At 41.2% G+C, this 144,179-nt stretch overlaps 4 protein-coding genes across 4 annotated transcripts; 2 read left to right on the forward strand and 2 right to left on the reverse strand.

Moving 5' to 3' along the window:
• Nucleotides 1-10,725: 10,725 nt before the first annotated feature.
• Nucleotides 10,726-26,134, forward strand: LOC307265304 (uncharacterized protein; the record flags this gene model as incomplete). The annotated part of the gene is made up of 12 exons (XM_080046994.1): nucleotides 10,726-12,624; nucleotides 13,525-13,875; nucleotides 15,581-15,620; nucleotides 15,857-16,002; nucleotides 19,305-19,337; nucleotides 19,732-19,818; nucleotides 20,251-20,451; nucleotides 21,583-21,762; nucleotides 22,327-22,539; nucleotides 23,262-23,381; nucleotides 24,943-25,083; nucleotides 25,533-26,134. 12 exons carry the CDS (start codon nucleotides 10,726-10,728, stop codon nucleotides 25,602-25,604), a joined length of 3,483 nt encoding a protein of 1,160 aa, XP_079903120.1. The 3' UTR covers nucleotides 25,605-26,134.
• A 115-nt stretch (nucleotides 26,135-26,249) lies between these two features.
• Nucleotides 26,250-63,394, reverse strand: tjp2a (tight junction protein 2a (zona occludens 2)). The gene is made up of 25 exons (XM_080046993.1): nucleotides 63,218-63,394; nucleotides 54,861-54,993; nucleotides 43,476-43,529; nucleotides 39,558-39,682; nucleotides 38,755-38,857; nucleotides 37,445-38,207; nucleotides 37,125-37,228; nucleotides 36,466-36,619; nucleotides 35,186-35,297; nucleotides 34,685-34,821; nucleotides 34,477-34,561; nucleotides 34,181-34,331; nucleotides 33,876-33,984; nucleotides 33,299-33,518; nucleotides 32,971-33,158; nucleotides 32,775-32,870; nucleotides 32,580-32,659; nucleotides 32,267-32,477; nucleotides 31,425-31,525; nucleotides 30,920-31,144; nucleotides 30,644-30,748; nucleotides 29,521-29,724; nucleotides 28,347-28,424; nucleotides 27,964-28,049; nucleotides 26,250-27,203 (listed from the first exon to the last, which is right to left on the reverse strand). The coding sequence occupies exons 2-25, from the start codon at nucleotides 54,861-54,863 to the stop codon at nucleotides 27,047-27,049; spliced, it is 3,651 nt and encodes a 1,216-aa protein (XP_079903119.1). The 5' UTR covers nucleotides 54,864-54,993; nucleotides 63,218-63,394; the 3' UTR covers nucleotides 26,250-27,046.
• Nucleotides 63,395-65,340: 1,946 nt separating this feature from the next.
• LOC307265587 (phosphatidylinositol 4-phosphate 5-kinase type-1 beta-like) lies at nucleotides 65,341-86,889 on the reverse strand. Its single transcript, XM_080047347.1, has 15 exons — nucleotides 86,814-86,889; nucleotides 82,319-82,559; nucleotides 80,822-80,952; nucleotides 79,423-79,540; nucleotides 79,168-79,320; nucleotides 77,690-77,986; nucleotides 75,359-75,543; nucleotides 74,016-74,096; nucleotides 73,604-73,652; nucleotides 73,406-73,490; nucleotides 73,180-73,320; nucleotides 72,967-73,057; nucleotides 72,036-72,165; nucleotides 71,642-71,710; nucleotides 65,341-66,408 (listed from the first exon to the last, which is right to left on the reverse strand). The coding sequence occupies exons 2-14, from the start codon at nucleotides 82,388-82,390 to the stop codon at nucleotides 71,645-71,647; spliced, it is 1,599 nt and encodes a 532-aa protein (XP_079903473.1). The 5' UTR covers nucleotides 82,391-82,559; nucleotides 86,814-86,889; the 3' UTR covers nucleotides 65,341-66,408; nucleotides 71,642-71,644.
• Nucleotides 86,890-108,365: 21,476 nt separating this feature from the next.
• LOC307265457 (uncharacterized protein) lies at nucleotides 108,366-111,716 on the forward strand. Its single transcript, XM_080047202.1, has 4 exons — nucleotides 108,366-108,822; nucleotides 109,303-109,498; nucleotides 109,578-109,673; nucleotides 110,163-111,716. Exons 1-4 carry the CDS (start codon nucleotides 108,607-108,609, stop codon nucleotides 111,626-111,628), a joined length of 1,974 nt encoding a protein of 657 aa, XP_079903328.1. The 5' UTR covers nucleotides 108,366-108,606; the 3' UTR covers nucleotides 111,629-111,716.
• The last annotated feature ends 32,463 nt before the right edge of the window (nucleotides 111,717-144,179 follow it).

Here is a 144,179-nt window from a genome sequence, read left to right on the forward strand (position 1 = left end):
AATTTTAAATACTAAAAAATACTTTTGCTGATCCAACTATTTATCAGTCCAGAAGATAGTTACATTGAGGACACATTGAGAGGACTAAAATTATTAAGGGAAGAAGAGAGGGAGCATTTTTTTTTGGTTAAATAGAAAACAGCACGATCATTTGGTCCAGTTAGCAAGCAGCAAGGCCCTGACCGTGCAGTGGGCTGTGGGGTCGAGCTTAAGTACGGTTGCTCGGGGAACCTCAGTGATAGCAATGACAGGAGATAATTGCAACTCATTTACAGAGATTTATTTTGTTAGTCGGTCAACCAAAACCTCAACTTCACCGTCGAGATTAGGCTACCAATAGTCCCAAGAGTGAAATCATTTGTTCAAATGTTTCCATCCAGCCTTGGAAGCTGCATGATAATCACAATCTTTTCCTATAACATTAATTAGGTACTTTTAGTTGCTTGAAGTTTACCAAACACTAACCATAGAGCACCCAGGTAATGTCATTCATTTTTGTATTGAAAATGTGGATGGTTTTGGGAGCAGGAAACAAACTTTGGGCATTACGGTTGACAACCTGTTGTAAAAGCACCAAATTATTCTCGGGAATTATTCTCTTTTTAAAGTCTTTTTTTATTTCTTTAATTTGAAAACGTACAAAATATGGTCAAAAGTATACTTATTTCTTATCTTGGCCAAGCCCACTTGTTCCAATACAGGGACATCCGAATTCTACAGCATACAGCGATATTTTATAGACAATAATTTGATTTCAATTGTGTTGGCTGCATGCCGTCCACGCACAAAGCTTGGTCTATAAAGTAATGTCCTTCCCACTGTGGTGATCAAATATGACCGGCCTGCACAGAGCCCTGAACCCAACCCCCGCCAATACCTTTGGGATGAACTAGAACACAGACTGCGATCAAATCCTTGCAACCAGGTTCCAAAATATTGTGAAAAGCCTTCCACAAGGAGGAGCGGGGGCGGTTTATAGTGGTGGTTTATGCTTTTGGTGTTGGGATAGCATGCAATCACATATGTGTGTCCAGCGTTCACACCCTTTTTGGCATTTAGTATATATAATCAACATATTTTGTGCATTGTATGCTCGAACTTTGTAAAAACAAGCCTATGTGGAAGTCATATGGTGCTTGACTTTTTAAGGTGAGGCATGAACACACAAATGATCCAAACTGTGTTTAACAAACCTGCAGAGAGTCAAAACATTTTGCAACAATCGAAAAAATATTTGCCCTGGCTTCAGCCGGGAAGAGCTAGCAGGCGTCCTGTATCTTTGAATAGCAACATTAGGGCAATTCAAAAGAAGATAGGATCCTCAAAGACCAATAGTGATGTACGCTGGACAACTTGATATTTGCAAAAGGGAATGGATTTGAGAGAAGAGAAAAGAAAAGAATGTAGCATGTTGAATATATGAGACTATAGACTTTGTTGTATTGTATTGTATTTTTTAAAGGGGGCATTCTAATCCACATTTGTGATCCATCTGTCATAACCTCTTTCTCTACCTCTGTTTATTTTCTTCCTTTCTGCAGTTGTTTTGGACATGGTCAAACCTCCCCTTTGGTTATGAGTGTTTTAATGAGGTACCTTGAGCACAGATGGGGAGATGAATCCTCCTCTGTTTATGTCCAGAAAGCCAGACTGCACACATTAAAGTGCTCTCTCTTCAGAAAACACTGGGGATTTGAAGTTATCGTTTTCAAGTGCAAATAAAAACAATGCAAAATAGTTCGGGCAAGAAAGTGAAACAGAACTGAGATTGCATTGGAAATAGTCATTTGGCCAGCGTTCCAAGGATTGCCACAGAGGGATTTCTGTATTCATTTAATTGCGGAGACAATTTTAGCTGGTTTTACTGGTTTAAATTGCGTAGCAGGAGTTACTCTTTGCATGATGTTACATCTATGACATGTTATCTGCAGAATGTGCTTGGCTGCCAGAGAGCTCAGCAGGTTGTATCCTATCTAGCCCTCCCACCCTTCCTCTGGGACAACCCAAGACCAAGATTTCTCATATAAAAATATTTCATCCATAAATTAAACTCGATATTAATCATTAAAATGAACCTGCTCTGTGCTCATGGGAGTAGGAGGGATCTTTTTTAGTTCTGCTTCTCAAAACAGTCCTGCCTCCACTACTACTGCACTTTTACTCCATCTGCTGGGGGGCATTAGCAACAGTTTAAAATAGTAATCACTTATAAGTCATATACTATATTTTCTTAATTGAAATAGATTAAGACACTATATTATAAATAACTATATGATCAAATCTAATAAAATAGTGTTAGGTTATCATGAAATTGGGAAATAACCCAATTATTTTGTCAAAGTCAGCTCAAAGTATGAAATCTTATCTCATCCTGCTTTTATTTTTTATTTTTTATCCGTCAGTTTATGAAATAAGAAAATATATACTTTATTCATCCCAGCAGGGAAATGTAGTTGTTCCAGCAGCCAGCATACATAAACACACAACACAACACATATAGAGACATATCCCACCCATACAAAAAACATGAGGCCACAGTACATAGCCTAGATTAAAAAATAATAATAATACGTAATAAAAATGTAAATAATCTGGCCTCCCCGCTTTTCGTCACAATCAAGACAAACAGGGAAGAGTGCATTCACATTACAGGCTCTGTCTAGGGGTGGCCACTGTTTTTCAGCTTGTGAGCTACTTTTAAAATGACCAAGTCAAAGTGAGCTACCACCTACTATTAGGGGTCAAAAGACACGGTTCGGTACGTACCTCGGTTTTTAAGTCACAGTTCTGTTCTGTACGGTACGGTTCTCAGTTAAGAGGAAACATGTCTGCAGAATTGCAGCCTAAAGGTATTTTCCAGTATAGAAAAGAAAAAACTGCTGCATACAACCAAAGTCTCCAATAATCAAAGTGTGAGAGAGTGAGCCCCCCCTCAGAGAACAAATTTCAGCGGAGCCCCCCCAAAACACATTTTTCTAAATCCTTGTGTGTTTTGAAAGATCTTTTAATTATTTTACAAATTTAAACACATTTTTTAATACATTTTAACATCTTAATCCAGTGTTTTAATCCTTCTTCCTTTAAGCATGAATAGTAGTGACTGAGTGTGCAGCGGAGTGAGAAAGATAGGCAGACAGACTTACCCAAATTATTGCCTAGTTAAATGTCATTCACACATCCAGTGCCACGCTAGTGCCTCCAATGTCCTGCTGGAGGAAAATAGTAGCCAGCAGAGAACCAGACCCTCCTAGGGGGGTCCGGGGGCATGCCCCCCCGTGAGATTTTTTTTCACCTTTTTAAAGTGAAATGCATGAATCTGGTGCACTTTGAGAGGAAAATTAAGAGGCTAAATATGAGGAATTTTGTGTGAACAAATAATTTGGAGACACTGGGTCTGATGAATTAGAAGCAATTGAAGAAAGACACATGGATTTTCCATAAAAATATTAATTAAAAATAAAAAAAATTTATGCAGGGTCCTCTGGGTTGGGCTTGGTGCTCTTTTTCTTTAACGAGACCTATTTCTCTGTAATATAATGAATGCATTTAAATGCAGTGAGAGGAACGAAGCAGAAGAACTCTTGTCCAGCTATGCCGTGATCTTAATATAAAAAACACAAACTCACATATTCATCCGCACCCCCCCCCCTGTCCCCAGCCCCACAGTTTGAAAATCACTGGCTTAAGCAATTCTAATTTAAAAGAGCAAGACATATACACAAATGCATAGGTTTATCTTAAAGGCAGACTTATAGAGTCATACAAAAAAAATCCTTCTCAATGATCACTTCTGCCCCACTAGAATATGTGGTGGTGTGTTTGTCTGAACAGTCTTCCTCTCTCTGGCTGTATTTTACATAGTAGAATTTGTCACAGTGTAGAAGCCTCTCCACTTCCTTGACTTGGATTAGCTGTGGTTAGCTCACTGGCTAACAAACTGATATGTACTGTATGTCAAATTAGAAAGTGGTGTCCTCTCTCCCTCCACCGAACGTCGGCGCATGCTCGCACGGCTCGTTCGCTCTTTCATAGTAAAAAAAAAAAAAAAAAAAAAAAAAAATTTATTTTTTTATTTTTTTAAGAATGCCACGCGATCGACCCACACTACCCTCGCGATCGACCGGTCGATCGCGATCGACCTAGTGGCCACCCCTGGTCTAGTAGTTTTAATTTGAATACAAAAGTTAATAATAAAAAAGACGTTTAGTAAGATTCATGTCATTTTTGGCCGAGGCTGATGGGTGTGTTGTTAGATTTGCAGGTATTCATTCATGATGAACCTGACAAGGATTGGAACACATTCACATTTTGACCTGCTGGTGGAGCTATATGAAAAGTCAGGGCATTGCCAAAATCACTAGTATTCACCCTCTGGGGAGCATGGATGTTGGCACAACATTTGATGGCAATCAATTTGGTAGTGAAATATCTTATTCTGGAACCGAAGTGGTGGACATCATTACCATAGAGCCATACTGCTAGTCAATCAAAGTATAATAGACTGTTAATATTAATGTCCTTTGGATTATGTATTAATTACTTACAAATAATAGTACAATTTGGTAACTGGCTTACAAGGGAAGGGTTCTATTTATGTAGACACTAATCATCTATCTGGAATTCAAAAAACAATTTGTTAATGATTAGCTTTGATATTTTATAAATTATTTACAGAATATTATACAAATACATACTTTAATTGTGACTTTTAACAATGATTTTTGCTAATTTCGTGGATGATTGATTAACTGTTAGGTGATGGCCTAAAGGTTAGACAGGTGGGCTTGTTTGAAGGCCTGGACAAGAAGAGTAATCTGGGTTGGTAAAGTTAAAGGCCCCGCCTTCTTTAACCCCAAACAGCAGTGGACCCACTCATGACCATGAACCTGCCATGTGCATTTGAATGGAGGCCATGGGGTTTCCTGCGTGATAAGAGATCATTCTGTAAAGGGCCGCGATGAAACATTCATGTGTGTTAATTCCAGCATTGGATGCAGTCTGTGTTTACTGGATGCTCATACATATACCTTCATCCATGTATGCAGAGAGAAAGGCACGCAAATTATTGATGTATTCTCTGGAAATAGAACAGCAGTGAATTGCACTCATGAGTGTGAATCATAGGCTGTGTGTGGCACGATTTAACGGCAGCAGCAGAGCGATAACTTTACCTCAGATAGCCTACACTCTGTTGACCTGATTCTGCCTTCTGCACTCTATATTTTAGGAGCTTTCTGATTGGCTTCAGTCTCAAAACGAGTCACACACGCCTCCACGATCAACCAGAAGGTCATAGCCTGTGTTTTGGGTGTGGGTTTGTTTGTGTGTGGGATCGTCACAGATGTGTGGCTGCAAAGATGGCAATAACAGATTGGATGCCATGGTTACCTCTCACACACCATCACCCTCCTCCGTCACATATTGTTGTCACGGTAACGCGGCCTGCTGCGGTTGAAGGACGCACGTGACTTAGGTGAGAATGTGTTAAAGGGGCTCAACAATGTGATTTGCTCTACCAAGCCTTGAGTAACACAGAGACGTGCCCGGATTATTGTGCCAGGAGACCCTCAAACACCCTCCCCCGCTACTTCCCACTCCACTTTGTGTACATTGTATATCCGCCTTGATTAGTTACGGTAATCTTCTATAAATATCAGCTAACATCAACAGGCCTCGAATGGAAAGGTTTTTAAGTGTGTTTTACACAAGAGAGCAGAGAACTAATCAAAGAGAGGAAAACCTTTCGGTATATGCCTACATTTGCATTTTTAATCTGATTGGTTACTATTACGACATAAATAGACAAGGTGAGACATTATATAGCCTACGTCTCACCCATGGCCATGACACATATACAATATATGAAAATGTGGAGTGCAAAAACTGTTTGACATTAGGCATAGATTTACATTTACGACCGTTTTGTTCAGCTACACAAAACCTGAAGTTACTCCTTTCTTTTTATCTATGATCTTGTATGTTATGCATTGTTTTGAATCTGTATCAATCAAATTTGTAATCACTTTATCATTTCAAATGTGGATAAAAATGTTCATAAGCTATTTTTTTCCAACTTTATTGGTACATGTGCATGATCCAGAAAAAAGAGTGACAGAACGGACAGAACCTGCATAACCAAGACAGTTTTTCAATAAATTAAATGTAAAAAGGCATATTTCATGTTAACAATTAGGCTATATGAAATAGGCCTATACTGCCAATCAGATTTAAATAGGCCTATGAAAAAATAGGCCAAGTCAATCGGCCTAAATAAATATTGTAAAGCTGAAATATTAAATGTAGGCTTATATTATGAAGCAAGTAGCCTACATGAACACATTCCTCATTATGTATCAGGAACAATCTAATGTGTTTAATTGATTGATTAACTATTTCACGGTCACCAACGGTAGCCATCTTGGATTAGCATAGCCTACTTGGGGACTGCTTTGGTGTCATTTCATGGACCTATTATCAATTCGGGCTGTTAATTTCACAGCAGGTGCAATTTATGTTAAAATTTGCCTTTTTTGGAGAAAAAACAAGATTTTCGTCCGACATAAGCTAAAGTTAGGCTAACTAAATGAGGTCAGAAATGTCAGCGAACTGTTAGCGAAACTAGCTCAAAATTAGTTGCTACGGCTAGCGGAATAGGCCTACCACCTGTTCTACCTGCATGGCTACAGGTGTTCAAGTCATTCATGAGCATTTTAATTAAAAAAAAAAAAAAAAAAAAAAAAAAACGTTTCACAGGCAAAGGCTGATAACAGCGACGCCACCGACAGACCGCGGGAATAGAACAGCCCGCGGTGGTGCAGCGGGCGGGCAGAGTGCTGTTGTGTTGCTGATGGAGAAGGAGGAGGACGTGGGATGAGGCTACTACTCTCTCACGGCCGTGTCGAGCTGTTTGTGTCTGCACCGCCAGCATCGACAGAGCTTGTAAAGGCGCTTTGTGCATCACTAATCCGCTCTGATGTCACGGTGTGGAAGGAGGGGCTGCTGAGCTCTCCGCTTTAATCCGAGCAAGTTGTCTGCAGGGACCAGCGGAATCGAGCCGAGCCGAGCGAGAGGGGGCCACGGGGAACAGGGGCGATGTGTACTGCAGCAGCCGGACCTGGGCCTCTCTTCCTCTGACATGCAGGTAAATTAGTCAATGTCATACGGTCCTTCCTGCCTGCCTGCCTGTTACGGGAAACTGGGTTTATTTAGTGTGGGGCAGGGGGAGGCGGAGTGAGAATGCGGTCAAGTCGTTTTTCGGTGATGGCGGCTCCGACACCTGCAGAGATTTAATCTGGACCGTCAGCAAGTAAGAATAAGCAAGAATAAGGCATTTAGATAGATGACAGTGTGTTGTACTTTTTTTCAAATACATGTCAGATGTTTTAGGCAGTGGTATAGGATGAAACCTGTGTGGGTGTGTGTGTGCGTGTGTGTGTGTGTGTGTGTGTGTGTGTGTGAGATTCCCAGTACTACATCTCCTACGTGCATCATATCCAGAATAACAGCATGATCGTAGTAGGCTATATGGATTGTAGCATTTGAAAGCGTTTCAAAGAGACAGGATGCAGGACTGATGATCGCTATTTCTTAATGAGCACCGATCCATAAAGGAAGGTGGCCTTTTAACATAATAAAATCGTTCAAGGCCTTGGGACGGGATTTATGAAGAAACCATTAAGCCTTCAAAATAAAAGCACTTGCCAGTTTGGCACTTGTTCATGGATATATATTCTCCCTCTGGAGCAATGGCCTAGTAGGCTAGTCTATATGTAAATACTATGTAAGTAATACTATTGATGCAACCCAGCGTGGGCAATATGCCTGCTGAGTGTGTGTGTGTGAGAGAAAAGATGAATCATGCTCAAGAATAGAAAAATAAGTTGACAGTTTAAACTAATTATTGACATTATTGCACAGCGTGCCAACCCAAAGATCAGTTCACTTTAGAGCACGCCATAGATAGCCTACATAATTCATAGAATAGCAGCAAATCCCCACAAATGAAAAATACACAACTTTGCTATATTTTCGCTTGAAAATGTAGATTGATTTTCCAAAGTGTTGTTTAATTTTCTGCTGATTGAGTACTCGATTAATCAGTGAATCAAGTAATTGTTTTGGCTCTTGTTGTTAGGATGTTAGGGCAGAGTCAATTTCGAAGCGAGTGCAGACAGTATTAAGGCCTGAGTGGAAACATGTGTCGTAAATGTGTTGATACAATATAATGGTGTGATATGAGGCCATATACTGCACCAACCAGTGTCTTTAGTCTATTTACCTTTATCATCTAAAATGTACAAAACCATGGCATAACACACACACACACACACACACACACACGCACACACACACACACACACACACACACACACACACACACACACACACACACACACACACACACACACACACACACACACACACACACACACACACACAACAGCAACAATACATTATCACATTGTAATATAAATATTTGACAGGTACTTTGACAATGAAAAGAATTGTAAGTTGCAGTGCAGGCCTAATTGTAATTTGATGTAACGGCTGTCAATTATACAATGATATTGTGATATTTGATTTCCATTGTCCTAATTTTATTTATGTAATGTAGTAAGCTAGAGTCTATTGTTACAGTGATTACGCTTGGTCGTACATATAGCACGTGTGGTATTGTCAGTGTGTGCTTCTCTGCCACTATAAGATCAGTGAGTTAATGTGCTAGTAAATCCCTCCAGCAGCTTTCACTATAGTCTGACAGATGGAAGTACGGTGCCCTGCTCACAGCTCTGCAAGCCCGTACGTTACACTGCCGTGCTGGCGGGGCCATCTGTGACCCGGGCAACCTGTCCTCCCTTACGACCCCCCCCCCCACACCCCCCTCCTGCGAGTCACCCAACACTTGCCATCCAGTCCTTAACTCCAGGCAGCTAGGGACATTAGCCACCCTGGGAGTCCGCCCTAGTGCCTGCTGCGTCCCCATTATATTCCCACCCTAACAGTTGGTGTTTGTCCTCATATTACAGGATCAACATTAACCTTTGCCCTCTTTGTCTTCCCTGTGTCCACGTGTAGAACTCATACATTTAAGAGGACAACCACACCAGTAAACATACTGCTGCCTCCTAATCAAATATGAAAGGTGTTGATTTTGAGAAGAGCTGCATCAATTGACATTCAGGACTGAGCTTATCATTAGTTTACCAAGGTTACAAAAAAATCCCCTCACACAAATTTAATGGATCAAATAGAAGAAAGTATAAATATGAAAGAATTAAGAGTATTAACTAACAAATAATATTTATGTATACATTTTCTTTTAAATTCCCCTGTAGACCCCTGTATAAGGAATCATATGTTTAAGGTTAACACATAATTTGATATTAAGGAGAACATGTAAGCCATCTTATTCTAAGTAAGACATTTGTTGCCTCTTCTGATCATTCTGATCATTCAGCTTATGAGATCAGCTTATGTGAAACATATGGAGTAGCAATAATGAAAAATACTTCATGTAGTTTAGTACAATTCTTTCCATTGGCAACCTTTCCTTGAACCAGTTTATTTCTGAATCATCCAGTAGGATCACATCCTGATGTCCTTTCCCAGCTTGTTGACCTCAGCCTGCGATAAGAGATAACTGATGGGTACCCCGATAGCCTTTTCATCTAAAATAAATCTCAAAACTGGGCTTCACACTCACAAAGGGCATTTATTATTCAGTGCCACAGCCCTATCCGTCTCCCTCTCAGGTCTTATCCGATACCAGAGATATACCTCCTTGTCCGTCTGCCCTGCCTTCTCCTCGTCTTTTTCTTCCCATCCTTTGCCATCTGCCAGCTGCTGGTGGACGGATGAATGTGGTGCAGATTAAAGTGCATTGCACACCCAGATGAATCCCAGAGGATTTAAGTTTTTGCTATTGGCAATACAGAGACAGGGAGTTCCCAGCTTGATAAACTACTTCACTGTACTACTTCTTTTGTCTGTAAAAGCAGGTTGGAGAAATGTTTTAGTGGGTTGGTTGAGGTTAATAGGCCATAGTATTGTGTAAATAAAGTAAAGTAAACTGCCAGAAGGATGGATGAGGCGGGTTGAAGATAAGGGTGCAACGACTTATCTATGTAGCGCAGAAAAATTGTCTGAAAAAAATAGTTTCAGACAAATTCAATCATCGTTTATTAGTTGGTTATGTCATCACACCTGTCTTCCACGCTGTGGAGATGATCTCAACATCGTTAAGAGCTGATAAATGAAGTAGCTAAGTTAGCCATCTAGCTTCCATCCTATCTTAAGAGTTGTGCTTGTGTTAGAGCGACTGGGATTCAACGGGTTTTTAAACAAAACATAGCAAAATGGTGACAACCTCATTGCGTCAAAGAATGTTTAAGGTTTGCTTAAGTATCAAACTATCTTAGCGAAGCAAATCGGATTCTGCATCGTCCACAAGTCCTACGGGCCTCCTCATCAAATGCTTGTGCATTGATGATGTACTCCTATGCCAAGCGATTTCCGCCTTAAAGCTTTTGCAAACAAAAGACTACGTTTTCAAAAAGTATTGATGTTCATTATCCCACCCCAAAGGTCTCCGACATGTAAACCGAAGCCTTATCACATAGTTGTGTGATTTGACTTTTATATCCTGTCTTTTACTCTCCTAGGCTGGGTGTTCTTGGAAATAAGAGGAGCATGTTTTGAAACCCAGAGTTGGATTACGCCCCAGACATGAGCCAAAAGTATCAGGAAGAGGCATCCGGGGAAGTGGACGAGGAGCACAAGGTGCCTCCGAGGAGCAGGCAGTCCAACGGATCGACACCAACGGGAGAACCACCTGTACGTCGGTCGTGGAGGCCGTGTCAGATGCCCAACCAGGACGGGGAACCGAGTCCCCATCATCACCACCAACCTCATCACCACAACCACCAACCGCAAACAGATCGCGGACCCCCTAGGCATCGCCGTCGACCTCCATCAGATCATGGGCAGCGCCAAAGCCAGGCTTTCAGTCCTGGTTCGGCTCCGGCGGTCGCTCCAACCAGAATGGACGGTGGAGAGACTCGAGACGGTGAGCCTCCTCGTTCTGTCCCACAACACCGTCCCGCTGTCACCCGTTACCGCCGTCACGGGGACCCTAACCCCAGGCTCAGAGTACCCAGACCGAGTCAGCCAATCAGAGAGACGCAGGACTCTTCACCTGGTGCAGAAGACAAAGAAAGTCTAGCAGAGGCGCAAGTACAGCAATGTTCAATAACAGAAAATCCTGTTATGGTCCTGGACAGGGGATCTCCTCAGCTGGCTCCTGTTGATGCTGACACCCCAGTCCACCTCTCACCTGGTCCTTCAACCGAAAACATGGAAGATCCCCCTCAACACACTCCCCCTGCTGAGGCAGAGGAGGACCTCCAGGAGTGTAAAGTAGAGTGCAATGACGAATCGGAAGAATTTCAGGAGAAGGATGAGGTACAAGATCAAGATCAGGCCGAGGATGTTGGAGACCACCACTCCACCACAGGCAGCCAAGACAACATGCAGACAGTCTATAATGAAGCAGAAGAACTTGCAGAGAGGGTCGAGGAGGATCAGGTAGAGGTGATGGATGATGTAGCGGAGGACATCGCAGCTCAGGGAAGCGAAATCATCGATCTCTGCTCCGACACCGAGAGCGCCGCCTCGCTCAGCATGGACGGACCACTCCACAGCCCACCCCCACTTCACTCACCAACTCCTCCATCGTCCCCCGACGTTCCACCTTTCCCCCAGCTGGACCACTTCAGCGAGGAACCCAGTATGAGCCCCCTGCCGGACAATGATTTGCTACCTGAAGAAGAAGAAGAAGATGAAGAAGATGAAGAAGAAGATGATGAGGATTGCTCTGAATCATGCTCGCTGTCTCACTTCACTTCCGGCTCAGAATCCTATCCAAAAACCTATGCAGACTTTTATTCAGAGTCCCACCAGAAAACATACCCAGAACCAGAACCTGTCTATGATTCTTACCAGGAGCAAAAATCCTACCCCAACTCGTTTCCAGAGCCCCTTAAGACCGCCTACCCCGAGTTACACAGAGAACCTCGCAGACAGTCTGGTTGGAGGACCGAGCCAAACGAGGCCCAGCAAGATTCCCGCCAAGAGCCCCTTGCCAACCACAGACAGGAGAATGTACAAAAAGGGGCTCCATCCTCTCCCACCAAGGGCTCCCATTACGCCCCAAGGCAGGCCAGAGAGCGTGGTTCACATCACGCCCCTCCAGACCGCTCCGTCGGCTGCCGGCTCCACCACTACGACGGACAGTCTGACAATGAAGGGGACAGCGGCGATCAAAGTCCCGTTCCCAAAAGTCGCAGGCAGGCGCCCAGACAAGCAGAACCACAGGGGCATAGCAGCTCGGGCGAGGCCCATGAGGAGCGGAACGTGCCAGGTCTCCAAGCAGAGGAAGGTACAAGGGGTTCAGGGGACAAGATCAGCCTGGCCATTAAAGACATTAGGGAGGCCATTGAGGAGGTGAAGACTAAGACAATACGCTCCCCCTACACACCCGACCGTCCTGTGGAGCCCATTTGGGTGATGAGGCAGGAGGCCAGCCCCACAGAGGATGTGTACCCTCTACAGACTACAGGTGGCAGTGTAAGTATCACTTGACTCAACATTAATCATAGTGTTTGTACTGAACAATATATATCCCAAAGCACCCACAGTCATCTGCTTCTGGTAAAATGTATTAAGGGTTATGATTCCAGATAGATGTGTATTTTTTAACTTACACAGATTCTTTAAAGGCCATATATTATATTATGCTCATTTTAAGGTTCAAAATTGTGATTTGGGTTTCTACTAAAAACTGTCTTCAAGGTGTAGTTTCCTAAAAACCCTTTATAATTCTCACAGTGCCTTTGCTGAATCTCCTAAATTCAGCCTCTGTCTGAAATGCTCTGTTTTTGAGCCTGTCTATTTAAGCCCCGCCTTCCAAAAAGCCCAGTCTTCTACTCTGATTGGTCCTGCATCTAACTGCCGGTTTGATTAACTAACCCTGTCTCTGCGTCAAGTATGGTGCGGGATGTTTTAAGCCTAGTGTAGCTTGACGAGAGGAGGCTGGAGGAAATGGCTGGCTTGGCACTCTGCAGTGAAAAAATATACAAAAGCTGTCCTCATCTTGTTATATATTGTGTGTGAACAGAAATGTTAAATAACAGTGTTTGGGTAAAATTTTAGACTTAATCTTCATTTTTCTTGGTGTTCTTTGTATTTATTTAGTTTACTATACCTTTAAGGCTGTGCTAATGACTTTGCCCAGGGAGTTTGGTCTGCAGTGTTACAATGATTCATTCATGATTTCAGGAAGCAAGCAAACTAAAGATTTACTTCCCTGGCTCAGTTAATTTTGTGTCACTTGGATTTATTCCCATAAGCATGAATCATATGTCGTAAGAATACGGTGTTAGTGCAGTTGCTGTACCTGCATTGCAGTTCCAAAAGAACACTTTATTCCAACTACTCTTGTCTTGTCTCCTTGTCTCCTTCCCTCAGCCTTCCCCTCACTCCCCCTCTCAGTCTCAGTCTGAGTCTCCGTCCCGCTACGCCTCAGTCCCGGTTCGGGAGCCGGTCAGCCCGCTGAGAGCGGATTCAGCCAGAGCACTTCATCCTCAACATTATCAGCCACAGCAGCCCCAACACAACCATCCCCACCACCAAGGCCACAGTTCACAGCAGAGGGACAGCGCTAGGCCGCCACAAAGCTACGCACAGCCGCAACCGTACGCACACAGGCCACCTGATCAGCATCAACAACGCCAACAACAGCGTCAGCAGCTTCCAGCTCAGCAGCCACAACCACAAGTTCAGCCACTGTCGCCTCCACGGCAACCCACTGTCCAGGAGGTGAGGGCTCACAGATAAACCTCCATTCAATGTAGAAATAAGCCACGTTTCCACCAGGCGCTGCTGTTCGTTGCAGCTCGGCACACATTTATCTTCGTCTCTGCTGTCTAAAGTTGGGAAGGGTTCCATAATAAGCAAACCGTTCCGCTCCTATTTTTGTCACCCTTTCGTTGGGGTACCAAGCGGTAGTGCTGCACGTTGTGCAATTACATAACCACACAAATGGCTGCGATTGCGATTTAATGTAAATATGTGTGCGCGTGTGTCTGTAACGTTCCAACCGCTCCTCTCGTCTTTTTGGTAGCACCCCTCAGCTGCTCTGACAGTGTGTGTGTATGTGTGCTTATGTGTATATGCACACGGGCCAGGTGCAGACAGCCGAGTAAACATGGATGTCCACGTGCAGCAGCATGGCTGCCATGCCGATGCCGAACTGTGGCAGAAAACGCAAGCAGCGTCTGCACAATGCAGATATTCTGGATTCAGATGGAAGTCAGATGAATGCTTGCGAGTGAAGGCCCATTCAAGTTTCAGTAGGTTTACAAACACTGCTACTGTCTTTGCACGTTGGAGGAATTTTTTATTAAATTTTTTTAACTCCTTTTTGTAGCCTAGTGTAGCATACATACAGTACAAGCTTAATTTTTATATTTTCAATGATTCTTAATATACAGTATTTATGTTTATAAATAGAGATAAACGTGTTTCAAAACTATCAATCATCTCTCATTTTCCTTGACAACCAAGCAAGTAGAATCATAATACCATTTATTTATTATATCGCAATTTCATTGCAATTTCACAATTTTGGTCACTTTAATCGTAATCGCACAATTTCTCCAAATCGTGCAGCACTACCAATCGGTTCCAAAAGGGAGGAGCTACACACCGTAGTCCGTTGATTGGTTGACAGAGATAAACTGTGTAGTCACCTAGTTGAGAGTGAAGTGCCTTGTGTTTAGAGATAAATGTCGATGTGCAGCTCTTTGAGTATTGTCTGGCGTTTTTCCTCTTCATTGAATTAATCGGGGCTACACTGTGTCAACTTCTATGATATCACAATAGTTACGTAGCTGCCACGGCCAGTGCTGTTCTACGGCTCTGACCCATAGACTATATACTGTATACTCCAACCATGGCTCTCCCATCCATACCCCGTTCCGTCTAATTAAGGGTATTCTCCGCAGTGGAAACACAAGCCAGATCTAGGGTTACCGTTCATTACCAAACCGTGCCGACCCAAACTGTGCTGCTTAGTGGAAACGAGGCATAAGATGCTCCCTACAACTCCAGAGCTTGCTTGAGATTCATCACATTTTTAAGTTTCAAAGTAAACCAGAGATAGCCGTCTGCATATCGTTGGGTACTTTGCAAAAAGGATCCTCCTGTAGTTAATTCGGCCTAATTCGAAAGCTGCCAAACTGCAACATTTTTCTTATACAGGCTGAAAACCCTGGGCTCAAGCTGTGCACTAAAACGGATCTCACTGCATCCATGGCAACATGGATGATAAATCCAGGCAGGCAGAGAGGCAGACACACAGGCAGGCAGACAGGCAGGCATCTTATAGAGGGTGTCTGCCAGCAGCTAAATGGCTGACAGCAGTAAAAGTCTTGCAGAATTTAAATGAGTTAGGAGAGACCTGCAGTATGTGAGTAGAAATAATAAGGCTGGTCATGTAGTTTTCCTTTTTCTGTCCTCTCAGATTCGCAGATCTCTTCCTCAGTTTCCAACATTTGTGGACGGTGAGTGGAATCATAACAGCATCCTCAGTTCCACCATTTGTGTGGTTATGAATATAATACAATCTGTTTAACTATCAATTGTTTGGATGTTGGGTATAGTTTTACAAGATCATTGCTGTATTTTCACCTCTTAATATATTTGTAGTTAGTGCGAGTGTGTGTGTGTGTGTGTGTGTGTGTGTGTGTGTGTGTGTGTGCGCGTACATGTGCCTAATGAGTGCATTTGCTTCATGCAGTCCCGGGACCATGTGACCCTGAAGACCTTATTGACGGCATCATCTTTGCCGCGACCTACCTGGGCTGCACCCATCTGCTGTCAGAGAGGACGCCCACAAAGAGCGCCCGCATGCAGCAGGCCCAGGAGGCCATGAACAGAGTGCGGGTGAGAGCTAACTGCACTTTATTTGATTCATTTCATTCTGGAGACACGGGCAGGAAAGTGTGTGGCTCTGTTCCAAATCATGCCTTAAGTTACTCAATGTACTTACTCAGAAGTTGACTCTACCTTGAGCAGTACATTGAGATTTCATCATCCACCTTTTGCATAATCACTGAATGTAACGTGTTCCTTCTATTCAAAGGCAGCATATTTTAGTGTGGAATTGTTAGTAGGAAGTAGAATTAATGCCTTGGTATCTATTTCCATTGTAGCAATACAAAATGGAAAATCAAGTGCACTACATAGTAAATAGGAAGTGATTTCATACACAGGAAGCCTCTATCCTCAACCATATTTTCAAGAGCTTAACTCATTAGAAAATGCCCCATTTTCAATTTTATTGGTACAACAAATCTCAGCCGCTGTTGACAACCTACTCCCAATCTAAGGCTAATTATTTATGTATACATTTTATACCTAGGCATGGAAATAAAACGCGCAATTTCATATCTGTGAAGATAAAAAAACATTTTCTTATTTCCTTTGCTAGTGCCAAAAAGACCAACTATATTAATCTGAATTTGGGGCGATGTGTCTGAAATGATCTAGAATATTCCCATTTGATAGAATGGTGCTGCCATAAAAACACAGAGCATTTATCATTTCACCAAGTATAAACATCATATATCTTCAATAGAGAGTTGGAACACTTGAAACTTTGTGATGCAGTCAGACAGCGTGGTATTCAGCCTTCATGCTTGTTAAACTGTACAGTTTAAAAATAATAGTGCTTCCAACAGACATCGCAGACCCCCAAAGGTCAAACCCACAGCCCCTGGGTTTGGAGAACACACTTGGACACGTCATCAGACAAGTGATGTAACCGAGGTTTCGCTTCATATCTGGCTCTTTTTAAAGTCACTAACCCTTGGCAGGAAATAATAGAGTCAGTGGGAGAAATGTCCCAGGGTTTTGTGCACAGTGCATCATCCACACATCACTGCTCCCCGTCCACACAGTAGTACAGACTCCTCTCCTCAGCTCCACTGGATGTTACATAAAGACTGGAGAGTTGTTCTGCTCCAGTCACGATGCATGTTAAGCACAGAGAGGAAAAAAACACAATATATATACATGTGGCTTTGTAGTGATTCATATACTGTGTGCGTTCTGCTGTACACTTGAAAAATAAAAAATCCCGAGATGAATTTGAACACACCATATTTGCGCTCCATGTTTGAAAGAGTCAGGTGAGGGCAGGTGATGTCATGAGGTGAAGATGGCTTACATTACAGCGTAGCATTTTAAACATGGAACCGTTTGAGCGTGAGTGATGCGCAGTAAGATGTTTCCATTTCATAGAGACGAGGGAAGAAAGTCTCGGAGGCAGTTAGAGGACACAAACTAAGATGAACTCTTGCTTTGTGGACAGCTGATTGACAGTTCCGGGACATTGCCTCCGTCAAGGTTAGAGAGGGAGGGGAGAAGGTTAGGCTCTAATGATGAGGGGGGATACATAAGTGACTCCACTGTCAGAATGGAAAAGACAGGAAGGTAGGGCTGGCTGTCTGACAGGCTGCGGGAGCTGGCGTCTAGCTTTTAGCAATGCACTGACTGATCTGACCTTTTCTTTATGGTGTTATTTTAATGGCCATTAAGACTGAATATTTCAAAAAGTAAACTCAAGTAAAAGTTTTGCCATCTTGGATGTAGCATGATGGTTGTTGGACTATAATAACACAAATATACTCAATCTAATGGAATATACACAAATAATTATATTAGTAGAAACAAATTATATAAAAATATCTGTGTATGAATATATTTTGTGAAAAGGCCACTGTCAGTGACAGCCTTAGTTGCGCAGGCTGGACGGTCCAGCGCTGCATAGAAAGATGGACACTGATTATCATAGCAGATGTCTGTCTGCCATATCTTAAACCAAATGAAACATTAGAGTTGACAGAGTGATGCACGCTAACGTCCACCACAGGTCAGGAGTCAGACTCTAGCTCATGATGATGATGATGATGATGATGATGCACTGTCACATACTTCACTGTCTTTCATTTACTTGATGTTTAGTTTCTCATGTGTGAAACATATCCGATTGCTGTATTTATGCGTCATTTTGCCGCCTACTGCAGAGTTTATTTCATTATAATCGCATGTGTTATTAAATCATTTAGCGTACGTTGACTGAGCATACACTTATATGCTCAGTCAGCTAGGGTGTGCTGGTATTGTAACATGGGCTGGTGTAGTCAGAGGAAAGCAGCAGAGATTATAGTTAGCAGTAGTTCAGGCTAGTTTATAGTCAGCATACAAGTGGGATTCATGCACTGCAACTTGATTGTCAATTTGTAATATTTAACAATCAACCATACAACACCTGGGATCCACAGCAGTATAGCCAACAAATAAACAGAAACCGCCACCTTGTGGCACTACATTTAATATACTATAGCTGTGACAATATACGCTCCACATTAAGACCAGTAAGGAAGTAACCTGCTGATGCGCCATGATGTAAGCTGAGGGATTTGCATTTCTACCGGTCTAACTGTCTGACCAATAATTAAACAGCATGACTTTAGTTTACAATGAATAGTCCATTTGAGTTTTTGCTTGTGTGAACGCAAACCGAACTATCTGAGAAAATGAAATAATGTGTCCAACTTGCATCTGGTGTGCACTAAAGAACACAACCTAATCAGCTCCAATCTAAATCAACTACAGTCTAAATACAACAGCTTTAGTCTATATCTTCCAACACTACATACAGCGTTCACACAGAGTACAACATATCAGGGCCACATCTATAGACATGAAATAAACTCTAGTTTGAATCCAGGTGAAAACTTTAATCACATCTGGATGGAGGTGAGCTGCAGGTTTGGGTGTGAATCCTGGAAACAACAGATGCAGTTTGCAGTGGAAACATGAACAGTGCTGAGCTGTGACCAGGCGTCTGCCACACACACATGAGCTCGCCTGTCTTTCTTCGGGGTCGTTGGTGTCACATTGATGAAGAGAAACTTTTGATAAGATTTGCTGCAGAGGCCTCTGGCAGCCGTCTGTTGTCAGATGTGATAGACAGTAACATCTCTGTCCTCCCACACACACGCACACAAATAAACACATACACACCTTTTAAGGTCCTTTTGTCCCTCAATTTGGCATTTGGAATGTAGACAGTCAGGAGGAGTGAATGAGGCGATTGGGTTTTTTATCGATCCTCCAAAAAGCTTTCTTCTAGAACTGATGTCTTGATTCATATTTTTTTGTCTTTCTTATTTCTGCAGGCTGCACAGAAACAGGCAAAGAACAGGAAAAAGGTATGTTCGTTTTGTCATTCTGTAAGTGTCTTGTAAAAGATGTGTACAGAAAACTGAGGTCAAACGCTAATGTTAAACTAGGAGAAAATCACTGCAGATGTATACAGGTTGTTAATTACTTCATTGGGATTATTGTTGTTTTGTTTGTCATTATATCAAATGTATTTAATAGTGTTTTGTGTTTAATAGTCTTGTCCTGTAAGATTTATTATATATTTTTTTCAGTAGTCTCTGTCCTCACACACACATCCACACAAATAAACACAACACACCTGTTAAGGTCCTTTTGTCCCTCAATACAGATTGAATGAGACGTTGGTGTTTTATGTGTATCTTTTGGAGGTCATGGCTCTCTCTGCTCACTGACCTATTGCTTCTTATCGTTGTGTTTCAGAGTCCCACCGGGGAGGGTCCGTCCACGGCTGAGGTCGATCTGTTCATGTCCACACAGAGGATCAAAGTCCTCAATGCAGACACTCAGGTATACAAATGACAAATGACATCATGCGATTCTCACAGTATGAATGAATCCCTAAAAGGTGCATTCTGGAGAATGCTTATTTTTAAAATAACTTTTTGTCAAAATCAGTGAATTATTTCTGCACGATCTGACCGCTACCTGTATGTGCTTTGTGTTCCCTGAAAAAAAAAAATCCAGTGTTAATACACAGCCTAGGCTCTGTAAACAGGGGCGTTTGTTTACACACTCTATTAACACAGGGATATTCACTTATTTTGACAAAAAGTGATTCTGACAACAAGTGTTCTCCGGAATCGATGATTCCCATGAAAATATCCTCATGCAACTAATTCTCCCTCCAAACCTCCATCCAAACCTCTTCATTTAGTGGTTATGTCACAGTATTACAAGGGACCTAAATCCATCTTATACATTTTGTGTTTTATCCCCCAGGAGTCTTTAATGGACCTCCCTCTGAGGACCATCTCCTACATAGCAGACATAGGGAACATGGTGGTGCTGATGGCCCGGGGGAAGATGGTGCGTTCCCGCAGTGCACAGGACAACCTGGACCAGACAGAAGAGCAGACCACCATCGACCAGGATGACAAGAGGCTCTACAGGATGATCTGCCACGTCTTTGAGTCCGAGGACGTGAGTCATTGGTTATTCATCTGTTATTGTTGTGTCATACATAAGCATATCAATTATATCATGTAGGAAGCTAGTATGTGGGTTTACTGCTAGACACGGTCTGGCAGTTACTGAAAACAAAATATGTACATTTGGGGAGCTGAAGTAGTATGACTTGGCTGTTACTGTGTGTTATTTAAATCAACGCTGGTATGGGTTGTCTTGCTGGGAGTTAGCTGAGATCACTTAAGTACAGAGAAGAGTCAAGGACAAGTTTAGTCTATCTGTGCACAGACAGTGGAAGCAAGGGGAATCAGCCTTCACCAAAAACAAGGAAATACACTAAAATGATCATCTCATTGTTTTCATGTTGTATCTACAGTAGTTGTTATCCAGTTGACTGTATGTCAAAGAATCACCTGGATATTCTTCTTTAAGAGTTGGGGGAAACACTGAGTGAAACTGCAAACTTTACAATAAGGGATTTATATTTGATGTCCATAGGCTAGTTTCAAAACCTGTTTCCTTTAGGCACCAATACAAAGTACTTTAAGAGTGGCAAAGATAATACTGACACACCAACTTATATTCAATACAATACATTGACTATGTTCTGAGGGAGGGGAATGTTGAATTCATTTGAATAGTGTTTTCCTGGAGCAGCATCTTGTGGCCATGGGTGAAACTACGGGTTTAAATTAAGTTCTGCTGATTACAATATAGATAACATTTTGAATATAAATCCTCATTAATAATAACAAAGTATACCCACCAAGTTGACAAAAAAAGAAAGAAAAGCATTCATACATATTATTTATTAAAATATTGACACTCAAAAACTCCATTATGACTGTGTAGTTTGGAACAACCCAGCGACTGTGGTCAGACTTTGATCCAAATATAGTTAAGTCCTGATTAGTGCATGGAAGTGCAAATCTCCCAAACTGTTCTAACAAGGGTCGAGCCATCCCACATAATACTGGTGAATGATATTTCTCGTGGCCTTTAATACTTGATTCAAGAGTAAAGCTCAAAGTTCTGTTTAGCTTAGGGTAAACGGGCCTTTTAAACAGAGGGCTCTGTTCTCAGTGTGTTTGTGTGCAGACAACCTTCCCACCGGGACACTAAAGGTTCCATCTCTCCCCCCTTTAGGCCCAGTTGATAGCCCAGTCCATCGGCCAGTCTTTCAGCGTGGCTTACCAGGAGTTCCTCCGAGCCAACGGCATCGACCCCGAGGACCTGAGCCAGAGAGAGTACAGCGACCTGCTCAACACTCAGGACATGTACAACGACGACCTCATCCACTTCTCCAAGTCTGAGAACTGCAAAGACGTGAGTACCCCAGCAGGGGGCAGCACAGCCAGAGTTAACTCTCATTTACTTCATGTGCTTACATTGAGTAGATTTTTTCTAGCCAGGATTGTTTTCATAAAAAATGTATTCCTCGCAAAAAAAATGTATGTGCCTTTAAGCGTTCTAAGATTGCTGCCTTCTTTATGCATAAATAAAGTCAAAAACAGCCCTTCAATTGAGGTCAAGTCGCGTTTCATTAAAATGAGCCAGTGCGGTTACTTCCCTGCTCTGTCACTTTGCCTTCCAGCGGTTCCAAAGAGCAGCTGCTTTTGTAGTCACAGCTGTGTGACATTCACAGATATCACACAGTTTGAATAAAATAGATTGTTACCCCAGCATGAGCCCCAGGTGAATTTGAGACCCTCACACCTGATTTGACCTCAGACCGGCCACCATTGTCTTGCTGCTCTGGACGCCTGCTGTCCTTACGCATTTTTCAGAATCTTTTTTTCTGAACGTGACCGTTGCTACTGAAGCTAGCTGCCGTTTAAAGCTTTGTATTTGAAGTGTTGTTACAACAAACCTGTGTGTGCTTCACTGTAGGTTTACATAGAGAAGCAGAAAGGAGAGATGCTGGGTGTGGTGATAGTGGAGTCTGGCTGGGGATCCATCCTCCCCACTGTCATCATTGCCAGCATGATGCATGCTGGTCCGGCTGAGAAGTCAGGACGACTCCACATAGGAGACCAGATCATGACCATTAACGGGACCAGTCTGGTGGGTCTGCCCCTCAACACCTGCCAGAGCATCATCAAGGTACAACGCTGCTCTCTTCCTTTATTACTCACTCATTTATACTTCTTTGTTATTTTTACTTTGAATGGTTTTGTTTAACTCAACGTCATTCAACATGAGGGTCAGCCCTTTATGATATCTTCAGTACAAACAATGGTTCAATGAATATATTCATTTTTGCTGTTTATTTATTTGAACTACTATTGTTCTTTAGTTTTTAAACCTAACAAACATTAGTGAGTTGCTCAAAAGAGTCCAAGTGGTGTTATCTTTAGGAGTATTAACAATTCAATTTGATAGTGTACTTGTTGATGCTATATTTATACTTGTAACATTTTCTGTCAATATGTTTACATATTACCCATCTCCTATTCTTGTTAATTCCAGTACTAACATTGTGTACATACATATTGCAGTAATGTAAGGCTATACCTTACAGCATTAAGCATTATATTCTTTATATTCCTTTCAACAAATATTTATATTAGAAATTGCAGCAACTGTAACCAAACGAATGGTTTGTTCAAAGCCTTATGTCTGTGCAGATGGTGACATCTAACCATCTTCAGTAAGATGCACTTTAATGATATAAAAACTGCTTGGACTAAGTACTTTCTTATACTCAAATGTTCTGCCACACAAACCCTTAGACAATGTTTTAAAAAACATTTCAGAAATATAACTGTCTGTTGCTGGATGAAGAACCCTGTGATTTGTAATGTCCGTCTCCGTCTGTCCCTCAGGGTCTGAAGTCTCAGTCCAGGATCAAGATGAACATCGTCCGCTGTCCTCCTGTTACCATGGTGCTCATCCGCAGGCCGGACCTACGATACCAGCTGGGCTTCAGCGTCCAGAACGGCATAGTGAGTCACACACACACACACACACACACACTGCAGAAATGATGCTGCCCTATTTTTGATGATTAAAAAGGAGCTTTTATTTTCTTAACAGTGCTTTATGATATTATATATAATCTTTCACTTTATATAGTTGAATGACAGCCGGACTCGAACACAAGAATTTCACTATGCATTGCCCTGTGCAATTGTGTACGTGTCTTTAAATCCAGTGTCTGGGTCTTGGCAACATACATGATGTTTTGAACTAGTTGCATCACTAGGCTGTTTTATTTGGGGCTAAAGCCCCGGATCTAATTTCATTAGCCCCAAATCTTTTTTGTTACAAAAAATAATATATATATTATAATTTTTTTTCATATATATTTTGCTGCATGCAGAGCCTGTGCCATATCCGCACGTCACACATGCTCCCATTTGTTAGGACTCGTGCGTAGCTTACTGCTAGGAATTTCTGTTCTACTGCTCAAGATTTTAAGCCTTGAATTGATGAACTTGCATTGAAGAAAATATGTCAGTTTTTTGTGGGCTGTAAATAGCATGCCAATATTGATGACTGATTGTGTCGAGTGTCTAACGATGAATGCTAACATGATTTGTTTCCAACTTTTGCCTTAAGTTACAATTTAGCTAACTTTCTAGCTGCCCACCCTTTTCATTTCCAATGGTGGCTGTCATTTCATTACCAATGTTGAGTGTCATAAATAGTTAACACTGGTGCTGAGTCATAATTCCTAAAAAGGAAATACCCAAAACATGTGATATGTTTTGAATGTGCAGAAAGTTTTGAAAAATCCAGGATGCCTGAGAGCCTTACTGTATTATATTCCATTATAGTTGTTTCTTTAGGAATCTGAATGTGGTCTTTTCCTTCACAGAAAAAAAAAATATTTCCACTATAAAATGATGCAGAAAAGGCACAGATAGATGAATAAAAATCCACCAGAATGCAGGAAATTAAGTGTTTGACGCTCAAAAATTTCTGGGGGTAATACCTCCCACCTATAATTTGTCCCCCAAAATGTTGAAATGAAACCTAGCCTTTGACCCTGTACGCAGGTTGTACATAATATATTCATAGATATGTTGTTTTTACTTTTTGGATTAAAAAGAAGGCATGTCAGTAAACTCCATGTCGGCCCTTAGTGTGATTATCATATTGTAGAGTGGCCCTTTGTGAAAATGAGTTTGACACCCCTGATATGGGTAACGTAAGGTCTGTCTCACTACGTAGTATTAATTTTACTATGAAATAACTTGAAATGGAACTTTAGATGTCTGGGGATAAGCAGCAGTCAGGTAGCTATTTAAAGCTATAATTACCTGCCTATTTTGTTTATCTAGGTAAAGCATTATGAAAAAAATTTTGCATGTGCAATAAAGTATAACAATTTACTGTCCTATTCCATCTTGGGCTAAGCCCCGGATGTTTCAGAAACCTAGAAACGCCCCTGTTTTGAACTCATTTACAGTCGTTCCATGGTTGGTCCGTTTCTGTCCCTACCTTAAACATTATGGTCTTTGCTGGTGTGAGTTAACATTGCCTTTGTTTCTGTGTGTTCAGATCTGCAGCCTGATGCGAGGAGGCATCGCTGAGCGTGGAGGCGTGCGTGTGGGTCACCGCATCATAGAGATCAACAGCCAGAGTGTGGTGGCCACGCCACACGAGAAGATTGTTCAGATTCTCTCCAACGCCATGGGAGAGGTAGGAGCAGTGGCTCTTTTACAAATCATGATCATTTCCCCAATTTATACTAAAAAAAATGTGTTTATACTTTAAGTTTGCTTTTAGTATTTAGCTGCTGTGAGAGGTTTCACATTCAAAGCAAAGGGCATCATTCCTTTTGATGAGCTTTTAGTTTGAAACATCTGAAGGAAGTGTTCAGTTTCCCTGATGTTAGCTTAATAGAGATTAAAAGAAAAGCAAAGTTGAATCAATTGGTCTTCATCAGTGAATGAAAACTCTAATTCTTTGAAACGGAGAAACTCAGATCAGCAGAATGATGAGTATGACACGACTGTTTTATCTCTGTGAAATGTGTTTAAGGTTTGAATCAACAGTTTTGGTTCTTAATTACATTTTTAACCTGACTGCTGGAAATAATCTAAACATATCAGAATGTTCAGAAAGTTGTTGTGTTTTTCTTGCTCCAGATTCACATGAAGACGATGCCTGCAGCCATGTACCGTCTGCTGACCGCACAGGAGCAACCCGTCTACATCTGAACACACTGTCTTCACCAAACCCACTCAGTCCATCCACCTGTCCTGTTGTTTTAAAAGCCCTAAAGCCCCTTTCTCCTCTCCGTATCCCGTTTGATATCACTTGACTTGCCTTAATCTGTACAGTTCACTGTCTGGTAAACATGTACATCTTCAGTACGACAGCAGAAGACAGATTATCTCACTAGGCCGAGTGTTAAATGTGACGTGTTATGTTTGACCAAAGAGAAATCGTGGATTCTATTGTGCATATTTTAGGTGGCAAACAGAGTAAATATTAATACATAGCTGTTATATCTGAATGTACTCTAATCATGTTGGACCTATACATTGTCAGGGAGAGCCAGATGATAAGGAACTTTCAAATGGAAGTGATTAAGTTAAAGAGCAAATGCATGTACAACTCTGCTGAATAAACTCCTGGACAAAAGGCAGTGGGCCTCATGTTATGGGTTGTTCTTTTCAAAAGGACTGAATGCATGTTGGTACTCACATGGTAAATTAAAGTTCCAGCTCAAGAGTCTCACTGGCAATAACTGCATTAAGCAAGACAATTCTACAAGGACTCACATTATCACTCGAGCTTTCAAAGTTTCTATTCCATGACATGTCAAAGAATATACATAAGAATACACAAATAAAAAAAAATTATGTAAAAAAAGATTTATGTAATTGAATTTGAGTCTGTTCTGAAACACTAAAGATATCACACAAAAAAAAGCAAAAATCACAAACTAACAGACATAAAAAAGAAGCTGATCAACATTGTCATTACCACAAGCTAGATGTTCCCATGTACAAAGACTTGGATATTTTATATAAAAACTACCAATGTGATATTGGCTGCAACTACACTAAAACAAACAGGAATTTGTGACATCATTTACCTGATTTTTTTTGCAATTAGTGTGAGAATGTTCAATTTAAGAACCCTGTGCCATCTATAGTTATGTTTTTAATCTCAGCTACAAGGCACTTTGAAAATATGCTGCTTACCACAATGCACACATATTACACAGTGTAGGGTATATTGTATATATACTGCTTACAGTATGTTGCAGAAAAACATGATTTGCTTGAGCCATAAATGTCACTGAGATACAGGAGATAGAAAGCGTGGCTAGTTGTTCATGTGATGTGGGCAATTAAAAGCTCACTTGTAACAAAGACCTTCAGACACAGAGGAAGAATATATATATACAGTGAAATATAAACTCTGTGAGAAGTATGTGGGTTGGTAAACCTGTGTACAGACCTGTGTGAAATACAACACGTACAGTATTGAAAAGTGTCTGTAGTTAGTGCTGACTCTGGCTATAGACAAAGTTCTGAGTGTCCACTTGCAGGTAAAGCTTCTATCCGAGCCGTTACCAAGGCAACACACACCATCTGCCTGTAGTGATGCTGATGTGGGAGGAATCCAGCTGTGTGCCTGGTTGCCGTGCCTACAGTTCAGTGTCATTGTATTTCTGTGGATTGTAGTATCCTCTCTTGGTCTGCTCGGCCAGCTGTCTGCGGTACTCATCCTCCTCTGCCTCGTGTCCTCTGCTCTCAGAGTGATGTGGTCTGAAGGGAGCCTGGGGCTCAGGGTTAGAGCTGGAACTGAACACACACACATCAATTATACTTTCATTAGATTTAAGTTTAGTAACATACAATATGTCAAAAAAGGGCCCATCCTGCATTTCAACAAACGTGGGGCCCAACTGGGGTTGGGAGGCCCTTGCGTGCACGCTGAGAGCCCCCAGATATTGGGGTATTATTTGTTCTTGGACACAGACAGACACATTTGCCCAAATGTCACAACAGAGAGGCCCTGAGGCGCTCAAATGCCCCTTGTATGACCTATGGAAAGTGGAGAAGTCCCCCAAGCTGACAGGTTGAATACATTGGTTTGAATAAAGATGTATTAAAGCACATTTAAGCACACCGAACAAAAAATCAGGGTTGGTTGCCCCCTCTTCACCCCCCGTGCATGCTACTGCCCACAGACGTAATAACTTCCCACTTACATTATTAACTGCAAATGTAATACAAATCTGCAGATTTTATTGTACAAACATAACAACAGTCTAGCACCAAAGTACAACGTAGTTTCCTTCAAACGTATTATTACAATTTCAGGGATTTATAATGTTAGCAGGATGGTACAATCTTAAGCTTTGAAAATTGTATTAACTTCCTACAAATGTAATACATCACTGTGATCGAACTCTGCAGCTTCTACAAATTGCTAACTATAAATGCCTTAATGGGAGGGGTCAATCAAGGTTAAATATCCCTGCGATTATTACATTATACATTACATTTACGGTTTATTACATTTGCTAAAACATGTCACAGAGAAGAGAGCTGCTCTCACCCTATTGGCTGAGGACGGTTGAGGTTGGGTTTGGGCAGTTTGATGGGGACGGCGTAGATGTCGGGATGCTTCTGGGCGATTTCCAGCTGTGTGGACAGAGGAGAGCAGACCCAGATATGTCACAACGAATGCAACATTTTAAGAAACACACACCAAGAGACATTCAAACTCTACATGGGCCCCAAGAGAGTTTGTTCAGCTCCATATTAGACAACTGAGAATTGCTGCTGTCCATACTGGTTGTAAAGCGGTCCCTACCCAATACACAATATGCTAAAGATGTTTTTTGTTCTTATCCCCAGTCACTATGCAGGACCAGGGCAGAGCTACATAACAGTGTCCTCCCTCAGGCCCTTATATTAAGATACACAGCACTGACTGACCCGAGCATTTTCTGCCTCTTGAAGCTCCAGTATCCTCTGCGCCCGGGCCAGGTGGTCCATCTTCTCAAAGGCTTTAATCTAGGAGGAGGAATGAAAGAATGGTCAAATAGCTTCCCAGTGTTGAGGATAACTAGTTTAGATACTGCTGGTGGGATTCATATACAAGTGAGCTAGTTGAATGAAATGCAGATGGCTGAACACTCATATGAACGATGATGAGTGATTATGGACTTAAAATGGCGGTCACGACCGATGCAGACACATTGAGTTACCTGGTCACCCATTCTCTATTTCATGATAGGAGCAATGAAAGCCAAAAGGGGAAGAAAATGAAGTAGAAATTATTTAATAAGTGAGTCAAAGTCTGTGTATTAAACATAATAAAACTGTTTAAATGCTGGATGAGCCACAATAATGTGTTTAGGGGAAGTATGAGGTTTAAAGGTCACCTATTATGCTAAATGCTCTGTGATAAGCACACCCCTAGATCCCCCTGAATCAAGTGGCAGTTAGATTCAGGGCCAATCAGAGCAAACAGTTTTTTATTTATTATTCTAAATGAGGTGGGGCTTAAAGAGAAAGGCTCTAAAAATGAGCGTTTCAGACAGAGGCTGAAAAGAGGAGATTCAGCAATGGCATGGTGAGATATATACAGTTTTTTTTTGGACACAACATCATGAAAACTGTTTTTAGTAGAAACCTAAATTACAATTTTAAACATGAAAATTAGCATCATATGTGACCTATAAAAAGGAGGGCAAGACGAATGCTGACACATTCAGTTACCTGGTCGCTCATTCTCTATTTCATATAAGAAGCAGGAAAAACAAAAGAGGAAGAAAATGAAGTAGAAATTATTTAATAACCGAGTCAAAGCCTGTGTATTAAACATAACAAACCGTTTAAGTAAAGGATTAACCACAAACATGTGTTTCTCAAAGGGAAACTGTTAGATTTAAAGGTTGAGTCAGCAATTCTGAGGAGCGCTTGTAAAAACCATGTTTTGTCAAAGTCAGTGAATATCTCTTCACAATCCACTACCTGTTTGGTAGGAAGGACAATAAGTCATTTTGACAACAAGCTTTTTCCAGAATCACTGGCTCCACCTTTAATGGGTCAGAACACAAACTTCTCTGTGGTTGTGAATAAACATAGTAATGATGATGGTGCTCACTTTTCCCAGGAATGACTTGCCAGCGGGGTCGTCCTCCTCCCTGGCACTGTGCTCCTCTGGTGGGTGTGTCAGTCGGGGCATGCTGGGCTTCAGGGCCACGGGAGGAGGGAGAGGTTTGTGTCCGCCGGCAGCGTCACTGCTGATGGTGCTGCTGGAGTGAGAGTCATAGCTCCGGGCAGAGTCCGTCCGAGCCTTTACCCGCACCTGGCACAGGGGAGACAGAGGACTGAATGACATTCTGAATGCTTTCAACTAGGGCTGTCAAATTAACGCGTACATTTCGATTAATTAATCACAGAAAAATTAACGCGATTAAAAAAATTAACGCAGATTAATCGCACTTCTATAATGCCCTTTGACACGGTGCATAAGTGCTGCGCAGCTGCACCTGTAGCCAATTGCTACCCGTACGGGTAGAAGGGAGTAAAATAAAGAGAGAAGCAGGGGACAGTGTGTCTCAATTTTGTTTGCTAGCTGTCTCGTCTCCGCATTAACGGACACCCACCCCGTGTGTGTGTATGTATGTGTGTGTGTGTGTGTCAATCTTTTTGCCTATGAGTACGACGATGGTAAATGAATCGGCTCAGTTGTGGGAGATGGAAAGTCGTCATTTAGTCTGCTTGTTTTTTTGCGAAAATTCGGCGCTAGTTCGAAACCTGACTGAGGGGAGGAGACAGAAGTTACGAGAGACGGGGAGAGAGAGAGAGAGAGAGAAACAAACTGTAGTAGGCTAAACAGCTGTTTATAAACAGGCATAAAAGTGTCATAAAAGTATGCGATTAATTTAGTTTAATTAATCACAGAGCCTGTAATTAATTAGATTATTTTTTTTTTCTTGACAGCCCTAGTTTCAACGCTTTATATAGCTTCCCCTTCTAATTAAATCCATAGACTGTATATAAAGGAGATACAAACGTGTGTTATGGCTACTAAACCTGCTTCAGGTCTTCAATCAGATATTAAGGCAAACTTGTTATATACTTTTTATCCTTCATCTTTATTTAAATTTTTGTTAAAAAAAATAATACGGTTTTGTGAAAAGAAAAACCAACATGTTTAAGGTTTTGAAAAAAAAAATATTTTGGTATCCTCTGTCTGACTCTGACATGTTAGACATTCTCACCTGTGGGGGATCGGGGACAAAGGAAGGTGGAGGACTGGGCTCTCTGTTCAGCATCTCTCTGCTCCCTGCTCTCCTCATACGAGCCCGCGGTTCAGGGTGAGGCTTCTGCACAGACAGACAGACAGACAGACAGACAGACAGACAGACAAAGGATGTCAGGGTCAGGTTATGCAAACCTACATGTTTTAAAACTGACCGAGAGTAAACGCTGGTGACTTGAGAATTAAAAGACACACAGTAGATCATATATCAGTATGTATCAGTGGTTCCTCAAACCTCGTCCGACAGCACGGGCTCTGATGACCGACTGATGGCCGACACCGGCTGGGGCTCGTCCATTGGCTCGTCCAGCTCGTTGTCAGTGTAAGCCCCGCCCTCGTCGGCTGTGTCTTCATAGTCACTGGTCAGACGGCTGTCCATGCTCAGGTAGTCTGCACTCATCGCTGACAGGTAGGACATGCGGTCGTCATGGAGATCCAGGTCTTCCTCTGTACCGTCCAACTGAGAGGAGAGGAGAGTTCATGTTATTTCCATCTATCCCCTGGAGTCCATTTTAATATATTTTTTTTTCCATAAACTATTTTTATTGAATTTTTAAACAAACAAACAATCACAACCACACACAATCCTTGAAAAAAAAAAAAAAAAAAAAGTACAAGCTAGTTATAACAAATACACACATTATTAACAATTGGGGAGTGAACTTAACTTATTGAAAAAGCCATTTTAAATGATTTTTAAAGTTTGAGCCAAGCCCGTCAGCCGCAGCAGGGTGACTCACCTTGCCCTCACACACCCACACAGCTCTGTCCTGCTGCTCCCTGATGGAATCCTTCACGCTGCCGTACCATGCGTCATTGGCCGAGTTCAGGTCGATAGAAGCTGGAGGTGCAGAAAAACAAGCAATGTGCAAAAGGGTAATGTGGGCTCAGAGGTATCGATCCAACAGTTACCATTCTTAACTCTATTCTGAAGGTTATTTAAGAAGTAGTCGTTCAAATGTTGTTAAATGTCTGATCCATGATAGTTTCTTCTTAAAAAAAAATATGCAGAATATGTATTTATACGACTTGTATGTAGTTATTGTTTTGTTTTTAAAATCTAAAAAGGATCTATCTAAACATTTTGGATGATAATATGGTGTAGAAATGAAATAAAGATTGCAACTGCTTCATCTAACATCTAGATTTTTGTTTTTTAAAAGGAATGCAAAACAAGTGTGCATAATTAGTAGTTAGATATTGAAAAATGTGTATATTTATTTAAAGATTTGATTAATCACATAAAGTGTCTCGCCTCAAATCGTCTTGGTCGTTTTTACCATTTAAGGTCTTGAATTATTTAAATCTGGAATCATCCATATCCAGCACCGTTACCTTTATACATTTATTATTATCATGGCTGCAGAGTAAGAGCCAGATTCATACCTAATACTAACTATCAAGTTAAATTGATCTGTTAGGTTGGGTAGGACTCGATATGTTTTTTTACTTCCTCCTACCCCCTTTCGAGCATGTTTCTTTTTTTGGCATTTAGTTTTTTAATTATTCATCTATTGCTATTTTTATTTTTTTTATTCTATTGCTTGCATGTTCCAAATAAAGACAATCAATCAATCAATACCAGTGAAGAGGTGAGAGCAGGTCTTCCTCAGCTTGACGGACTGTTCGTAGAGTTTGCGTGCGCTGCGGCTGGAGCCGGGCACCAGGCGGTTCCTCATGGTCTTGACGCCCTGCTTGCTGTCCGGGTTGAGGAAGACCACGATGGGATACCACTGGGTGTAGTTCAGAGTGTCCACTGCTTTGGGAGTCACATCCAGCAGAGCATGGAGGTCCTGGAAGAACCAAGTGGAAGATGGTTGAATGTTAGATGGAGGTAACAATATTCTCATAAAGCGGCAGTTTAAAATAAAAAAAAGTGTTATAGTATACCATACCTGTTCAATGATTTGTCTGATGGTGTTTAGTCTCACCACTCCGGAGGATTTGTCAGTTCCTGCATCTTTGGGTTCCGTTTCTGAGAGAAGAAAGAAATGAATAACAACGCAGAATGACGTACATGTTCACACATCCCTCATCCTAAAATACTCTCAATGCGATTTCAATAAAGAGGGGATTATGTCTGGACTTACTGGCGACGACGTACTGGTCGGGCATGTCGTTGGCCAGTTTTTCATTCACTGCATCAGAAATGGGCCCAAATATCACCACAGGCCTCCTGAAACCAGCTGACGGGAACATTAAAAACAGGACACATATTTAGTCACAGGAAATACACGGGACACATTGAAAATATATGTTGTGCAAGACAGCAATAGTTATGGGTACCTTCGCGTAAGACCACTCTCTCGTATGCAGGGAACCGTGTGGTGATGGGGGCTGCGCTCAGGTCTTCTCGGCTCTTGCGCATGTCTTTCTTCTTGGCCGCCCGTTGACCCCTCAGCCTCCAGAAGTCTCCTCTGTCGTTACCTGACGCCGCCCGAGCAGCATTCTGGACGTTGGACATTTGCTCGGCTCTGAGACAAAATAAAAAAGGTGATTAGAAGCCAGTGAAATGCAAACACTGACATTACAGATGCACATATATTATCCCAATTCATAAAAAAACACTTATCCGTGGATACATAAGTAACCCATCCTCTCCACCAGAACACACCTGCTCTTGTTAGGGATGATTCCTTTCTCCAGCAGCTGGTTGTTTTTGTCAGAGCGGATTGCCAGCCAGTTCCCCAGTTTGCCGTCATAAAGCGTGTCAGTCACTTTGAAGATATCTCCTCTGGTGAAGGGAAGGCTCTGAGGAGCCTCCTTCTCATACTCAAAATGTGTCCTGATGAAGAAAGAGTCGCCTCTGCCGGATGCTAAAACGTCCTTGTACACTAATAGAAAAAATAAAAAGTGTATTGTAGATTTATCTGCTCACTGAATGTAGCCAAAGATCTCACATACGTCTTTATTGCTATAGAGCATGCAACCAGATCTGAATAGCAATCAGTGTGGCCAGTCAGTAAATCAGCAGTATATTGATGTTGCACCTTTTTTTGAGCTACAACGGCAAAAGGTGTTGAATTAATTTATGCCTTTTATTAAGTTGACAGGTCTTTTGTCAGATTTATTGTGTGGTTAAAATATCTATTTGGTGTCTATCCATCTATCTTTTTTAACTATGTTGTGATTACTAGATTGAAGTATGCGTATTAGTGTTATAAGTGGACATAATCTATAAAGCACAGTACCTTCAGGTTTGCTTTGAGCGAGAATGGTTACATCTTCTCCTTTGGGAATCTCCAGCAGGTAGAGAACGGCATCCTCACGCACCATGCCTCTGAAGTCCATGTTGTTCACCTGAAATACCATTACAACAGAGTGGTATAGTACACAGTGGATTACAGCATAAACAACACATTGATTAAAGCTATTTAAAAAAGGGGAGTATGATATCAGAACACTGGCAATGGAGTCTTGTCTTCATGCTATGTTCACTGTGCTAGTCAATACTTGGTGGCTCCCCTATGGCTATCAAGTTGAGAAGGAGTTTTACCTTCATGATCTGGTCTCCTGTCTGGAGCCCCTCCTTCTCGGCAGCGCTGTCCTCCTGAATGCCAGCGATGAAGATGCCCACGTCATTCCCCCCTGCCAGCCTCAGACCCACACTGTCACCTTTATGGAAACGCACCATCACTGTGTTCGGCCTGGATGCACAAAGCAAACATTTCATTATAGATACAAATTGTATTCAGCTTTAGGAATGGATTTCACATAGAGAGCTGATCAGACAGATGTGTGGTCAAAGCTCTAGACAGTGTCAGCCTGACTATCCAGCTGTGATGTACTGACCCATAAACCTCCAGGTCGTCCACGCCGGGCTTGAGTGGCACTTTAGGAGGAAGATGAAACTTTGGGGCCACGGTGACTGCTGGGGCTGCAGGGAAACAGAAAAGAAACACACGTGTCCATGTTTTTCCAGGTGCTGCTAACATTTCCATCTACTCAAAACTAGTTAATGGTCTAAGCTTTATCTATTGAGAAGGAGACGGGTGTTTACTTGGCGGGCTCTCTGCTCGTGGCTCCTCCCTCTCTGCCTGCAAAGGGGGTGTGTCTTCCACAGCTCTGTCCATCCCTCTGAATGGTGTCGGCATTCCGCCCATTTTTGCCAGCCTGTTGGTGGGTGTGTCCTCTTTGCTAAGATTCCAAAATGTATGAATGAGAAAAATCTGTTAAGAGGACATTCTTGTTCAGCAGGTTTGTTAAATTCAGCATAGGAAAGCTGCATTCCCTAACAACCTAACAAACATCCTATCAAGATGGCAGAAAAAATGGCTGACCAAGAATAAATGCAGTAAAAGTTGAACATTTAAGAACTCAGACAGATTTAATGTGAAGAATGTGCTCAGCAACAGAAAGCATAAATCGACAATATCCTGCATTATCCTGATATTCTGCTGTTTGTAGCATACTGATACAAAACCCGGACATAATTTTCCGACCACATTAACGCCCTACAATAAAGAGTGTGTGTGGCTCAGGATTGGATGGCAGCGTATACCTGGGCTTCTCTCTGATCCTCTCATTGGAGGAGTGGGAGGAGAGGTCGGACTGGGGAACTCGCCTGTCATCCTGTGGGGAGTAGGACCGGTATGACTCGATCTCCGAGATATCTGAAACAACAACAACAAACAGAGAGAAATATCATGACCTTTTCCAAAGCAGCTCAAGTGTCTGTGGGCTGTTTGGGGTGAAGTATTGTCTTCAAGTTGAGGAAATATGACTCATAACATGTCCAGCAGAAAAACAAGTTCTCTCTTCTTTCTACATTATATAAGGTGGCTTTAAGATGATTCAAACGGCCCACAGGTCATGGAGGCAGAAAAGGGCACAAACTATCAAAAAAAGGGGGCCACACAAATGAAGGTCACATCAATACACAAAGTGAAGTATACACAGTTCATCTCAAGGGGCTATTGCCAATAAAGAATTTGAATTTTTGTTCAAGACAAAATGTATTTTAACATGAAGAATATTAAATAGATGCCTTTCAGGTGATTTGAACATTGCAGAACCAAACAAGAAAATATATATTTATAATAAATTATATAAAAAAAAAACATTCTATTGTTTTCTTTTCATCTTTCCATAAAGGACCTCTGGGTAGCAGAAACCAGCACGGGCAGTTGCGGTGCTAACATTAACATAATGAAATTCTGTCAGACCCAATAGCAGGATTATGATGGCGGATTAGCTCACCCTGCCTCAGGCAAGTGAGCACTTTCACATATGCAGACTCTCTCTCTCTATCTCTCTCTACAACACACACACACACACACACACCCACACAGACTCAGACACACACGGTCCCAAAACCAGACAAACTGGGTCACAAGTCTCCCGGGTGTTCCACCCCCTCCCTGCAAACATTTGGTCAACAGACAATCCACTCACACCACTTATCTAGATTGAACCCGACCAATCGTCGCGCCCAATATGGTCATGTGACAATAAAAACAGGTATAAAAGAGTGAGTAATCATTGGTGGAGGAATAAAGATGACAGTTAGAGTTAGGGTGTGGATCTCTCTGGTTAGCTCGTAGTGCTAGTGTTGCTTTGTAAAATAAATTGTACACATTAAACATTCAAATGAAACTAAACTGATGTGTGTAAAACTTTTATTGTATGAATGCAACACAGCTTTGGTGAACAAAATACAACAAGGTTTATCCACAGTTGATTATATGAGTTTCATGATCGGTGGGGTTTACATATGGTGATGATGATGATGGCGTGCCTCTACACTTGGATAGGACCTGCTGCTTTTTCAGAATCTCTCACCATCGAGCTCTGAGTCGCTGTCCACCATGGGAGGGACTCGGATCAGAACCTGCCGACGGTCTCTCTGCACCACCAGCTGCAGCTTCCCACGAGACTTCTCTATCAGCTTCCCCGCGTCGCTGAGGGACAGGTTCTCTGTCACTGTGCCGTTGATCTGACAGAGACAGGAGACAGGGAGACAGATGCTTAGGATGGGGCTAACTAGAAAGAATAACAATGCAGGTGTGTTCTAAAACAGAATCGTAATGGAGGAAGAGAGGGATTGTGCTCAAGTCGCTTCTTAGATAGATACAAGGCATCCGCATTTTTGGACTATTCCCCCGATACACAATATATAGTCCCTGCAACATATGTCAGCATGAATATTACATGACATGAAACAACATCTTCTTTAAACTCATCAGTGATTTGTATTGGAAAAATTGAGAGTGCGACAGAAACCAACACCAGACTCTCAAAAACATTATAAGACAATTTGTAAATGGTCATAATAATGATTCAATATATCCTGTGTAGAACATGTTGTGATACATCACCCAACACTACTGAAAGGTTTTGCTGCTTTATTCTGTTCTTTGGTTCTGGACTGTTGGTCAATACATGGGCTTTCCTTCAGAGTCTAGGAACTTGCCAAGAGCATTTTGACTCTTTGACCGTACCTTTAATATAATGTCCCCTTCCTGCAGGTTCCCATCTCTGCTGGCAAGTCCTGTGCTGGTCATTTCTTTGATGAAGAGCTGACTGCCCAGACGGAGCCCGTATTCTGGAAGAGATAGTGAAAAAAAAAAAAGGTTTATAGAACATCAACATATAAACCAGTCTATACCAGGCTAGACTTATCCTGCTGGACTTTACTATGAGTTCTTTATGGTTAAACTGAGTCTAACCTCCATTGTTAAGAGGTCAGTTAGACTATTTGTTTTACTGGTCTGACAAACAAACAATAGTAACTAGTATCAAACGTTGGGAGTGTTCTCACCTTCGTTGGGCCGGTTTTTGAGCAGCAGCACGTTCATGGGTTTCTCCAGAGGCTCCAGGTCTCTGGCGGGGCGGGCCAGAGGGATGGGCAGGGCGGGGGGAGAGGGAGAACGCTCCAGACGGTCTCTGCTGCCGCTCCTCTTCATGGGCTCTTCCTTCTTCCTGGGGAGGGGGTCGCGGCCTCGTTCCAAGCTGTGATCGCGCCTGTGTCCTCTGGGCGGGGGGCTGTGGCTGTCTCGTCCCCGGGGCAGCTCCGGGCTGTCTGCGCGGTCCAGGGCTCGCTCGCTACGGAAGCGTCGGTCGGGGCTGAACTCCCGGTCCAGAGCCCTCTCGCTGCGGTAGCGCCTGTCTGGACTGTGGTCCCGCTCTAAAGCCCGCTCGCTGCGGTAGCGTCTATCCGGGCTCAAGTCGCGGACCTTCAGGTGGTCGTTCCTGATGTGGCGGTCGGGGCTGGGCTCTCGGTCCAGTGTGCGGCCTCTGCTGCCGTCTCTGCGGTAGGGCCGGTCTGGGCTCAGGTCTCTCTCTGTGCTGCGGCCTCGTTCCCTCCTGTCGTAGTCCCTCTCCCGGGTGTGGTAGCCTGAGTCTGTGTAGCCGCCCCCACCGCCCCGCTCCCTCTCCAGGCTGTGCTCCCGCCCGCTGTACGCACTGCGCCGGTCCTGGTCGTAGTTGTAATCCTCGTTGTAGTCGTTGTTGAAGACTCTGTCGTCAGGTGATGGCGGACGGTTCAGCATGTTGACCGGAATCTTTCTGGGTCTCTTGACTGTCTGTTTGTAAACAGAGAAAATAAGAATTCAATCAGGACAAAAGGGTCAGAGGTTTTAACAAACAAATCAATAAATCCTACTTCTTTAATAAATGATGTATTGGAGTTTTTAGCCTTTTTTGGGAGGTGAAAGCAGTAGGGCTGGGTATTGCTAAGGACTTCACAATACGATACGCATCACGATACACAGGGCACGATATGATAAATCACGATATGATAAATCACGATACATTGCGATATTACACAGTACGCTGAAAATGTCAAAACAGAGCTGAAATAAAAGTTGCTGTGTACAACCTGGGTAGTCTCAATGCATCAATTTATATTAATCATTCAGTGGATGAATTGAATAAAAGAAAATGAAATAGAAGACTTTAATTCAAATTCAAAACCCATATCGATTTTTTAGCACCGCCCTAGATGGCAGAGAGACAAAGGTAAAATTCTGGGAGAATTAGGGGGATAAGTAAATGTGATTAGATTTCCTGAGCCAGTTCAACAGCATAACCACATTTATTTATTCTCAACAAACAATAAGGTGAACTTACAATTTTGGCCACCTTGCCACACTTCCTGAGGGTCTGCACAGCGAAGGAGTGCATGGCTCCCTCCATGGGGATGACATTCACCTGCACCACTCGGTCATTCTCACTGAACACAAAAACACATGGTTGAGTTACACAAGCGAAATAGTAACTTCTGGAAGGCTATGGATGAATGGGACAGACAGGAACGTCTGTTTTTGGAAATTCCTGTGGATTAATAATGATGATTCCTTAGATGGATGAAAGAATCTGTACATCAAATATATTTTTCTTCATGAATATGTCATGGTTAAGTGATTCCATTCTGAATTGGAACTATCGATACCTTGATTTCGATACTGGTTCCTGCACAATAAACAATGAAATCAGTTTTAACAAGAGGACATTACACATTATGGTTACAAAGTCTCAGCTCATTGGCATTTTTACAAAATATCAATAAACAAAACTTTAAATAAACTGAAATCGCAGTAACTGCCTTCAGATTACCACAAATGTCCTATCTCCTGTGCCACTCAAGTTCCACATTTTTTGATACTGGATGGTATCAAGGCATTTCGGTCGGTGCCAACAACGTATTGAACTTCAATAATCAGCCCTCATTATAACAGATACATTGGTGTGTTAAAGCTAATTCTCAGACAGCATCAGTCATAACAGAATGACAAGTTTAGACAAGAGATGGATGTGTTTGTCCGTATAGTCGTATTAAACGTCAAACTGCTTTACAGTTTGCAAACGTTTTCTGAGTGCAGTGTATGGAGTCGTGGGATTTATACTAAGTAATGTGAAAGAGCAGCACGCACAACAACAAGCCGTCAGCCGGTCCTCCCTGCAGGACATCAGACACCACGATGGACGTCTCTCCACTGTCCTCGTTGGGGTTGTCCCGCCCCCCTGACACCGCAATGCCGAAGCCCATCTTGGAATCCTGAGAAACAGAAAAAAAAAGAAAACTTGTAAATCATGTGGAGTCTTCATCTATTCTGTGTGAGCGTGTGTGTGTGTGTGTGTGTGTGTGTGTCTGTGTGTAAAATCCAGTAATCCCTGTGATGTGTGTCAGCTCAGACGGTCTTATCTTGGCTTTCTGTGCATTGTACGCTGCGATTAGAGGGATTCTGATTGTGATTACACTGGAGCCATGAGTGAATACATTCAGCATATATATTTATCCTCTGTAGCCGTGCTTCACGTGAGATTAACAGCGTTTCATGTTTTGGAAAGCTGTTTAGGGCTTCAAACGATGCTACCTGCCACTGCTCCAGTTTGCCCTGATGAGATTAGGCTAGAGATTTGATGACCTGCTCTCTTTATCCCCTCCCTTCCAGCTGTACTTGCAAAAAACCAATACAATTCTCCACTTCCCTCTGTGTCTGGCAGATGGCCATGGAGGCAGTGGGAGGGAGACAAACAGAGGCCATAATGAAGGAACACAGGAGAGGACCAAGAAAACAGACTCTTTTTACCTGATAGAAAAACTATTACTCCCGGTGATTAAAGTATCAAGAAAAATCTAAATTACTATAACCAGATTTTAGCAGTCAAATGTGCCAGATTTTCCGGACCTTAGCTCTGTTTTTGGTTTTAGAACAACGCATATTTAACATGGTTTTATGAGCCTAAGGCACCAAAGAGATTCTGAAGCCAATAAAAAACTACTAAGGTGAAACCAAATGGTTTTAAAAAGGCAACATCATATTTTGTCTATTTTCGTGTTCAAATTTGTAATTTGGGTTTTTACTAGAACTTGTTTTCATGGTGTAGTGTAAATGCCATTTCTGAATCTCCTTTTTTCAGCCTCTGTCTGAAATGCTCTCTATGAGTGTCTGCCTCTTTAAGTCCCGCCTTCCAAAAACCCCAGTCTGCTCTTATTGGCCATGAATCTAACTGCCGGTGTGAATTTAACTGAAAATTCCGGGCTATCTGGGGGTGTGCTCATCACAGTTGGAGGTAGTGCTAAATTAGGCTGGTAATTAAGGGGCGTGGCCTTATGACATCATAGGAGGAGGTTAAATCCGACAGGGGTTTTTGAACACAGAAAGGTGGAGGTGGAGAAAGAGAGGGCTGTTTTTTCTCATACTTTGGGAGTCTCTAGACATACCACACCATTTAATGTTGAAAAACCACAGCAATGACTGCAGATTGAACAAAGCCTGACCCTATGTTACACCATCTGGCCAGTGATTTTGGGATTTCATGGTGTACATCTGTTTGTGTGTACTGGGATATCTGTGAAGACTTTTTAATAAAGCACAAATACAAATACACATGACTCGTATTCAAGTAAAATATGTACTGCATTTTTTTTCTGGGGAAGTGACCCAATAATATTGTAAATTGAACATGGCAATGTTTGGTGATTATGGTTATTTTTTCATTGTGGCTGAATGTCACTTAAATTTATTAAAAGGAATATGTTGAATAAAAGCAGAAGCTTGTTGACTGATAGCTGTGTGTTCTGACCACATTAAGATCAGGCTTGTGAGCATGTACCCTGCTCCAAGGGGCTGTTGGAAGTTAAAAACAACATGCAGAATTTCTTCTCTTGCAGATCCTTCCACACATTGCCTACTTTAGTTTAGAAAGACATTGTGCTCAGAGGTATTATATCAAGCCTTGCTTTGTCTTTTCGCTAGTGAAATCAGAGTCCATTATTTGCCTCTGTGTTTGTATCCTATCCTCCATGACTTCTATTTATTTATTTATTTTACTCTGCATCAAGTAATCTGACCCTTCAGTACGTATATTTTAAACATAAGCAGTTCATCTGTTGATTCAAATTGCGTGCAGCACTCTCTTCTGCTCTCCATAATGTTAAGTCTGCTGCTATAAATCAATGAATAACATTCAGGAGTCTTTGTGTTTCCTCTAAGGTTTGTAAAATATTCTTTATTCTTTTACCTGCTTTAAGTACTTGAGTGTTTGTCTGCCTTTGTCATTTTTCCCCTTCAAATTTCTCTTTTGATCCTTAACCCACAAATAAAAATCCACCACTTGTCTGATTGTGCCTAAATTTACATCCCAATGAAGCCTCTTTGATGTCTAGAGATAAACCTATTTAGACGTGCTAGTGCCCAGTTACCACAGAGAGAAGGGGAGAAGAACAAGTGGATGTAGAAAACAGAGTGTGACAGCTGGTGGTGGTGGGGTTGAGAGTCGGGGGTCATAAGCCTGCAGCAGCACAGGACCTTTTTTGCACTAAATCTGCTTTTCTGGCTTTGATGAAGCACGGCATGAGACAATGAGCTCCTAATGATGATTACCTAAGCCCGACTGGTTCTCTCTGCAGTATGCAAACATCATACATTGTTAACATTAGCAAATTGAAGAACCTGGTTCACTATAGGCTGTAGATTTTTTAGACGTAACAATGAATTAAGGATTTGATTTAGAGACATGAAATGTGGCTGTGACAAGCAATCAGTTCTATCAAATAAAATGTGTCAGTTGCACACTACGGAAATTGTTAAAAGCAGAAAGCTGGCTCTGAATGTTTGATCAATCAAGTTGATCAATAGTTCATGATTTCAATTGTAACCTTGCCAATTCAGAAAGTACTTTATTAAAGCAACGCTCCTGTACAGTTGCTTATGTTCAGATTATTAGGCATTTTTGTTCAAAAAATGTATATATTATTTCCCAAAGTACGATATAAAAGGAAGTATTGCTTTGGTATAGGTCAATCCCACAGTCCTAAACACTATACTGACTAGATTCTTCCAAATTTAAATCTTCATTTTGCAAATACATGATACTTAAGTACCAAAATGATATTGTGAAAGCTGTAACATGCTAATAATTTGTATTTTTACTCAATAATAGATCACATTTTAGTGAGATCTGAATCACAGGTTGAAAGTATGATTCCAAACTCCTCCTGCAGAACCCCACACCAAAACCCAGCATTTTCTGACCCTTACCAGAAAACACCAACATTTAACTTATGTAATTTTTTTTGCAACAACCTTTGAGCACACCAACAATCCAAATTATGAATTTGATATGACAAACTTTTTTTTCAAAGATTGCCTTATTATACGGCTATATAGCAAACATGGAGAAACATTAGCAGTTAGCAGTCATTTGGAGTGGGGTGGTGTTTCTACCTGATGAATGGACTTATAAGTCCAATATCCCCCCTCATTTTAGCTGTGCTTTGCACTCCACCAACTCCAGAGGGAAATACTCTATGTAGCCCTTTAGCTGCTCAATGCTCCAACTGTTTTTCCAGTTCTGTATCGATGTAATTGGTTTTTCTCAATACAGGAAGCTTAGGAGCTCATTTGACTGTCAGGCTAATTGATCAAAATTTGGAAATTTAAATAATTAAAGAATCTGTGGATGATTGCATACGTCAGAGGACAAGGGAATGTCACGTACAGTTGAAGTCTTATCACCGTTTGCTGACAGAAAAGTTTCAAACTAATAATTGAAATGCTCTCTCTCTTATTGGGTCTATGGCTACAATGTAACAGCTCTGGAAACAAATCAAGAGACCACTCCAAATATTCAGTGTCTCTTGTTTTACTATTTATAAGAATATGTTTGAGTAAAATAAACATTTTGGTTTTATTCTATAAACTACTGACACCATCTACCAAATTCCCCCCCAACATATTGTCATTAGGAGCTTTTCCTTTCAAGTAATGTAGAGATGAAGATTTAAGAAATCCAGACTGGTCCCTTCATTTTTCCAGAGCTGTAGTTGTGAATGATGGACTCACCCTCTGCAGGGTGACGGTGTACTGCTCCCACACGGTCTCCTCCATCGGTGGGTTCTGTGGAACGATAAGAAAAGGTTATCAAGGCTAGTTTCTCAAGGCTAGTTTCAAATTGGTGTTACCAGATTAATGATATATTACGTTATATAACGATCAGTTGAATTCATTATCCAACCATGCTGTTGTTACACCATGCAGGAGCTCCCAGCACAACAATGACAGGCCTCTACAGGGCCGTTCACTACAAGCTCTGCTAGGAAACTTCTGGCTCATGGTTGATTAAATATTGATGAGAACATTTTAACATCAGCTCGCTTCCTCTAACAAGCACTTAAAGATAATTTTGAACTCAGCAAGCCACATGACAATTACTTTTTTTTCACTCTCAATTATTGAATAATCCTCTTTAATGACTTGTTAAGACTCATGGGTCCACTGCAGAGCGAGTTATGAAAGTTTTGTTTTTTGTCCAACAGCGTCAACCTTCAAAAAAGGTATCACATTGTATTAAACAGAGAAAAACAAGCAATGTTTTCATTGAGAAGTCAAAACAAGTATTTCTTGCCATGTTTTCTAACTTAGCATTATTAGTTGATAAGCAGTTTTCCTGTGAAGAGACTCCAATCACACAATCAGTCATCCATCAGTTATGAAGTACAAACAAACTTCTGTTAAAAATATAGCATCATTTAGGGCAAAAGTTTGTTGCATTCATAAAACCCTGATGGAACCTCAGCTTTTCTACAAACATAAACCACTGAGTTACTTTGGTTGTGACTACTCTTACATCCTTTTGAAATCACCATAATTCATTTGATCCCAAACATCATCCTTTTCAACAGTTAATGCCACTTTTCTGCCATTGTAGATCCCTCATTTCAGAATAAAAGTCCAATCAAATCAACTTAACCCATTTCTGAAACACTCCGGTCGATAAAAAAAAAAAAACTCAAAAACACTCAAGTCAAGTCCTTTGCCCTGGCCACAGAACTGATCAAATCTGCAGATAAAGACACTCACGATTCCCTGGAGGATCCGTATGGTCTTGACGGCATGGGCCCATTTCTTGTGCAGGCTGACAACGGTCTTCATGGCTGCCTCTTGTCTGAACTGCGTCTCTCCCTGTTCACCTCCAGCTGTGCTCTGTCAGACCAATGTGCGCCACAGCCTCCTCCATGGCAACACAGCTGTACAACCACCAGCAAGCAGCTCTCTCCCTGCATCTGCCTGCCTGCCTGCCCTGCCCGCCTGCCTTTGACGTAACAGGGATTCTGCTGGCCTACATTCAGCACAAATCCCACCGTCTGCACACAGTGTAAACATACACAGACACACACACCGACCAACTCCTCCACCGGCACGCCCTGATTAAATTCCAGGATTTTCATCCACGAAAAAAAAACAACACCAAAAATCAGCCAACAAATGTCGGATCTGATATCTGCTCCGACTTGTAGGACAGAGCAGACTCACTTCAAAAGTTTGAGAGATGATTAGCAAATACAGACCAACTAGGAATTTTGTGGAAAGATCAATTAAGAGTTACCCCGGAATTCCACTGGCTGCGCGTGCGGTGTCCAACGGTTTTGCTCCGTGCGCCCACGTCCGTCAATACCCACCGGCTCCGTTTTCAAAGCAGGCACGGCCAGCTCCGCTGAACAGCTGGAGTCGCGAGAACGAGGAGTTCCCGCGGTAATAAAAGTGACGGGCGATCGCTCTTGATAATATGATTCTCCTATATGGTATTTACACAACAACGAACGCACGGAAGGTTATTGTTCCCATCCGAACGAGTAAAAGAACAGTGGACATGCTTGTGTGTGTCTCTGTTTTGAGAATGTCACCTGCAGTGAACACCGAGTGTCTTATTTTGAAAATTATCCGGAGGTTTTATTGTTTTGTCGGCGCCTGTGTTCCTGTCTATCTCGATGTGTTTTGTGCTCAATTGATGCGGTGAGCTCTGGCATCCGGCAGAAATAGAAGCAGTGCGTATTTCACCGGAGAGCTGGAGCAGCAGCGGAGCAGAGAGACGGTGCAGCGGACGTGGTGGAAACTCACCCACTGACTGCTCTTAATTGTATTACTGTTTCTGCCGTGCTGGAGCGGAGAAGGACCGGAGAGGCAGCCGGTGGAATTTGGCCTTTAGTTGTAGCACAATGGTTGGGATTTTGAGTGGTTGTTGTTTTGGTTGGTACCTGAAGTTAAGAGTGTGGCGCTCAAATCTCATGAGGAACGGGGGCACCACTCAGGCTGGCAGCTAACCCTTCATAACACACTTTTATCATCTTCTGATCTACTAGGGAAAACCCAATGACTAGCAGCAGAGAGCAGTTGGGACTCAACTACTAGTACTAGTAGTGGACTGCTTGCAAATTAAGTAGGAGGGATAAATCCTGATTGGTTGGCATTTCTTATTTTGAACTTGAGAGCCAATAAGAAGCCTCAAAGCCCTCTGTCCTCTCCTCCTGATTATCATTGTGTCCTAGTTAACTAGTGGACATTTTGGACCACACTCCTTGTCTAGAAAATCCAGAACAGTCCCTAGTGAACAAGAGAGTTTTTTTGTTGTTGTTTATAGGCCTACTCATTAAAGGAATAGGTCAACATTTTAAATTGTTGGCCTTTTTCGTCACTCTCCCAGGGTTTTTCCTGCATAGAGACATTTTTGGCTCCCACCAAAGAGGATTTCAACAGCGGCAAAGGAAAATCACCACCGCCAAAATGATACATTTTAAGAAGAAAAATGTGGCTATTTAAAACCTCTCAGCCCCATTTAAGTCATCCTTCTTGTAGGGCTGGGCAATTCATTTAATTTCGGCTTCACTCGATCATGAAAACAAAATAATCATAATAAAACCATGATTGTGCTGCACACCGTGACTCTTCTTTCAGCTGTGAGCTCCGCTCCACCCCCACCTGAATTTTGAAGTAGAAAGGTAAAACCAACTGTGTTGTCTGAAATCACTTTGTTTTTGAAACAGACTATAATAGTGTGCTAGATATGTCACACGCAGCCACGCGAGTCACGTGTCATATGCGGCTGTGAATAATTTTTTTCTAAAAGGCAAACAGCACCGTAAACACCAATTTGTTAAATCACTTTTTTTTTTTTTTTTTTAAGATTATTTTTGGCATTTTCAAGCTTTATTTGATAGTACAGAGTTGAAATGGGGAGACAGAGAGAGAGGGGGGATGACCTGCAGTAAAGGTCCATGGGTCAGATTTGAACCCGTGATCACTGCAACGAAGGCCGGAGCCAATATGGTACGCGCTCTATCCACTACGCCACCGGAGCGCCCCGAATTTGTTTAATCACTTTAATTACATTTTTCAGAAACCGTTACTATGGGGCGCCTTTAGCTCAGTCGGTAAGGCGTCCCCCTCCCGGGCCGGGCCCAGCAGCAGACCCGGGTTCGATTCCCGCCCGCGGTCGCTCTCTGCATGTCACTCCCCTCTCTGCCCCATTTCACCTCTGTCTCTCTGCACTATCAATAAAGCATAAAAATTAGGGCTGGGTATCGTCAAGGACTTCGCGATACGATACGTATCACGATACACTGGTCACGCAGTGTTTCCCACAGAATTTTTTGAAAGTGTGGGGGGGGGGGGACCCCGACCCCCCTAGGGGGGTCCGGGGGTATGCTCCCCCGGAAGAAAATTTTGTACCTTTTTAAATGTTAAATGCATCAATCTGGTGTACTTTGAGGAACACTATTCCTATATAAATGGTGATTAAGATGGAGTTTAACACACTTATCAATGGTTAATGAATAAATAATTTTCTATGATACACATTTGAGCCATCAAAAAAATGAAGCAAAGGTGGTGGTTACCTGTGGTTCAAAAGAGTGAACACAAGCGCCCTTTTGTTTTATTAGATTGTTGAATTACTAGTACTCAAATAACTGTGACTACAATCACGAAGGATAGCTCACAATATTCTTTCCAGCAGAGGGTGCTCAAAGAGCGCAGAATGAATTGTGATGGAAAAATTGCTCGCGATCAGACATACAGATGGTAATTTTCCTACTTACTAGGGATGCACCGAAATGAAAATTCTTGGCCGAAACCGAATAAAATTAAACAGTTGGCCGAAACCGAATACCGAAAGAGGCTTTTGCAGTTTTGTTTTTTATTTAGTCAATTACTTCAACATTGCATACATGAACTCCCAAATGTTCTCCTCAAACATAGCCTACAACTAAAAAGCAACCCTAAATAAATAATTAAACAGTAAAACCTTCAAATCTAAGAGTAAAATTAATAATTTACTAGGAATTAATTTGTGAACCTCTCACTGATTTTTACCTCATGACTTATATGAGGATGAATCTACAAAAAGATTGACTTAGGCCTATTGCCGTTCTTCATTTTTTGCAGTGCAGGTTGAGTTGCTCTAAAAAAACTGCACCACAGCTCCCACCGTAATGTTCAGACTTCAGAATTTGCTTCAAAGCCCTGATCATAACAATGAGAGGCTTTAAACGATGTCCATGCTTAGGAGGTGATTGTAACCTTTTTGTCTGTAGACTGAAAGTAACGGAGGGAGGCGGCTTGCTGGACATGTATTTAGTCGCGCTGTCAGTTTGCCGACTTGGCTCTGTGTACTCAGGCTCGAGAAATGCAATCAGACCGTAGGAGCCTTTTCCCCCAACAGCGCTAACGGACAGGATATCTCCGGTTATCATTTTAGATGTCAAACTAAAGTTTTTTTTGCGCGGCGGCCCTCACCGGCGAGGTGTCACTCTGAGTGACACCGTTACCATCTGTCACACTGTCACAGAGTTTCACCGGGTGAATCGCTGCTTCGCTCGCGCAAGGCTTTTGTGTTTCTATGGTGATTAAACATCAGTGTTGGACGAGCGTTTTAACTTTATGCTGCATTAAGCATTGCACTGTCTGCGCCGTGTTTCATCCAGTTTGAAAAAATTCTCCCACACTGGACTCTGACATTTTCATGCACGCTCCAAACTGCTCCTGCTGCGCGCTCACAAAGAGACGTGGCTCGCATACACGGTTACGTCTCTCTTTACTGCCATTTCCTGGTTTACCAGCGCGCAGCTCTTTTAAAAACATATTTCCTTAGTGTCATTTAGTTCGCCAATTTTCGGTAATGTTGTTCGGCTTTTTAACTGTTTCGGGCCGAAACCGAAAATGACTTATTTTGCCATTTTCGGCCGAACTTTTTCGGTGGCCAAATATTCGGTGCATCCCTACTACTTAGGCTACCTCAATAAGTTTCATATGATCCTTGTCAAATTAATGCGCTGATACCTCTTCTCGTAGGCTACTTGAAGGCAATACAGTCACAGCGCGTGTTGACACCGCAGGGGGAGGGGCTGATTGACTCGGGGAGATTGAAGCCTCGATCCCTCAAGCGGCGCTTTGATAATATGATTGAAGGAAATATTGTTTCTTGAGATCACAGCGCGAATCACACGTTAAAGATTTTTATGCGGAAATGCTATTGCTTCCAAGTGAAACTCGCGCATTGCAAATGAAATGTATACATGTATATTTTTTAAATAGTAAAATATAGGCTACATATAGGCCTAGGCCTATCAAAAAAAAAAAAATGAAAGTGTGGCGGGGCAAAATGAAAGTGTGGCGGCCCGCCACGGAATGATACATTAGTGGGAAACACTGGGTCACGATACGATATATCACGATATATTGCGTATCTTGATATATCACGATATATTGCGATATTCCATAAACAAGTTGCCTTGTCAAACATAACAGCACAATATATTGATAATTGCACAGACAAATGAAGTCAATACTATTTCATTCACAACTTCCTTTACTATTTTCTTCCTTTTTTTTGGTTTTGGCATATGATCAAACACTGCTGCAGCTGCCATAACATCAAAATAACAAATCCAATTCACTCTTGTACTAACTGTACAGGACACACTGAAAATGAAAACACATCAGTGTGCTTTTGTGGCACAGTGAATCTTAAGTGTTCTTATAAACAAAACTGATTTAACTTCAATAGTCAGTATTAGGGGTGTGAACGTTTACAAAAATGCCTAACCGTGTACACGACGAATTTTTTTTCGTGTACACGGTTAACCGTTACGTCATTGTCCTCGTGCCCCCGCCGTCTTGTAGGCGCGCGCGCGCACACACACACACACACACACACGCGTTCGTTCGCCTGTAAACACACAATTGACATGAACTACGCTCGTTTACACACCTCTTATAATAGGTCCATGGTACACACACACACACACACGTTCGCCGTCATAATCGCGCTTCATTAATTTCCTGATTAATATAGCCTATCGCTTTCTACATGTCCACGTTAAATGCATGTTGAACAGGTGTTATAAAGTTCGGGCTACTTACGAGCGTAGTTCACGTCAACCGGGTAACTTTAATCTTTAGGTTATCTTTCATCACTCTTCCATGGCTGTGAGTCGAGTCCCAGCACGGCGACTCCCCGTGCGTGTGCGCCGATACACACACTCACTCACACACACTCGCCGAGGGACAGACAGATTCTCGGCAGACTAGCTTTTATCCTCCCCAATTAGTTTATTAGTGATGTAAAATCAATAAACGCGTGTCTCCAGAACATATTTAAAAACTTTGAAATTTTAAGAAGAAAAAAAAAAAAAAACGGTTTTCGTTTATTGATTTTTCCTAAACGGTTATGATTTACTAAACGGTTACACGTGTACACGTGTACACGTGCACACCCCTAGTCAGTATCCTATAGACTCAGGCCTGACAGCAGACATGGGTTTGAATCTGACCCGTGGTTGTTCTCTGCATTTCATTCCCTCTCTGCCCCATTTCATATCTGTATCTCTGCACTGTCAATAAAGCATTGAAAAGCAAAAGCAAAAAAAACAAACAAAAAAAAATATCGATTTTTGGTTATAAAAATCGATACTGATATCGCGAAATTAAGTATCGCGATATATCGATATTTTGACACAGCCCTAATAAAAATGCCCAAAAAACATCTTAAAAAAATATAAAAATAAACCGTTACTATACTGTGTGTGCATTTTTTATATAAAAATGGGCAAAGGTTGTAATCCAGGTTAGTTTAGCTCAATCACTGGTAGTCAAGGGGAGCTAAGCTAACCTGGATAGGTGACCTTTGACCATTTCTATATCAAGATGCACACACAGTTACAGGAACGGTTTCTGTCGCCTTTCTTGAGCCGGAGAGTGAAGCAAAACATTTAAAATGTTAATGTGTGTGAAGGAATCTGATATCAAGGATATAGGATGAATGCTCAAACTGCTTGCCATAGTGGACAGAGGATACCTTTACATGACAGAATAGAGCAGAGAGGATGTTTGTGCTGGGACTGCCATTTGAAATGCCCACCTGGGATCATCGTTAACTGTTCTCATCAAACCAAGTGTTTCAGGAATATTCTTGAACCAATACAAATACAGAAACACTAAGAAGAGAAGAAGTGATTATTCTTTTTGTTTGTCTGCCATCTTTTTTCACCAGAGAGGACAACATGCCTACAGCAGAAGACAACATCAGAATGTGGGAACAGAGGAAACATTATTATTAACTCATGAAAGTCAGACAAATGATTTATATCGAGCCAATGAAAAGTGCCTGGAGCAAGGCCAGTTTTAATCTGACTGTCTTCTTGTCCTATGTGATATGATTGTGATGGCAGGGCACGCTGGATAAGCCTCAGCCTCCTGAGTGTTGGGCCATTACATAAGAACACATCTCCACTAATGAGGAGGAGGGAGGTTGGAATACTGGGTCATCCTTGCAGAACGGGATTTAGAAAAAACATATTGAGAGAAGGAGCCGACTCTTTCCAAATGCAGAAACAGAGGGTCTATGTGGATTTTTGATCCAAACTCAGAAAACCTGCACTGAAATAAAATGTGGGTGACATTCAGATTTGAACATTATATACACAGGTGTTTGGTTATTTTGGTTATCCAGAGTTGAGAGAGAAATCTGGGCAGCTTGTCCACAATAAATATGTACTTCATCACATTCATTGTATCTTCTGCTTTCCATTCCATGCATGTGTAGGATGTTGGAGAGTGATAGTAGCTCAGTGGAGCAGTAAATAAGACTATAAAATGACCACCAATAGTTCAAAAAGCCACAATATTAAGTCAATTGTAACATCAAGCCGATATGAAGTCACATATGAAAGCCATACTACTGTTCACTTGCTAGAAAGCTGTTTGGCGGCAGGGGGATTGTGTAAACAAGTCCTGTATGTTTTCTAAACTCAAAACTACTGTGCTGTCTGCAGCTGATAACAAAAAGTTGAGCAAGTCTGCCCCCTACTGGGGACACGGCTGCGTTACAACGTGAGGGACAAGAAAGAGCAACTCACTAGAACACCAACAACTTAAAACATGTATCCTTTTTAATACCTCGAACCTATGCTTTGGACGGTGTGCACTGCAGCCTTACATTTGCTTCAGGTCGCACCAATCGCTCCTTATTTAAAAACATATCAAGCAAAAATGTTGTTTTAAACCACCAAAGGACTATTAAAATCGATTGAGCGGACTATAAATAAGACCAGGCGGACAAGTAGATACACCACTAATAGTTACAGCCCTAAAACAATGTATAAAAACAAGATGAATTCAAGTGTTCGTAGCCTAGACTGAACGTTAGTGTAACTTTGTTAGCTGACAGCTATCACAGCAGGTGCAGCAGGATGCAACAGGGACTCGTGGAAACTCCTAAATAACTAAGTCTGCTCTAAAACGAACATACCAAAAACTAACAGTAATATGCCTTTATCTGTCAACTTTAAGATTGATTAAAACTTTATATAACGCTTTGGAAGTACTTACGGTGAAATACTGGGTTGCGTATCTGCTCAGAGAGAGCAGCCCCCCTCCATTAACGGGCATCACGCACTTTGAACTGTCCGGTGTAAAGATTAAGACAAAACTAGAACTTGTAAGATGTTTCCGGACTGGTATAGTCCAGTTTGGAAGAAAAACAGAGATTTAGTGTGCAAGTTACGCCGACTTTACTTTTGAATGCAGCGCTGGCACCATAAACGCATAGATTAGACATTTGGGGGATATTTTGCGCCGACTCCTAGCTTGGTTCAGATGTACCAAATGAAAGCGGGGGTGGACACGCGGGGTAAAAATCAAAGTAACGGTGATAGAGAAGACAAAAGTAGAACAACGTGTTGTAACCGCAACTTTGTTTAACTTTTACAACTATTGATTTGGTTAGCAACGATAAGCAACCGGTGGGAACATTGTATGTAAATGTATGGAGGGGCACGTGCACCTGTAATAGCGCCGAGATGGAATCGTCCAAAATTCCCATTGATTTTTAGGGAGCCTGCTGAGAAGCTCCCAGACAGCACAACAACACACACGGCATAGCCTGCTAGTACTCAATATATAACACAGTCTATGAGGCAGACACGCAATTTAAAAATACATAGGAACACATACTCATATATTTTGCATAATAAATTAATGCAGCAAAAATGATAGATAATCGTTTTGTATGATTTTTTGTATTTTAAGTCCCTGCAATAGCAGCAATGGTTTTATGTGGTATATTGCTTAACAAGAGGAAAATGCACAAAAGTATGTAGACAATCCACAACCAATACTGATTATAGACCATGTCATTCCAATACCACAGTGGGCATTCATTTGCTGCTAGAACAGCCTCCACTCTTCTGCTTTCAGGCTTTCCCAACAGGTTTTGGATGCTGGCTGCAGAGACTTGCTCCATTCAGACACAAAAGCATGAATGAGATCCATCACTGATGTTGGCTAATAGGGTCTCACTCACAGTCGGTGTTCCAGCTCATCCCAAAGGTGTTGGATGGGTTTGAGAGGTCAGAATTCTGTGGCATGTTCTTCCCCAATTAATTGAGGAAAGCATGTATTTATTGACCTCTCTTTATACAGGGGTGTCATGTTAAACAAACCTACTAAGTTAAGGGCATTTTGGTGTCTTAATAAATCACTGCTTGCGTATGTTTGTGCACCCAGATTTAGCCAGAGAGTTATGTGAACAATGTAAGGCACTATTACATGAGCAGCTGAGGTAAAGGACTTGAAAAAAGACGACCTGTGTGCAGTTGTCCCACAATAACAATTGTTGTGTGTGCGTGTAATGCTATCCATTTAGTCTATTCAAGCCTGCCCCTTATCTGTTTTATCAGCACAAGATAAATCAAATATAGGAGCTAAACCAGCTGACCCAGAAAATCCCTAATACCTTTTAATATTGAAACATTTCATTTCAATATCCAGTGTTTTAACAAATGCTAAAAGCTTTTCTGCTTGCAAAGAGGACAACAGTGTATCCATTATGTTTAACTTCAGAGCAGTCATACGTTAGGAATGTAGTAATGCCAACAACATTTCAGAGGGGTCAATCAAGTGAAATAACCCCATTTCAACAACGATATGAGAACTATGCCCTTAAAATAGGCCATGCTAATGTGGAACAGCTTTACTGGCCTGAATAGTTTATGTGACCAAGTCATTAGAACAATGAAGCTTTCGGGACGTGACATGTCTCTCTGGTTAATCATCGTCCTGGATACAGGAGGGGTCACTCACGTGTAGTATTCAAATAAGGGAAGAGGAAGGAAGACCGGGAAACACTGACTCACTACAACTCCCATCTCCAAACCATCAATTCAGCAGGAGAGAACCAGCTTTTTTAGCAGCACAAAACATTTTTGAATAAAGTTTAAAAAATAAAAATAGAAAAAAAATCAAATAATTTGATTATGAAATAATTTCATGGGGAGAAAAATGCTTGATATTTTCTTAAAGGTGCTACAAGGAACTTTTAAAATATTTTGTAAACAGTCTAATTTTTCCTGTAATGAGAATAAATGACATGTAACAGCAGACGATAATATCAGTTCAAAGAACGCTTTTCTTAATGCCTTTGTCTTGAGTACGCTCACCTAGGAACAACAGCTGGCGTAGTAAAAACACTACCACTTTTGTCCAAAGGGGGTGCAAGAATTAACACAAACTGAAAGTTCCTCTGAGCACCTTTAACAGAAAACCACAAAATCATTAAAGGAGGAAAATAACCAAAGCAAAATGGACCTGTGAGGATTTCAAATAAAAATCAGCTACATACTTTACATAGCATACAGTCTGTCAGTAAAACTATATAAATAAATAGCTAATTAAAGGTCACATATTATGCTAATTTTCAGATTCAAAATTGTAATCTGGATTTCTATTAGAACCTGTTTTCATGGTGTAGTGTTTCCCAAAAATATTTCTCAGTGCCATTACTGATTCTCCTCTTTTCTGCCTCTGTCTGAAACGTACAGCATAGACACCAAACCAGGCTCCATGTCAATCTGAAAATCACAGCATCAACATTACACACCATGCAAACCAACGTACCATGGTAATAGCTGAGCAGCTGCGTGAGGAGAGGCGGCGGAGATACAAGTACTGGGCTTCTCTGGACCAGCGGAACTTGCAGCTGGATTTGAGCAGGTCAGTGGTGCTGGACTGGTCCGAGCCAGGCTGTTCCCTATGCACACACAGAAAAAGTTTTTCTTACACATAGAAATATATTGTAATAATAAAACTTATAACATGTGGATGTTATAAGTTTCATTTTTAGATTGCAGATAGTTATGAAGTTGTTAAATGGGCAGATTTTAGACATGAAGGTTAGTTTACTAGGGGGCACACGTGGTGCAAGACAACCATTTATTTTAAACCAATGTCACTACAACAACTAAAGGCATGATTGCTGATGCAGATCAGATGAGAAAATGCAGAGCTTTAACATGGTGAAAAAAGAGCCACATGTTCCTCAGAACTAAGCCACCAGTGTATGGCTCGGAATAAAGCTAGAGGAGACCAGGGTCACAGTGATACTATAATCTGTCTCACTTCAAGAGCAGCATCTCTGACCTGTTAGGGAACATGCACCAACATGTGTTGTCCTTCACTGAGCTGAAAAAATTGTTTTTTTACAAGTCATCTCGGCAGTGAGTCAGAAATGACGTTTCTAATGCATTCAGATGGTGATTTGATACCAACATACTACCTTGCAGAGTTGCAAAAAGTGGATTGCCTCTGCATGTCAAGACCTGTTGTATTACACAATGAGCACAGGCTTGTAGTGAACCTCTTAGGGAATGGGCTGGGTTAGCTTCTGAAAGTTGAAGTCAAATAAGTACAACTCAATTCACTCCAAGACGTCAAAGAAAGATTTAGACCTGGTGCTGGGCAAGGCCACATTCACTTGTTATGGGGCATAGATACAAGTCACAAGACTCCCTACTGAAGGTCCTCTGTGCATCATCCGCACTTCCATAAAGATACACAGAGGGACAAATAGACATAATACAAAAGGATACAATTAATCCAAACATCAAGAGGTAGTTATCCTGACTTTCAGGCCCTAACAGTGGGTCAAGCTTCAAGAAAGGAATCCTACATGCTTAAACTCGATACAACTTTGGTTACACCCTCGCTGCCTGGAGAAGAACCACTTCTTTTAAAGTCCACTCCCCCATTTTTGAAAACGCAGGCACTGTCATAAATTCAAAGTCTCAAGCCTGATCTGCGATAACCCTTGGCAACAAAACTCATACATTGTATTGGCACTAGGATTGAAACAACCCCTATCTAGACTGTTCCATCAGATGTACTAACAAATATTCAGCCACATGGAGCTATAATGGATTATATTTGAGCTACTTTACACGCTCACCAAACTAATACAACATGCGTGCTGTTTTACTGATAACATTTAATAATTCAATAACGTTTAATGCCTTTCAATGGAATGAGATCATGATGACATGAAGATGTTGGGTGCATGTCGTGACACGTGATGTCTTTTTTACAGGTGTGGTTGACATTAATGGAATATTATGCAATGTGGTGCACAGCAGCCTGATAGTTTAAATATGTAGTTTTAGTTTATATTAGGTTTAAGTCTATTGTCTGTGCAAAAAGTACACTACTACAATGCAAGGCAGTTTAGCAACAAATTAGAGAGTGGCCTGAATAACAAAGTGCACAAGGATATATGAAGATGAATAGATTAACAGAATGTAAAATAAACCAATGGAGTAGTGTCATATGGATTGATCTTAGACAAAATGAACCCAATATACAATATGTACTGCACAGCTCTGCTATTAACACTATGGACAGAGCCAATTAGTATACAGTAAAATATGTCTATGGTAAATACTATATACTTGTATTAACAACAAGTCACTGTTTGACAGTAAGATTCCCGTTTTACTTGACATTCAAATGAAACAAAATAAAAAAAGGAACAGAAGGCCAGATGCAGCATTAATTCCAATACAGAATCAAATAAAGCCTGTACAAAAATAGACAAGGGGGCAAAGATCGAGCATGTGGATGAGTGAGATGATGTACTGAGGGGAAATAGCTTACAGTATGCAGTTACACATGTTAGTTTCAAATATACAAGATGCCACTGTTAGTATCGGAACCTGTGCAAGACTTTTTTTTTTCTTTTTTTTTAAAGATATTTTTTGGGCATTTTTATGCTTTATTGATAGTGCAGAGAGACAGCGGTGAAATGGGGCAGAGAGGGGAGTGACATGCAGAGACCGACCGCGGGTGGGAATCGAACCCGGGTCTGCTGCTGGGCCCGGCCCGAGGGGGACGCCTTACCGACTGAGCTAAGGGCGCCACTAACTGTGCAAGACTTTAAAGTAAATTGTTACTGGTAGAACCTTGGTTTGTCTATTAATGTTTGTACTTTAATATGAATAAAATCACTTTTAGACAAACCAGGAGAAGACTAGTAAAGTAAAACAAACTGAACTTCGACATTTACTAAACAATCAATGCAATACTTTTTAGAACGTTCACCAACCACTTATATAGTGAAAAGTTCCATATATGATATTATAAATGTATCCATACATTAGTCTTTTGGTCCTAATGGTGATCATTTAAAAAATAAAACTACGTCATAAACATAAGCCAGGACCAATGCATTTCAGAGTATAAAATATAGTAACTAAAATGTGTATTTTGCTATTTGCATCACAAGGACCTTTAAATCAAATATGTTGTTTTATTTAGTCGGGCCAATACCAAAATAGGTTTTTTATTTGTGAAGGTTGAGAGGCTTTTAGTCAGGCTTGCTGCCTCTGCTACCCTGGGTTATCCAAAAATAACTGACACATTGTTTCACCTGTAAAGGCTGTGAGGAAAATTCCATTCACTTCTGTTGTATTTGAGAGTGATAACTCTCAGAGAATCAAAGCCTGGCCAAACAAAACCAAAGCTGTCTGCATGACCAGATACTATTACAAGCAGGAAGCTCTATGCGTTTCAGTGAAATGAGAAAAGTAACAGGCCACTTGTTGAGTTTTTCATTCTTCTAAAATCCATCTGTTGCTTCCCTCAACTAAAAAAAGGTATCCACATCAAAGAAACATCAGGATTTAGAAAACAGATGTGTCGGAAATAAACAGCTGCCACAGTTGATACAACAAGCAGTTCACTAGTACTATGCACAATCTCTCTAAGCTACGCATGCTACCAGGTAATGACACTCACCCCGGTGGTCTCCACAGCTTCCTGCCCGGTGGCATTAGCTCCCGTTTGTTCAGCGGTACAACCCCAATGGCTGCCTGCATGATCGTGATGAACTTCTTAAACTTCATCTTTTAATGCTCTTCCGACAGCGACAACAGAACACACACACACACACACACACACACACACACACAGACACTGCCTCTGCTACACTAAAATCACTAATCTTCTACGAAAGAGCAGGACCAGAAGCACGCTCTCTCATCTTATTCTGCATCATCAAGAATACAAAATGTGTCTTCTCTTGCCGCCTCAATGCATTGGTTTCTCAGAGAGTCACAGCTTCCTCAGCAGGCGATGTCTCCATGGCATGGCTACTACAAGCCCTCTAACCCACCGCAGACTCTGACAGATGTCCTTTTGGCTTTACGGAGGGAGCGAGTGAGGATAAAGAAAAACAAACAAGCCACGTTCCTGCCAGGCGCTGGGGCTGGCCGGGAGGGAATGGCAGCACGTCTCTCTTACATAATTCTGGATCTTCTCTGAACATTACACTAATGAAAACACACCATGGCTGCTGCTGCCGCTGGAATAATTGTGGTACTAAGCCCTGACAGATCATGCACGCTCCCTGCCCCCTTCCTCCTGTAATCCCCCCCCCCACATCCAGGCTTTAGTCTTCTCACCATTAACTTCACCCTCACATCCTCATCAAACACCCCCTATGGAGGTTTGTTAATGAAAAAAAACTACCACTAAACACTATCTAAGCTGTAATCAAACTGCATTTTTCAAGCTCCGAGCGTGCACAGGGACAGACGCGTGAGTATACTTAACACTTTCAAACCGATGTCCTGATTAGTGCACAATTGGTTTGAAATCTGCTCCCTCCAGCTGCCCTGGCATATCCCCGAAATGGATATGAGCCATACAATTGCTACAATTACTACAAATTTTTAATCATTAATTTGTTTTAATTGCTATAATTTATTGAACATTTACAGACATTTTAGAAGTTCTTGGAGGCACTACTTTGAAATAATACAGAATGTACTACACTTTCTGACCATTTTAGACCAAAAATAGCACTCTGTTGGAAAAGGGCAGCCATGTGGAATTCCCATGGGTTGAGGTTGAGACCCAGCTGAAGCCTGCTGGGCATCTTTGTTTCATCTCTCTAGTTCTTCATCCCTCTCTAGCTATCCAATAAAAAAAGATGGTATAAATGCCCTCAAAATAAACTAAATCTGTCAGGATGACTAACCTGCCTAAGCGTTGCCACAAAGCTGATGAAAGGACGGATGCCTTATTGGCAAGACAATTTTCAAGAAATAAGGTAATGTCAACACTTGCATGGGTTTTTTCGTAACCATATCTTTTAATTTGCGGTTTGGACTTGTCCACGTCGAACATTACAACCGGACACTAAAATCAAAGCAGTTTGAAAACTCAAGCCAGAGTGGAAAACTCAGTAGGCCTTTTCATGTAAAGTATTTGTGAGGACAGAGGTTCTGAGAAAGACAGGTCAAATCTGATCTCACTCCGTTTTGAACGCGCTCAATAGTTTTGTCATTACTTAACTTCCATGATGCAGCCCATACTCCCTCTCCCTGATAAGCAAACCACATGTTCAGCTCTCTCACACTCTCACGCCACGGCACAGATTAAATGTCTGTATCTTGTCTTCCCAGCTGACAGCAGGGCCGTCGTGACCCGAGAGGTTTGAAATAAATAAATAAATAATCTGTGCTGCCTCCTGATGAGCTGCCAGCCAATGCAAAAACTCCGGACAGGATTTAGAATCCAGCAGCTTGGAGGTCTGGATTACCCCCTCTGGATGCTCGTGCCATGAGAGCTGCTGCAGAGAAATCACTCTGCACTCCAAGGGGGGACGAATATACTGATAGCACAGCGGGGGAGGACACACACCTAATGTCTATCTTTAAAAACAGTGAGTAACAACAGCACAAAACAACAGAAGGAGAGAGGTTATTTAAAGGGATTGAATTCAAGAGACCCACGAGGCACGTTCCTTCTCCCTCTGGACATTTTCTTCTTCTGTTTACTACCACAATGCTAAGCTTGAAAAAAAAGAGCTAAAGTAAACGGCTGTCTGGTCGCAAACTGAAGCAGTGAAACAAACTAAATTTAGGGTACAATTAGTCATATTTTTTGGGAGATAAGAGCTGATATATGTGGCAACAAAAAACGTTTTTTTGACGGCCCCCTCTGCAACAGTACAAGGCTGACTTCAGCTGCATCGACGTCTTTCAAAAACAGCTTAAACTGAACTTATCGGCATCTCCATAAAAGGTACCAGACTTACTATGCATAAGTAACTCATACAACCCCATTTAGAAAAAATACTGAACTATGCCTTTAAGTTCACTCTGTGCCGTCTTTGCCCTGAAAGCCCCGAGGAGACCAAACCATCACACTGTGAAATTCACAGTGGCATGACTGTATCATAATTCAACACCCTACAGAAATATCACAGAACACTCATCCAAATGAGAATGTGTATGTCTATGATGAGATTTAGAAAAACCATATAGATGAACACACACACAAAAGGCCCACACAATCAACCTGGTTCACCCCTGGTACATGGTGAGTGAAGGTGTCATATGGAACAATGTCATTCAAAATTGCAAAAGCTAAAAAGGTGCATGAAGTCTCCACTTAAGAGTGCAGCAATGCTTCAATAATCAACAGAACAAATTAATCTAGGTGTCCGACTCCTTACATTACGGCACTGTTGCATTTTCAAATACAACAATATTAGAACCATTTTGTTAAAAGTGTGCTGTGATCTACAATGACCCAAACACTTCCCTGCTCATCTGCAACAGTTTCTATAATTTACAGAGCAACTATATTTGAATAGTGCATTTTATTTTGGTTGTTGCCTTCATCAGTATATATTATGTGTCATATCAACTTCAACAAAATAAATATGAACTGCATTAAACATACAGAGTGCTTTTACTGGTTGAAAAGGCTGAGATTTAAATAATGAAAGAGGTGAGAGTCTTTCTTCGGGCTAAATCCTTTGTCAGTACGCGTTTTTGCTATTTAATGAACACTTTCTATTTTTTCTTCTGTTCCCACAGGGTGAGAACATTTTGCTGTTTTTACATAAGCGGTTTGTGTTCTCTGCCCTTTTGTCACCGCCCTGCATTTTGGAGTAGCCTAGTACTGTAGTGCTGCATTAGTAAGGGTCTATATACAGTGCCCATATGCAATGCATGTGTGAGCCAGATGGAAGGACACATGCCACTCACACAGCTGTGATCAGAGTGTAACATAGGAAGATGTAGAGAGGAAAAGCTGTGCACGCGCCCTGCACAGGTATAATCTGGACCATGAGTGACCTGGAGAGGTCAACAAGAAAAAAAAGCAACATAACATAAGAGTTTTGAATGAAACAACAGCCTGGCCATTCTGCTGCAGGCTTTTTTCTATTCAAAATATGATAAAGAGAAACAATGGGAGTTGTTTGAGAGAGCAGATTAGTGTAGATGTTGAATCAAAGTGCACCACTACATACCACTGAGGAGGACATGTTCTAGTATATAATCAGTTTATATTCTAAAACAACACAGTGACATTTTTTGTTGTTGCCTAAACCTGATTCTAAATAAGTGGAGTCAGCCATTCTAGAGAATGCTTTTTGTCAAAATCACTTTAGTCAAAATCAGTGAATATCTCCTCGCGATCCGCTACCTGTAAAGTGGATGTACATGCTGAGGAAAAGGCTATGTAAAAGGGTATGTTGCTTGCTACGGTTGGCCACTTTGTTTGCATACCCGTTTACAGAGCCTAGGCAGTGTATAGATAGCGGATCATACGGAGCTATTCACTAATTTTGACAAGCGGTCTCCAGAATCGCTTACTCCACCATTAAGTACCAGTATCTGCCAAATTGCAGAACAAAAGTGCTTTACATTGCCTGGCTCTTGCCCATTCACTGGTCATTGACAGAGGAGCTGCTGTTCACAGAGATGGCCTGACCATTGGGGCAATTTGAGATTATATCCAAAAGACACTTAGACAGGAAGGATCGAACCAACAACCCTGCAATTAGTGGGCAACAAGCTCGATTTACAGAGCTGCAGCCTTCTTGGTTATATTCTGGTGGAGGCCCTGTTCAAGGAAGACATGTTTAGAGTAGAAAAACACAGGCATGAATAATGAAATGAAAGACGGCTGAATTCCATTTAGCTGCTTCAGTTTCAGGGTCCTGGTGTTGTGCATACTGTTTCACTGTGGCACTGTCATTTCTCTCTGGGACACCTGATTACAACTGAGCAATTGTTAAGGTTATAAGTCACACGTGTTTTTCCTGCTGTATGAAAAGTAAAAATGTCTGCTAGGAGATTCGCGGGTTTGAAACAATATTCACACAAACACATTTACAAATATATAAGTTGACAGGTTAATGAAAACTTTATTTGCCGGGATGGGGCTGCAGTAGCAGAATTTGTAATCGTCTTGGTAATTATGAAATAATTAGGATAGGGTAAAATACAGAAACCGAGTTCCTGAACTAGGCTATAGTACTACAACCTGCAAAGTGTAATGAACACCTGAAAACAATAGCAACAGTTTATAAGTTTAGCATTGCAGCTGGGTATAGTAAAGTGTACACTGCAACAATCAACTGCCAAACATGTAGCGAATAATTCAATGTGTAGCAAGGGAAAGCAAAGGTTAGTATGGTAAATGTGCAGTATTTAAATAACAGCTTAGTGCTCTCATAAAAGGAGTTTCACACATGAGAAGTTATTTTTCATGTCTCAAAGTAAGTTATGCTCTGGAAGTACATTAGTCTACCCAAAAAGGCTAACCCTGCTAGCAGACCACACATAAAACTGACACTACTCTGCAAATAATAGAACAATGGTGGCCTCTCATGTATTTACACTGGGGCTTGTGCAACACACAGACACACACACAGGCCTGAAAACACTGTAGGTCACTACATTAGGCGTCTGGCTAAAAACTGTAACAACCAGTTAGATAAAGTGAATATAATGGACCTTTTCCCTTAAAAGTAAAGTTAAAAAGTAGCCTATCCTTAAACGGCGAAATTAAGCCGATACGAGCTCGTGCAGGTATCGGCGTCATGCCCTTCTATGGCAGCGGGCGCTACTCAACACTGCAAACATGTCGACACCCAGGGCGAACATATTACACGGTCCACTTACCAGGTGAAACTCCTTCTGTTTCCTGTTTGAGTGACCACAGCAGACTAATCTCAAAAAATAGAAAGTGAATCTTGAGGATAGACAGGACGACGAGGATATCAACAGGACGACGTTCGGTCAGTAGCCTATTTTGATTTCGTCGCCTCCTGAAAAAAAGTGGTTTCCTGGTTCTCGCAGGTGTGTGGGCGTGCTTTAGGAACGGCAGGTGTGTGTTGCTGTCTGCATCCGGTGCTCTAGTTTCGCATGTGACTCCCTCTGGGTGCGGCAGGTGGTGTCAATCTCCTCTGAGTCATATTCATTTATCCCACTCTGACATAGTGACTCAGTTTTTGCAATAATAAAAAAGCGATTTTATATTGGACTGTTAAGAAATTGTGGGCTGTCATGAGCCTTATTATATTGACATATAGCTAACTAATACAGAAGCAAAAAATAAATCAATCTTGTTGGATATCTATCTAGGCTATTGTACTCTGGAAAACAGGAAAAAATAATAGTACCCTATATTTTTCTTACTCAAAAATAGTTTATCAATACACAGATTCAATACCAAGTTATTTCATTAGGCTTATTGACATTTACGTGGTTAATATAATACAAATGTTAATATTGTATAAATCCATCAACAATTAGGTCAAATTTCAAGGTTTATAAACAGTGACATTAATTGTGAAATGATGATGGTGGATAATAATACAAAACGTTATCAACCATATGTGCATGAATGTGAAGTAATGGCAAGGGAAGTGCATTTAACATGGGAGTATATGTAAATTTGTGTTCCATGTGTTATAAACATGTACAGTTTTTACAGTTAAAAACAAGAAAGTCAAGGTCCTCTCAGTGGCTTTTGTCATGTCACTGATCCTGTATTGATTCGAAGCAAACCCATCAGCCAGCAAATACACTATGAGGAATCACATTTACCATTGTGTGTGGTGCTATAAAATCTTTGAATCACCGATTTTGGGGATTTACCTGCTGTACAGCTGTCAATATAGATTGAGAAAACATGGATAATAATACAAATGCAGCAATAATCATTAACCAAATTGTGCACACATTTGTTATGTTGTTCTCTGCTATATATATACGCACATACAAAAGCAACCTGTCTGACTGGTTTAACCTGTTCAGTTTAAGGCTCTGGCATGTCTGATGTGAAAACAGTAAAAGCTGTTAACAAGCTGTTTACACTCTGCAATTTGTAAAGAGGGAAACCCGACTCAGCGCTAGGAGGTAACATATGATGGGGGCTTTGATGGCCTCACTAAGGAAAACACACAATACACATTATTTAAAGTAATAGGCAAGAATGTGTATGACAGTAATATTGTTAAGTTCAAATATTCACAAATTCAAAACCACATTTTAAAACTGAGAATAAGTACATTCACATTGTTCATTTATGCCAGATATACGCTGGAAAAAGATTTAGGATGTCCCGAAACATGCATGTCAAATACAGCTTGCCATAAAAAAAACCTGGATACCCTAATACATGTAGTATAGTAAAAAGTAAAAGTATGTGATTTGCAATGCAGGGACAGTTTGTAGTTGTGGACATGCAGCTATGTCCACCAACATCTTCTGTAATATTGCCAAACATTGCTGCACCCCCTTGTGTCTAAATAAATTATGACACACCACATGTGCACATTACACTTAAGTTAAATTAATTTTTTTGTTTGTTTTACAGCAACTTTAGAGAATGAAACCTCCAGCTAGTAAGCCTGGGCTATATGTTTTGTAAAAAGAAAAACAACTACTTCAAAACACTTATGTCTGCCTGACTGCTTCCGGAAGGTCCTTAACAATCATCTACACACCACCTTGTGCTACTACAGATGATAAGTGGATTACTTAGTCATGAAAGTTATTGAATGAAGGGAAGGCATGGTTATTATCTTTAATGGAAAAACTGTAATGTATTTAATGGGCATTTAAAGGTCACCTATCATACCCACTACTGCCGGAGAGCCTCTTTTGTTACATTTAAGAAATCATTTTACTTTATAATGAAGCTGTACACTGCATTTTCTGCATATTTCTGTAATGCCATTTATTTATATATACACTGCAGTCATTTATGATCAAAATGTTGGAAATGTACACTTACACACATTCAGAATGCTCAAAAAAACAGTGAACACTCAAAAACAATAATTATTAATTTATTTCACAAAGACGCGTCAAAGTATTGCTATATTACAGTTGTAGGCCTATACATCTCATCAAAGCACTGATTTTTTAAACCTTTAAAGGCACGTTAGAAGATGGTTGATATGTGTCCATCGTACAGTCGAGCTATTTAACTCCAAGTTTCAAATCAGTTTATAACAGTCATTAGTTTCAATAAACCCTGCTGAAGATTACAGGGACACTCTCTAGAGAAATGACACAGGGACGCATGAGAGGGCAACCTGATACCAAAAACATATTACAGCATGTTGCAGCGTTTTTCTGTTGCAATAGCGAAACAAACACAAGTCATTTTAACACCAAAACAATCTCATACAACAAGAAAACTAAGCAAATACTTTCTTTTGTCATAGAGGCTTCAGATTCTGATGTGTTTGGAGGAAAACAAATACACATAGGATATATAATAAATTATCAACATATTGTTCATTAGGGAATAAGTACAATGTATCACTGATGCTTATTTTTTTATGTCATGACACATAATTTGGCATTTTTCATTGGGGCTCCTGAACCCAGAATGATCTCAACACGGCTCTATGTAATCATAATGATTCAAAAATAAATTACGAAAGACAATGATTTCTCCATTTGACTGACTGATAAAGTCATACACATTTTTTTATCTTCTCTGGGATCCAGCCGCTGAGAAACTTTTTGCACAGAAAATCAGAAATCCAAGAGGAGAGGTTGGATTGAGCAGCAAAGTGTGCAATAAAAAAAGGTTGAAGAGCCAGCATCATAGTGTTTTATATTAACTGGGTAATAATAATAATAAATGTTATTTATATAGCGCTCTTCTCTCACTCAGAGCGCTTAATCGCGGGTAATCTCACCACACATAGACACATGCTGTGATTTGGCACAATGAGTTTGAAAAAAAAGAAAAGAGTCCCTGAGGCGCAGAGGAGACATGGTCGTCAACGTGGTCCTGCTTGTAGTTTGGGTCACCGTCGCTGTTTGGAAGTGGCTGGGACCATTTCTCCTCACTAAGAGACAACAACAAAAAGATATTTTCCCTCTGTCATTTAGGTAACAAAGGCCAACACTTGGGCTGCGTTCCAATACCCATACTCCCCTGCTATTTAGTATGGTAGAGAAAAAGGTTTAGGATGTCCCAATACATGTGGTCAGATGCATGCAGTATGCTGAAAAATATCTGGATGTCCTGCTACATCCGGTTATTTTTTAGTGTGGAAATCAGCATGCTTTTTTTGGGCGATTCTGACCCACAATCCACTGCACACCAGAAGTTACTTCACATCGACTGAACCTCCAAGTGAAAACAACCAGCAATGGGACAGATAAAATGTATAAGCAATAGGCAAGTAAGTTAAGGCACAATGTTACTATACAATAATTAAGTAAACGTATCTCCCAATGGTATGCCTGCTAACTGCATACCATTTGTATGTGATTTGGAATGCATGGTTGGTGTTAAAGGTACAGTGTGTATTGGTGTATTTAGGGGGAACTAGTGGTAAGATTCTAGATTGCAATACTCCATTGCTAACCCCTCCCTTTCTAAAAATGTACAGAAGCTACCGTGGTCTTCAAGGACAAGAAGCTAGTTACTAAAGATGGCATCATCCACCACTGCCTCAAGTCTTTCCACAATATCAAGTGTTGAGGTGAAGCTGCAATTAGTTATTTATTCTATAGTACTTCTTCTTCGTCTTCCAACAAGTGCATTTCCTGCGGACACTCACAATGAGGCCTTTAAGTTTTGTTCTGTGCTACTGTAACATGGCGGCGCATCCCACCACTTTGTAGATATAAATTGCTCATTCTAAAAAGGGAATCATTTCCTATATATTTATATGGCATTTTTCTCCCTCTCTCACTTTACTGTTCATCTGTGTCCCATGCGTTCCATGTGTTGCAAGTGAATATGCAGCGCCCAATGGGAAGAGGGAAAGGGAACGTGAGTGGCATTATAGCGTTAGGACTCACATAGCAAGCAAAAGTGGTGTAGAGTGAGTTTTGAGTGGCACAATTATGCAGACACCAAACTGAGCTCCCTGAAGTTCAATACAGCGGCGTAGTCTATTTATTCCACAAAGGGTAAAACAGGCTACAAGTGCCATATTCACAATAATAAAAAATTATCTTATGATTGATAACATGTTCATCTTCTTTAATAGGTTTGATGGGATGTCTTACACTTTTGCAAAACATTTAAAAAAATTAATAAGTAAAAATAAGTATGTTTTATACTCCTGAATAGATCAGAGTTCTACACTCAACAAAAATATAAACGCAACACTTTTGTTTTTGCTCCCATTTTTCATGAGATGGACTTAAAGATCTAAAATTCATTCCAGATACACAATATTACCATTTCTCTCAAACATTGTTCACAAATCTGTCTAAATGTGTGATAGTGAGCACTTCTGCTTTGCTGAGATAATCCATCCCACCTCACAGGTGTGCCACATCAAGATGCTGATCTGACATCATGATTAGTGCACAGGTGTGCCTTAGACTGTCCACAATAAAAGGCCACTCTGAAATGTGCATTTTTTTGCTTTATTGGGGGTCTGGGGACTCTGAACCAGTCAGTATCTGGTGTGACCACCATTTGCCTCATGCAGTGCAACACATGTTCTTCGCATAGAGTTTATCAGATTGTCAATTGTGGCCTGTGGAATGTTGGTCCACTCCTCTTCAATGGCTGTGCGAAGTTGCTGGATATTAGTGGGAAGTGGTGCATGCTGTCGTATACGCCGGTCAAGCACATCCCAAACATGCTCAATGGGTGACATGTCCGGTGAGTATGCTGGCCATGCAAGAACTGGGACATTTTCAGCTTCCAAGAATTGTGTACAGATCCTGGCAACATGGGGCCGTGCATTATCTTGCTGAAACGTGAGGTGATGTTCATGGATGTATGGCACAACAATGGGCCTCAGGATCTCGTCACGGTATCTCTGTGCATTCAAAATGCCATCAATAAAATGCACCCGTGTTCTTCGTCCATAACAGATGCCTGCCCATACCATAACCCGACCATTATGGCGACGAGCTGGAGTCAGGTCAAGACCCGGATGAGGACGACGAGCATGCAGTTGAGCTTCCCTGAGACGGAAATGACTTTTTCCGTCGTTACAACGCCATTATCGTTACTGTATTTTTAAATGCGGTGCGTTACTATGAATTGATTGAATAAACTGTGTAATCCGAAAGCACCCCTGGCTCCATACTACACAAACTGCTAGTAAGGAGAACGGTGGGTTAACAACAAGATAAGCGATTGTTATTTCTTATACTGTTTTAAGATGTGTTTTATTCAGTGTGGATGACATTATAACTGTCAGTTAGCGCCGTCACGTCAGTCAGCCGGAGCGCCTGTTTAGTGAAGTTTCTTTTTCTTTCTCTCTCTGTTGCGTGCGCGTTGCCGCAGTAACCACCTATCAATCCACGGTTGAAACACGCTTTCCCTGAGTGTGTTTGCATCGCCCTTGAGAGTAAGTGCATGGAGTTTCCCGATCTCTATAAATTATAATTTATGCACGTTATTAAACAGCCGCGATTCGCCGGTTGCAACAGCTGTTTAGCGTGTCATCATGAGCCGAATATTGCTACTGTTATTTTCCTGGGATCTGTATGCTGCTGTGCATGTTAAAGAAGGAAATAAACATAGGATAAATCCTTACTCCTCCTCATCGTCTCATGCTTCATAGTCTGACGTTTTTGGCCTTAAGTGGTGTTTTAGCCGACACCCCTGAAGTGAATCCAGTGATAGCAGATCAGCACGGTACATTCAGCAGTTTCCTCTACTACTTTTGTTGAGAACAAAATAGGCTAGGCCTAGTGCAGGATAAACATCTTGCTGTCTGTTGATGTGCAATAAATATTGAAGGTTATGTAGTCTACAAGTAGGCCTACCTGTCTGTTCTACTCATTTCAACTGACTGGTGAAAACTGCTCAGAAAAATCCAAATTTGTTGACATACAGCAAAAAAAAAATTTTTTACAGTAGGCTAACGCAAATAGTTACTTTCCCTGGTAACTAGTTACTTCTATTATAAAATAATTCAGTTACTAACTCAGTTACTTTTTGGAACAAGTAGTGAGTAACTATAACTAATTACTTTTTTAAAGTAACGTTCCCAACACTGGTTATGCAAACCAATTGTTTCAGCAGCTGTCTCAGTGGCTGGTCTCAGACGATCTTGGAGGTGAACCTGCTGGATGTGGAGGTCCTGGGCTGGTGTGGTTACACGTGGTCTGCGGTTGTGAGGCCGGTTGGATGTACTGCCATATTCTCTGAAACGCCTTTGGAGACAGCTTATTGTGGAGAAATGAACATTCAATGCACGAGCAACAGATCTGGTTGACATTCCTGCTGTCAGCATGCCAATTGCACGCTCCCTCAATGCTTGTGGCATCTGTGGCATTTTGCTGTGAGACAAAACTGCACATTTCAGAGTGGCCTTTTATTGTGGACAGTCTAAGGCACACCTGTGCACTAATCATGATGTCAGATCAGCATCTTGATGTGGCACACCTGTGAGGTGGGATGGATTATCTCAGCAAAGCAGAAGTGCTCACTATCACACATTTAGACAGATTTGTGAACAATGTTTGAGAGAAATGGTACAATTGTGTATCTGGAATGAATTTTAGATCTTTAAGTCCATCTCATGAAAAATGGGAGCAAAAACAAAAGTGTTGCGTTTATATTTTTGTTGAGTGTATGTATTTGAGGGCAACTACTGTGTGTTCATGTAACCAGTGGATTACTTTTGGGACGACAAGGTGTACTTGTGGCATCATGTGAATCCTAATTGCAGGGGCATCTGTCATGCTTTGAACATATACTGTGTAGCCTGTGTTTCCTTCCTGTGGATATTTAAAGGTTGAAGACCTTGTGAAAATGTTGCCTTTTTATACTTTTAAAAGCTGGTTCTTTTCAGTGTGTGGACTCCTCCAGCATTTCCTTTACTACCAATGTGTGTGCCATTACTGCTGACCCAAAACATAATTCATGGTTTTATATATTTTTTTCAAACCCTCAGGCAGCAACATTTTTCCATCTTACAGTCAGTCTGTCCGTCAAAAGGAACATCCTGTATGGAGTATATCTGTGTCAATGTTGAGATTGTACTGTGAGTACAGGTTGACTGGGGGGCGGGGGGAGGACAAATGTGATAAAAGTTGGGAACGCGCAAATCTCTGGTTAAAAGTCAAGGAATTATATGGCTGTCAGATACAATCCTTTACCCTCCCTATGGTTTTTGCATCCCAGTGTCTTCTGAAAAGAGGCTTGGAGAGGAGATTAACTCTGACATCTGCAGCCCCGAGTGGAACTGCTTAATGTAGGCTGAAGAACAGCTTCCCATAAGCCCTGAATGAGGATTTGGCTGTTTATATAACTGAAGTGCTGTAGAAAAGGTTTTTTTTTTCTCAGGCTTGAGTCGGCTGAGTCACACACTGACTGTACCCACGTCACGGGGACTCGAGGACCCGAGAGCTGCTATACCACAAAAGAAAAAAAAAAAAAAGCTCCAGGAAGGCCACAGAAAAATTGCATGCTGTGATAGCGGCAAACGACAGGCAGGAATATGTAAGCATGTTACGGACAGGGAGGCCAATGTGTCCCTGTCTTTAAAGGTGGAGTCAGCAATTCCGGAGAACGATTGTTGTCAAAGTCAGTGAATGTATCGTCACAATCGCCACTTTCCATACTGTGTGCGCTGAAATAGCCTATGCTGTTAATACACACCCTTAGCTCTATAAACGATGTAAACAGAGGGGGGGCCACTGAAGCCGGCAATAGGCCAGTTTACAGAGCCTATGCTGTGTATTAAAGCTATAGTGTGTAACGTCTGTCGCCCCCATGAGGAATTTTGAGTAATTGCAACATCATTGTCTGTGCATTTACAAGAGGTAAGCCTTCAGTGATAGTATTCCTTCTGCTGCACATCCAAGTTTTTTCCTAGCAGTAGAATCAACAACTGAAACATTTCTTGGGTTTGTAAACGCTGCCATACTGATAAATACAGAGAAGGTTTTGTGGAGCTGACAAGCTTAATCGATTTTTCTGTCAACTCGTTTGGTGATGGCTTGAATGTAACCGACATTCATTCATATTCAGTGTGTTTGACAAAGAGGGAAACACGCGTTCTCCAGAATCGCTGACTCCACCTTCAATGAAGCCGACATCAACCGAAGAACAGAAGTCAATAGAATATTCCACGGGGGTGATTTGCTGCTTACAGTTTATGGATGCGCGGACACAACGGACTGATCAACTCCAGCTGGTCCCCTGGGTGGGACTGTGTGACGCTGAAAATGCAGAGACACCCAGTGACCCCCGGATTCATTGGGAATAATATTCCCCAAACACACCAGTACAACATCAGGCCTACCGTTTGTTAAGCTTTGTTTTGAAGGAAACATTAAGCTTATGAGAGTACAGCTGTCTTAAATATATTAATTATATTAGATGGTAACAAGGAGACGGATATCTGTTGTTCTTAACATGCTTTTTCCTAACAATATTAACTAAGCATATCAACTTATGCTTATTTTTAGGTTCAAAATTGTAATTCGGTTTCAACTACAATGCATGCAGATTGAAAAAAAAAAAGAAAAAAAAAACTCCTCATACCAAGTAGACGTCCAGTTCAGCCTCTGAATCAGAACCTACCACGAGCCACTCAGAGTCTGATTGGCTCCTGGTGGGAGAGGTCAGAGGATCATCCAGAGCGATGGTTGAGCTGGAGGCTCGCCGGTCCCCACTGCAACATAAAAACACAGATGAATAGGGTGTTGTGGAAGCAATTTTATATTGTTTATTGGTTTTATTTTACCCTTGTCCCTACATTCATTATTTGATCACTGAATGATGTGTATTCCCTCTCATCCTTATTTTGGTAAAACTTTACAATAAGGGTACATTGATTAATGGTTAGTTAATGCTTAATAAGGGTTAACTAACCATCCTGTCTGGACTTTTGCTGTGATTAAGTCATCCTAGGTGTGGGGTGACACCCTAAACTTCTTGAGGGGTTCAAAGTAAACCCATCATATCATTTACATCATCCGTGCAACTCCCATACTCAACTGTCAAAGTCATCAAAAGCCAGACTTGTATTGATCCATTGTAGTCTTCCCTCCATTTTTTCATGGCAACCCTTATGTATAAAGTATTTTGTGTATTTTTGCTTGTACATTTTTTTCTAGATATGTAACTGTGACTTGATGAACAAGTAACTCATGCTACAATTCCTTTGGTGACTTGTCACCACTAATATTCTCCTCATAATTGCTTTTTATCATGTATTTTGAACACATGGGCCCTTTAAGAAAATAAACTCTTCTACACTATATACACTGTAAAATATACAATTAAAAAACTATATACTGTATAAAACACCTGTTTCTATTGCACATCTTTTAATATTGTCACTGCTCAGTTGAATAACATAAATCGTCCTTTTTGTCAAAACAATTTTTTTTTTAAATATTCCTTTAACAGTTGTTTATCTGACATGTTGAAGATACAGAGCTCAGATCTTGGAGCGTCACATGTGAAGTACCTGTTTTCCACAGCTTCTCCATCGTAGCTGGGGGGCTTGAAGGAAACAGCAGATCTTGGCAGAATATCTGGTTGCTTGGAGGAACTGTAAACTGTCGTGAAGGGCACGTCATCATCGATCAATGAATAAATCAAAAGCATCTCGTAAAAAATAAATGAAATCACACAAATGTTTTTGTTAAAATATCACATGACATTGTTCCTTTAAGCTTACAGTTTCCATCCAGGTTGTCCATGCTCTGGGCCTTCTTCTCCTCCTTCTTCTCCTCCCTCTGTGGGGAAAGGATCTCCTGAGAGGCGGACTTTAATGCATAGAAGGAACCCTTCTTTCTCTTTGAAGATGCTCCTCTCAAAGCTGAAGACACAAAGAAATAAAGTATTAGGGATAAAATACACAGGATTCCCAATGCGACCAGAGTTAAGGTAGTGTATCGACTTACGGTGAATCTTTTTAAATACAGTGGAGCCCATGAATTTCAGAAATCTGTCGGCGTAAAAGCCGGGCCTGTGAACCGACACTGTGTCCTGAAAGGCAAAGGGATGCTGTCAAATACACACAACACACATGCACATTTGCCCACTTGTGCATGTATTTGGACACCTTCAGGATATGAGAAGATTGTGTGTATGTGACATACCCCATCATGTACAAGAGCTTTCCAGGAGTGTTCCACCTTCTTGATAAACCTGAACATAAGAATTAAACATGGAATTACATTTGACCCATCATATAAAACAATGTAGTACTTAAAGTGAGCATACACTAACTGTATGTCAATGGACTCTACTGACATATTGTGGGCCAAGACATTGATGATGATACATTTATAAGTAAAAAAAAAAGAAAAAAAAAATGTTGACACTACGCCATGAAAATAGTTTCTAGTAGAAGAATTACAATTTGAACCTGAAAATGAGCTTATATGTGGCTCTTGAGCTAAACCAAATAAAAAATGTCATTTATTGATAATAATTTAACCATCAAAAAGTCTAAATGACAATCTGTATGTCTACAAGTTAGAGAGTAGTGTGTGTGAACTGTGAGCTCACCTATACGACTGAAGGATGTCGATGATTCCCAAGAAGATAAGGAGGTTCTCGTCTTTATGTTTGGCAGGAATTCCACCAAATCTGAAAAGAAAAAGATGTATTGATTAATTCATAAACCTTTATTTATACTCGAGAGATCATTGAGTGGTGACGCTCATTTACAATGACGCAGAGTCAATAATAATTGATAAATGTAACCCTTATTGACAAAATTCAGTAAAGGACCCTATCATTTTCTTGGTGGTTTTGACAACAGTTACAAACATTGCACAGACACCATTACGACCATTTTTTTTTTTTTTTTTAAACCTTTATTTATACAGGTAAATCCCATTGAGACCGGAGACTCTTTTTCAATGGAGACCTGTTTTCCTTTCCCACGTTACCATTCATACACCGATAGCAGGCTAACTATCGACATTCACACGAGGCAAGGTGGGTGAAGTGTCTTGCCCAAGGACACAACAACCATGACACAGGTGGCAGGGCGGGGATCGAACCTCCAACCCTTTGATCATCAGCCGACCCGCTCTACCAACTGAGCCACAGTCGCCCTAAATTAATTAAATTAATTTCCAGAACTGGCTATTTTGCAACATTTCCAAACAGTGAGGTTGCGTTCCGAATCGCATACTTTCTACTATATAGTATGTAGAAAAAAGATTTAGGATGTCCCGATTCTTGTGGCCAGATTTAGGATGGTTAGAAGTACCCGGATGTCCTACTTCATGCGGCCAAGATTGTTAGTGTTGAAAAGTGCATCCTATTTGGGCGATTCTGACCCACAATCCAGTGCGCACGTGAAGTGACGTAACATCGACGAAGCCTCCATATGAAAACAAATGGGGATGCGACGGATATAAAAGCAAGAGGCAAGATCAAGGCGCAATGTTATGATGAAATAAGAGAGTAAAGTATGTCCCAATAGTATGCCTACTGCATCCTAACTAGATTATTTTTATCGTCGGATGTAGTATGTAGAATAGAAAAAAGAAAGAGTATGCGATTCGGAACGCAACCTGAGTGTTATTGTGTGGGAAAGAAGTTTGTGTAAGAAAAAGCAGAAGAAGAAAACTAAAAAATTAAATGATTAAAAATTTGTTTTAGCATTTTAAAGCCATCACTGCAGACTATGGACCACTTGATATTTTTTGGAGACCATTCCATTTTAACTATAAAGGTTTGAAGCAAACAATTTTTCACACCCTATAGTAATGCTTTTGCACAATGCATAACAACATCTCTGGCATTTACTTACAATAAAAAAGGAATATTTTTCCATATTACATGGCCTACAAAGCCAAGAAAGCAGCTACATAGCATTGATAAAGAAGTGTCCTTACGTCTCGTCATCAGCCACAGGTTGGTGGTCCTTGACGTTGCCCTGGATGGACTCCAGAGCGGTGGAGTAGAGAACCTTCTGTCCCTTCCTGCTGTCAAGCCGGTTCTCTCTGCACAGCGGCTTCCTGTCAGAGACGTGAATCCCCAACAAGAGGCTGTAGTCCATGATCTTAAAGCTCTCCAGCACCTGATGAAAGAACAAAAAAAATCAACATTTGCAACTCCATTTTTAGAGATGGCTAGATCAATTTAATCACTGAATTTCTCCTTACGACCCGCTATCTGTATGTAGTGTATGCCCTGAAAAAGAAAATCCAGTGTTAATACACAGCCTAGGCTCTTTGAATGGGCATGTTGCTAGCTATGGAGGGGCGGGCCAAACCCCTCTGTTATCATACCCGTTTACAGAGGCTAGGCTGGGTATTAACACTACTTTTTTTTTAGCGCACACAAAGGGATGGGATCATGGAGGAGAGATTCACTGATTTTGACAACAAGCGTTCTCCAGAAACGTTGACGCTGTCAAGTCACAACAGGCTGAAACTTGTCCCATTTTACAGGTTTTACAGCTTGTAATTAAGAAGTGCAGCCTACATTTTATATTGTGTTTTAATTTAGCGCTTACATACCTCCATGAAGAAAACACAAATATGTCTTTGTAAAGACAAAACTCTTTTTTTGTATTCTGAGAGCTTGCAGTTGTCTCACTACAGCAGCATGGAGCACATCAATAACAATATATGCTGCGATCCTATTTGTTAAGTACATAGCACAAAGGTTCATGATTGGATTGTGCATTTAGTATAGGAATTGGGACAAACCATGTGACATCCTGTACGTCCGAAGATGATCCTGCAACTGAATTGGGACCTAGCGTATATAAAACCTGAACTCTGACATCTAATCTCTTTGAACCAGATATATCAGAAATTTAAAAGTACCGGTATCAGATTTTTCAAACAAAAACAATAAATTGAATGGTGAAATAACAAATACAGTGGGTCCTGCTTTTAAAGGGCTAACCCAAAAGTACAGTAGCCTAAATCCCTCGGACCAAAACACTGATTTCATGAAGCAAGTCCTGTAAACAAAGAGCCCTTACTTTACCCCGTTGGCTAATACACACACACGTTGAGGTCTTACAAAGGGCTCAAAAATAGCACGTTACACCCAGACGGGTCAGTTTTATGCTCCAGAGTCCAGCAGCTCAGCCTGATCTGTAGAGTCAGGTGCTTGGCTCTGCTGGGCGGGCGTTAATCCTCCATCAACTGGCTACTATTGTTTACACTAATGAAACAGGCAGGCGCTCATATGAGGTCATCAAAACAGCTTGGGGTCGAGCAAAGGGGAATGTGGTTCAGAAAAAATGGACTGTCATGGTTGCATAATGTTAAAGGAATACTTCACCTATAGGGAACCTATCGTTATAAAATCGCCATTATAGTATAATGAATGAGGTTTTTCTTCCCTCAGTCTTACCTTGGCCCAGCTGTCCTGTTAATCCTAACCCTACATTTAACCATTTGTGATGTCACGTATGGGAACATGTAAGGTTAGACAGTGCGACCATAAAACACTCTTTCTGCCTTTTTTCAGGCTAGGATGAACCAATTTTTAAAATGTTTGCACATGTATACTACATAGTCTTTAAAGAAGAACCCCATGTGAGGTGGTACGAGTGCAAAGAACGTATTTCGATAAAATGATTGAACAACCGAGTTAAACACAATCAACTGCAATTTCCATAATCGACTTATCGCTTAAAGGAATAGTTCCACTTTTTTTTTAAATATATTTTTGGGGCATTTTTATGCTTTATTGATAGTACATAGAGACAAAGGTGAAATGGGGCAGAGAGGGGAGTGACATGCAGAGAACGACCGCGGGCTGGAATCAAACCCGGGTCTGCTGCAGGGCCCGGCCCGGGGGGGGACGCCCTACCAACTGAGCTAAGGGCGCCCCCTTAGTTCCACATTTCTAACTTTTAGCCTTTTGCATCACTCTCCGCCTCAAGAAAAGGCAACAGAGACCGTTCCTGTAACCGTGCATGCATTTTTGATATACGAAATCGGCAAAGGTTTCTCATCCAGGTTAGCTTAGCTCCAACACTGGTAGTCAAGGGGAGCAGGTCAACATCAAATAAACGCTCCTGTGTGCTTGTTGGGACTTGATTATTTACCACGTTATGTTGCGCTCTATATTTTCTATCACTTCATGTCATTTTAAAATCAAAAACATAATGGAAAGAAACCAGGAAGTGCCCGTCATGGTCAGGTATGCATTTTGACCCACTGCCAACAGATAAACAGGAACCCCTTTGTGTGTGAACATACCCGACAGTCCCTCTGCAGGGTCTTCATCAGGGCGTTGTAGGTGTCATGGTCAAAGTGCAGGCCCTCGTGGATGTCCTGGAAGTCCAGGTCTTTGAAGGTGGGCGAGGACTTGACGCGCTCTTTGCGTGAGGCGCGGCGTTTGTACGAGGAGCCCTTCAGGTCGTACTTGTAATGCATCTTCATGGCGCGCGGCAGCACGTTGTTCATCACCACCACGCGGGCCGTCATACCACCCAGCTGGATGCAGTACAGGCCATAGAACTTGGGCAGCAACGTCCTCGGGTTCTGATTCAGATTCTACAATGACAGAGAAGTAAAAAATACGTATTAGTCAAATGTTAAATAAAAACATCAACACAAGTCTCTAGCCCTAACCCTAACATTGTTTTAAACTATAGTGCGTAACTTCTGTCGCACCCACGAGGAAGTCTGAGTAATTACAACAACACTGTCTGCGCAGCTGCATGAGGTAAGCCTTCAGTGATCGAGCATCAATAATTTTATTCTTAGCAGTAGAATCAACTGAAACAATATTTGGTCACTTTTGGGGATTATTTTTGGCTCCTGCGCCAGTGTCAGGGGGCGACACCAGTTTGTAAACACTGCCATACTGAGAAATACAAAGAGTTTTTTAGGAGCTGATAATTAACTTTGTGTCAACTCATTTGTCGATGGCTTGAATGAAACCAAATGTCTTTTGTCTGAAAAAGTTATGCACCTTAGCTTTAAGATGCGTGTAGGTCCAAGAAAAAAATATTTTCAAAAACTATAATTGTAGTTTAAAAACTATAGAAGAGCCAGTTTCAGCAGCTGTACGGTAGCTTATTTGTAAAATTCAAACAACACATGCATTTACAGGAAAAACGGACTGCTCTGTCACCAAAGAACCTGCCAAAAAAGAGGTGGTGGTTGAGGGAGAAATACCAACCAGCTGAATGTAAATGCAGGATGTATGGTAGTCAGGTTATTGCAGTATGTTAATGTGTTTCCTGATACATGGCCCCATTATAAACCTAGGCCCAATTGATCCTTTATGGATCAACCATGTAAACGACTTAGTATGGTAACGGTGTGTAGTCAACTTAGATGTTCACTAAATTGTTATAAGTCAACAACATAGAAACAGACTAACTCATACTGTACAAGCCTGGGAAGACCCTTTAGGAGCACATGTAAATGGCTGAAGGCACTTTGTCAAAATCAGTGAATGTCTTTCTTATGTCTGTACTGTGTTGGAAAGAGCGTGCCTAGACTCTGTAAACAGGTATGCAAACAAATGGTATGTAAACAAAGCGGCCCAACATAGCCAGCTAGCAACATGCCCATTTAAAGGGCTTATGCTGTGGTTTAACACCAGATTTTTATTTTCAAGAGAACCCCACAGAAAAGTCCCAAGGAACTCTACCCTCAGCAGTTTGATAAAGACGTATGCTCATGTGCACATAAACACAGTCTGTTGTTTGAGAAAGGGTTCTCACCATGTAGTAACCAGGAAGCAGCTTTTGCAAGAACTCTGCCTCTTTGTGTTGCACCGTCTTGATGATGAACTCGTCGTCGCTGGTGAGGTAGAACCAGGAACTGCTGGCCCCGGGGTTGGACAGCTCGATCAGCGGCTCGTTGCACATGGAGTACTGAAAACGCACGATGATGCAAAGTGCCGCAATCAGATCGAGACAAACTTCCTCAAACATTGTACTGAATCAGAGTGACAGTGTCCGTCTCCCCCCACTCACCAGATAGTCGTCTGGCTTGATTCCAAACAGCTCCCTGAAGTAGCGAAATGCCAACGGTGCGTACGTTTTCAGGCGGAAATCTGGGTAGTGATGCGCCGGAGTCATGTTGCTGCCCTCACTGTGGAGGACAAACAAAATGTATTGAAAAATCAGGATAAGAAAAATACCAATGTACAAAACAACATGGCTGTTTGCAACATACTAAAAGTCCTTTTTTCAAGGAAAATATTTTGTCACAGTAGGAAAAGCAAAGGTGTAAAAAAAGATGAAGGCTGAATTCCATTTGGCTTCTTCAGTTTTAAGGATCCTGGTTTTGCCCAACTGTCACACTACCATGGCTTACTGGGACACTTCAATAGAACAGAATAAAACCAAGTAATTTTCCTACTATGTCAATGTCTCAATGTCTGCTGAGAAGAAGCACTATTGCTCAAATGTGTGGTTTTCTACTAAACAACTTGAAGTCAGGTTGTACACTTTCAAAATTAACTTCCCTATTTTAACATAGACTAAAAGCCATGTTACATGCCTAAATATTTGATAAACTGTTTTGTTAATACACAGCCTAAGCTCTGTAAACTGGGATGTAAACAAACGGAATGTTAACAAAGGAAGCCCACAGTAGCAAGAAATCTGCTGTTTACAATGCATAGGCTCTGTATTTACACTGGGGTTGCGTTCCGAATCGCATACTCTTTTTTCTATTCTACATTCTACATCCGACGATAAAAAGAATCTAGTTAGGATGCAGTAGGCATACTATTGGGACATACTTTTCTCTCTTATTTCATCATAACATTGCGCCTTGATCTTGCCTCTTGCTTTTATATCCGTCGCATCCCCGTTTGTTTTCATATGGAGGCTTCGTCGATGTTACGTCACTTCACGTGCGCACTGGATTGTGGGTCAGAATTGCCCAAATAGGATGCACTTTTCAACACTAACAATCTTGGCCGCATGAAGTAGGACATCCGGGTACTTCTAACCATCCTAAATCTGGCCACAAGAATCGGGACATCCTATATCTTTTTTCTACATACTATATAGTAGAAAGTATGCGATTCGGAACGCAACCCGGATTTTTTTCTAGCGCATAAACAGATTTAGACATTTGTGATTTAAAGCTGGGGTATGTGATTTCTGATTGGTCAAAATTAACATGAGCTCTACACTTTGACCTATCAGAGCGAGGCTCCGATTCTCTGTCCTTGTTGGCTGTTGGGACTGTCCTTTCACTTCAGCGGTTGAGGTATTTGGATTCGAATCTCTATCCCAACTGCCATTTTCTCCCCAAATCCTCCACCCCAGCTTTAAGTGACCTTTAATTTTATTAATATGAAATTGACTTTGAGTATAGGCCTAACGTCAACACTCAAAAGGCATAGAGATGAGATTTTACCTGGGCAGGAAAACGCTCTCCACCACAGAGAAATCTTGCATGAGAACATCTCTGTCTGGTTTAGAGCTGAGGTTACCCACAGCATAACCGATGCCCAGCTGGATGGCTCCTTTCAGGGCAGCTGCCGTGGGCTAATGCAACATAACAGAGAAGAAAAAAACACATTTTTGTTAAAAAAAATACATTATTTTATTTACATTTTGCAGTGTGGTTCAAGCAATAGCAGTGCCAGTCAGTTAGTCAGTCCATCCAATATATTTTCTCTAATTAGCTTAATGATGGCATGCTATCATGCCTGGGTGATATTATTTGCTAAAGATCAGCATGTAGCATTGGCACTGCAACAACAACAACAACAACATATATATATTTGTAATTGAAAAGCAACACAGTAGCCTATAAATACACAGACAATTGAAACATTACATTGCCTCATTGAACAAATATGAGGAGTGTGTTTGTGTGTATGTATTTTATATTTTAACAGGCTGTTTTCTTCCAGCATAGGATCGCTGTAGCTATATCCTTGGCTTTGGGTAATGTCACTGCACGAATGTTGGAATATCTTGAAATGTCTAGCCGTGCAATTGGCTCTGTGAGGCTATAGGTCGACTACATGTGGAGCTTTGAGCTAAATGCTAACGTCAGCACACTTACATTCTCTCAGGGATTTTAGCTTGTTTTCATGCTAACGTGCCTTCTTACCACAAGGCCTAACACAAAGTACAGCTGAGCACCTCATGGAAAAAGTCAGGGGATCACTAAAGCCATTATTAATCCAGTGGCCACCATGAATGTACAACATTTGTAGCAATCCATCCCTGGTAGCAACATACAAAAGAAGCTTTTTTCACTGCACCATTTCTAAACAAAAACTGTTTGTAAACATGACTTTCTTCGGTTGTCTTAATTCATAAGAGTCAGGCTTTGACTGATTGAAAGTCTCCCAAATAAGCATTGTGTGTGTGTGTGTGTGTGTGTGTGTGTGTGTGTGTGTGTGTGTGTGTGTGTGTGTGTGTGTGTGTGTGTGTGTTTCTAAGGTGTATGCGTATGTCTACACAAATCGAATCAAAATCAGCTTCATTCTTTAAAAGAGCATTTAGCTAAACTTTCTTTGAGGTTCCCCCTTTTTAAGCACTTTGAGATTCTTGAATATAAAGTGCATTATAAATAAAATGTATTATTATTATTATTTGTATAGCCCAATAATCACAAAAAGATATTTGCCTCAGTGGGCTTCACATTCCGCACAGTATGACACCCTCTGACCCCTAGCTCGACTGAGAAAAATCCCAACAGGATTTTTTAAAATCCCATCGATACAGAGATAAGTCCAGTACAATAGATTGTACTATTTAGTTTTGCTTTAGTATATGCTATTTGAATGACTTACCATATATGATCAGTATTGATATTAGAAATGATTCAGAGTGGGGTTAACGGTCATAAAAACAGAGGATTGAAAATACTGCATTGTTAACATTGGAGTCCACTTACCTTTTTATGATCCTTTGACATTCTAGAGGGTTTGGTTCCTCTTCCTACACTGTCAGGGCTGGTGGCTGACATCTTTAGGACAGAGAGAACTTGATGAGAGGGAAGCTCGGACGTCCTTCCTCCAACTGTGAGGCTGACTGAGTTCCTTGTTTCCAGTCAATGATGATGGTCAAACCCTGACGCAGTGATGTACCTTGAATGGGCTTCTTTACCGACAGTGCATTGTCCAGGTACACAGCTCCTGTAGATGAGGAAGAGAGGAGAGGAGTTAAACAGTGTGTGGCATTTGCATACATGTCAATGCAAGGCACATGACAGACTGCACGGCTACAACCGTAAACCCAAATTGCATTAGCGTTACAAACCCTCCCTCAGTTTTGTTTGCCTAGCTTTAACTTCCCTTACTCCAAGAGGGACCTTTAGAAGGACTTGCAGACGGATTTACAGTGTACAGACCTTTCTGTCCAGGGCACTGCGTACCAGGGTTTGTGTGAGTCCTTAGGGTCCAGAATCCCTCACAATAACAACCCTTGATCCTAATGAGTAGGATTACATACCAAATTCTCCTGTTTTATAACAGTAAACAAAAGTACTATATCCCTTTCTTGACACTGAATTTCCTTAAATCCTATTCGAAACCTTTCTGGAGTTGTTCCAAAAAGGTTTATATAAATTCTTACACTTTTCCATGGTAAAATGAAGTGAAGGAACTTTCTGCAAATGCGGCATACACTATCTTGTTCTTGTTCCAAAAGTATTTTACATCAGATTGGACTGTGAATGTTAAAGGCTGTTTTATTTGTTAATGATGTTCCATATGTAAATGAGGTCAGCTAAACAGAAATGAACTATGGCCGCAAACTCAACAACCTGCTCATACAAATGACCCACCAATGAAGACACACACACATGGCATATATATACTGGCTGATCAGACCATGTCTGACACACAGGGGAAACCACACAATCACACAAAACTAATTAAAATACAAATAACAATCAGAAACAAAACAATTATTCCAAAAAGGATATCTTATTTAGACACAAACCAAAGTACTTACTATAATGTCAATCAAGTGCAGCAAACATGTTTAAATAAAGAATGAAGCTCCCCCGTGACATGGCAAGGAGTGCCACTGACCAATTTGGCCTCCCCACCCCACCCCTATAAAGCAGTTCTCTACAGGTGACAATCATGATGCGATCAAAGAGTGAGTGAGAAAGTTATCAGACCCAGCAAAAGGATAAGCCTAAATATTACAAAAGAAACTGTTAATAGTCAATTGGCTAGCCATTCCAAGCCAAAGGCACACCTACATAAATCCCATTGTCAAGAAGAGTAATGAGGATACACTGATAATGAAAGTAACCCTCCATCCCAGATACTGATTGGCTCAAAGAGATCAACATTTGAAGGAAGAAACAGATTGTACAAAATTGCGTGCTACAAAAACATACCTTGGCACTGTCAAACTCCTGCATAAAGTATGTATGTGAAACAAAAGAACAAAACCCATGTGTCCTGTACATTATTAGTGATTAAGTGAATATTTGAAACAAAGAGCATGTATACGTAATGTGTCCAAGAAATAATATGAACCAACTTAAGGCAAAATAACTACAGATGTATGAGAAAATAAAGGGTGGGTGCAAGAGGTTGCCAACTCTAACATAGCTGTGTGGCCATAGCTGTGGCCATCACCCACAACGATGGGTCTTAAGTCTGCCACCAAGTGATTACTGTCACCACTCTAACAATACAAGATGGTGGATTGGTCATAACCATGGACATATAAAGAAACATAACACAATGAATTACTTATTTTAATCAGGCATAGTAAGAAGCTGCATGAATAGAGGAATGGAGCAGTTGAAACTAATCAGGAATAATTGGAACAGTAAGAAAGCATAGACACATGAATGTATCCACATTATAATACCAAAATGCCCTTCTTATGCACATTGAATTATGTTTAAACAATTTATTTTTTAAATGTGCCACAATTTTAGTTGTTTACTCAGCAGCATATATACAGGCCTTTCATACCTAAGTCCTGAAGGCATTTTCATGAATTGCTCGTTACTTTTTAGTTCCCATATGTTGCTCTAATGCTGCTAATCTTAGTACGTGAAAAATAAAAAGTTACAATGCTACCAAAAATATCTTTTGGGGCAAACTTGCAAAATGCAGCACATATCCTAACAGACCCTGTTTATTTTAAGCACTACCTCAGGAAGTGGTATTGTGGTCTGACTTGAGGAGGGTGAAACTATTCTGATAAGCGTCACCATGAGAAAAGCTCCTTTCTCAAGGAGCTGCCTCACAGCTCGCCAACTTGTTTGCATATTTGAAGGGAGGCTGAAGAGATCAAGAAACCTGCTAAAACCTGCTTTCTTTTTATAAATAGAAGTTGTGATTAGTGATTAGATAATGCTGTTAGTTGTGAGTTCGTACTGTCCAACCTTTGAACAGTTCAGTTTCCTGTGCGGCATTTTACACAATTCAAAAGACACAGAGTGACATACCAGCACAACATGGGTGGAAATATGCTGGATTAGGCATTTGTAAGGACATTCATTTGTCTTAGATGCATGGCTTTCCATTGAAAATGTATTTAAAATAAGACAAATACATTGTATGTCTGCCTAGTTGGTGATTAAATTAACACTATTAATACACCAAATTGCTAATTAGTAATTAACAGAGTACAAATACATTTGACTGGTAATGTAAAGCAGGTTGGGTCTGGTTGACTGTGGGTTAGGGATTCAATCCCATATGAGACAACTTGTGTAAAAATAGAACTGCAATCTTTTTTCTTAAAAATAGTCCAATCACTGAGCAGTATTCATGTTCTGGTGTATCTGAAGACATTTAACCTGAGCTCACACACAGACTGAAGGAATGTCAGTATATTACAGCATATCACACATCTGATATTGAGTGTCATGGAATTTACTGATTGTGTTGGTAAAATCATAGCAAATAATTTTTAGAAAACATCTTTAATTTTAAGGCGACAATAGGGTAAAATATTTAAGTTATATCATCCTGAAACTTTGCCTGTTCATTAAACACATTATTACAATTATTTGTATTACATTTTTTTCAGAAATGTTTGAATGTACTGTATATGAAAAACGAAAACGGAATGGGAAATATCTATAAGAGTTCAAATATTTATTTCATTTTACATAGGCTACATATTCCAGAGTCAAACGTTTTTACAGAAGAGATTTTGGATACGGCCTCTTCTTCATTTTATATTAAAAGAAAAATACTATGTACAGGTCTTAAAAACGCATTTCCATCATGTTTGAGCAGTTGGAACTGGCTAATATCTGGCATATATGCTTAATTAATGGATTAAACAAGTAAGTGTTAATCAGAGAGGGACGGGCTAATCACCTTGCAAAGTGAAGCATCATCACAGGAATGCAGATGTAGAGATAGTGATGGCTACTCCGGTTTCACAACTAAACAATGACAAACAACTGGGTCCTGTGTTATCAACTTTCAGTACTCAGTAATGGAAAATTCAGGGGAAAGCCAACAGGGTAGCAAAGAAAAATGTAAAGTAGCCTGTCTACAGTTTAACACTCACAGTTGGTTTCATAGTTAACAACATATGAACAAATCATTCTGTAATAACCTTCAGAATAGTGGTAAGAAAGACTGTGGAAAGTTGCGTTGATGTAAATGTTAAAGAAGTTGAGATAATTGGTTCAGACTCAGAGTATTGAGAAAACAAATGTTAAGATAATGTTAAAGATGGAACAGACAAGGTTTAGTCAATTAAACATCTACAGTACATGTACATTTGTTGGACCTTTTATTTATACTAAGTATTCAAGGAAACATGTTATGGCAGCGAAAAAGACAATCATCTCAAAATAGCCCAGTGCTTCAAAAAACAATGTTTTTGCCTACAGTGTCTCACATTATTATACACTTCAATCAACACAATATAAGAGCCATCTCTCACTATAGTGCAATACAATTAAACAGCACTTCAGCCTCCACAAGGATGAATCATCAACTCTTGACACCATCGGCACCTTCATGAAGCTATCGAGTATTGCTATGCTTGCTGCTGTATTTTTACTCAGGTGTACAGGTTATATAACTAGCCAGGCACAGGTGAACCCGTGTGAATATTCAAACTTCACGACCTATTGCAGGCTGCCGAACATTTGCATTGATGTAAATGATGAAACCCCAGCTCACTTGCCGGTGACATTTTACTGTCTACTGACTCTGACAGTGAAGGAAAGTGCAGCTGGTTTCCTCTTGTGATACCATCACCAGCTCATCTTCCCCCTGAGCAATACACAGGCTGTTATATAATACTTATACCAACAAGATCATACAACACAACTACAAAAAGGCATAACTACAGCTAAGTGTATATTCTATGCTGAGATATACAGAAAGTGACTCCGCCATCACTTGGTAACAGAGCTGACAGCGAGACAACACTCTCTGCCTTCTTACCTTTACAGACATGGTCGTGTGAGAAGACGGTGTTGGATGCAGGTCAGAAACACAGATGATGTGAGGCATAAACTCCTCCGTGGCAGACTGACTGACTGACTGACTGACTGACTGACTGACTGACTGACTGACTGACTGACTGAATGACTGTCTGTGGCGAGATGAGGCGCAAAGTGCAGCAGCAGCTGTAAGGCATCCTCACCACTTCCTCCCTCTCTCTCTCTCTCTCTCTCTTTCTCACTCCACCTACCTGTCTTATGAAATGTTTGTTGGACCAGATCTTTCTAAACACCTTCTACTCTTTCTAATGGGCTACTTTTGTATACTTTTGACTTATTCCATTGTGATATTTACATTTTTATTTTTACTTTTTTTAATGTTTCCTTTTGTTTTGTTCTAAATGAATTGAATTTGGTCATAGAAATAAGGTTTTTGCAAGGAAAACAACTAGTAGTATATTATCAAATACTTTAACAGCACATGTTTTAAAGTCAACCTTTATGTATTGGATAGGAGGAAAATATGAGAGGTGAGGGGCGAGACTTCCTCAGCTGTTGATTTGAAGTGGTGCACTGTACCTAAGTACAATTCTAGCAGGAAGTGTTGTGCTTTTTACACCACTACATTTATCTGATGGCTGTACTGGCTTTTCAAGTAAAACAAACTTATGAAAAGCTTACAAAAGACAACCCATACTAAACATTAAATCAGTGGCTTTTGACTCGTGACCCCTTACAAACGAGCAGTGCCTAGCTGGGGCCCATGGGAGTGTATGAGTTGTTTGAAGTTCCTCCAAAATGACATGTTCCTCCTGAACCTTTCATAATTGATATGTTGTCCTTTTTCTTCCTCTCAGTTTGACATTATTAGCATAGAGTTGATCATATTGTGAAGGCATGGAGGTGCGACAAGAGAACACGGAACAAGAGAGATGTGAGGCCCGTACGTATGTGCTTTTTTAACAGCTCTTAACCACACAGTAAAGAGTGAAAGTGATCCCAAATCAAATCAACAAACATATTTTCATTAGCGTCTACATGCTGCTCATTGGCTGGAAACCAAGGTGTTTTCATTAGTTTTATTATCATTTTCATTAGGAATATCATATAATGAGCTTTTTTTTAAACGTGTAAACGTCATCACATTAAACAATCTCTGATGCTATGATTAACAACTTTACTTTCATAGGATATGTAGCTTTAGGAGTCTTGGGAGTACTGGGAAAAGACAAATAGGCAACTCATTTTTAAGAATACAAATGTCAGTGTTCCCCTCTGACCTCTGGAGGGTGCTGTTGCAGCTCTGGAACACCTGAGCAGTGGCAAAGGGATGAATTAATCTTCTCCCATACACTGCTGGTCAAACGTGTTGGAACAGTCCTATTCTTCCAGTTCTATTGGAATTGGAGCAGTAAATATCCAGTAAATCAGGTAAAAGGCAACAAAGGTAAGTATTAATATTGGTAAAAAGAATTGCCAGAATTGTAATTTTTTTTATTTCAGTGTTATTTCAAATACCTTTTTACAGGGGAACAAAGAATATGTTTGGAAATTGTTCACACCCAGTTTTTTTGCAGAAGTTGAAATAAATGAAGCCTTCAGAGATTATGCAAACAATTTGTACACGTGTCCCAACTCTAGTTGACTTCCAAACTGTTTGTATAAAAGCAGTGTTGGAAAGACTGTATTACTACACCGTCTGATGCAATATCTGAACAATTTTGCACTGCAAGAAGTAGTATATTGCTGTTACTGTTAGATTAGAGGGATGGATTGTTTTAATTTCAGAGTACATTGAGAAATTGCACTGCATAAATTGCATTAAAAAGTAGAAAATGGAGGTGTTCTAAACCTTTGTACTGATAGTGTATTTAATAATACTGATGTATGATAGTGATCTGTTCTCATATCATTTGCTATGTTCCCGTTGATTGTCTAAATATTCATAGATTTACGTTTTAATTTTTTCTTCTCTTTGTTTTCCTAGTCCCTCCCTCATTTATTTTGCGTATGCTTCTGTGTTTCATTATTTACTCCTGAGGTCAATTGTCTATTTCTCATCTCTCTCTCTTACCGTCTTTCCTCCTCTTTATTTTGTTCTCACGAGCCCCTGTGTTGCCGTTTCTCCCTCTAAGTGGGACAGAGTTCGAGTGGTTGGAGGTTTGTTTGGGAACACCAGAGGCGACAGGCTGCCTGCAAGTCGGCTGTCAAGACGATGTCCTGAGGCCATCAGATATCAGCCCAGTCCTCCAAAGATTCTGCAATACAGCTGTGAGGTTTCCCGCTCCCCCCTTCCTTGCATGCACTCGGAAATAGCGCTCCAATAACACTGTCAGGTTCCTCCAATAGGACCGCTTTGAAAAGAGAATGAAAACTCAAAATCCAGCTCCACAAATTCTACTTCCACGTAAACACCTGGCAGTTATATTATTACCCATGATGCAACTGGGTCTGGTGACAGTTAAGTTGGGTGTAATGCTTTTTAACGTCTACTGTAGCCTCTGGCGTCAAGCAGAGATGAGTGTCAGGCTAAAGAGGTCTGACAAGTTCATTCCTCTCTTTGTGCAGATTTGCTTCATTTTCAAACTTCAAACGCCTTCCCCCCCGATTGACGCTGACTCAAGTGTCACACATTTAGGCTTTGAAAAACTTTTGACCAGATATGCAGTAGTAGACTACTCCCAAAACACCTGTAAACGGACTTAGGCGTGTGAGATTGGTGGAGTCCCCCTTGAAAATATCTACTACTATTAGAGCTTGATGGATTGTGTGTATTTCGATGAAACTTCAGTTTTTTGTGTTTTGAGAAATATGATTTCAAAAGTGTTGTTCTGCAAGACTAGACTAGTCTTACAGAACAGCATTGTCTAATAAGTCAATAAATTGCCTCTAGGACGACTCATTAAAGGTCACCTATTATAATCAGTTTCAGGTTCAATATTGTAATTTGGGCTTCTACTAAAAACTATGTCATGGTTTAGAATAATACAAATAACTTTATATTTCTCACAGTGACATTGCCGAATCTCCTATTTTCAGCCTCTGTGTGAAACACTCCGTTTTTAGAGTCTGTCAATTTAAGCCCTGCCTTCCAAAAAGCCCAGTCGCTTCTGATAGGTCTTTCTTTTTTTCAAATATATTTTTTGGCATTTTTATGCTTTATTGACAGTGTAGAGACAGAGTTGAAATGGGGCAGAGAGGGGAGTAACATGCAGAGAACGACCACGGGCTGGAATCGAACCCGGGTCCGCTGCTGGTAGGGCGTCCCCCCCTACCAACTGAGCTAAGGGCGCCCCCATGCTTCTGATTGGTCTTGAATCTAGCCGGTTTGTATGTAACTGGCACTTATTTCAGGTTGAGTTAGTGGAAAGTTGGTAATGAGGGGTGTGTGGCTTCTCCCATTATGACGTCATAAGGGGGTTTTTAAACAGGTTTTCAGATACGTGGAGGTAGAGAAAAAGAGAAAGGGTTGTTTTTTTCTTTTACTTTGGGAGTTTCTAGTCACAACGGGGACCCATGTTAGAAAAAAACATGAAAAAGTTCATTTTGAATAATAGGTGACCTTTGAGTTGAATTTATCACACCAAAAAAAGAAAAGATCTGTTGGCACTCCATTGGATTCTTTATTTTTAACTGTGTGTTTTCAGTCTGAAGGTTTCATGTCTGTTTATTTTGGATGCAACGTGTCTTTACACAACATTTCACCCCCTTCATCAAACCAAAATATTGTAGATGTCGTAGCCACAACATTATGACTCAGGAGTAAGAAGGTTTTATTTCTTATCAGAGGAAAACATTCACTGATGACAGTTTTCCTGGAAAAACTGTGATAAATTGTTTGCTTGTCAGTGAGCGAAGTAGTGATAGAGAGTAACCTGTATGTAATATGTCATATGTATTTGACACAAATAGACACGTTTGTTTGATTGTGACACATCTTTTAGTTGACTGTGAGTGCTGTACATTTCAGCTTTACAGAGTCATTGTCATGGACGGTGGATCGACTTAGAGTGTTGATGCAGCTGTGCTCATCCGACACAGCTGGAGTCAGAATCTGCCCTCACTGCCGCTGCGTCCTCTCAGACACCTAAAGCAAACACATAGAAAAGACAGCAATGCACAAGGACTGTTTAAACATAGAAAATACAAGACTAATGTACAACATGGCCAGATGACTAGGGAATAATAACGCTCGGGAAACGATCTGGTTCATAACACTGCAGCCATGATCCTAATAAAAACACATGCAGTGAACATATCATGAGCACACTAGAAATACACATCTAAGGTAAGATGGAAGCATCAAACCCAGAGGTGACCTACCTTTTTCTCCAGGTGATCAATGTGCCGCAGGCGTCTGTCAATCATTCTGTCTCGGGCCGAAACCTCTGAGGCCAGATTGGCAAGCCGTCGGGCCTGTTTATCCATGATGACCTATACGACACAACAAAGATATGGGACGGCAAGAGCTCACTACATTATCTGAACTACAATATGTATTTATATATATATACTGTATATAGTATATACATTACATCTACACTTTTTGAAGCCTTCTCTTTCCTGTTCAAACACGTTATTGAACTGAATCAGTTACAGCCCAGAATCATGAGTTCATACACTCTGTTTTGGTGTCACCATGGCAGACACCTGTTGGTTGATTGGTTCTCTGGTTTTAGCTCACCTTTACAGCGTTGAGGTCGAGCTGAGTGTGGCCCCCAGACGTGGGTTGGGTCAGGCTCTTGACTTTGAGCAGGACCTGGTTGATGCGTAGCTGCATGGCTCCCTGCTCCGTCTCCAGCTCATCTGCTCCCTTCTGCAGGTCTCTGGCTGCTCTCCACAGCCTGTCCCCCCTGGCACTCAGGATCTGAAGGTCCTTCCTCACCTAAACAACACACACATGATATCACGTTTATTCATTTAGCAACAGCATTTTTCACAGTATCTGTTTGCACCTGGTACAGTATTCTCTCCTATGGTTTCCAATTGTATTCAATCTAGTCACCAAATTGAATACAAATATTTCACAAAATGTTACACACAAATTTGAATATTTGACTCAGCATAAAGAGCACAGCTGCCAGGAGAAGTTCTTCAACACGATGATACAGAAGACAGGTTACTTTATGTTTCGTTATTGTGTGGAGGAATGGGTTCTTGAAACCTTTTAGTTCATGGGGAACATCAGGCTTCAGGAGACATTAAAGGTCCCCTATTATGCTAAATGCACAATTTCATGGTCAGAGCAGACTGGGCTTTTTGGAAGGCGGGATTCAAAGAGACAATAAAACAGAGTGTTGAACAGTGGCTGAAAAAAGGAGATTCAACAATGGCACATGATAAATATTAAGGGTTTCTTGGACACTACACCATGAAAACTGTTTCTAGTAGAAACCCAAATTACAAATGTGAACCTGAAAATGAGAACAATAAGTGACCTTTAAAATGAGCTAAAGAAATATCTGAGAAAGATTTCAATAACTTCTTGAGGAGAATGGACTAGTCAACTTATTGATGAGTGGATAACAATTGGCACAATTATTATTTTTTTTTAAAGATATTTGTTGGCATTGTTCTGCTTTATTTGATAGTGCAGAGAGACAGAGGTGAAATGGGGCAGAGAGGGGAGTGACATGCAGAGAACGACCACGGGCGAGAATCGAACTGCTGCTGGGCCCGGCCTGGTGGGGGACGCCCTACCAACTGAGCTAAGGGCGCCCCCCAATTGGCACAATTTAAATGAATATCAAAGGTGGAATCTGCCATTCTGGAGAATGCTTATTGTCCAAATCACTTTTTGTCAAAATCAGTTAATATATCCTCACGATCTGCTTCCTATCTCACTGTGTGTGCTTTAAAAAAACTGCCTATGCTCTGCAAACACACAGCGCACATGTCTGGCATGATGCTAGCTATGGTGGGCCCCTTTTGTTTACATACCCGTTTACAGAGCCAAAGCTGTGTATTAACACCAGATTTTTCCAGCACACACACAGTATGGACAGGTAGTGGATCTTGAGGAACCAACTTTCTCGATACAATGCCCACAGCAAAGCCAGAAACTAGGGCAAAGTTTGAATTGCTGTAGAGATCCTTCCTCACCTGCTTGCGAGTGCGTCCTTCCTGTAAACTCTGCTTGCGAAGGCCCTCCAGACTCTTGGAGGCCCCGTCTAGCTCTCTGGCCACCTGCTCCATCTGCTGTTCTATTTGCTGGGCATTCTCCTCCACCCCCTGCAGCATGTGAGTCAGGCCCAGCGAGAGCATCCTCAGCTGGGCCCCGGGGACCTTGCCATCCCCTGCTGCGTGGACCTTGTGGGCATGACAGAGTCCCACCACCAGCAAGACGTACATCTGAAGCACTCCCCTCAGCCACATGGTCCAGAATGTCATCCCTTCCTTCAAGTCTAAGGATCTGGAATACTGAATCTTAAATCAGATTCAGACAGCTGCTACTCAAAAGCTCAGGAATGGTGCAGAGATGAATCCACATCTGCCCTGATGTGCTTCAGATGATCCCTGAGGAGATCTGCAGCTGAAGACTGGTGGAGGATCGAGAGATGAGGAGAGGGAGGAGAGCCAGACGGACAGGAAGGGGGGGAGTTCCCAAACTGACGCACAAAGCATGTAATAGGACATTTCCAATCAGAGCTCTGTATATTCTATTCAAAAATCACAATTGGCCCCACGTCACATATGCACACAAAGTAGTATTTAGGGGGTTTCTTTTTGCAATGATAACAAAATAATAAATGCGTAAATAAATATGTATTCCATCTGCAGCTGGCCTCATCTATACGCACCCCATTAACCCCACCAACACTGACTCTTATCTCCTCCCATAGACACTACACACAACATTTATTTATTATTTATTTTTTTAAAGATATTTTTTGGCATTTTTATGCTTTATTGATAGTGAAGAGAGACAGAGGTGAAATGGGGCAGAGAGGGGAGTGACATTCAGAGAACGACCGCGTGCGGGAATCGAACCCGGATCTGCTAGGCCCGGGCCCGGGGGGGAAGCCCCCCACCAACTGAGCTAAGGGCGCCCCCACTACACACTACATTAACATAATCGTTTCCACACTCGACTCTTGAGTGCATTACATTAACACACGTTTTGAACTATTACTCTGTACACATCGTCTCTACTTCATGATGTCAATCTTTGCATATACTTGGTGAATATTCTGCACATTCCACACATGCTCTTTTATTTTCATTTATTTTTATAGTATTTTTAATTGTACATTTTTGATGTTCTTGACTATGCAATATTTGCTTTTCACTCTCTTGTATTCCTATCTTTATTGTATGCATCAATATACAGAGGCAAAGTAGTTGTATGTGAGAACACAGGTGTACAGCAGTCAACACCAGGCTGAACTTTGGGACACTTTTATTACTTTGGGGCAAATGAGATTGCCTTGGATTTATGCATGAAAGTAAAGCAGCACAGACCTCTGCTGGCTGATTGAGGCGCTGCAATGAGTTTCTTTTTTCTTCTGGAGGGTGAACTGAATATAATATGCTTCAGGGCTTGACTTAAGTCATTTTGGGGCTTCAAGCTAACAGGTATGGGGCCCTCGACATCCCTTGTTCTCGCCCCTTTTCACCCCATATTTATCACGTAAATAGCTCTGGCTAACTGCTATTATTTTGGTTTTCCTCACACTTTTCTTGATTTCTTCTAAAACGCACATCCACTTCCTTGTTCACTATTGTTTCCTCCTGAATCATATGAAGTATTTCTGCAGATGCACAGTAATGTAATGGAATAGTTTTTATACAAGCAGGAGAATATATAACTGATTGTCATAAAGTATGGCATGACAGCTTTCTATCTATATATCTTTGTCTATATATTTGAATCAATAGCGGTTTCTCACGATATCTGCACACTTGTCCTGTGTAAAACTACTTTTAAAAAATGCCTTCATTGTACTTTTTAACCAGCATGTCAAAATGTCAGGCCAGTAAAGCTTTTGTTGAACTGAATTGGATTGAGACAAACCAAGACTTCCTACTCTCATACTGGGGCTGAATGAGCTGCTTTGTGTCGACCAGGGACAGACCAACAAACTGTCCTTTGAATTGTTTTGGAGTCAGGGCAGGCCTAATGCACAAACGACACTATGTCAACTCATAAAGCCTGATTTATAAAGGAGAGAAAGGCGTCAGTCTCAGCCCACTCCTTCCTCCTGGCATTCAGGAGAGACAGGAAAGCTGCAGGGAAGCAGTTTCACTGGGCCACTGCATGAGTGAGGATACCACGGGACCACAGTCTACTACAGTAAGTCAACATTTATCTTTATCATTTCAGACACATTTGAAAAATTTTAGTTAAATATCAAATGGCATTAGGTAAAAGTATGTATTTAAAGATAAAAAAATGAACTGTTATAAATTCACTGTTGTCAGCTGTAAAACCTTCTAACTCCAAACTATTTTATTTTAGAAAGCTGTGAACTTTCTTTTAAGGTGAGACACTGCAGGCGAATAACTTTTTTACTTCTACTGTAGATATCGTCATTAAACATGTTTCTTTGTATCATCTTTTCTCAGAAATGTTCAAATACTGTAGATAAGCAAATTTGGCAATATCTATCATGTGTACATTTGATTAATCTACATGTTGGATGAAGCCAGAGTTAAAATCCTTATTTTAATTTTTACTGAACAGATTTTGGATACAGCCTGTTGTATGTACATGCGGATATACAGCTCCTAAAAATGCATTCAGGATTTTTTAAAGAAGAATATTGATATAGTGCTAAGATTGAAGGGTTAGTTTATGTAAGTGCTTTAGAAGTTGAGATTTTTGGTTCAGAGTATTTTTTTTACTTTTTTTTGTGATAATGGCCATTAAAGATGGTTGTTTAGGAGAAGTAAAGAGATGCAAACAGACAAGGTTTAGTCGAATAAACACCTAAATGTAGCCTACACATTGACTTTTTATATATGCTAGTATGAAAAGAGTCTGCTGTATCTCACCTTTAAAGCCCTGTAAACCCAAATACACTAAATCCTTCTTACAATTTAACTTGGGGAGTGAATTGAATGATATAAAGCATCTGAAAAGAGTTGGGCATATTTATCAATCCAAATGAAAGATATTGTCAAGTTAAGTTTCATTTTGATGAACTTGACAGAAATTTGGTTTTAAAGGCCAGGACACACCGGCCAGATAATCGCCGTCGTAGTGTCGGTAGGGGGTCGGGACACGAATCTGTTTGGTGTGTGCCGTGACGTCGGCCGACGTAGAGGTCGTCGGACATGTTCAATCGGCGGCCGACTGTCTTTCATTTGGAGCAATTTGATTGGTGGAGGGGTAGCGAATCAGTGAAGCCCGGAAGTGAGGCGGGTAGCACAAACAGCTAACAACAGCTAGCCATCGTTTTAATGTGTTTGTTCGTTTCGTTTTGAGAGTACTCACATGCATCAACCCTTGTTGACTGCTCGACACCATGCTCGACACTCTCTGCTAAAAATTGTGCTCTTATGGTCCATAAATATAAATACAAATAAATTCTATCTATGTTTATGCTCTAGTCTAGAGAGCTGTTAGCCTGGCGCTACCAGACCATCGTACTTCATTTCATTTGTACAGAAGGTCTGGAAGTGCTGTAATTGGCAAACGTTCACTCACTTGGAGGCGGGTGTCTGTTGAAGTTTAAAACTATTGGATCTGCTCAGTGCCACTCTGGATCTGCCAACCAATCGCATAATGTTTGGTCGTGAGCCGGCTTCTGACGGTGCGTTCAGGGAACTCGGAAATTTCCGACTTCACTACATATTGTAGTCTATGGATCTACCGGTACCTGGCAACGGTAACTTGTTAGAGCCTAACGTTTAGTTATTTGGATGAGAAAGGTTGTAGGCCTCCATACTTTCCCGAGCAGATGCACTGGAACACAGACAGGTCGGAACTCGGAACTAACAAGTCGGAAATGTCCGAGTTCCGAGCGTAAGGGAACACAGCATTCAACTGAAACTGGAGCGCGACTTCGACCCTCATCGTTCTCAGCCACTTCCTCTGTTCCCTGATTGGATACTTAGAAATCTGTTTGGAAGAATCTCACTAATACGCCCCACCACCAGACTGACTACTGAAGGGAAAATGAAATTTGGGCGGAAGTAGGTAGGCGGGCGGAGCCAGGCTAGAGAGCTGTCCCATCATTTCCGGCTTTCGTATTTTTTCGGGCCACAATACAGATTAGCGCCGCCTGCTGTTGTGGAGACATTACGTCCCGCGCAGAGCGTACGGAAAATAAGCAGTCGTCTCGGTGTGTTTTTTGGCCGCGACGGGAAGACTGGAGCTTCCTGAAACGGCGACTCCATTTTTTGGGTAGTCGGAACGAGTCGGACTGGTGTGTCCTGGCCTTAATGATGAGATAAGTATTTTGAACAAATCGAAACAAGTTCTCTGCCAAACATTCTATCAAAAACAATAACTTTTACCATGGATACCGTAGACCACACTCACACAGTCCTGTCAAATGGTCTCAACAAGTTGTATAGGATTTATGAACACTTTCAATCAGATTTTTGTAAACGCTTATTTGGACACCTAACTTTGATATCATATGTTGATTTCTATCATTTCAGACCAGGTTTACAGAGCTTTAAATAAGATGAACTTTCTAAGCTACATGTGTCAAACTCATGGCCACATGAATTCGGCCGATTTGAATCAATTCTGAAAAAATAAATAAAAATAAAATAAAAAATAATTCATTCTTCATGGAGCCTGTGTATAAGGATTAATGTCAAAATTATCTGGTTTCTAACTTTTGCTTTAAGTTACAATATAGCCAACTAGCTAACGTTAGCTAGCTGCTGATAGCCCACCTCTTTCGTTTCCAATGGTGGCTTGGCATTTCATTTCCAATGTAAAGTGTCATAAATAGCTAACACTGGTGCTGCGTCATGATTCCTAAAAAAACAAAACATGCAGAAAGTTTTGAAAAATCCAGGAGAATAAATATTGTGGCTCAATCCAGAATGCCTGAGAGCCTTACTGCATTATAGTCCTTTATAAACCTGAATGTTGTCTTTTCCTTTACAAAAATTAAGACATTTCCACCATAAATTGATACCGAAAAGGCACAGATCAGTGGATAAAAATCCACCAGAATGCAGGAAATTAAGTATTTGACATTCAAAAATTTCGGAGGGAACACCCCTATACCCCCCACCTATAATTTGTCCCCCGAAAATGTTGAAGCGAAAATTAGCCATTGTACGCAGTTTATACACTTACTTAGATATGTTCTTTTTATTTTTCGATTAAAAAGAAGGTATGTCAGTCTGGCCCTTACTGTGATTATCATATCGTAGAGTGTCCCTTTGTGAAAATGAGAATCTAAGCGTTTGGTTAGAAGATCAATAGCCCTTTCATGTGTGTGTGTATTCAGTATGGTAGTGCCCCCACCACACACAATCCATCGGTGTGTCTTGGCTGTGTGTTGAACACTAGCAGAGTAAGCTGGTACAGAGCAGAGAGGCAGACATGTGCACTGTGTGTTGCTGATCAAAGCCATGTCACATGACTTCACGGCGCCCACGGGGGGCTGTTGGTGTCCTGTGTTCAGGTTGGAGCCTTCAGTGTTGGCTATAGGATGGAAACAGGGAAAGTGTTCTGTGTCCACAGTGCCAAAACCACAAGAAACTGGTTGACTGACCATGGTATTACTGTGTTGATTGGCCAGACAACTCTCCTGACCTGAACCCAATAGAGAAACTATGAAGTATTGTCAAGAGGCAGATGAGACACACCAGACCCAACAATACAGACGAGCTAACCTGGGCTTCCATAACACCTCAGCAGTGCCACAGGCTGATAGCATCCATGCCACGCCGCATTTTAGGGATGGGACGATCCACTTTTTTTAGTTCCGATCCGATTCCGATACCTGGGGTTTGGATATCGGCCGATACCGATACTGACCGATACGATATCATAATTGTTATACATTTTTTCGTTGGTGGTGATGTTATGTATAGGAAGGCTTAAGCAATTCTAATTTAAAAGAGCAATAAATATACACAAATGCATATAGGTTTATCTTAAAGGCAGAAATCCTTCTCAATGATCACTTCTGCCCCACTAGAATATGTGGTGGTCTGTTTGTCTAAACAGTCTTTCTCTCTCTGGCTGTATTTTACATAGTAGAATTTGTCACAAGCCTCTCCACTTCCTTGACTTGGATTAGCTTTGGTTAGCTCACTGGCTAACAAACTCATATGTACTGTATGTCAAATTATAAAGTGATGTCCTCTCTCCCTCCACCGAACGTGTATGTGCTGAACCCTATGGTGACCTGAGCAGGAGATTACCTCTGTCACTTTCCATGCCCTCATTATAGACCATCAGCATCCTTTCTTCTCACTTGAGTCAAAGTCACAGTTGTCAAAGTTCAAATTTTGTCTCGCACAGTTCCACAGTGAAATGAGTGCGGGCTTTCAGTTGTAAGTTATCTTTGCTGTTTTTTTACTGGGTTCATTTTTGCCTGTTTCATTAATATATACACTGTTTGTACTTTTGTTTTTTTAATAATTTTTCTGTCTGTTTTACAGTCATTGCTGGAAGCAGAGAGAAACAGCTATTCCGGCTCAATTTAAGGATAGCAAATGATTTAAATGTTGAACTTCTCCTTTAATGGAAATGATCAAATATAATAGTGGAAACCAATGTAAGATAATAATTTAAATATTAATTATTAATGTATTGATGATGCACAACATTAAGCTTTTAATCTTATCACATGATCTTCAACTGCATGTGGACATTTTCCATTCTCCATGTGTTGATCGCCAACTGGTGTTTCTGAAGTCAAGAATGAACCCTGAACTTCAAAATTACAATTGAGAAAACATCACAAAAACACATACACAAGTTGCTGTAAGTGAGGGCTCTTAAACAAGCTGCAAATAAATACATTGATTTAAAAAATGAAACAAATTGAGAAATATTTTTGTGATTATGCTGCTTCAAATTTCAATATCAATCCAGGGATGCAGTATATCTGTTAAGTTTATCACAACAATAACTTTTACCTGCAAATGCATCATTACTGATGGCACGTGCTTTGGCAATCCAGGAATTTGAGCCTTTTCTTCCACGACGTTTCCCTAATGCCTCTAATACAACCCCCTCCGTGTCCGGGTCTCCACCTTTTCACAAAGGCCCCAACCAAGTCAAGCGTGATTTGACTTGCACTCCTAGCGGTTCGAGGGTCAGAGGTATCTAGGCCTATAGGTTGGCTGAACAGCTGGAGGGAGGTCACATGCCACCATCATGCTTGGTATGTCACGCCTCTGTGGATCAAACATGTAAAAAAGTGAAATCTCAGCAAGAAGGAGCGAGCCTGTTGTTTCAGTGTGATTCCTTTTAAGTCAGCTCCAGTAGCCACACGCACACACACACACACACACACACACACACGCACGCACACACACACACACACAAAACACACACACACACACACACAGGGCCGAGTGGTGTTGTAGCTAATGTCGGGTTCACGCCAGATTTGTTTAGTATGGTTGAAACGAACCCTGGAAAGTTCTTAAAACCATTTTCAGATATGGTTCTTTAAAGAACCTGTTAGTAAATGGTTATTTGCGGACCTTAGAAAAGGTTCTTCTATGGCATCACCTTGAAGAACCATTTTCGGTTAGATTTAGCACCTTATTTCCTGAGTGTATGTGCCATCTGCAACAGTCTACAGAAATGGGCTGGTGGAGGGGGAGGAAAATAGCAGAGATTGTAGCAGTTGGTCAGGCTAATTTAAAGAGTCGGCATACAACTGGGATTTCATCACTGCTTCTTAATTGCCGTTTTCAATATCTAACAATACTGCACTATATCCATTAAATATACATAAATCACTACTTTGTTGCACTACATTTATATGTCTCTGGCTGTTACAATCTGTGCTTCACATTAAGACCACTATGAAAATAATTGTGAGGGATATTCGTTCTTATGTGCCTAACTGTCTGACCAATTATTGAACAGCATTTCAGTCAACGTGACTTTTGTTTGCAGTTTATAGTCCGTTAGAGTTCTTGCCTTTGTGAACGCGAACCGAACCATCTGAAAAATGAAACGATGTAATCCAACTCACATCTGATGCGTACCAAGGAAGCGGACTATCAGGTGTGAACAGGACAGAACAGGCCGAGTACGCTGTGTTCACTGCCAGCTCGAACACGCCCCGACTTTAATGGTGTCATGCAGGGATTGAGTAATTTATTATGAATATTATTTATGTGACACGCAAAACTGGGATGAGTGATAGGTTTATGGGAGACAGCTGTTGTGGAGCCATAAACCATAAATCATCACTGATTGGCTGAGGAGATAATGGAGTCACTGCTGGCACAAAAGAGCCCAACAACAATCTGAACAGATCCTTAACTTAAGCAAACGTACAAACACCCCAAACTGTATTAAAATACTCTGGTACTAGTAAAAGTCCTGCATGTACTTTAATTATATAAAGTAAAAATACTCAATGAAGATGTGACTGTTCTACTATTATATTATACATTATTATTACTCATGAATGAATGTTTCGAATGAACTATTCATAACTGGATTTTTTCCTTGGTAAAAATGTAAATGATTAAAAGGAAAAACCACAAATCTTTAAATTTGGGAATTTAATGTATTAAAAAAGGTCATTATCAAAATAGTCCAGACTCATTTTTGAACTTATCGATGAAAAAACTAATACTAAATCTTCGCTTGTAGGCCTAAGTACTGTTGGCTAGTATATAATATTTTATAAACTCTTCATATGTTTCATGTACAACAATCTTAATTCCAAAAGTAACCTAAAGGCCAGGACACACCAGCCCGAAAATCGCCGTCGTTGAGTCGATAGGGGGTCGGGAGACGAATCTGTTTGGTGTGTGCCGTGACGTCGGCAGACGTAGAGGTCGTCGGGCTTGTTTTGAGCCGATTGAACATGTTCAATCGGCAGCCGACCGTCTTTCATTTGGAGCAATTTGATTGGTGGAGGGCTAGCGAATCAGTGAAGCCCGGAAGTGAGGCGGGTAGCACAAACAGCTAACAACAGCTAGCCATCGTTTTAATGTGTTTGTTCGTTTCGTTTTGAGAGTACTCACATGCATCAACCCTTGTTGACTGCTCGACACCATGCTCGACACTCTCTGCTAAAAATTGTGCTCTTATGGTCCATAAATATAAATACGTATTTCTATCTATGTTTATGCTCTAGAGAGCTGTACCATCATTTCCGGCTTTCGTATTTTTTCGGGCCACAATACAGATTAGCGCCGCCTGCTGTTATGGAGACATTACGTCCCGCGCAAGCAACAGAGCGTACGGAAAGTCAGCAGTCAGTTTGGTGTGTTCTCTGGCCGCGACGGGAAGCCTGGAGCTTCCTCAAACGGCCGACTCCATTTTTTGCGTAGTCGGAACAAGTAGAAACAAGTCGGACTGGTGTGTCCTGGCCTTAAGTGGTCAGACAAATGAAGTGGAGTAAAAAGTACAACCTCACAATGAATTGTTGGAGTAGAAGCATGAAGTAGCATGAAAAGGAAATATTTTAATAAACTACAAGTGCCTCAAACTTGAACTTAAAGGCCTACTTCACCGGTTTGAATATGAAGGTGTATTGAATTCTGAGATCCTATGTAGTAAAAAACACTCTTTCTGCCTTTTCCCAGGCTAGGATGAACCGATTTTAATTTTTTTTGCACATTTATACTACATAGGATCTCAGAATTCAATACACCTTCATATTCAAACCGGTGAAGTAGGCCTTTAAGTACAGTACCTGAGTAAATATACTTAGTTTCATTCGACCTCTGCCTTTTGACCATAGCAGTGGTCGTTAGTTGAAAACCACCCCAAACTGAAACATGCTTCATCGATTTGAAAAAAAAAAAGTTGCACATTTCTCATTAATTTCTTGAGGCAAAATTTTACTCTATATATAAAACCTAGCTTGATTTGCATGCAGATGCCCTCACTATTCTTCTTCATCAGTTCCTTCAGTGTAGCCTGGTTTAACCTCATGCTGGGGACATGTTTTGCCGCGAGCAAACTTTTGCTCCTCATTAGGTGGGTGTCTGTGGTGTGCACTCTTTGCACTGCGAGTCCCCCGTCAGGACCAATAAGAGACTGTGATGGGAGCTAGGGCTTCTCCTGACAGGTCACACTGCGTCTCCTCTCACTGCACAGAGGGATTGGGCTGGATGATGAAACTCTGGAAGTATTGCTGGCATGTGGCAGCAGCAGCAGTATCGTTTGGCATAACAATGCACCCTGTTCTGTTTGTCATTATACCTAAACAGCTGCTCCATCCATATCTCATCACACAACTTTCACAGGTATGGGACAAGAACAGCCCAGTGTTTTTAGAAAAATATACTTGTTGTGTGGTCAGATATAATGTGGACACCTGTTGGGCCCACTATCGCAAGCCTTACTACATTTAGGACAAGATTTTCCAATGAAAAGCTTAGGAAAGCTGTGTGCTGCACATTAGCTGAGGTGGGACAGTTTGCCCGACATACTGTCTTCTTCTCAACAATGGGTTTACTGGCCTTTGTGGCTAAGGGGGAAAAACTTCCAGTGCGAGTGTAGTTCTTAGGAATTCTATTTGCGCTGGGTGTTTCCCCATAATCAGCCACAAGGGGCAGCGATAAGGCCAACTTTTGATGAGGACTGTGCGTGCAGAAGTAGAGCAACACAAGCTTAATTCACTGACAGAGCACATAAAAATGAAATATATTTTCATGAAAAAAATCATTTTCCTGAGGTTGCTGTTTTTTTTTAAATACCAAAACATCACTGGGTTAAATGTAATATAATGAGACATAAACTGTTAGGTTCTTCCAGCATAAAAACTGCTACAGCCTTGATTTATACTGTATTAAACAGTATACTCTCTAAAACTTTTCCAGAAATCCATCCCATTAAAAAACATGCAATAATGGTTATAGTCTTACTGTTTATTGCGGTTGGTTATAAACAGGTGGAGTCAGCAGTTCTGGAGAAGGCTTACTGTCAAAATCACTTTTAGTCAGAAAAAAAGTGAATACACTATCTTTCTGTAATGGGTGTGTGCTGGAAAAAAACTGTGTTTTTACACAGCCTAGACTCTGTAAACGGGAATGTTGCTAGCTATGGTGGGTCTCCTTTGTTTACATACCTGTGTACAGAGCCTAGGCTGTGTATTAACACCAGATTTGTTTTTCAGCGCACACATAGCACAGTAGCGGATCTGGAGGAGATACTCAGTGATTTTGACAACAAGCGTTCTCCACAATCGCTGACTCAACCTTTAATTAGCCGAAGAAAAAAAAACCTATCCAATCCAGTCTTATTTCAATTTATAGAAAAAGGCGAGACCCAGATAGGAGCCAAGTTCTGAAATCATAGAATACGGTTAAAAATAAACTTTTGTGACCGTTCATTTTGTGAGATCATTTACCAATGGGGGAAATCCCAACACTCGAAAGACCACCCTGCTTTGCTGGCTCTAACCTCTTATAGGGAACTGCTCCTTTAATGTTTCCATTGAGAGCATTTATCTGACTATATGGATCACAGTGTAATCCAGGTCTAAATCCCCCTCATGCTTTCAAATAGTAAACAAGGCAAGAGTGAGGAAAACAAGTAGACAGCAGGTGGGTGCAACCAGGCGGAAAGGTGTTTTTTTTCTGGCTTGGTCCAATCAGTGACTGTTGTCCCAGAATGCACCCACACCTGCCATGAAACCCGGGTGGTGATTACAGTGAGTTACTATCAGAGGAGCACACTGTCATTTCATTTGGAGAGCCAGATTTCCTCGAGGGCCTCTCCGGAGTTCCTGATATAGGCGTGTAGCAGCAGTTAATGAGGGAAATACCCAAAGTTAAACCGAGCATGGGAGCCGCCGGAGAGAGTGGGGGAGAGTGGGGGAGGGAGGAACGGACAGATGTAGTGAGAGAAAGAGAGAGCAGAAGGAGAAAGGAGAAAGAGAGAGATGACAAGAGGTGGGCAGTTTTTTTTCCCTGGAGGACGAAGAGGTGTCTTTTTATTATTTGCAGTGGCTGTGTGGGTCTCTGGCAGGATGATTTGAGACGGATATTTTAAAAATCACATTGCCAGGGATTACTACACTGCCACGGTGTCAGCTACTCCGCTGCTACTGGAGACTCAGGAGGATACGCACATACCTGTTTGTGGATACAAGGAGAGTGTGACACTTTTTTTTTTTTTTTTTTTTTTTTTAATTCTTCTCCTTTTTATAATTTTTTTTCTCCACACATTTTTTAAGAAAGGACCTCCTCAAGCTGTCTTTGGATCCGTCTCAAACAACATCTCTTTGGAGGCAAGCTGAGGTGGATCGGCGTGTTTGTGTATCTGCTTTTTTCTGATCAGGTGCAGAGCTTAGTCGACTGCTGAACAGGAAGGCTAAGCAATTTGTTCACAGTGGCTAAGTTCTACGCTTGTGCAGAGATTACGAGGATATGTGACGAAACAGGTTTTTTTATTCGGCTCCTTACTTACGGAATGTCTATAAAATCTTGCCGAAAAACAAGAAGTATACAGCATGTTCAGAGTGTTTTTAAAGTGTTGTACACACACACAAAACCCTGATCCTGTTCTCGAACTGTAAAAAAGGGAAGCGAAGGACATTTTTTCAATGTACAATTCCAAGACAGATTTGGGTTTACACTCTTTTTGCCATTGAAGGATAAGACTAAAGGTATTTATTGACAATAATTGAAAAAGACTGATATCATTGATAAATGCATCTTACTAACAAGTATTGTGTGTGTATTTTTAAGCCTGATATATCTCCATCGTTGTCTAAAAACTATTAAAACACATCAGTGGGCCACATGTCGCACCGGGTAACATGTTCATTCATCAACACAAACACTCACTGTTGTTTATTTTGACACATTCCTACTACACACACCATTCTGATTGGGGAAACACTCAATTGTGTATTAATCCGCAACTGAAAATGGTCCCCAACCAGTGCATGTACTACTCAAAACTGCAATGTGAAGCTGTGTGAGCGCTGAGCAGATTATAAAAAAGAAAATGCATTTGTGAGATGTTTTTTAAGATTGGTCTAGGAGTAGATTGCAACAGACAGGGTGAAGGAGGTTGGAAATGATTGATTGATAGACTAACACATTGTTCGTTTCTGTGTTCTCTTGGGATTTCTTTGAAAACAAGAGTATACTATAGAAAAACACCCTCTCCATTTAACGAATGCCATGATCTTAACCCTTGAAGGATTGATAGGATTGATATATTGAAAATGAAGACTTAAAGGTAGAGTCAGTGATTCTGGAGAACGCTTGTTGTCAAAATGACTTTTTGTCAAAATCGGTGAATATGTCCTCACAATCTGACTCCTGTCAGTAGCTACTGTGTGAAAAAAATGTGAGTGTTCACAGGCATGTTTGTTGAAAAAAAGTGATTTTGACAACAAGTGTCACCTCAGTTCCACCTGATTCTATCTAGAAATACAGACACCTAGAAATTTACAAATATTTCTTTAACGGAGAATAAAAAGGCAAAAGAACACTGTTTTTCAGGTTATGTATTTAAAATGCTTCAACAATTATTGTGAATTAAAACATTTGTAATCATATATTTCTGAAAGAAGCGACCAGCCAAAACGTTTTACACGGTTGATCTATTTTCTGTCTTGAGAGTTAATTACATATGGATCATAATGGGTTGTTGTGCAACACATTTGTGTTCTCACATTGAAATATTTTGGACACTCTCTGGGACTGTCACCATCAGCTAACACTTTCCACATTTCAGCCACGAAAGGCTCTTTTCTACCCCCTCTGTTGGCCACATGTAGCACTGTCTACCTCGGGGGAAGGGGCAGAATCTGCACCTACATGTTCATCAGATGGTTATCTGAGAGTTGGCAACTGCTCTGCCTTTGTTCAGGGAGAATGACTCACAATTTGTAACGTAGCCAGCTGCACTGATCCCTGCCAAATGTAATTAAGTTTCCCTTTTACAATTGGAAGATTATATTCTGCAAACATAACCAAAGTTACGTTTGCTTAAGGCTGATGGTAACAGATAAGATACTATCACAACATTAATAAAGTTGATCACAAAAACATAAAGCCTTTTTTGGATGATTGATTGCCTGCAAGTCATCACAGTGAAAGAAATGTGTTGTGCATGGAAATTAAAAGGGGGAGTCAGATCATTCTGGAGAACGCTTGTTGACAAAATCCGAGAATATTTCCTAACGATATACGCTACCTGTCCGTACTGTGTGCTGAAAAAGAAATCTGGTGTTAATTCACAGCGTAGGCTCTGTAAACTGGTATGTAAATAAAAGGGTATGTAAACCAAGCGGGCCCACCTCAGCTAGCAACATGTCCGCTTACAGAGCCTATGCTGGGTATTAACACTGCAGAGCGGACAGGTTGCGGATCATGAAGAAATATTCACCGATTTGGACTAAAAGGGATTTTGACAAACAAGCCTTTTCAAGGATAGCTGACTGCACCTTTAAATTCCTGCAATGTTTTGTTTCATTTGCAGAACCCAACACTTCTCTGATGTGCTTTGAATGGAGCCACATACACAGAGCCTCTGCTTGACCACGTGCTCATGACATTACCCCCCAGGAAACATCTGGCCTCCCTCTTGTGCCTTCTGAGCTGACAGCAGTTCCATCAAACACACTGGCTCAGTTCAGCAGGAACAGGAGTCAGGTCAACAACATGCAAAAATGTGTCATGAATAACAAGCCAATGAGCTCTGGTGTCTCTCTCTCTCTGTGTGTGTGTGTGTGTGTGCGTGTGTGAGAGAGAGATGGCCGACTGGTAATTGAGTCTAATAATGGCGTTGTACCACACAGATGAGATTGTGTGCCAGCATTTTTGTACCAGTGTTCACTGCCACTTAGTGGTTACAGTGAGAAACTACAACAGAACATTAACATCTGTAGTGGTGGTATAGTGATAGCTTTCAAGTCGGAGGCTTACCATAATTCAACAAGTGCCCCCAAAGTTAGACAAGAAAATCATAGCAGAAAATGTCCTCAGTTTGAAGGGAGACAGTTAACAGACTGCACAATAAAATATACTTAGCTGCTTTTCAATTGACCTGCTGGTTAATATATAGCTTATTGATGCAATTGGAATCTTCATCAAACTTCGAAGATAGACATGTTTGTGACTTGTAATATTCCCCACTTTCATGCTGTGTTGAGGCTGTGTTGTAGCCTTTGTATCGTACAAATGTATGTGTCGATTCATTGATTAAAATGTGTTATTCCATTTTTTATTTCAACGTCCTTGACCGACCCTACCCAAAGTGACACATTTAATCACTTTGAACCTTGAACCTAAACTTTTTGTGTTGTTCTTCTGTTTTTATATGTTTTATATCTGTGTTCTTCTATATTTTTCTGACCTGGATCTGTCATACGTCTGAAATAGGCTACAGTTGAATTTAATTTATTTTTCTAAATTCATGGTTCACGGTCAACAGACAAAATATAACTATAAATGGATGGTATATTATTACCCCCTGTTGTTATGATGTCGTACCGTCTTATCTCCTCTCCTCTAGGGGCAGACGTTTCCGTACAATACAGCTAGTCCCGCGTAAATCGCCCGAAGAAGAAACAAAGAGGAACAACAACAAAACAGTTTTAAAATTTGCTCAAGGCATGGACCTATTGTAAAACGCTCAGGGCAGGAGCAAATCTATTTCTGTGTGGGAATAACATGATATACTAAATTGCACCGTCAGGTAACTCGCTAACATGTTGAGCCTGGAGACTTTTGAGAGCCATACAGCTGCCGTAATGAAGGTGGCGGTGACTGAGATCCGCAGACTTCTGGAGCGGGGCTCAGCTAACGTTATGGCCGTCCAGCAGTGCTCTGCTTCGGCTAGAGTGCCCGCCGTGAAGCTCGAGGAGGCGGAGGGCAAAGTGACTTCACTAGAGGAGGGACAAAAAACCAGTAAAGAAGCTATAACGGTAAAAACAAACACACTGCGGAGTCACGTTAGCTAAATAAAGGCACGTGGCAAATAACTATGTGGTTATATTCACGTTTTGGTCGTTATTTATGAGTAAAAAGACAAAGGTTTCAGAATATTTCCGTCACAACAAACTACATTCCCCATGAGCCTTTGCACAACAGTTGATGACATGACAAACCTTTTCACAAACTTGATTCTCATAGGAGTCAATGGTCCAATACTACTGGTTTTGAAAACACATTCCAAAAGCCCATAAACGTGAAATAATTTTCTTATCAAAATATTGGTCCAAAATGCAAAGATTTTTCAATAACAGCTAGACAGAGAAGCTGGAAAACCTTACAATAAATGGAAAAAGCATTTTCGGATAAATTGTCTAAATTCCATTCCATAATTTATTTATTTTTTTAAGCACCATGAACCACTAACCACTCATCTCTTTGGCCTTTATTCTTTCTGACCTGTGACTATACAGAACCAGTTTGCATCCCTTATGGAAGCGTGGGCCAAAAGTGCAGTGCAGCAAATCGTGATGCTGTTGGAAGTGTCCATGTGTGGAGCAGAGGATGAAGATGTTCTGGTTGCTGTAGAGCAGAGGGCTTGGCCGAGTGACACGACCAAACAGAGAAGCATTAAGCCCAAAGCAGGGCGAGTGGGCAGGCCCAAAAAGAGTAAGTTAGTTAGTTTATGAATTGAGTGGCTGATGAAAGTTTTTATTAAATCTTTCATATATTTGTTGTTAAATTACAGAATTAGCATCCATAAGCCCTCGTAAAAAGACAAAGAAAATCCAGGGAGGACTGGAACCAGCTACAAGAAAGGCGAATGATCATCAATATCAACTAGGTATTAAACAAGCTGCCACCTGATAAGATTTTATTATTGAAATGTATTTGAAATGCCAACCAAAGAGCAGTCACACATGTCTCATTAGTACAGTCCTGTTACAAAACGTTGACATAGTCACTACAGTAATTTGGTGCAGTCATTGATTCTGGAGAGTGCACACTTTTTGTGATAATCAGTGAACATCTCCTCACTCTCCGCGACCTGTCCGTACTGTTTGTGCGCTGAAAAAAACTTGGTGTTAATACACAGCCTAAGCTCTGTAAACAGGCATGTCTCCAGAATCACTGACTCCACCTTTAAGGGTTGTGTTGCTGAATTTACTGATCTGTCTTCATTATAGTAAGACGTTTTTTGATAAAAACCCTTCTTTCAAAGGAGTTTTTCTTCATGGGTAAAGAGATGTGTTGTGAGTGGATGTAAATGGTCCATATAAGCTCTTCACTTTGTTTCAAGTCACCTAATGAATTTTTTTTCCGTTTGTTTCAGTGGATGCTGCAGACATGCTAACAGAACCCACCATGCTAACAGAACCCACCAAGCTAACAGAACCCAAAATGCTAACAGAGCCCAACGTGCTAACAGAGCCCAACATGCTAACAGAACCCACCATGCTAACAGAGCCCACCATGCTAACAGAGGCCACCATGCTAACAGAGCCCACCATGCTTACAGAGCCCAACATGCTAACAGAACCCAACATGCTAACAGATCCTGCCTCAGAGCCGGCCTCCCCTGTAGGCGTGGAATATGACCTCCAGGAAGACATAGACACTTCAGCTACCACGTCCGCGAACACAAAGAAGAAAAGCACAGGGCCATATAAATGTCCATCTTGTGAAAAATCCTTCTCTCTCAAGTGTATGCTGGACAGACACTACCTGGTACACTCCAAACCTCACCTTTGCACCGAGTGCGGCAAGCGTTTCTCCGTACTGCGCGGGCTTGTCGCACATTCGAGGAGTCACACCGGAGAGAAGCTTCACAAATGCCCCGACTGCGGGACGGAGTTCGCTTACAAGTATACCTTCGAAAGACACATGCGTCAGCACGGCCTGAAGAAAGCCAGCACTCACACATGTACGCTGTGTGAGAAGCAGTTCATCGGGGTGACTGCGCTTCAGAGGCACAGGTGTTGTGCCCTTAAGAAAACATTTGTGTGCTCACTTTGCCCAGAGACCTTCAAGTGCAGACAGAGTTTGGCCGATCACGAGAATCTACATTCGGGAGACAGAGATTTTGTCTGCGAAATGTGCGGCGAGAGTTTCTTTTCGTCCTTGTCCTTGGCCACACACAGAGTGACCCACACGCAAAAGGAAAACTGCTGTGACGCGCTGGGCGTGGGATGCAGCGACGTGAGCGTCCTCAGAAATCACCTGAGCAAACACACCGGGGAGAAACTGTTCACCTGCGATGTTTGCGGTAAAGGTTGCAGTCACCGCAGCGCTCTGAAGCACCACATGCTCACCCACACAGGAGAGAGGCCTTACGTCTGTGAGACCTGCGGCAAACGCTGCGGCCACGCCAGCGCACTCCAGAACCACATGAGGATCCACACGGGCAAGAAGCCGGGCCAGGAGCCGGTCTGCGACGTGTGCGGCAAGAAATTCCGCTGCGCGCGCAACCTCACCTACCACATGAGCATCCATACGGGGGAGAGGCCGTACGCCTGCGATCACTGCGGAAAAAAGTTCAGCAACCCCAGCAATCGGAAGCTGCACCAGGCCACTCACAGCGGGGAGAAGATGTACGGCTGTAATATATGCGGCAGGAGGTTCACTGTGGCCAGCAGCCTCAAACTGCACAGGCGGATCCACACTGGGGAACGGCCGTACAGCTGCACTGTCTGCGGGAAAGGCTTCATACAAAGCGGAGACTTGAAGAAACATCAGAAGGGTCACCTGCCAGATGAGCGGGGAGACGGACAGTCTGAAACAACTACAGTGAAAATCTAAAACATTTCACTGCTGTGCTGCTACTTCCTGTACTTATACGTTGACGTCTTTTATATACAGACTGGTTGACATATGTACACTAGAGATTGGGTTGGGCAGTGTGTGTGTGTGTGACTATTAAAACTGTGAAACAACAGAGATTTGTCCATTGTGTTTGTATAAGAGTTGTCATCCCCTGACTGTATAAGACCATAAGAGGGTTCATTCATAAAGATAGAATTCACTAGATCTGCCAAAAAAAATAAACAGAAACTTTGGATGTCTTGTTAAATTGTTGGTCTCTTAGTTGAGTTGATTAGAGTCCATGTTATGATATAAAATTACAAACTATGTGGCTAAAGATTAACCCATATGTGACTTTTACAGATTGACTCCCAAGTGTTCAAAAACCCCATTCATAAGTCATAAGCCAGGCCCAGCAGTTAGATTCAGGGCCATGCACAGGGCCATGCAGATTGCATTTGTGGCTCAGTGTTGGTTTGGACATTTGACTAAAACTCTAAAACTTTTGTTAAAACATTCTGAGCCAGATAAACCACAAGCTGTGATGTTTTCCGTGACAAATACTCATTAACAATTTATATGTCATTTATATTTTAACATGGCTTCATCCAAAATGATAATGAAGTAAGCAGTAGTGCGTTGAAATGGACTTTTCCAAAGTTGGAGCCTGTCTTTAAAGTTTGTTCTCTCGGATGTCTTCATCCGTAGACGTTGACTTCACTGCTCTGGTTTTACTGTTGTTGTCTCTTTACACTTGATTGGTTTTTACTGGAATCACACAAATGACTTACATGTGGGTCATTTCCTTTGCCATTAAACAAAGGAAGAGGAGGAGGGGGTAAATGAGATCAGTGAAGAAAGCGGATAACCTAGGCTAATTAACACTGGATGGTGCCTGACAACTTGTATCAAAGCACTCGGCTGAAACAGGGACTTAGGAAAATGCTGGGATTTTGACAGGAGCTGCAGTCCCACACACAGTTTTATGTGTACTGGATAGATATCCCAGGGTGTAAATAATCTAATTATGACAAAGTGATGCATTGACTGACTGTCACTATGTTGGGCTGAGATAAATATTTTAAATAAAACACAATTTAGTTTACAGTGCTACAGCCGGGTTGACGATCATGAAAGATGCATTCCCAGAAGTTAAAAAAAAAAAATTGTATGGTGCATTTAATCCTCAAATTTCATCCCAGCCCACTGTTAATACATCAACAACTACATTTTCTTGAGGGCACCCACACGTTTACAAAATGTTCACATAAATGTGCATTGCGTTATAGGTTTTCTGGCAATCACAACTGGCTGATTAAGTGTTGCTGTGGTCAAAAGAAGCAAGAGTTATTGGGGATCCACTAGGTGGTGGTAGAGGATAAACGTACCAAACTGCAGTAATATTGGTGCAACAGGATGATACCTCAAAAATATATACCATCAACAGGTATGCCTACTGCCTATGTCTACACTGACAATTCCATCCTTTAAACACAACATATCTTTGAGGTCAATTTATGAAACCTATGCTGTAAAAATGTTTCAAGCTGATGCGACTTCAGGAAGAAGCTATTGTTCTCATCAGCCCGCAAAGGGAGATCTAAAAAGGGACAATTGTTGTTTGAGAGAATTGTTTTTTTCTTTTTTGTTTTTTTTCTATTCAAGTTTAAAGAATATAAACAGTAGCAAAGCAATACAAGTAATCAACACAAAAACAGACAGAGACAACGATTCAAGCAGTTATAAAAAATCGATCAAGAAAGATGGCTTAAAAAATAAAATGTTGTTGGACGATTAGATGGGATCGATAGTCATTACCCAGTCTGTCTGTAAAAAGTTGGCTGCAGTAAAGCAATAAAGTCAGTTTGAGCTTTATGGAAACTGTGATGGAACCTTTGTCCTCACATGAATGTGTTGTTGTGGCAGCACCAACTGTTTCCCCATGTGACACCGTCTCAGACTGCACTAAGCGGGTCACACATATCTAATACCACTTTATTGCGTTTTAGTGAAACCTCCAGTCAGACCTGCTGTGTTAATGCTGCTAAGAATTCTGTGTTTTCACAGCGATTAAACCACTGCTGACACTCAGGTGAGGATTTTCAAAGAGTTGGTTTCAAATAACTCCTACATGCGCACACCATTCCTCATTTAGATTATCATCGGCTTAAAATATTCATGTAAAGACAGGCTGAGAAAAATGATTCTCTTGGTGTTAATGGAGACTAATTGGCTTGCGAAAGGTACAGTAACCTACCGTATAATATAATATTCATAATAAAGTGCTTCATTTAATTTTCGTTTAAGAGTTTAAAAGACAGCAATGGTCTCTGGTCAGAAATTGACATGTTGCCACTCATGAATGTTTCTTGCTGATAAAATGCAGGAATTTCAATAAGTCTGTATTCCTAATCAGCACTTGTGTTTTTAATGGGGTGTGCTACTTTTTGCTAATTATATAATTAAAGCCTATAAGCTTTATAATATGCTTTGTTAGCTCAAAGGGCAATGCAGATACACAAACAACGGTAACATCATGCAATACATTGGTACGGATGGAGACGGTTTACAAAAATTACTCTCCAATTACTGCGACGCCCAATCTCGAGCATGGATGCATTTAGAGAACAGGGTATACTGTTCTTAGATTGCTTTCTATTCATTGTGATGAAACGTGCTCACTGAATGCATATGCCAAACAGGTTTTTCATTATTTCCTTGGGCTTCATAACCAGAATAAGAATAAGCTAGAGACTTATTATGGCTGAGCTGATCGACTCCCTGCTGGCTCAACACACACATAAATGGCTTTAAAATAATTTACTGATACGGCTCTTCTCGCCTGTTAAAATCTCTTACTTTAATAGACCAAATTCATCATGTTACAGCTGTTCCTATGTAAACACCATGTATGGGAAAAATACAATTTGGCAAGTGATCGTACATGTGTCAAGTGATCGTGCAACACCAACAGTGGCCACTACTCCAAAGTCACCTCACAGCCCAGAGCTGCTCCTATAGTCCATTTCATCAACCATATTGCATCATTGATCTGTTTGCATGCAGATATAGAAGTCATTACCTGTAGTTCATTTCAGAAAAGCCTGAAACACTGACCTCCAGCCACTTCCATATCTCATCCACCATGGCTCCCTATATGTTGTCTAACTGTGATTAATGGACGACAGTTTCAGGGGTCACTGCCCTGACGCTCAGCTGGAGCGGTGTGGCGACTGACTGCAGAGTGATGAACTGTAGGGCCGTAAAACAGGCAATCAGCATGCAGAGGTGCTTTCCTCACCATCGTTCGATCCAAGGTCCAGATTTAGTGACACTAGCTAGCAGTGATCATACCTTCTCTGTTCCCCCTACTCTGTAAGGAAGATCAGGGAAGAATATATGTTTTTCCTTATTTTAAAGGTGCACTATGCAGTTTCAGGTGAGGGGGATTTGCTGTTTACATCGTCAGAGCCTGCAGTTAGTTTACGAACATATTGTCTCTATGGAACTCTTGGTATTGAATAATTCTATTATCATAAATAAAACAATTTTTTTCAAGGCACCTGGGACCAAAGGTAAGACTAGAATATTTTTGTCAACCAAACTGTGTGCCCTGCTGCTGTAAACAACAACAACAACAACAACAACAACAACAACTGTGAAACAGAAACTTTTCAGGAAGCTTTCTAACTTCAAAGAGTGTTCCAGGGATCCAATTTCCCTGTGAGGAAAGTTTTTTTTTTTCAGTTATGAGAATATACCTAGAGGGACGGGCATGGATGGATGAATGGCTGGATGAAGGGATGGACAGATGGATGGATGAATGGCTGGGTGGATGGAGGGTTGGATAGATGGATGGATGGAGGAATGGATGGAGGGGTGGGAAGATGGATGGATGAAAGGCTGGATGGAATGATGGATGGATGGCTGGATGGAGGAACAGCTGGATGGATGGATGGATGGAGGGGTGGATGGAGGAATAGCCTAATGGAGGGATGTACAGATGGAGGGATGAATGGCTGGAGGGGTGGATGGATGGATGAATGAATGACTGGATGAAAGACTCAATGGATGGAGGAATGGCTGACTGAATTGATGGAAGGGGTTGATAGATGGATGGATAGATGGATGGAAGAATGGATGGATGGAGTTATGGATGAATGGTATAATAGGTAAAAGAATAGATGGATGGATGATAGGATAATCAATGAATGAATGCATTGATAAGGAGTAAATGGAAGGAATGGATTGATGGCCGGTTGGATCTTGTATGTGAATTTGCTGTCACATGCCACAGAAGCAGATCAATGTGTGTCACCTGACTGGGCGTGTGTGAGTGTGTGTGCGTGTGTGTGAGTGTGTGTGTGTGCCTGTGTGTATATGTGTGGGAGTGTGCCTGTGTGTGTCTGTGTGAGTGTGAGAACAGAATTTGATGATCAATCAATTGTGGTGGTCCCACAGCTCACAGTGACATGATGACTCTGACCTTGGCTAGATCCCATTAATTAAACTCTGCCCAGCTCTTTAGAACTAACGGCTTCTCCTCGTGTGGGACCGGCCCCATCACTCAGTCAAGTCAGCAGCAGCAGTTGGCTGTCAGCGCTAGGCAGGATAATAAGAGCGCTTACATCATCACTGCATTATGCAACATTATCTAAACATATGTGGGTCGAATTGTAAACAACAGGTTGAGCTCAGAGCTGAGCTACCGTCAGTGGTGATGGTGTTGTTGACTCGCAGCTCACACACACATTAAATCAATGCTGAGTCTGCTGGAAGTGAGAAGAAAAACAAAGTCTAAAAATAAATACCTCTGACGTGCACAATGCAGCAGGGCACAATTTAAAACATTATTGAAAGTTAACCTTTGATGCAGGATATCTTTGCTCGCTGTCAAATGCGTTTTAATTGCTTTACCAAATGTTGATGCAGCCTTACTGTAGCCTGCATATGAACCCGAGCTGTATTTGTTAGGGATAATGAAGAACCATATAATCAAAATAAACTTTGGATCAGACGGATCACATTGGATCAGACACAGATATCCATTAATAATGGACTTGGATCAAGAGCAAAACAAAACAACAACCCACTTTAGACTGCAATGTTAGGATGTTAGTCTCTTACAGACCCCCTAGCCCCCTTGGGTCTGTAGTCCATCCATGTCTTCATTTGATATTAGTCAGGTTTTATTCAAGTATCCTTTACTTAGTGTTACGTATTATGTGCGGAACAAAGATAGAAAGAGACAGTCTGTCTCTGAACTGAAACAAAGTATAATTAAGTCCTGTTCCTGCACAATCCGTCTTTACCCCTTCCTTCCATTGAATTTATAGAAGCTACGGTGGCCTTCAAGGAGGGGAAGCTAGTTGCTAAAGATGGCATCACTAACCACTGTCTCAAGTCCTCCCACAATATCAAGTGATGAGGTGAATATGTATATTATTTATTCTATAGTACTTATTCTTCGTCTTCCAACAGGTGCATTTCTGGTGGACACCCACTATGTATAAAAACTACTGAACATGGTGGCCCTGCTCCCATGTCAACACAAAATGCTCATTCTGAGGTTATTAAAACTAGTGCAGTGCCCATAGGAAGCAGGTAAACAAAGAAAGATATTAGACAGTACATTTGGCTGCTATCATTGATGGCTAGTTTTACACGGTCGAAGGTATTTATCAGTAAATTACTTTGTAGAAGTTGGCTATAGAGTAGGGCAACATTCCTTATTGCAGTGCTTCTCAAATGGTGGGGCGCGCACCCCTGGGGGGGCGCCGTGAGTTGTCAGGGGGGGGCGTGGGCTGCCTTGATTTCCAACTGACAAAAAAAAAATTGTGTGCTAGCAAGCGCGATGTGTGCTTGTGTATGGTCATATCCACGCGAAAGGCTTGCGATTTGCAGTAAATAACTGTCCACATGTGTCTCTGTAGGCTATTTAAAAAGAAATCAAGCAAGTAGACTAATAATAACATTAATGAATTATTGGTTATCGCATCACAGAAGGCCTATTGGCCTATAATAATAAAAAAAACACCACCTTAACTATGTTTACAGTTTAAAAATGTTTTGAATGAAATGCAAACCTCAGTGAATCATTTGCTCTTGTTTCTCTGTCCTGAGATTCACACAGACTGAGCAGTCTTGTTTAAATGTTACAAACTGAGCTAATAAACTGAACTTTGAATTTTTTTGCTGCAGAAGTTATCTCAGCTAATTTTTGTTATCTAATTTGATAATAAGGTGATTGTATGCAGAATGCTCATGCCAGAAACTCATACAGTGGTTTTGTACAGATAAATAAATAAATATTAGCAGGTTATCAATATTATTTCTATTTAGGGGGGGGGGGGGCGCGAAAAAATTTCTGTCCCCTAGGGGGGGCATGACAGAAAATAATTGAGAACCACTGCCTTAGTGTATTGTGTAAAGATAACCACAAACTAATTCCATGTATTTTGTTAAGTGAAATGAAACACAAAATGTGTTAATTAATTAAGTGTTGAAGCCTAAAGAAGAATCGAGCTGTACAGGTGTTACCTATACAATCTGATATTATGGAACCCTGCAAACTGCTATCCATACTGCACAATGCACTCAAACTTTCAATCATGCCTATATAGTAAATGGCTGCACTGTTTATAAAAGGAGGCTATGCTGCACGCCATGATAACATTGTCAACCCCATTACCATTATTGTTAGGTATTTGAAAGATAAGACAGTGTTTGGATAACTATCAATTAACTTTAACGTGTCAGTAGCAGTCAGCTGTGTGTGTGCGTGTGTGTGAGGGGGGGGGGGGGGAGACCTGTGTGCGCGCGCGGGCGCGCTCAGGCTTTCGGTTTAGCTTTTAAATGGATATAAAACATTTTGTGGAAGCATCCGAGACCGTTCTGTCAATTAACGTAAACGTGTCAGTAGCAGTCAGCTGTGTGTGTGTGTGTGTGTGTGTGTATTGCTTTCGGTTTAGCTTTTTTAACGTTAACGTGTCAGTAGCAGTCACCTCTGTGTTCGGGACTTAGGCGCGCGCTCAGGCTTTAGGTTTAGGTTTTAAACGGATATAATACATTTTGTGGAAGCATCCGAGACCGTGCTGTATTATTACAGTGAAAATAGCGTAAAGTGCAGTCTTTACCACTAAAGCGGACAGGTGGAGCAGGTGAGGAGTTGTTGAGGAAGTAACAATAGGCTGCGTGTGTCCCGCTCGTCAGAGGGAGGCGGGGTTTATTCGGAGATTACTTCATGCTCCGTTCTCACTTTGTGCATCCTTCATTGTGAAGGATGCACAAAGGTTCATTCTAGCAATTATGCACTAATAAAAACATACTTAAGAATATTATATTCCATTTATACCAAGTCTGTTCTGAAAAACACCAATTCCCTTTACACTACACCCCTAATGGATAGTACAGCTGAAACACAGACAGGAAACATGGGGAGAGCAAGGGGGAAGACCTGCAGCAAAGGTCACTGGCTGAAATTGAAACGCAGACGTTGTGATTACATGACATGTGTGGTAACCACACGGCTACCAAGGTGCTCCAAAATGACAGTTTTTCCCTCTGAAATGTAGTGGTAAAGTCTCCCAAGATGGGAATATTTCAGTAGAATGCCAACTTGTCAAAACTGAACTTCTCTCATGTGAAATCACACAGCATGGAGATGCATAACTCAACCGTGAATGGTTGTCCAGTTGAACAAAATGTATGTAATTTCTAAATTGTTACAAACCCAATGCGAAAAAAGTTATATAGAAAAATTGAAAGATTAGCATACAAAGCAGAGCTGACTTCTGCAATATGTTCTACAAAACACATGGTCAGTGAACTTCTCTTCTTCTTAAAGGGGACATATTATGCTAAATCTCGGTTTTAAAGGTGTATTTCCAAGGTGTACTAGAAAAGGTTTTCTTGGTTTTTTGTTCAAAAAACCCATTAGTTTTCTACCATTGCCCATTTCTTCATCGCTTTTTCCAGCCTTTTCTGCTCTCTATCTCAAAAGGTTGGTTTTGACACAAACCCCCCTTTGCAAAAAGCCTAGTCTTCTCTGACTGGTCAGATCTACATGGGCGTGCATGCACCGCCCTGCTCATTTACTCTATACCTACCTACATGGGCAAGGCACACGCCCAGATGTCAGTTTTGTTTACTTTTGGCCAATGCAGCATGGAGACCAATGTAAACATGTTTAGCTTAATTTCTACCACAAATATCGGCACACTAACCAGTTCTAAACTAAAATATGTACAACTGAACCTGTTCAGACAGGAGTCTGAGCTGAAAACTGTGAAAATGGCATCAAGATTTCTGATTTCCCTGACATTATCCTCAGTATGGTTGCAAAATTTCGGGAATTTTCAAAGTTGGAAACTTTATATGGAAATTAACAGGAATTTATGGAAATAAACGGGAATTAACGGGAATAAACGGGAATTTACTAAATTTAAAGCAAACCAAATGCACTAAATCCTTCTAACTATGTTATTTCAGTCCTGGCAAACGTTTTAGACTGTAAAAAGCAGTTTTTTCAACTAAGTTTTATAATATTTATGAACATTTAACTTCAAATCAGATTTTTTTTAAAGCTTATTGAGACACCCAACTTGATATCATATATTGCTTTTTAGTAGACCAGGTTTACAGAGGCTTAAACAGTGATATATGTATATATATATATATATATATATATATATATATATATATATATATATATAGGTGGGGAAAATATATTTTAGCATAATCTTCACTAAAACAACAAGAATTCATGCAAGTAGACTTGGCAAGTTGCACATAGCACACTGCTTACTGCAGGGATACTGAGGCCACGCCCCCTACACTGTGCATTCCTCCATCACATGGGGGGCAATTTACTTAAAGAGGACCTATGATGCTTTTTGACTTTTATGACCTATAAACGTTGTTATGATGATTCATAGTCATGCTTAACCATACTAAATTATCAAATAATGACTTACATGCATTTCGACGTATTCCCTGCTGACCGTCTGGGGTGTCTGTGCAGAGCACTAAACACTATTCTAACCAGTCGAGAAGTCACGTCTTCAAAGCGGTCTACCCTTTCATAATTTGTGACGTCGCATAAAAATTTGTGACGTGACCACGCGGATGTTTCCATGTATGGTAATGCTGTCACTTCCCTGTTCGCGTCTGCCTCGCGCCCTTATAGGTCCATGCTCGCGCTTCCCGCCACTGAAAGTGTTCCGGAAGGAAGGTAACCAATCACAACGGAGTGGGGTTTGCAGGAGGGGGGGGAGGGTAGCGGAGATGGCCGATGCACAGGCGGAGGGAGCGGAGATTGCCGAAGCACACACACTCAAGTGTTGACAGGATGTGCTGGATCGCCAAAATAAGAGAAAGAGCTTCCCGAAAATCTACATAGTTTTTTTGTGATGTGATTCGTGTCAGGTTGCTCTATAGCAGTGTAAAACAAGAAATTAGGACCAGAAAAGTAGTATAATAGGTCCTCTTTAATTTATTGAATGGGTTGGGTCAGACAGATGAGTTATATTTTACTCAACATTCATCATTTTGTTGTTCAGTGAAATTATTGATTGTTCATAAAATAATCAAAACTTGATAAAGTTCTACTTACAAATAAATCTGTTCAAATGTAATGTTTTTTTTATTGAATTAGTTTGCATGGATGTCTGCCTATGACAAAACATAGTGTTTATAAGTTTAGATTTATGTTTGGATATAAAAAAAAAATCATTGAAATGACCGCCATTTAGTTAATTCCTATAATTCCCAATTTTGAATATTCCCAAAATTTCCGAGCGAAACTTCCCGTGGAAAGTTTCCGGAAATTTACCAGACACTTTCCATCCCTTTGTAACACTAATCCTCAGGTAAATACCGTTGAATTATGTCACAGTCAATAACTGAATATGAGCTAAGTATTTATGCATACACTCTCTAAACTGGTAACATACACCCTGTTTTACGTCTGTCTTTACAGGTCTGTGGAATGATCTACAGCCCAGTGGAGAGAAAAAGCTTTGGTTGTGAACCGATACTGAGTTGACATGTAAAGATGTACAGTAACCATAAAGGAAAAGAATGTATCCTGAATCATGTCAAGATTCACTGGAAAGGAATTATCTTTTGTAAAATGTATGGTTGAAATAATTATGCTTTAGGTTTTGTCAGAGCTGCAAATGATCTGACATCCTTTCAATATCTAGTAGATAATGTATAATTTGTATTGTGATCACTCATTCATAATAAAGTTTTACTGTTAAAAAATGTATTGTGTTGCTTACTGTCACTGTTTGTCATTTGAAACTCACATTTTCATAGTCAGGATGTTGGAATAAATTTCTGACCGCATAGACTTATACATTTTTAATTTCACCCCTTTATCTCGCTGAAGATTTTCTCTGATGAAACAGTATCATTACATTTTAAAAAGACCAAAAACATAATTAAAAATAAAGCAGTTTATTCATAGCCAGTGGAATGAAAATATAAAGTGTACATATCAAACAGAAGCAAAGCCATAACTTTTATGTAAATGTCCAGTTGTTGTTGTTGGGCCCTGAAGAAGACCACCTGTCCCATCCAGTGAACACGTCCTCCTCTGATGGAACTGATAGTGTAACGGTCCTGGTGGCTCCGTCAGGTCACTCAGATGAGATAGCTGTAAAACATGGCACATTCAATGTTACATCATGTAGCCTAGCTGACATGTATAGGCCTACATCATACATCTGTTATGGCAAAGCTACTAACTGATGACAATATATGTTTTCTTCCATTATAAAATAAGATAGGCTACTAATAAATTCTGAATAGCCCTTGCTCAAGAAGCAACAAGTTCTGGGTGATACTGTGTGCTGTTTGAAATATATCGGACATGAAACAAACACCAGCAGAGGCAACTTACAGTATTCCTGTCTGTGTACATTACACTGGAGATCATGAAATAGGCCTACTGCTGCTTGTACCACACCTGCTTATGACTAGACACCTTCCGCAGACTTATTGCAGTGTGTACTTTAGCTATACAATCAGGCAGGTAGCAGGATGAAGCTATTAAAAAAAAATACTCTTCAGTTTCCAACACACCATGCAGTTTCCCCGTGTGTTTTTCACACAGGGGCTGTCACGACAGGACTAGCGTGAGCTCACAAAATAGCCAAATAACAGTCACTGCCAAAGACTCACAGCTCTAACCGTTAGCATAGAGCTAACGGTAAAGCTAGCGGACGCTAACTACTAAACCCCGCGGCATTCTCTCATTTCAGTCGTTGTTGGTTATTATAGGAGGGATAAAATAAAGCACATTACAGACATTGAACTAACAAACGGCCAGAATTATTTTCAAAATAGGACTACTTACATTTCGGGACGAATGGTGTCTCTCAGTCTTCCTGGCACTGTCTCCTCCACCGTCCAGTAAAAGGGCGTTGATCACACTAACAGATTGCAAACCTTTGCTGGACATAGCCTAACAAAAAATGAAGTAAATCCATTCAGCCCCGGTCTGCTTCGAGGCTGGGATGTGATGGTAGCTTGAGGATGAGCTAACACTGCAGCTTGCTTCTACTCTGTTGTTGCATTAGCGAGTGGAGGCTCAGGTGTGTGTGGTTACCAACGGGGCGACTTGATTTGCCAATCAACTGCCGAGTTTCTGGCGAGCTTTCCCGTGGGAGTATAATATGTTAATGGGAACCGACCAATTTCGTCATCAGTCGGTGTATTTTGGAACAGACCATCAAATCCCCCCTTTTTCGAAATAAGCATCCCAAGAAACTGACATATTTGTCTTTTTGAAGCTTGTGTGTACTGGTAGGGATAACCAATAACCTAAAAAGTGTGCCCAAACACCGGAAAAGTCAGTTTTTCATAATATGTCCCCTTTAAAAGCAAGCCATATTTGAATGCACCGCAGTAAAAACCAATAACAACAGGATATCGCTGATGCAGCGGGTCCGGAATCGATGTTTTTATAGAAAATATGCAGCAGCAAATGATGCATTAATTTCTCCTACGGGTCCTCTTCATGAAATAAGTGCCCATTTTATTGACTGACAGGCAAAGGTCAGAGAGGGGGAACGCCACCCCCGGGCCTTTCAAAGATGGAGTGATATTTCGTGTGAAGAAATCAAAACAAGGCCTCTGAATGGAGCCAAAGGGGAACAGAGACCCAGCTGAACTATCGACAGGAGAAGAAGGGGGAAAAGATTGAAGGAGCTCAGCTCACTCAAGAGACGAGAGCCCCCAGAGGGATCAAGTCTGACATTCTGACTGTCATTCAGCTGATTTCCCACTTGGTTTATGTTTCCTCAAATACAAAGTATTACTAAGGACTAAAGGACCATTACAGGTAAACAATTATATTCATGTGTTCTCATTTTCAAAACCTGGATATCAAAAGAGGAATAAATAGCATGTTGTGAGTAGGATGTGACATGCTAAACCTTACTCCATGAACAATGTAAATCCTGAATAAATATAGGCATAATATAACAAAAACATGCACAAATAATTAGGGCTGGCCCGAATTATTCGAATATATTAGTATTTGTTTGATAAATTAGTATTTGGAGCTCAATTCAGTATTCGGAATATATATACGTATATATATATATTTTTTTTTTGCAAAAGCACCTCAAACTGCAACATATTTCGTCAGCAAATAATGATTAGATACACAAGTTATACAACAATTGTAAAATACACATTAGACTATGTTATTGAATTATTTGAACTTTGACCTAAGTAGTCTGCCACTGACCTTTCAAAGCACAACCGGTGATATCAGCTGTAGGCTACGTGATGTTACCAGAGCGAGGCAAACTAAAGCGGCACCAAGCAGATGGAGGAAGAATAGATTATGTGTTTCTCTTAACTCTACAACACAACATTAGCGCGATTTTGTAAGGAAAACTTGCCTAATGCTTAGCGTAATGCTAACGTTGGCTTACCTTAGCTGTTTGTTTACGTTCGTAATGCAGTGCTGCTATCGGCCATCATCAACAGTGACTTGCTTGCATCATGGGAATACACTGTCAATAATGGATATACACTCAACAAAAATATAAACGCAACACTTTTGTTTTTGTTCCCATTTTTCATGAGATGGACTTAAAGATCTAAAATTAATTCCAGATACACAATTGTACCATTTCTCTCAAACATTGTTCACAAATCTGTCTAAATGTGTGATAGTGAGCACTTCTGCTTTGCTGAGATAATCCATCCCACCTCACAGGTGTGCCACATCAAGATGCTGATCTGACATCATGATTAGTGCACAGGTGTGCCTTAGACTGTCCACAATAAAAGGCCACCCTGAAATGTGCAGTTTTGTCTCACAGCAAAATGCCACAGATGACACAAGCATTGAGGGAGCGTGCAATTGGCATGCTGACAGCAGGAATGTCAACCAGATCTGTTGCTCGTGCATTGAATGTTCATTTCTCCACCATAAGCCGTCTCCAGCAACTTCGCACAGCCATTGAAGAGGAGTGGACCAACATTCCACAGGCCACAATTAACAATCTGATAAACTCTATGCGAAGAAGATGTGTTGCACTGCATGAGGCAAATGGTGGTCACACCAGATACTGACTGGTTCTGAGTCCCCAGACCCCCAATAAAGCAAAAAAATGCACATTTCAGAGTGGCCTTTTATTGTGGACAGTCTAAGGCACACCTGTGCACTAAGCATGATGTCAGATCAGCATCTTGATGTGGCACACCTGTGAGGTGGGATGGATTATCTCAGCAAAGCAGAAGTGCTCACTATCACACATTTAGACAGATTTGTGAACAATGTTTGAGAGAAATGGTACAATTGTGTATCTGGAATGAATTTTAGATCTTTAAGTCCATCTCATGAAAAATGGGAGCAAAAACAAAAGTGTTGCGTTTATATTTTTGTTGAGTGTAATATGGACACAAAAGACTATCAATATTGGACCTTTGTATGGATTTATAAACCCCCGAAAAGATGCATGTTCCGGGATGAATTGAAAAGCTACTGTAAGGGTTACGATGGCACAGGACAGCTGATTTGGAACGGAACAACAGCTGATCGCTTCCACGGGGAAAAAGTAAGGAACTCCGACCTTATTTCCGTTCAAAAGTTATTAAAGCATCAACAAACTACGCAGCATGCTGTCTCGGCTCACACACTCGGTTTCATGGAGTACATTTGAATTATTAGGGGGCCAAGCCCGAGTAGGGCTGGGACCGCGTTTTGCAGAGCAACGCGGTTCCCAAGCCCTGCGGGGCAGGGAACCCTATTGATCTTGTTGGGCCTTTTATTTAGGGGGCCAAGCCCGAGTAGGGCTGGGACCGCGTTTTGCAGAGCAACGCGGTTCCCAAGCCCTGCGGGGCAGGGAACCCTATTGATCTTGTTGGGCCTTTTATTAGGGGGCCAAGCCCGAGTAGGGCTGGGACCGCGTTTTGCAGAGCAACGCGGTTCCCAAGCCCTGCGGGGCAGGGAACCCTATTGATCTTGTTGGGCCTTTTATTCTTCCTATTATTCCTTACGTAAAAGTGGTGCTGCAGCCCAAACCGTAAAGGGTTGGGACATGCCACTTGCATGACTAGATCAAGGTCCATGCCTGGTACGCAGACATAAAAAATCAGACATGCCGGCCACTAGGTGGCGCTATAAAAAAAGGAAAACGTGTATAACTTCCACACCGAAAGTCCGACAGTCAAAAACTTTATATCCACAGATGCCCACAAGTCAGCTGCATCTTTTGAGATAGGCCACGCCCATTATATACATTTTTCGCTACATCGCAAAAACTGTGTCAGTCACCAAAACATACTCCTCCTACAGTTTTTGCCCGATTTGGACGAAACCAAAAGCATTATGCTCTACCAACTCCCACGAGCAAAAGTTGGTCAAATAATTTTTCTACGACCATCGGAAGACCAAACGCTAGCGCTTTAAAGATTCGATTTTTCGATATGGAACATTTCTTCTTCTTTTTATTTAAAATGGTGCTGCAGCCCAAACCGTAAAGGGCTGGGACATGCCACTTGCATGAATAGATCCAGGTCCGTGCCTGGTACACAGACGAAAAAATTCAGACATCCCGGCCACTAGGTGGCGCTACAACAACGGAAAACGAGTTTGAGGCTATAACTCCCACACAGAACGTCCGACATTCAAAAACTTTATATCCACAGATGCCCACAAGTCAGCTGCATCTTTTCAGATAGGCCACGCCCATTTGCGATAGGATAGATTTTTTGCTACGTCGCAAAAACTGTGTCAGTCACCAAAACATACTCCTCCTACAGTTTTCGCCCGATTTGGACGAAACCAAAAGCATTATGATCTAATGACTTCCACGAGCAAAAGTTGGTCAAATAATTTTTCTATGACCATCGGAAGACCAAACGGTAGCGCTTTAAAGATTCGCCGATTAGCTTCCTTGTAATACCTTGTACGTAAGTGATCATAAATCCAAAACTATACATCGTATCAAGACAATATTTTAGAAATATGGTCGTACTGTCCTAATGAACATCCTCAAAAAATTTTGGAAAATTTCGCCAAAAGGGGGCGCCAAAAACACAAAAAGTATACATCTCCTTATCCACTTGAGCATCTTTCTCTGCAATTTTTTTGCCTTTTGGTCTATAACTCCCAAACCGAACATCCCACATTCAAAAACTTTACGTCCCCGGATTCCATGAAGCGAGGGGCCGGCGCCGCGGACGACAACGCCCGATCCCGAGTCGCGCAGGAGGCTTGGCCCCCGTTCACAACTGCTCGCAGTTCTAGTTCTTCCTATTATTCCTTACGTAAAAGTGGTGCTGCAGCCCAAACCGTAAAGGGTTGGGACATGCCACTTGCATGACTAGATCAAGGTCCATGCCTGGTACGCAGACATAAAAAATCAGACATGCCGGCCACTAGGTGGCGCTATAAAAAAAGGAAAACGTGTATAACTTCCACACCGAAAGTCCGACAGTCAAAAACTTTATATCCACAGATGCCCACAAGTCAGCTGCATCTTCTGAGATAGGCCACGCCCATTTGCGTATATATACATTTTTCGCTACATCGCAAAAACTGTGTCAGTCACCAAAACATACTCCTCCTACAGTTTTTGCCCGATTTGGACGAAACCAAAAGCATTATGCTCTACCGACTCCCACGAGCAAAAGTTGGTCAAATAATTTTTCTAAGACCATCGGAAGACCAAACGCTAGCGCTTTAAAGATTCAATTTTTCGATATGGAACATTTCTTCTTCTTTTTATTTAAAATGGTGCTGCAGCCCAAACCGTAAAGGGTTGGGACATGCCACTTGCATCACTAGATCCAGGTCCGTGCCTGGTACGCAGACAAAAAAATTCAGACATGCCGGCCACTAGGTGGCGCTACAACAAAGGAAAACACGTTTTGGGCTATAACTTCCACACCGAAAGTCCGACAGTCAAAAACTTTATATCCACAGATGCCCACAAGTCAGCTGCATCTTTTGGAATAGGCCACGCCCATTTGCGTATATATTAATTTTTCGCTACATCGCAAAAACTGTGTCAGTCACCAAAACATACTCCTCCTACAGTTTTCGCCCGATTTGGACGAAACCAAAAGCATTATGCTCTACCGACTCCCACGAGCAAAAGTTGGTCAAATAATTTTTCTACGACCATCGGAAGACCAAACGGTAGCGCTTTAAAAATTCGCGAAAAATCCTTAAAAAAAAAAAAAAAGGGATTTTCTTGAAACTGAAGGGAGACTATCATGGGGCATACCTGAGCCTATGGCAAAAATATGGGCAAGAAATTCCTATGTGGGCCGGACTTATTAAAAAAAATAGTTTTTCAATTTTTTTGCCTGTTTTCGCCATTTCCTAAGTCTTTAGGCGGGAAAATGGGAAAATTCAAAAAACTGTCTTTACAATGGAGAGGTTGACAATTTGATTTTGCTATAACTCCCCAACCAAACATCGCACATTCAAAAACTTGACATCCACTTCTTCGGTACATTGAGCAACATCTTTCTATCAAACACAGTTTTGCAAATGTCATCCATAGGGGGCGCCAAACCACAAAAAGCAAAGAAAACGCGTTTGGGGCTATAACTTCCACACCAAACATCCCACAGTCAAACACTTTATATCCACAGATGCCCACAAGTCAGCTGCATCTTTCTACATAACACAGTTTTGCGAATGTCATCCATAGGGGGCACCAAAACCGCAAAAAGCAAAGAAAACGCGTTTGGGGCTATAACTCCCACACCGAACATCCCACATTCAAAAACTTTACATCCCCGGATTCCGTGAAGCGAGGGGCCGGCGCTGCGGACGACGACGTCCAATCCCGAGTCGCGTGGGAGGCTTGGCCCCCGTTCACAACTGCTTGCAGTTCTAGTTAGGGGGCCAAGCCCGAGTAGGGCTGGGACCGCGTTTTGCAGAGCAACGCGGTTCCCAAGCCCTGCGGGGCAGGGAACCCTATTGTTCTTGTAGGGATTATTAGGGGGCCAAGCCCGAGTAGGGCTGGGACCGCGTTTTGCAGAGCAACGCGGTTCCCAAGCCCTGCGGGGCAGGGAACCCTATTGTTCTTGTAGGGATTATTAGGGGGCCAAGCCCGAGTAGGGCTGGGACCGCGTTTTGCAGAGCAACGCGGTTCCCAAGCCCTGCGGGGCAGGGAACCCTATTGTTCTTGTAGGGATTATTATTATTCTTTTTCTTCTCCGCGTAAAAGTGGTGCTGCAGCCCAAACTGTAAAGGGTTGGGACATGCCACTTGCAGGCCTTATCCAGGTCCGTGCCTGGTACGCAGACAAAAAAATTCAGACATCCCAGCCACTAGGTGGCGCTACAACAAAGGAAAACGCGTTTTGGGCTATAACTTCCGCACCGAAAGTCCGACAGTCAAAAACTTTATATCCACAGATGCCCACAAGTCAGCTGCATCTTTTGAGATAGGCCACGCCCATTTGCGATAGGATAGATTTTTTGCTACGTCGCAAAAACTGTGTCAGTCACCAAAACATACTCCCCCTACAGTTTTTGCCCGATTTGGACGAAACCAAAAGCATTATGCTCTACCGACTCCCACGAGCAAAAGTGGGTCAAATAGTTTTTCTACGACCATTGGAAGATCAAACGGTAGTGCTCTAAAGATTCGCGAAAATTCCTTTAAAAAAAAAAAAGGGGGGATTTTCTTGAAACTGAAGGGAGACTATCATGGGGCATACCTGAGCCTATGGCAAAAATATGGGAAATAAATTTTTATGTGGGCCGGACTTATTAAAAAAAATAGTTTTTCAATTTTTTTGCCTGTTTTCGCCATTTTCTAAGTCTTTAGGCGGGAAAATGGGAAAATTCAAAAAAGTGTCTTTACAATGGAGAGGTTGACAATTTGATTTTGCTATAACTCCCCAACCGAACATCGCACATTCAAAAACTTGACATCCACTTGTTTGGTACATTGAGCTGCATCTTTCTATCTAACGTAATTTTGCGAATGTCATCCATAGGGGGCGCCAAAACCACAAAAAGCAAAGAAAACGCGTTTGGGGCTATAACTCCCACACCGAACATCGCACATTCAAAAACTTTACATCTCCGGATTCCGTGAAGCGAGGGGCCGGCGCCGCGGACGACAACGCCCGATCCCGAGTCGCGTGGGAGGCTTGGCCCCCGTTCACAACTGCTTGCAGTTCTAGTTAGGGGGCCAAGCCCGAGTAGGGCTGGGACCGCGTTTTGCAGAGCAACGCGGTTCCCAAGCCCTGCGGGGCAGGGAACCCTATTGTTCTTGTAGGGATTATTATTATTATTCCTATTCCTTACGTAAAAGTGGTGCTGCAGCCCAAACCGTAAAGGGTTGGGACATGCCACTTGCATCACTAGTTCAGACCCCCGGTCTCTCAGCATACAAAAAAATTCAGACATGCCGGCCACTAGGTGGCGCTACAACAAAGGAAAAGGCGTTTTGGGCTATAACTTCCGCACCGAAAGGCCGACAGTCAAAACCTTTATATCCACAGATGCCCACAAGTCAGCTGCATCTTTTGAGATAGGCCACGCCCATTTGCGATAGGATGGATATTTTTCTACGTCGCAAAAACTGTGTCAGTCACCAAAACATACTCCTCCTACAGTTTTCGCCCGATTTGGACGAAACCAAAAGCATTACGCTCTCCTGACTCCCACGAGCAAAAGTGGGTCAAATAGTTTTTCTACGACCATCGGAAGACCAAACGGTAGCGCTTTAAAGATTTGCGAAAATCCGTAAAAAAAAAAAAAAAGTGGGATTTTCTTGAAACTCAAGGGAGACTATCATGGGGCATACTTGAGTCTATAAAAAAAATATGGCCAAGAAATTCCTATGTATGCCGGACTTATTAAAAAAAAGAGTTTGTCAATTTTTTTGCCTCTTTTCGCCATTTCCTAAGTCTTTCGGCGGGAAAATGGGAAAATTCAAAAAAGTGTCTTTACAATGGAGAGGTTCACAATTTCATTTTGCTCATAACTCCCCAACCAAACATCGCACATTGAAAAATTCAACATCCACTTGTTCGGTACATTGAGCAGCATCTTTCCATCAAACACAGTTTTGCGAATGTCATCCATAGGGGGCACCAAAACCACAAAAAGCAAAGAAAACGCGTTTGGGGCTATAACTCCCACACCGAACATCGCACATTCAAAAACTTTACATCCCCGGATTCCGTGAAGCGAGGGGCCGGCGCCGCAGACGACGACGCCCGATCCCGAGTCGCGTGGGAGGCTTGGCCCCCGTTCACAACTGCTCGCAGTTCTAGTTATTATTATTCCTATTCCTTACGTAAAAGTGGTGCTGCAGCCCAAACCGTAAAGGGTTGGGACATGCCACTTGCATCACTAGTTCAGACCCCCGGTCTCTCAGCATACAAAAAAATTCAGACATGCCGGCCACTAGGTGGCGCTACAACAAAGGAAAAGGCGTTTTGGGCTATAACTTCCGCACCGAAAGTCCGACAGTCAAAAACTTTATATCCACAGATGCCCACAAGTCAGCTGCATCTTTTGAGATAGGCCACGCCCATTTGCGATAGGATAGATCTTTTTCTACGTCGCAAAAACTGTGTCAGTCACCAAAACATACTCCTCCTACAGTTTTCGCCCGATTTGGACGAAACCAAAAGCATTACGCTCTCCTGACTCCCACGAGCAAAAGTGGGTCAAATAGTTTTTCTACGACCATCGGAAGACCAAACAGTAGCGCTTGAAAGATTCGCAAAAATTCCTTAAAAAAAAAAAAAAAGGGGATTTTCTTGAAACTGAAGGGAAACTATCATGGGGCATACCTGAGCCTATGGAAAAAATATGGGCTAGAAATTTCTATGTGGGCCGGACTTATTAAAAAAAAGAGTTTTTCAATTTTTTGGCCTGTTTTCGCCATTTTCTAAGTCTTTAGGCGGGAAAATGGGAAAATTCAAAAAAGTGTCTTTACAATGGAGAGGATGACAATTTGATTTTGCTATAACTCTCCAACCGAACATCGCACATTCAAAAACTTGACATCCACTTGTTTGGTACATTGAGCTGCATCTTTCTATCTAACGTAGTTTTGCGAATGTCATCCATAGGGGGCGCCAAAACCACAAAAAGCAAAGAAAACGCGTTTCGGGCTATAACTCCCACACCGAACATCCCACATTCAAAAACTTTACATCCCCGGATTCCGTGAAGCGAGGGGCCGGCGCCGCGGACGACGACGCCCGATCCCGAGTCGCGTGGGAGGCTTGGCCCCCGTTCACAACTGCTCGCAGTTCTAGTTATTCTTTTTCTTCTCCGCGTAAAAGTGGTGCTGCAGCCCAAACTGTAAAGGGTTGGGACATGCCACTTGCAGGGCTTATCCAGGTCCGTGCCTGGTACGCAGACAAAAACATTCAGACATCCCAGCCACTAGGTGGCGCTACAACAAAGGAAAACGCGTTTTGGGCTATAACTTCCGCACCGAAAGTCCGACAGTCAAAAACTTTATATCCACAGATGCCCACAAGTCAGCTGCATCTTTTGAGATAGGCCACGCCCATTTGCGATAGGATAAATTTTTTGCTACATCGCAAAAACTGTGTCAGTCACCAAAACATACTCCTCCTACAGTTTTCGCCCGATTTGGACGAAACCAAAAGCATTATGCTCTACCAACTCCCACGAGCAAAAGTTGGTCAAATAATTTTTCTACGACCATCGGAAGACCAAACGGTAGCGCTTTAAAGATTCGCGAAAATTCCTTAAAAAAAAAAAAAAAGCGGATTTACTTGAAACTCAAGGGAGACTATCATGGGGCATACCTGAGCCTATGGCAAAAATATGGGCAATAAATTCCTATGTGGGCCGGACTTATTAAAAAAAAGAGTTTTTCAAATTTTTTGCCTGTTTTCGCCATTTTCTAAGTCTTTAGGCGGGAAAATGGGAAAATTCAAAAAAGTGTCTTTACAATGGAGAGGTTGACAATTTGATTTTGCTATAACTCCCCAACCGAACATCGCACATTCAAAAACTTGACATCCACTTGTTTGGTACATTGAGCTGCATCTTTCTATCTAACGTAGTTTTGCGAATGTCATCCATAGGGGGCGCCAAAACCACAAAAAGCAAAGAAAACGCGTTTGGGGCTATAACTCCCACACCGAACATCGCACATTCAAAAACTTTACATCTCCGGATTCCGTGAAGCGAGGGGCCGGCGCCGCGGACGACAACGCCCGATCCCGAGTCGCGTGGGAGGCTTGGCCCCCGTTCACAACTGCTTGCAGTTCTAGTCTTCCTATTATTCCTTACGTAAAAGTGGTGCTGCAGCCCAAACCGTAAAGGGTTGGGACATGCCACTTGCATGACTAGATCAAGGTCCATGCCTGGTACGCAGACATAAAAAATCAGACATGCCGGCCACTAGGTGGCGCTATAAAAAAAGGAAAACGTGTATAACTTCCACACCGAAAGTCCGACAGTCAAAAACTTTATATCCACAGATGCCCACAAGTCAGCTGCATCTTCTGAGATAGGCCACGCCCATTTGCGTATATATACATTTTTCGCTACATCGCAAAAACTGTGTCAGTCACCAAAACATACTCCTCCTACAGTTTTTGCCCGATTTGGACGAAACCAAAAGCATTATGCTCTACCGACTCCCACGAGCAAAAGTTGGTCAAATAATTTTTCTAAGACCATCGGAAGACCAAACGCTAGCGCTTTAAAGATTCAATTTTTCGATATGGAACATTTCTTCTTCTTTTTATTTAAAATGGTGCTGCAGCCCAAACCGTAAAGGGTTGGGACATGCCACTTGCATCACTAGATCCAGGTCCGTGCCTGGTACGCAGACAAAAAAATTCAGACATGCCGGCCACTAGGTGGCGCTACAACAAAGGAAAACACGTTTTGGGCTATAACTTCCACACCGAAAGTCCGACAGTCAAAAACTTTATATCCACAGATGCCCACAAGTCAGCTGCATCTTTTGGAATAGGCCACGCCCATTTGCGTATATATAAATTTTTCGCTACATCGCAAAAACTGTGTCAGTCACCAAAACATACTCCTCCTACAGTTTTCGCCCGATTTGGACGAAACCAAAAGCATTATGCTCTACCGACTCCCACGAGCAAAAGTTGGTCAAATAATTTTTCTACGACCATCGGAAGACCAAACGGTAGCGCTTTAAAAATTCGCGAAAAATCCTTAAAAAAAAAAAAAAAGGGATTTTCTTGAAACTGAAGGGAGACTATCATGGGGCATACCTGAGCCTATGGCAAAAATATGGGCAAGAAATTCCTATGTGGGCCGGACTTATTAAAAAAAATAGTTTTTCAATTTTTTTGCCTGTTTTCGCCATTTCCTAAGTCTTTAGGCGGGAAAATGGGAAAATTCAAAAAACTGTCTTTACAATGGAGAGGTTGACAATTTGATTTTGCTATAACTCCCCAACCAAACATCGCACATTCAAAAACTTGACATCCACTTCTTCGGTACATTGAGCAACATCTTTCTATCAAACACAGTTTTGCAAATGTCATCCATAGGGGGCGCCAAACCACAAAAAGCAAAGAAAACGCGTTTGGGGCTATAACTTCCACACCAAACATCCCACAGTCAAACACTTTATATCCACAGATGCCCACAAGTCAGCTGCATCTTTCTACATAACACAGTTTTGCGAATGTCATCCATAGGGGGCACCAAAACCGCAAAAAGCAAAGAAAACGCGTTTGGGGCTATAACTCCCACACCGAACATCCCACATTCAAAAACTTTACATCCCCGGATTCCGTGAAGCGAGGGGCCGGCGCTGCGGACGACGACGTCCAATCCCGAGTCGCGTGGGAGGCTTGGCCCCCGTTCACAACTGCTTGCAGTTCTAGTTAATATTGATTTTGATGGTGTGTTTTTTTAGAATGAGTATTCGAATACTCGCTCGGAAAATCTAACGAATGTTCGAAGCCTGTAAAATGGTATTCGGGCCAGCCCTACAAATAATACTATATAACATACAGTATAGCAGGAACATAAAGTGTTGACCACCAGCATAACTGTTATGAAGCCTGCAGGGATTGAAAGCATAGATTTTTGCATTTAAAACGCTATTTCATACCCTCAATCTAGTGGACCTAACCTTTGAAACCAAATTAGTTGAAGTAGAGTTAACAGATTTAACAGGAAAAATACAAGCATTAGAAGAAGGAAACACAAACAAAATGTTTAAGAGATGTTAAAGATAGATCATTTTGATAATTATTATTGTTTTATTCTACAGTCATACTAACCACTATGTGTAGCTTTCGTCTACTTTGAGCTAAATGCTAACAGAAGCATGCTAACATGCTCAAAATGTTGCTGATACGCAGGCAGACAAACAGTTTATATTTGCACTTTTTCCAAGCTTAGTTCAGCCACGTATCACTACGCAAACTCCCGCAAGTGCGGTGCCGCTTATCAGTCAGCAAATCAGCAGTGAAAAAAATCTAAATGTAGCATACAATTGAACGGATAGGTAAGCATTTATATTCATGGAGAAACATTTTTTTAATCAGCTGGCCCCCTCTGAAACAGTACACGGCTAATTTCCAATACAGCGAGGTCTCCCCCAAACTTCTTATAGTGACTGCACTGACCACCATCTCTGGTAACAGACTAACTATGCGTAAGTACGTCATACTACCCCAATTAAAAAATACCTAACTATCCCTTTAAGCAAGTTTGAGAAGCGGTAAGTTCAGGGAACTCAGGAAAAGTGCATGCCACAATTTATGTCGTATATTATCACTCAACTTTATGTCTCTTCTTTTTCTTCCAGAGAGTAAGAGGTACAGCTTAACGATGTCTGTGTATTAAAATACTTTTCAGGGGGCCAAGGACATTCCATTCTTCTACCCATAAATGTATTTCAGTAGAAGCATTAAAATCCTACTTAATGCCGACTCCTTTAAAACGCTAGCCAATGTTACTTCACTGTATTCTTATCTTCATCTCTGATGCAGATTGGCAGGTGATGCTCATATCTTGTTTCATTGGAACACACTACACCTGCTTGAATCACAAAGCTTTTCTTAAAATAGGCAGAAAATGAAAGCAGGTTTGGTCTTCCGCCCCAAGTGGGCCTGCTCTTCTCTCCCTGAGGAGCCAATACGACTAGCAGAATCACTATCTTCTTCTAAATCACCTCCTAAGACTGGTCTGCATGTATTTAATTATGCCGCTATCTCCACTGTTGTTAATAAAGTTCCACCTCCTTCGCTTTGCCTTGACTCTTCTTGTCGTTCATTGCCTCCCCTGTATATCTACTCTTCGATAATATTGAACTCGGTTAATAAAAAGCCTTGTCTTTATTATGCAGGCTTTCAGGTTCACTTATCTAACTGTATTTAAGCCACATTAAGGCACGGCAACATGGGAATATCATTTTCTCCGGAATGCCTTTCTGGAGTTCACATTTTATTTTCTTCCAATCTCTGACTGACAGCAACCATGTCATTTAGCGCTGTTGCACGTGTGCATGTGTGACTAATCTACCTGCTCTAATGGCACCATTAGAGTATTTCTATTGGGGCCCATAGAGGCGGAGGCGCCTGCTCTTAATGGAGCCTGCGTGGCTCTGAACCCAAAAGCACAGTCCGGTGGCTGGGGAAAAGGACATTTCGCCCCAGCAATAATAAGGCATAACAAGATCTGCAAAGTGTTCAAATGGTAAAATCAATACTTCAACTGAAATGTTGCCATGGACACGTGGAAGCTGGCGGAGGAGAGTGGAGAGGCGCCGGTGATCTGGAATATTAAGGTTGCTAAGGAATTGTATGGTTTTAACTTCAGTGATGGAACACTAAACTGGCTGACTTGTAAGTGCAAAGAGAAGCCTTGGATACCACAGTACAGCATCAACAGATGCACAGAGGTTGGCATTGATGACATATATAAACCAGACCTATCTTGCTGTGGAGAGGTTAAAATCGGTGACTCAGTCGACGTATAAAGAATTACAAAATGATAATAAAGAAGCAGTTTCTGTCTGTCAATCTGTCTGTTGACCAGTTGAAGAGGTGGAAGAGAGTCACTGAAGAAAGCTATTTCTTATTTCCCCCTGCTTAGAATGTCAGGTACTCCTTTAATGAGAAAAGCGCAGATGTCAGAGCCCGAAGTCCGTGGCACTTTCTTCCCGTCTCCAAGGAAACAATTAGGACTCTCTCTTCGTGGACAACCATAACCCTCACTCGCAGCAGGCTGGAAATTGCTGTATTTTTCCTCTCTGTGTATATCATCTATTATGACTGTTCCAATGAGAATATATTTGGCAAAGCATAATTAATACATGTTGTTGTTGTGTTCCTTTTTGTCCTCTCAAAATGTACTCAGTGTTGTTCAGATTTTGAATCCATTGGGGAAAAATAACTCAACACACATTGTCGTTGTACATGTTTACCACTGATTGGTTACAGACATGATCTGTAACCATGAATTTCTTCAGTTTAATTGTCTTTTTGTCATAATGTATGTAAAGTTAAACTGTGTCTGTGTGAGAGGCTCTGACATGTTGGATATGGACTGTTTTAGTACGAGCTGAAGCAACATATAGAGTAGCGAACTTAGGGGTTACTTTGAGCAACCAAGTGAAAGTTCTGTTAGTTTTCACACAGACAATTTGTGAAGTGATTGACAGTTGAAGCACTTCAAGGCTTGAATGGACATGGAACTCTCCTGTTGGAACTGTCAGTTTAAAAAGGTTAACACCAGTGTTGTGAAACTGTTCTTTGATGAGAGTGAAAGGTACAAGTCTGTGTAAATACAAGTGGAAGGAGAGAAGTTAACTACGTCTCTCAGGGGCATGTCAGAATAACTAAAGCAGAGCGTATCATTCTGTTACGTGCACTGCTAACAACCGGGAGCTAAACAAATACACTCCTGATTAGCACTGTGTATTAGTTGACTTTCAGTGATGGCAGTGTGTAAATTGCAACATTGATTCTGGAGAATGCTTGTTGTCAAAATCACTGAATATCTTCTCAGAGCCCTGTTTCAGGTAGCAGGTTTTACAAACTCTGGGTTTAATCCTGCGCTCTGAGTTGCTCAACTCAGAGCTGAGCAACTCTGGGTTTTCGGTTTCAGAACAGTGGATCAGCGTTGGGTTAATCACTCTGGGTGGAGCGTGTGCGTAAAAGCCATCGTCAATGGATCGCTGATAACATGATTCACCATGGAAACAGAAGAAACAAATGCTTGATCCTCCCACTTCTCCACTTCTCAAAAAAAAAGAAAAAAAACTTCTCCGCTCCTACCACTAAGAGTAAGAAATATTAACGAATTAGTTTATGGTATGGAGAAGAATTAACGGGGATATTCTAATCACCTTGGCCATTCAGAAAAACAACGGGGGGAAATTTTTTTGTAAATAGAATCATTATGCTTCCGTAGGCCTATATGAGAAGCAAGACTATTTTAAGAATTAGGCTAAGTTACTCACATCAGCAGCAGCAAAAAAGCTGGCGCCGCACAGCATTGCTGACAGTGTTTTATATTCGCTGTATTATAGGCAAGCTATAGCCTAATAGCCTACTGTTGTACTGTGCAGTTAACAGACTGTCGCTTCTTTTAAATGAGGAGTGAAATACATAACGTCTACATTAGATGACATTTTCCATTGTAGAGCCTGATTGATGTGTTACCAGATCACAGTTTAAATTATTATATAATTTCTACATTCATATAGGCCTAGGCTACGGCTATCTAAAGAGGCTCGTCTGTGACTTTGGGATGACACAAGTGAACAGTAACGATCGCGTGCAGCCCCAGCATTACATTTCAACCTGACATAAATCTGTTCAGTGGCGCAGACGTTATAAAAAATCCCTATTAATAAAGAGAAGAATGATATAGGCCCACATATAATACAAATAAGTTTATTAATCTGAATGTAGAACATGTTCACAATGTGTAAGGTGGCTGCCATATGAACGAACGAGGGCTGAGAACAAGGCTACTGATCAGATAAATGATCGATCAAACGTAAAATCATCAGTACATGATAAAAACATCCCGATGGAGATTTCTATGGATTGATAGAAATACATACATAGTTAATACAAAGCCGATACACAGCCGAAGCTCTAGCTACAGTGGGCCCCCTAGGTTTCCATACCCTTTGTTTTCATTTATTTTTCAAATCATTTAACCTTTATTTACATTCGAAAGATCAGTTGAGGGGTCACCCTCATTTTCAATGATGTCGAGTCAAACAAATGCAAAGCAAAAACAACAACACAAACACAATATACAATGCAAATACATCAAATATACAACAACTGATGAAGAGAAAAACAATTAAACATTTAGACAGAGATGTAGAATGTCTGGAAAAAATGAAATGAGTGAAAGTACAATATAGCCTAATTAAAACAGTGCCAGGTAGAGTTTGGCAGATTTAAGATAATATGTTTGAATTGGTTAAAGGATATGATGGTATTAATTTTAATTGTTTACATACCCCCATTTACAGAGCACAACGGGTAAACATACCCGTTTAAGACTGGATTTTCACCCAATACGGACAGGTAGCTATTGTGAGGAGATATTCACTGATTTTGAGAAAAAGGGAATTTGACAACAAGCATTCTCGTGAATCGGAACTCTGTAGCCTGGAGAGTGTCACAGGAGGGAAAGCCATTTATTCACACACACACACACACACACACACACACACACACACACACACACACACACACACACACACACACACACACACACACACACACACACACACACACACACACACACACACACACACACACACACACACACACACACACACACACACACACACACACACACACACACACACACACACACACACACACACACACACACTTTTCCTCACACTTTCTGTTCATTCTACACCATTGTGGGATGCGTCTCAAGGTTATCCTTAACTGAAGGGGTGTGTGTGTTTCTCTGTGTGTGTGTGTATGTGCTCAAAGAACCTGTTGTATTGATTTAGACTGCTGGGCTAAGCTGTCAGCAGCCTTGAGTCCTGGTGAACAGCACAGCTAAAAGGGGATAGATTTCAGAGTTCACACTGTAGCTATCCTCTGTAGGCCCCTCACTCCTCGGACTGACACATTAATACAATCTTCTATTGCTTCTAATTGCTTCTATTGTCTTTGACATTCCTTAAAAATAACATAAAGATATCCTTGGAAAGCAGGAACAATTTTTTTTTAAAGCATCAATGTGTAATATTGTGAATAATTCATTACTTCCAGAGTACAATGGATTCCTGTACACACACTGGTTTATCTCTCTACATCCCCTGTGGTACGCCACCTTTGCAACACACAATTGGCGAGCCTGTATATACAACAAGCTCCGCACAGTTTTTAAATCATTATTGAGGAAGGTCAAAAATAGCTTGCATATATGCTTAACTACATTTCACAAACTTCTGATTGAAACTTCTAGTTAGAAACCTAGAACCCAAAGTACCCTTTACTGTTGATAAAAGTAATCCACTGACGTTTCTTTAAGTGCATGTTTGTTACGCAAACAAATTGATTTCCTGTTGATGCTACACAATATAGCTATGTTGTGTTTCGGCACTTCAGAACTTTAATTTAGGAGTCAAAGTTTGGTTTGCATTAGCAGTGACACTCCGTATTAGCCTGGAAATCCAGATCTGCCGCTAGGCGCTGGCAAATTAAATTTGCTGCGCCTGTTGGTCTGGAAACTCTCCATTGAAGCTCATTTAATATGTCAAGAAATCCTGAGCTACCAATCAAATCGTTCTTTCTGATATGGGCGGGCCAGAGCCCTATGTATGGTGCTCTGGGGCGGACGTAACCGGATGACAACAATGCTGTGCAGGCGCCGCCGAAGCCGTGATAGTAAACAGAGATGGCTGTGGATATGTTGTTCGAGTTTGAGACAGCTTTTGCCTCGACACTTAGCGATTTGGACGACGGCACTCAAATCTTTCATTTGCAAGTAAGAGGAATGTTCTGTTTTGCCGACCGACATCGCCAACAGTTTAATTTAACAGTTAACCTGCTGTTCGCTATACGAACTTGGCTTAATATGTCACCTTGTTCATTGATCTGATTGGTTGTAGTGCTATCCAATTGCATGCAGTGGCATTTGAAATGCACGCGTAGGTGCTGCCCCTTGAGTTGGGAAGGTCTGTTGATCGTGGCCAGACCCTCTATCGTTCTAGATATGGGTCTAGATTTCCAGGCTAACACCATATAGAAATGGAGAACTAAACAGTGAGTCTGTAATCAATGAAATGGAAATTGTGTTGCATGCAACGTTTTTCTGTGAATCCACCATTAAAAAAAAACATTTTTTTAGGAACAGCGGTCTCCACCACTACCAATGAAGAAGACTCGCCCGTTCTTCGCTGTCCACTCAACGTTAGAATGGACAGGAACCTCTGTCTCGTCTTCACTGTCCGAGGAAATGGCACTCACAGTAGTGGAGGTATTGAGTGAAAATTAAACATCAGATTCCACTGGGAAGTCTTCTTCAGAGTCCTGCAGCTCGCTGTCTGAAGATTGCTCCAGGACCATCTCTAAAACCTCTCTATCACTAAAACGCCTCTTCATTTTTGCTCCTTCTCTTTCTCCAGGTCTTTCTCCTTCTGCCCACTATTGGAATGACACCTCAGCCAAGCTGCATGTTTAACTTTGGCTGTGAAAGCAGCGAGGTGCATAAACACACCAACTGTTGTTTTCCTTTTTGTTTTTGAGTACATCAAAGGCAGAAGGCCATGTTTTACTCAAGCACCTCACATGAAACACATCCTTCAAAAGATGCCCTTTTCACCCCTGAAATGATCAGTGCATGCTTACAGGTTCACACTGACTCTCACACATTCACACGCACGCTTTCACACACACACACACAGAAAAGCTATTGGGCTCCCCTGGTAGTCACACGGCTCCATATAAGAACGGTCAAAAATACAAGAATTTCATGCATGGACCTACAATGGGAAAATAGTTAAATATAGTGCAATACAGTAAAAATGTCAAATATGACTGCCTCTCTTCTAAATGAAATGCTAACATTACAAAATGCATGGTTTAATAGTAGAAATGCAATGAGATTAAAAAAGGTGGTTTTCAATGGAAGTGGATGGGGGCACTTTCTGCCTCGAAGGAGTATCTGGCACTACATAGAAAATACAAATGCAATCAAATCAAATTGGTTGCTAATCTTTGACATATCCCATACTCTAATCACCACTAATGCCACATCCCCCTACTATTTATTAAATGGAAAATAATAAATGTTTTGTGTTTTTTGGTATGAAATGTTGAAATAATGCAAATGCTTAAACTGGCATTTCAAGGGTTAAAATCCTGAAAACTATTGAATGTTTGGTAGTTTTGAGTCGGTGAGAAGTTGTTCAAGAGATTTATGCAAAAAAAATCAGAAGAAAATATTGATGTATGATGATTTAATAGCATTTTTTGTGAGCGTGGACATTTTTGGCTCGAAGGTGGTGAGAGGGTGCTAAATGTTACATCTGGCACTACATAAAAAATACTAATGCAATCAAATCAAATTGGTTGCTAATTTTTGACATATCTCATACTGGACATTTTTGGCACGAAGGAGGTGAGTGTATAGTAAATTTGAAGGGGGCACAAGGGTTAATAAACACAACTGTATGTAGAGTCATTAACAACACATGTCATCAAATCAACCATGATTTAAAATGAAGGATTAGAAGTTTGAAGAATTAGTCTGAAACTGTAGTACATTTCTATAGTTGAGAAAATCAAATGAAAAGACATAGTAAAATACAGCTGCAATTACAAAACAAACGAATACCATATTTAATTGAATGGTAATGTCTTTTTATCATTTTACAGCTTAAAGTAGAAGCATAGGGCCAGGGCCGGAGGCTGTGTTCCACAAACGGGGTAAGGAAGTCAGAATTTTTTTTAGAATCGGACTAAAACACTGCTGTTTTTGTCTTTATGAGATTTGTGGTCAATAGCAGAAATACAGAACACTGCCAGCCTTGTGTTCTAACAGCTAAACTGATCCGCCATGGATTATTATGGTCTAGGGACGTGGCGGGGACATTGTGTCAATGGGGTCAGCAAAAACAAGCAGCAACAAAATAATCAAATCATATATACAGCTCTGGAAAAAAGTAAGAGACCACTCTGGATTTTTTCTCAAATCTTCGACCCTACATTACTTATTGAAAACGCTCTTAATGACAAAAAAAAATTATCAGAATGTGTTAAGAAATGTTGTCAGTAGTTTATATTATAAAACCAAAATGTTCATTCAAGTCAAACATATGCCTATAAATAGTAAAACGAGAGACACTGAATATTTGGAGTGTTCTCTCAATTTTTTCCATAGCCGTATTTTTTTTTCCCCCATATAATTCAAAGCACTTATTTTGAAGGTTAAAAGAAAAGTGCTTTTTATTTTAAGATTCAAGAATCTTGTTGGGGACTTGCAATGTGCATTTACTTTTTATGTTATACAGGTAAAAAAAATAAAAAATCATATAAAAAGAAAATATGTTTGTTTTTATTAGGTTTCTATGGAGGTCAAATCATTGAGAGGATAACTCAATTAATTATCCCCATTGAGCGAGCAGACGTGGACAGATGGTGTGCGTGAGTGAATGAGTGAAGTGAATATACTGTATATGCATGTACATACTATTTTCACACAGTATTTTATTATGTATATTTTTATATCTTGTTCTTTTTACTGTCTAATCTAAGCTGGAGCTATCGGCAGAAATTTCGTTGTGTGCAAAACACACAATGACAATAAAGAATTCTTGAATCTTGACAGAATTTTATGCAGCGTGTTTTCGATTTTACATCTTTACACGAATGCCAACATGTGGTGTGTTCTCTTGCTTGGGCTGTTGACTTTCAGGACGGCTTTTACTAATACAGACCTCACATTGGGATATAAATACTAACAGTGGCAATCGGGAGAGGCAAAGACGCTCACCCACTGTCTCTGAGATGAGAGATGCAAAACAAGCTTGTCTCAAAATTAAAGACAAATTGTGTGCGCCTTA

This window comes from Ammodytes marinus (assembly GCF_949987685.1).
Source record: "Ammodytes marinus genome assembly, chromosome: 18".
In the NCBI taxonomy this organism is placed as follows: domain Eukaryota; kingdom Metazoa; phylum Chordata; class Actinopteri; order Uranoscopiformes; family Ammodytidae; genus Ammodytes; species Ammodytes marinus.

Excerpts from the sequence above, each read along its gene's own strand:
- LOC307265587 (XM_080047347.1), bottom strand. The coding sequence starts at position 82,390 with ATGTCAGCCACCAGCCCTGACAGTGTAGGAAGAGGAACCAAACCCTCT. Across the intron at positions 79,541-80,821 it reads GAGAGCGTTTTCCTGCCCAG|TGAGGGCAGCAACATGACTC; the intron begins GTAAAATCTCAT and ends TGTCCTCCACAG. Across the intron at positions 73,321-73,405 it reads TGTATTTAAAAAGATTCACC|CTTTGAGAGGAGCATCTTCA; the intron begins GTAAGTCGATAC and ends TTGTGTCTTCAG.
- tjp2a (XM_080046993.1), bottom strand. Across the intron at positions 33,519-33,875 it reads CGCTCAAAGCAAACCTGAAG|TGTACAAGGACGTTTTAGCA; the intron begins GTACTGTGCTTT and ends TTTTTCTATTAG. Across the intron at positions 30,749-30,919 it reads AGCCCGTGCTGTCGGACGAG|AAGCCTCACCCTGAACCGCG; the intron begins GTTTGAGGAACC and ends CTGTCTGTGCAG.
- LOC307265457 (XM_080047202.1), top strand. The coding sequence starts at position 108,607 with ATGTTGAGCCTGGAGACTTTTGAGAGCCATACAGCTGCCGTAATGAAG. Across the intron at positions 108,823-109,302 it reads CCAGTAAAGAAGCTATAACG|AACCAGTTTGCATCCCTTAT; the intron begins GTAAAAACAAAC and ends GTGACTATACAG. Across the intron at positions 109,499-109,577 it reads AGTGGGCAGGCCCAAAAAGA|AATTAGCATCCATAAGCCCT; the intron begins GTAAGTTAGTTA and ends GTTAAATTACAG.